This window comes from Brienomyrus brachyistius, unplaced genomic scaffold, assembly GCF_023856365.1.
Source record: "Brienomyrus brachyistius isolate T26 unplaced genomic scaffold, BBRACH_0.4 scaffold53, whole genome shotgun sequence".
Lineage (NCBI taxonomy): Eukaryota > Metazoa > Chordata > Actinopteri > Osteoglossiformes > Mormyridae > Brienomyrus > Brienomyrus brachyistius.
This window is the reverse complement of record NW_026042328.1, coordinates 1815450-1959628: the sequence shown is the minus strand read 5'-3', so window position 1 is coordinate 1959628 and position 144179 is coordinate 1815450. Positions and strand designations below refer to the sequence as shown.

General features: G+C 50.1%; 1 protein-coding gene across 6 annotated transcripts; it reads left to right on the top strand.

The window, feature by feature from the left end:
• Positions 1-66666: 66666 nt before the first annotated feature.
• hecw1b (HECT, C2 and WW domain containing E3 ubiquitin protein ligase 1b) lies at positions 66667-132356 on the top strand. Of its 6 annotated transcripts, none has more exons than XR_007387110.1 (30): positions 66667-67139; positions 82882-83206; positions 84064-84171; positions 87922-88016; positions 93745-93820; positions 95692-95861; positions 102004-102146; positions 103423-103523; positions 103974-105356; positions 107898-107993; positions 109383-109533; positions 111984-112093; positions 114422-114543; positions 115109-115294; positions 115750-115884; positions 117858-117966; positions 119339-119435; positions 119725-119808; positions 120211-120317; positions 121458-121572; positions 122536-122649; positions 122836-122988; positions 125956-126054; positions 126269-126398; positions 126578-126724; positions 126844-126958; positions 127170-127368; positions 128361-129333; positions 129680-129767; positions 130116-132356. XR_007387110.1 is itself a non-coding variant. In XM_049000841.1 (30 exons), exons 3-30 carry the CDS (start codon positions 77327-77329, stop codon positions 128470-128472), a joined length of 4809 nt encoding a protein of 1602 aa, XP_048856798.1. In that variant the 5' UTR covers positions 66667-67139; positions 67783-67911; positions 77296-77326; the 3' UTR covers positions 128473-129240. The 6 variants fall into 6 exon arrangements, 3 of the variants coding, with proteins under 3 accessions (XP_048856798.1, XP_048856800.1, XP_048856799.1); XM_049000841.1 differs by lacking the exons at positions 129680-129767; positions 130116-132356 and adding exons at positions 67783-67911; positions 77296-77353 and having other exon boundaries at positions 128361-129240; XR_007387109.1 differs by lacking the exon at positions 129680-129767 and having other exon boundaries at positions 129912-132356.
• The last annotated feature ends 11823 nt before the right edge of the window (positions 132357-144179 follow it).

Genomic DNA, 144179 nt, shown 5'->3' with positions numbered 1-144179 from the left:
TAATCTGTTACCATCAGTACAGTCTGCAGTTCTATGGAGCTCCAACAAAATGAGGAAGTTTATAAAATAAACAGCAGGTCTGGATAATAACGAGGTGAATGTCAGCTCCCGAAAAGCTCAGAAATACTCCAAAGTACTCCTGTGTTGTTTTGGTAATTTCGTGACGCATGAAAAGAGTGAGTTACAAGGTAAGTATGTATGATAAGGCAGCAGACAGAACTTAAAAATACGACTCATAGGTAAACAAGCCAATATATATACTGTGGGGCGACCATGAGCAAAACAACTTCGGTGGGTAAATGGCAAACAGACTCATGTACTAACTTTACTGCTGCACATGTTTACACACCCACAGACACACTTTTGTTTCGGTTGCTAATTGCATTCCATCACACGATTAAAATAGCAGTAACAATAACACACAAAATAGACACAGCACAAAGAACCTCGGATAACGAAGCACATTAAGAGCTGCACTGAGCTCTGGCTGAGAATGAGGAGGACAGTCAGAAGGGGGGTGTTTAACGCAGAAAATGACCCTGTCTGCATCTTTGCTTTGCCGGTAGAGAGCTTAGGAAGTGACTTTTCCATTCTTGCACTGATTCTAGGGCCACTGAAACTTTACACCAAGACAGAAATGCTTTTGTTCTCGGACAGAAATAATTGAAAGGAGAACAAAGGCATATGATCTACCTCGATTTACCATCAAGCTGTTTAAAGCTCATTATACCGGTGAACTGGCTGCACCCGTTACTGTCAGGCATCAGCGTCTTTGGAATTCGCACACAGAAGGAAACATCTGATCTCTCTGAGTCACAATCCAATTATAAAGTCAGGCACACTGTAATTGTCAGATTTAAAAAAAAAAAAGACTTATTGCCATGATAACTTTTCTTATTACATAATGGGACTGCTATGATCCAGTGGAGTGTGAATTTTGTGAAATCTGTTTTCTGACTTTCCGAGAGAACCAAGGTAATGTATACATCCACCTTCTCTTTGTATACACCCACCTTCTCTCTGTACACACCCACCTTCTCTCTGTATACACCCACCTTCTCTCTGTACACACCCACCTTCTCTCTGTACACACCCACCTTCTCCTGTATGTATCCACCTTCTCCCTGTATACATCCACCTTCTCTTTGTATACACCCACCTTCTCTGTATACACCCACCTTCTCTGTATACACCCACCTTCTCCTGTATGTATCCACCTTCTCCCTGTATACACCCACCTTCTCTCTGTATACACCCACCTTCTCTCTGTACACACCCACCTTCTCTCTGTATACATCCACCTTCTCTCTGTAGACACCCACCTTCTCTCTGTATACACCCACCTTCTCCCTGTATACACTCATTTTCTCCCTGTATACACCCACCTTCTCCCTGTATACACTCATTTTCTCCTTGTATGTATCCACCTACTCTCTTCAATGCATTATATATTTTAAATGTTTCATCTAATCTACATACTAAACATTTTGTGCTATTTAAACCCCTTTGACATAGCTGGGATTGAGCAGATTTTTCATAAAGTAGGGATTATTTTGCAGGAGCTATCTAGGAAAGTTCTATCAGCCGCCTGTGAACTTTCTGAACAGGCTTTTATTTAGAAATTATAACTTCAGAAGTAATTACTGTTTAAAAGCTTTTTTATGTGGAGTGCTCAGTGCTCAAACTGCTGCTGACATTAGAATAATCACTCTCTGTTAGCCATCCCTGCAAAGAAAATTTCACCTGGGCATTGAAATGATTGCTGGACAGAATCACCTCCTATATGACTCCTTGTCCTCCTTTCACAACATGAAGGATCCTTACGTTTGACTATAATCACATAAATAACATTTACTAGTTGCTGAGGAATTCTATGATACATTTGAGGAACAGAGAAAATCTGCTTGTTTTGAGTGTGTGGTTTTGAGTTTGAGAAAACCTGTTAACTTGTGCCTGAATGTCACCTGTGCACAGTTGTGTACAAACCTGCAATGTAAACAGCGGTTTACAGCTGCGATTCAGTTTTACTTCTCTTATGCTACATCGAGCTGTTTTTAAAACGGTGCTACATTTATAATTATGCATTTCCTGCCATGTCGTTGTCCAGGTGACAAATTAGAGCCTCGTAATTGTCACGGTGCCTGAGCACAGCTGCATGCTGGCGGAGACGACAGGAGTTCGCTCAGAAAGGCCGGTTTATGAGAAACCAGCAAGAAAACAAAGAGGGGGAGTGAGGAGGTGGAATTTAACCACCCCCACGGTTCACCTGAGCCAAGGACAAGCAGAAGAGCGCCGGCCCGCGTGTGCGCATGTAACAACAGATTATTCAATTCCATTAATTATTATATAGCGCCTTTCATGACAGAGCAATCCCAAGGCATTTATATCAGTGTTTTGTGATACATCACATCATCATTAGAGAGAATAGTACAAAATGGGGAAAAAGATGACAACTCCCAAAAACTCCTAAGTAAGGATCATAACCCTCCCCCCCGGGCATGCATTACTGCAAGCATGTAAATTATGTAATAAGTTAACAAAATATAACAAATTATTATTACTTGATGTGGTGTTATTACATGCAGTGTGATAACTCATTATGTAGTGACAATGCAATATGTGGAGATAATTAGCAACATTTTATCGATTTATTACATGATGGTGAGGTGCTGTTACCAGGCCCATGATGGCCCATCCCATCTGCCAGTATCTATACCTTGATTGCCCAAGGGGGGCGTCTCAGTGCTGCAGTGGTTAGCACTCATGCCTCATGCCTCTAGGACTAGGGTTCGAGTCTCTGCTATGGCTCCACGTGTGTGGAATTTGCATGTTCTGTGTTGTCATTTCTTCCAGGTACTCTGCTCTCCCCCCCCCCCCCCCCGCAGTCCAAAAGCATACTGAGTTGAATTGGAGTTGCAATGGGTTGATAGCCCATTTATTGATTCCTTGCCTTATGCATGCAGCTCGCAAGATAGGCTCTGTACCCCCCTGACACCGGGCAAGCTGGCACAGAGCATGGGTGGGTGGGTGGGTTACCTACTGTATTAATGCTGCTTCCGAGTCTCCCTTTCCCATGATGTCTAAATTGCGTCCTTTACAATGACTTGCCTGCTTGATTCTCCAAATCCCTAAAATAGAAAAGATTCTACTTGACTGTGCTTTAGTATCAGAGACAATTTAAGTGTATTTTGCTCCAGACAGGAAGTTCACTCATTTAGCCTGTCTTACAGTTAGAGTGCTGGAATGAAAGTAATAGTATTTCTAGAGGGTAGTAGTGATGGAAGCTGTCCTGCTCCCAGTTCAGATTTCGTTACCCTCCATCTTGCTCCAGTAGACCAGCCTCTGAATTTGAATCCCCGACCAGCAAAGCACAACTGAGACCCTGAGCAAGGTGCCGCCCCCAAGCACTGCTTCCTGGGTGCTGAATTAGCTGCCCCCTGCTATGTCATGATGTCACATATGGGTTAAATGCAGAGGACGCATTTCGTTGTTGTGCCCTGTGTGCTGTGGTGTGTCAACAATGACCACTGATCAGCAAATTCTAAATTCAGTCAGCTGGGCCGGTTTGCTTGCCCCGTGCTTCTGCCCGCCTCCGTCGTTCAGCACTGGCATTTCTCATTCAGCCCGGCGGCTGGCATGTTATAACTGTTACTCACATGCATGTTTGTTTTTGTCAAAGGGCTGCTTTGGTCATCAGTAATTATGTGTCATGCAAGACATCCTGAGATTGTTATCCAGATACTCGGCTTGTCAGAAATACGGTCCCGCATGTTGAATAAGCCTTTTCAGGGTCTTTCACAGCTCCTGACAGGGATTTTATCCCTGATGCAGTGTGTGCTGCGTACAGTTTGCAGTTAAGTGTCCCACTAATCGCACATGTCTAAATCACTGTTGCAGCACTATGGAAATTCCTGAAGCTGTACAGCTCTGCTATGGCTTGGGTACGGCTCACCTATGACTCAGGTATGGCTGTTGTTTTCTTTTGCTGCTCTTTTGTTGTTTCCTTGTATTAATGATGTACTTGGCAAACAGTAATGAAAAGCTACCCAGCAGGCCTTTTTCCCCACCGTGTGACTCAGAAACACCCCCCCGCAGACTCAGGACGCTGGGGCCTGCGGCCTCCATCCCACCCATTAACACCGTGTCCAAAATCAAGCCTGGTTCCTTGGAGCCTGAGGAACAAGTGGCCATTCAGCAGCTGTCACCCCCCCCCCCCACACACACACATTCAGCCACCCCCACGGCCCCGGGCGCGAATGGGACAGACAGCACTGTGCTCTGATCCCGCTATTTCCTGGAGCGCAGTGAGAGACAGAATGTTGGACATGTTATTGTTTCCTGTTGACGTTAGCAAATGGACAGGAATTTGTCTTTGTCACTCACTGACACTGTCAATTAATAACACAAGTAAACAAAAATCTGCCTGTCTCCTGTATAGAAATGCTTATATTGATTTCTGAGGGGTCACCATATTACATGCAGTGAATATGGGTTCTGGGCCAGGTGTTACATTTTCAGCAGGCTAAAAACACATTAATGTGAGAAAAATTCAACAAATGAAATTGCCATGGGTGGGATCACACGTAGTCTTTTTAAAAAGTGCAGCAGCAAATGGTGGTAATTTCAATGGCTTCATTTTCTAAAAATCGCTTACAAAATAGCACAGAGTGGATCATTAATTGCTATGAACAGCTGCAGTAATGACCAACCAAACCGAAATAAAAAATACAAACATGGCTGCTAGGAGGAGGATTGACACCATCCACTCCGGACTAGTGGAAACACCAGTACCAGAGCAGTGCCAGAGCAGTACCAGAGCAGTGCCAGAGCAGTACCAGAGCAGTGCCAGAGCAGTACCAGAGCAGTACCAGAGCAGTGCCAGAGCAGTACCAGAGCAGTACCAGAGCAGTGCCAGAGCAGTGCCAGAGCAGGCTGATTCCTGATGCTGTGGTTTTCAGTGTCCGAGGCACAGTGGGATCTTGCAGTGACTCAAAAGGTGAGAATTGAGTAAAGCAGGATGAAATCAGGCATTGGTCAATATCTGCCTGATTAGTGAATTCACAGTCACAGAGTATAGAGGGCACAGAATCTGCAATCATATTTTTGAAGATTATTATTACAAGCTCATAGTTAACTGCCATCAATTTCTCTGTGACCAGTTCATTTGGGTTCCCTATCCCGTCTAAAGAAGATATCTTCAGTCATGGTCCAATAACATAACAGTTACCACAGTAGCTGGTTCCTGCAGGCAGGCAGGAGTGTGTGACTCAAAGTCAGGTCTGAGGAACAGAACAGCAGGACTAGACTGATTGAAAGATGCAGGAAAACAGATACCTGCACTCTGGGGAAGGCTACTACTCCTCAGCACACCAGGACAGGACGCCTGGACTGGAAGTAAGGACAGAATGTCCAAACAGGAGGCCTGGACAGGAAGCCAAGTCAGGACACCTGGACAGGACACCAGGTCAGGACATCTGGACAGGAAGCCAGGTCAGGACAGGATGCCAGGTCAGGACAGGATGCCAGGTCGGAATGCCATCACAGGACACCAGGTCAGGACATCTGGACAGGAAGCCAGGTCAGGACAGGATGCCAGGTCAGGACAGGATGCCAGGTCAGGACATCTGGACAGGAAGCCAGGTCAGGACAGGATGCCAGGTCGGAATGCCATCACAGGACCCCAGATCAAGGATTTGTTCCCTAAACACGGTGACAAGGAACTGAGAAAAATGCTAATGATCAGACGAGCAGTAGGAACTAAGGCAGTTTTTGGAGGGAGGCTAAAGAAGCCTTTAGGTTATGTTGGCCAAGAAATGATTTCCATTTGAGCATAAAGATTGAATTCTGAAGGGGCAGGAAACTGCAAACTCCTTGTTTTTGGAACCAGGAGACCATCGGCAATCAGCAGGATAACAGCACTAAACAACTTCTGATTGTAATAGCTAAAACCTTAAGTTTTATAGCAGGTTGTACAATAGGATGGAGCACTTAAAAACACCCTTTACCAATGGGGGGGGGGGGGGGGGGGGGGGGGGGTCAGATTCCACCTTTGGAAAGTTAGTAGTTCCAGTAATTTTTATATTGCTGATAATGAAATATGCTGCATATGCAGGAATTTTAAAGTGTCTGAAATATATAGCATACCAAAATCAACAAGCATGGATGGATAGATAAATAACTAGTAAAGTAATGCAAGAATAGCTTGTTTGAGCTGATATTTCTGCATGCTTGTATGAAATTAATACTTCTGTCATGACCTGGGCGTCCAGCCCTCGTGTGCTGCCACGCCCCCTGATCGACCTTGTGTGCTGCCACGCCCCCCCGATCGACCACGTGTGCGGGCCACGCTCCCTGATCGACCTCGTGTGCTGCCACGCCCCCTGATCGACCTCGTGTGCTGCCACGCCCCCTGATCGACCTCATGGGCTGCCACGCCCCCTGATCGACCTCGTGTGCTGCCACGCCCCCTGATCGACCTCGTGGGCTGCCACGCCCCCTGATCGACCCCGTGTGCTGCCACGCCCCCTGATCGACCCCGTATGCTGCCACGCCCCCTGAATGACCTCGTGTGCTGCCACGCCCCCTGATCGACCTCGTGTGCTGCCACGCCCCCTGATCGACCTCGTGTGCTGCCACGCCCCCTGATCGACCCCGTGTGCTGCCACGCCCCCTGATCGACCCCGTGTGCTGCCACGCCCCCTGATCGACCTCGTGTGCTGCCACGCCCCCTGATCGACCCCGTGTGCTGCCACGCCCCCTGATCGACCTCGTGTGTACCACGCCCCCCTGATCGACCATGTGTTCTTCCCCGATTGTGCTCAGCTGTGTCCCATCAGTCTGATGTCATGTCCTGTATTTAGTCGGCGTCTGAGTCTGTTTTCCCCAGATCTGTCACTGATGTTAGTCCGTCGCCGTCTGCCCTGTGTTTCCCCTAATAAACCTCATATCCTGCATCCTCGCCTGTCAGCCTCGTCCTTCCTGGCATCCAGCCTGTTCGACGACCAGCGATCACAACACTTCATAGAATTAAACTTCATTTCATTGCAGCCTACTTTACTGTACGTATACCTCTACATATTGTACATATAAAAATACCTTAAATACTAAATTGCTGAACACTTATGCTATTATTGTTAGTACTATTTGTCCAAAGGATTAGCTTTTTCTTGCACTCATTCAGTTTGATTGTGCGCACAGACAAGGCAGACAAAAGCGGCAATTTAAACATCGGCGATAACGGAAGCATCGGCTCTGTCCCTCGGTGGTAACTGAGTTGTGGGGCCACACCAGTCTACCATCTGTGGGGGGGGGCAATTAAGTTTATGCAACAGCCCCTGCACAAAGCTACCCCGCTGAAGGGGCCCTTTGGCTATACTGAGTATCTCTGAACACGCACATGAAAAGCTGCTCAGCCTGGGGGCCTGGAGGACGCTCACTGTTTACGTCCCAGTACCTTCAGCTGTGGCATCTAATGGTTTCATCAATGAGTCACACAATCATTATTCTGGTTTTCTAAAAAGTGACAGTCACAAAATACTATTTTCATATATATATTCAACTCACTGCTAAGAGTCAAAATTTTCCATTTCCTTTCACTTAAGCAGTTATGCACATCTGCTATGTTTATGCTGTGACATTAAGCATGTGCACCTGAGTGAGACCCCAAACAAACATGTCCTGCTGGGATTCAGCCCTAGTGTTTCTGTTACTGACATTCATCCACAGCCTGCAAATGCAGGAGATTGACTCCACCCTTGTAAACAATGGTGGCTACGGGGGCTTAGTGAGCTGCACCCGCCGCACATGCACCCGCCGTACATCCACCCACCGTACATCCACCCGGCGTACATCTACCCACCATGCATCCAACCACCATGCATCCACCTACCGCACATCCACCCACCATGCATCCTCCTGCTGCACATTCACTCACCGTTCATCCACCCACCATACATCCACCCGCCATACATCCACCCACTGCACATCCACCCACCATGCATCCACCCACCATGCATCCACCCGCCGCACATTCACCCACCGTACATCCACCCACCGCACATCTACCTGCCGCACATTCACTCGCCGTACATCCACCCGCTGTACATCCACCCACCATACAACCACCGCACATCCACCCTGGCCTGACGCAGCTTGTGAGCTGGAAAACAATATGCCTGAAACGAATTCCTCTGAATGGATAACTGGGAAATTAGTCTGACAATTTCTCTGACCCCTTGGCCTCATCATCAAAGTCCCCTTGCAGGCATGGGCACATTGATGTCTGTGGGGGGTGGGAGAGAGAGTGACCCAGCTGCATAGTGAGGCGGGGCCAGTGCAGATGTGTAATTTCACAATGTCCTGTGGGGGGGGGGGGGGCTGGGGAGGAATTGCTAACAAGGAGAAAACAGAAAAGAGGCTGCAACATTGCTAGGCGCCTCTTTGACATGTGATCCGCAAACAGTCAGCAGAGGCTCTCAGGGGACGTGCTCAGGTTTGCATGCCACAGAAAGGGAGGCTGAAGACTTCCTTGATCCATTTGTGACAAATACAATTTAAATACCTCACAGCCTGCAGATTCCAGCTAATGTGTCCAAATATGCAATGGCTAGTAAAATAATATAAAGTACAGTGTATTACCTGATATTTTCTTTAAAAACGCACCATCACCAACAAACGATGCCGTCACAGCGAACGCGAGACTTCTGAGATTCAGATCGAGTTCTAGGTCTTTTTTTTTCGAACTAATGAGTTCAAGAACTGAGGTACCACTGTACTTATAAATGCTTAAGTAATTATAGGCAATATTTCAGGATCTTTGTGTTATTCCACATTTTCATTACTGTAACTCTGACCTGTGTGTCATTCCCCGTCCGATCCTTCTGTGTGCCACGCCCCCCTCGTTAACCTCGTGTTGAATCTGCTGTTTCGAGTTGTTTTCATTAGTTTAGTGTATTTAAGTCCACGTCAGAGTATGTTCCCCTGTCATTGTGTTGTGGTGAAGTCCTGTCTCTGTCTTGTGCCCCTGCCTAGTCGACCTCCGTAATAAATCCCTAGTTCCCTGCTTCCTGGTCTCCCTGCTTCTGCTTCCCCGGTTACTTTGTGACACGGTGAAGGGATTTCGCAGTTTGGGGGGGATTTCCTATGGTCAGCTGTGTATTTAAATGGATGTTCAGCATCATTAGTGGGTAGCTGGCATTCTGGCCCTCATGTAAACACAGTTGTGACGGCTGTGTTGGTGGAGTGGGACACTATCCCATCCGGAGGTCTTGCTGTCTGTGACGGCTGTGTTGGTGGAGTGGGGCACTATCCCATCCGGAGGTCTTGCTGTCTGTGACGGCTGTGTTGGTGGAGTGGGACACTATCCCATCCGGAGGTCTTGCTGTCTGTGACGGCTGTGTTGGTGGAGTGGGACACTATCCCATCCGGAGGTCTTGCAGTCTGTGACGCCTGTGTTGGTGGAGTGGGACACTATCCCATCCGGGGCTCTTGCTGTCTGTGACGGCTGTGTTGGTGGAGTGGGACACTATCCCATCCGGAGGTCTTGCTGTCTGTGACGGCTGTGTTGGTGGAGTGGGACACTATCCCATCCGGAGGTCTTGCTGTCTGTGACGGCTGTGTTGGTGGAGTGGGACACTATCCCATCCGGAGGTCTTGCAGTCTGTGACGCCTGTGTTGGTGGAGTGGGACACTATCCCATCCGGGGCTCTTGCTGTCTGTGACGGCTGTGTTGGTGGAGTGGGACACTATCCCATCCGGAGGTCTTGCTGTCTGTGACGGCTGTGTTGGTGGAGTGGGACACTATCCCATCCGGAGGTCTTGCTGTCTGTGACGGCTGTGTTGGTGGAGTGGGGCACTATCCCATCCGGAGGTCTTGCTGTCTGTGACGGCTGTGTTGGTGGAGTGGGGCACTATCCCATCCGGAGGTCTTGCTGTCTGTGACGGCTGTGTTGGTGGAGTGGGGCACTATCCCATCCGGGGCTCTTGCTGTCTGTGACGGCTGTGTTGGTGGAGTGGGGCACTATACCATCCGGAGGTCTTGCTGTCTGTGACGGCTGTGTTGGTGGAGTGGGACACTATCCCATCCGGAGGTCTTGCTGTCTGTGACGGCTGTGTTGGTGGAGTGGGACACTATCCCATCCGGAGGTCTTGCTGTCTGTGACGGCTATGTTGGTGGAGTGGGACACTATCCCATCCGGAGGTCTTGCTGTCTGTGACGGCTGTGTTGGTGGAGTGGGACACTATCCCATCCAGAGGTCTTGCTGTCTGTGACGGCTGTGTTGATGGAGTGGGGCACTATCCCATCCGGAGGTCTTGCAGTCTGTGACGGCTGTGTTGGTGGAGTGGGACACTATCCCATCCGGAGGTCTTGCTGTCTGTGACGGCTGTGTTGGTGGAGTGGGACACTATCCCATCCGGAGGTCTTGCTGTCTGTGACGGCTGTGTTGGTGGAGTGGGGCACTATCCCATCCGGAGGTCTTGCTGTCTGTGACGGCTGTGTTGGTGGAGTGGGGCACTATCCCATCCGGAGGTCTTGCTGTCTATACAGCCCTCTTCTTACAGAGAAGGTTAACTGAAGCCCTTTCTGTTCTGTCACTGGTTTGGAGCCTCTCTGGTTTAGCAGTGCTGAGGAATCATGCAATATCAATGTTCTTATTGCTCTCTGCATTTTAAAGTGGTGTCTGTTCGCTTCATTTTTAAAATATTAATATCATCTTTATATATGCCATGTACAACCCAGAGTTTCATATAAAGACTGATGCTGTGGGAAGAGAATAAGCTTTTCACTGTTCCACCCCCTCAGCACGTAGTCGAACGCGCTAGGTAGCATCCTAGGTCCTGTCACTGTGAAGGTGGTCACCATAATCAGCAGACAATAACAGTGAAGTCAAGCACACAACAAGTACACTGTAACCTTTGACAAAAATCATTTAAAACGGTGGAGGAATAGTAAAAATAGCCATGAAAAGAATCAAACTGAACATGTTGCGGTGTTATGCACGCTGCAAGGCATGCTGGGATTGATCCACTGGAGGTACATAGACTATAGTGCTTCTGCTGTGCTGCATTACATAAATAACGCTTTTAGGTGTTTTCAAATTTTTCACTTTGCATCTCGTAACTTTTTGTTTTTTTCTGTGCTACTTTCCTGCTCCCATATTGGCCTCCATTCTCATTTAAGAAGGAGATTTATGTATAATTCACCCTAAACTAAAAGCTCTTGAAGGGATGACTTAATATTTCAGTAGATTTCATATAGCAGTCAATTTTACATCACCTCCATATTTCTATAATCTGTGTTTTGCAGTTTAGAAGGGGACATTTTCTCCATTGTGTTACGGGTACATTGTGGTGTGTTCAGTACAGACACTGCATGTGTGTTGGGCTCGTTTTGGTGCTCAGTGTCCTGTGCTCTTCCCTACCCTCTCAATGAACGCTGAATCATCCAGCTCTCACTGCCACGCCATGACTTTTTCGTAGGAACCTGCCACCACTGCAGACGAGCTTAAATGCCTAATACAGAATTTTTAAAAGTTGCTGTTGTAAACAGGTCAATAAACAAGTTTTGTTAAAAAATAATGAACGGCGCCGCAGAGGGGACAAATTGATTGTCTTCATATTAGTACAGATCATTAACTTTCCCAAAAAGCAAAGACTACCTGAAAAATCCATATCCCAAATGCCAAATAGAGTTTGTAGGCACCACTGGAACGGGTGGGGTGGGGGGATGGGGGAGGGTTTGGCTGGGGTCACAGTCAGATGAAAACATCACAAAACGTGGTCAGTAGGACAGCCGCATAAAGTGCAAAACTGACAAGCGAGGTACGCGAGAGAGATGCTTCTTGCTGGTTTCTGGTTCTTGTTTGAAAATATTTCTATAATAAAAATATTACCCTGTTAGGGGGTGGCACAGTGGTTAGCACAGTGCTGCAGTGATAGCACTGTTGCCTCTCACCTCTGGGACCTGGGTCTGCCGTCCGACTCGTCCCGTGTCTTAAATACTTACTGAAGCAGTACTGATCAGTGATATTGCTTCGGGAACAAAAGCTCAGATGGCGTTAGGCAGCTTGTTACAGTATTAGCCCCTAATAACAGCAACAGTGATATTATTCATCTTCTGACGGACATGCCATTCACAGGAAGCTCTATCTATGCAGGCGTACTGTAACTGATTTTGTGCCTCCTAGTCTCCAGAGGCCTGATATATAAATCCAGAGGCTAGATGTATAAATTGCTGGTTGACAGTGAATGTAAAGAATTTTCTTTTTTTACTTTAGTTTATATCTTAAACGACTTGGGACACCCAGCTCAGCTCTTCGGGTTCGTCCCTCTTTACCTGCCGGACACACTAACACACGTTAGTCACCCCGAAACAGAGGTCCACCCGGACACCCAGCTCAGCTCTTCAGGTTCGTCCCTCTTTACCTGCTGGACTCCCTAACACACGTTAGTCACCCCGAAACAGAGGTCCACCCGGACACCCAGCTCAGCTCTCCGGGTTCGTCCCTCTTTACCTGCTGGACTCCCTAACACACGTTAGTCACCCCGAAACAGAGGTCCACCCGGACACCCAGCTCAGCTCTCCGGGTTCGTCCCTCTTTACCTGCCGGACGCACTAACACACGTTAGTCACCCCGAACACCCATGAATAAGGATCAACTTCTGTTTAATACACACTACAGCTCAGAAGTTTGGCCCACACTCTGATTTTTAGAAAAATAAACGATATACTGGTAAATTTTTATTACAAGAAAATTTTAGAAATACTTAAAACAAATGTAACTGACTGGCTTTCAGTATTTTATAACTTGTAGTGACACATTATTTAGCCACTGACATTCACTCTTGTCTTGGATCTCTACTCATGTCAGAGAGAATGACAGAGAAGTTTAATGCAGTGTCTGCTCCTCCTTTCTATCTTCTGTTGTACTGTAACTGATGTCAGAATTTTTCATATATATATATATATATATATATATATATATATATATATATATATATATATATATATATATATATATATTTCTATAATAAATATATTTGTATATATATATATATATATATATATTTGTTATTTTTATACTTGTAATGGCTAGAAAGCCACAGCTAACAATTGAACAGAAGCCTCCAATCGAAATTTGGAGTGAAGAAGGATCCTCTCATCACCAAACAGCCAGAAAGTTAAATGCTTCTTAGCATGGAATGAGCTAAAGGCCAAGAGGAAGCAGCAGTAACCGGAAACAGTCTGGGGCAGGAAAGTGACACCACAGGCTGAAGATCAACACTTAGCTGTGACTTGCAAAACTAAATTGGAAGATGACTGCAGAGGTCTGAGGGCTGTGGTCAATGTGAACAGAGGGAAGCCAGTGTCTGTTAATCCATCCAAGCAGAGACTGAGAGCAGTTGGGCTGTCTGCTCGAGTTGCTGCTAGAAAACCTTTAATTCATGGTGGTAGCAAGAAAGCAAGACTATCATAGGTTAAACAACACAAACACTGGGGTATCCAGGGGACGAGTTTTACCACCAGGTTTAAAATGAGCAAATCTAGCAAATGTCTAGCAAATGAGACAAAACAGTTTGCATGCTAGAAAAAGTGTGTGTGTGTGTGTGTGTGTGGGGGGGGGGGGGGGGTTGGGCACAAGATATTTCCAAAGATTTCTGGAAAGGAGGCTGTGAATCTGTGCTGCTGTGATAAAGGCAAGGGGGATATTTACTTATATACCATACAGTTAAGGTCACATTCAGCAAGTTATACCTACACAGTAAAACATGCGCAGTAAATTGTTACGTCTCACTTCAAAACCAGTCAGTTACATTTGTTTAAAATATTTCTAATATTTTCTTGTACTGAAAGTTTGAAAAGTAGTGCATTGTTTATTTATTGAAAATCGGAGACCCAAACTTCCGAGCTGTAGCGTATGTCACATAAAATGCAAATACAAGCACAATAATTCTCAGTTTACCTGTCATTTGGTCATGCAAACTAATTATATTAATATATTTTTTTATTTATAACATGATTTTTTAACAAAACCTATTTGGTCACATAAACCTCATTTCTGCATCTGATTGATATTGTACACAGGCACACGCTCAGACGGCCTTCCTGCAGACTTCAGCCCCGCTTTTCCTCCCTAGGAATGTCGACTCTGCCATTCCGGTTCCCTCCATTGTAAGCTAAGTGGCTTCTAAGTGACTTTTACCTTAAATGCTAACTGTTGTTCTGAGGAATGTCACTGCTTTCCCGGCACGTGGCGAGTGGCTGGCACTAAGGGTGTTACTCCTCTCTTCCTGTAGGCGGAGCAGAGAGCCGCGGTTCCCACCTGCCGTGCAGGGCAGGGCTTTGAGTCTTAAAGAGGATTATATGCCGCACGGCGCCCATTATTTATGGAAACGGGCTACCACAGGCTTTTATGATAATTGCTGATGGTCGATAAGGTTATTCGCCGATGCAGAGAGCTACCATCTCCGAGGCGGTAAAGGCGAAGGGTTTAACTATTTTGCATGCTGTAAGTAAGAGGCTGGTGGCATGGGGGTCGTGCAGAGGGAGCGTGCTGTGGGATGTGAGGGAGGGCTGCTCCCCCAGGCATGAAGATCAGCCCATCGACACCGACCACCAGCTGAGCTGCAGCCACTGCCCAGATTCTGGGGAACCTTCATTACAGAGTGAAGCTCCTGTCTGTATTTTAAAGCTTAGGGACAGAAGAATATTGCCAATGATAATGACTTTAACAGCCACTTCCTGTTGGTTAACATTGCTGTAATCCTTTAGCAACCACCGAAAGTGATTCGAAGTCTCACCTTCACTACTACGACGCTGTCCTTACTTGGAACTCTGAGTGTCTGATCCGGCACTTGTTGTCCTGTTGATGTCCAGCTCAGGCCGAAGCGTCGGCCGTTTCTGCGTCAGGCGGAAGCTCTCCGAGGTCCGGTTTGCGTTCAGTAAATCCAGCTACATTCCGTACGTCTGGTTACATGTACCTGCTAATGAGCCCCAGGTCTCACTTTCTTCCTGCTATTCTTCCTCTGCGTTAATTAGGGTGGCATTCCCATTAAGCTGCCGCTTGTAGAGAGACACTGGGGGTGTGATGGGGGTGTGCTGGCGTCCTGATGTGTGGCACAAAGGCAGGCGGCATGCCGGGCAGCGTGAGGACCAAGGTGAAACCCCCAGAAAGAAGCCAGCGGCAGCACCTGTGGGAATAAGCATGTGGTGTGAAATAAACGGGCCGCATGACTGCGCTAAAAGACAAACATGTCATCGCCTCTTACAGCACCAAGGTCACATGATGCACACAGCACTAATTACTTATTCTTCGTCCAATGAGGCTGGATGCTCCACTGTCAGAAGCTACACCAGCGCTGTGTAGCTTCAATGCTATTACAAAACGTTCGCAAGTTCCTGGCTTGTGGGAGTCAGGGACTGATTTTTCGTGTGATTCCTAGCCTGAAGAGAGACATAGCACAACCTAAGACGTGTTTTCTCTACATTTTTGAGGTGTTCGCACTCCTGGAAGTGCGTAGCATAAAAATCCAGGCTAGCAGTTTCCGGATGATTCTTTAATCATCCTGACAGCGAGGCCAAAGGACCAGGGGTCTCAAAACTCAATTACTGGGTTTCTGCAGGGTTTCCCCCTATTAATTAATTTTCTTTTATCATTTTAGTTCTTTTGACATTTTTAAGGCGATAAAATTCATTTGAGGACAGAGGCTCTTTTCAGTATTTTTTGAAAAAACAGTTTTTAAATGGCAAAAACACTGATAGTGACAGCAGAGATAACCAGACCAATTAAGTTAGTTGCCTGGGTTTGAATAAAAAGGAGACATGTGTCCCACTAGGCTGCGGGATCGAGACCCCTGGTTTGAATAAACTGTAATCGCTAGGCAACCCTCCAGGTTCCTTAGCCTTGGGCATCACATCCCTGCTCCCTCCATTTAGCACATTCACCTGATGGGGTGTCACTTACAAATCCCTATATGATTTGCTTGCTTGAGAAATTTAATGTATAATTAACAAATAATATAAGCTGAAGTCAGTGTCGAAATATCCGGTGATTAATAAGTCGTACACAGTGTTTTCACCAATCTCTATTTGGACTAGGAGTCGCTGGCTTTGCCTGCTTGAAGGAGGCGTTCAGCCTCAGATTGTGGAGAACCTGGATTCGCTGCTCTCTACCAGGCAGACCAGCAGTCATTTCTCACATGAGAAATAGTTTTTATAAAGCGTAAGTGACATAGAAATTTTCAGAATTTGTGGTAACTATTTGTTTACATTCACCTGAACTGAACATGCTTACATGAAATCTGTAAGAATCACAACACAAGATGGAATTATTAATAATATCAATATTTTACATATCATTTAAATATTCAGTATGTAATATTTAATTCAATATTCAAATAATCTTAAGGTTTGGAGCGACATATCTTTTTTAGCATTTGTTCAGCATTTAATACTAAAGCCGTCTTCGTAACATTGCACATGATTCTCAATCCAGAAAGTAAACGTGCAAAATCTGATGCATGTACATTTCATTTCTGAGTGAATGACTTGTGGTGGTAAATTCCGCAGGTCTTGCTGCCTGTCCATTTACTGTATACATGCATCTTCTGCTCACGGCCTGCAGAGCACGGACACACACACACACACACACACACGAGTGAACCGCAGATCACGGATTTCAGCATTTGGTCACGTTGACGGAGACCTTCAGGGATGTGACAGTAAAATAAAGTGCCACAGAATCTTATGTCGCTCGATTATAGTCTGCTGTGAAATTACAAAGTGAAATCTGCATTCTCACGGAACATATGCGTCAGTCAGTCTGTAATAAATATCCTCTAGTTGATATTTCACCAGTGCATTTCGAATAGGTGACATAGCTTGATTGTGCAGTTTCATTAGGCATCTTAAATGAGGCGGCTGTAATGCAGTTTCTCTTCACTGTCTCTGTGCAAAAATGATTAGCTGGTTGATGCATGAGAAGGGGTCACTGACTGGCTGGACCCCCCCTCATCCAGCGTTAGTGCATTAGTACCAGTATCTGAAGGTTGGACCACAAAGTGAAATTCGACTCCCAAACTTGAAATGACACAGAGCAGAAGAAACTTGCCTACGATAAATCCGGAGGACGAAGCAGGCGGCGGGTGCTGCCTGTGAGAAACGTGAAAGGCAGCTTGAGGCGGCTTAAATATGCCCGGCTGCGCAGATCCTGCAGCCATGTCAGACGCAGCAGGCTGTTAGGCCCGCACAAGCAAGCATCACCACAGCTGACACATTACCTCCCCCGGCAACGGGAGCCAGTCTCTGAAAGGGGATTGTCATTTTTCACCCCTAATTTAACGACGACCCCCAACGTGCATTTAATAACAGCCTCTGTTGTGGCCACAGAAAATGACAGTGAAATATTACTTCCATTCTAGTACACGGGGTACCAAAATATGTAATTAAGATTATATCTGGATTTAAAAAAACTTGTTTTAATTAAATGCAAATGGGACACCAACCAAGATGTAAAAAAATATTTACATATATATTTGGAACGGCATTCTAATTCTGAGAGAGTCCCCATTTTTCTCTCAGAACGGCCTGAATTCTTTGTGGCAAGGACTCAGCAAGGTTCTGGAAACATCCATAGAGATTCTGCTCCATGCCGACATGATTGCATCGCATAATTGCTGCAGATTTGCTGGCCGCACATTCATGCTGTGAATCTCATGTCCCGCCGCAGCCCAAAAGCTCCGCATTAAATTCAGATCTGGGGAGCTGCGAGGCTGAACTCATTGTCAAGCTCAGGAAACCGGTCAGTGACGACTTGTGCTTTGTCACATGGAGAGTTATCCTGCTGGAGGTATCAGTCAGAAACTGGGCAAACTGCAGCCACAAAGGGATGCAAAAGTACTCAGGCCGTCTACGCCAAATCCTCACCCTACCATCTGCATGCCGCAGCAGAATTAGACATTCATCAGACCAGGCTACACTCTGCCGGACTTTAACTGTCCCGGTTTGGTGGGCTGGTGCTCACGGTAGCCTCAGAGTTCTGTGCTTGGCTGATGTGGTTTCTGTTGTAGCTGCACATCCAGCTCACGCTTAGAGGTGTTGGCCATTCAGAAATGCTCTTCTGCTCACCACTGCTGTACAGAGTTACCTCTCACCAACACGGCGTTTCTACCCACAGAAATGCTCTTCTGCTCACCACTGCTGTACAGAGTTACCGGAGCCTGTCTGTCTGCTCAGACCCGTCTCTCACCAACACGCCGTTTCTACCCACAGAAATGCTCTTCTGCTCACCACTGCTGTACAGAGTTACCGGAGCCTGTCTGTCTGCTCAGACCCGTCTCTCACCAACACGGCGTTTCTACGCACAGAAATGCTCTTCTGCTCACCACTGCTGTACAGAGTTACCGGAGCCTGTCTGTCTGCTCAGACCCGTCTCTCACCAACACGGCATTTCTACCCACAGAAATGCTCTTCTGCTCACCACTGCTGTACAGAGTTACCGGAGCCTGTCTGCTCAGACCCGTCTCTCACCAACATGGCGTTTCTACGCACAGAAATGCTCTTCTGCTCACCACTGCTGTACAGTTACCGGAGCCTGTCTGTCTGCTCAGACCCGTCTCTCACCAGCACGGCGTTTCTACGCACAGAAATGCTCTTCCGCTCACCACTGCTGTACAGAGTTACCGGAGCCTGTCTGTCTGCTCAGACCCGTCTCTCACCAACACGGCGTTTCTACCCACAGAAATGCCACTCGCCGCATCTTTTCTGTTTTTTGCCACATCATGCATAAACTCCTAGGAGTCCCAGGAGACGAGCAGTTTGTGAAAGACAAACCCCCAAACCGGGCAACATTAGCTATGCCATGGTCAAAGGCAATTATATCACGTTTCCCCCATTCTGATGCTTGACCTGCTGCCATGTGATTGGCTGAAGTGTCCCCCATTCTGACGTTTGTCCTGCCGTCATGTTGGTGTAAAACTATGATATTATGTGTGTCATTTCAGAGCCTCTGCTAAAGCCAGCCCAGTACTTGCAGCTCCCTTCCACTACACCTTTGTGTTTTTGATTTGACCACAAACAGACCTTGTATGGCTAATCAATATCTCATTGACTTTTGTAAACTGATTAATTAGTGAAGTGAGCTGGTGGTGAAATTTAACAAATACATGAACTGGCTGAGGTGCCCCTGAGGAGCTGAAGTGGAGAAGACAATCTGACAAGCTTGCATTGTCTTACCCCTATCCTGAGCAAATGTGCACTTACTACCCAGATAAATAGCTTTAAACATTTCTAAGACTTTTACACAGTGCTATGCAAAATGCGCACGATTAATACCCCGAGTATCATCCACTGTGGAGTACTGGAATCGGTTACTCTCCTCAGTACGATTCATGCCTGGACGCTTCCATGCCCTGAGAATGAGATCAGCCGCGATCACACACATGTTTTCTACGATAAAGAGAGGAGTCTGACACACAGGAAGCACAGTCCACTTACTGCTTTGTTTAGTCACTCATTTCAAGCATTGTGCAGGGCTGTCCTATTTATAAAAGCGAGTTTCCTTGTTGCATTTCAGAGCTAATGGAAGTCAACAATCAGTTCATCCATCCATCTGCGGTAATTGCTTCTCAGTGCAGTATTAATGTGATCAAGAGACATATACAGAGATAGACAGACAGTGACACACACACATAGACGCGCGGTCATGGATCTGTGCTGGGAAGCACAGAAGTTCTATGACACCCAGGAGCTGACAGAGAGCAAACACAAACTGCACTGTAATTGCAGAGCTGAAGACCAGATACTGCTGATGGTGCCCCTAGGCCGCTAGAGGGGCACACAGCCAAATGACGTTAGACAAAAAGCAAGAGCAGCTGGCAGCAGTAAATGCCAGGCTTCCTGATCACACACCACAGGATAACAGACACTGATGGAGGTGAGCTGGATGGGATGCCAGTCCATGACAGGGCAGGAGACACCCTGGACAGGATGCCAGTCCATGACTGGGCACAGGGCAGGGGACACCCTGGATGGGATGCCAGTCCATGACAGGGTACAGGTCAGGGGACACCCAGGATGGGATGCCAGTCCATGACTGGGCACAGGGCAGGGGACACCCTGGATGGGATGCCAGTCCATGACTGGGCACAGGGCAGGGGACACCCTGGATGGGATGCCAGTCCATCACAGGGCATGGGACACCACGGATGGGATGCCAGTCCATGACAGGGCACAGGGCAGGGGAGACCCTGGATGGGATGCCAGTCCTTGACAGGGCAGAAGACACCTGGATGGGACGCCAGTCCATGACAGAGCACAGGGCAGGGGACACCATGGATGGGATGCCAGTCCTTGACAGGGCGCTTTTGACAGAGGGCAGGCGTCTGGCTGAGTGGGTACCATGCTCCGCTTTTGGTGGAGGGCAGGCACACGGCTGACTGGGGAGCACGCTCCGCTTTTGGCAGAGGGCAAACAGGCGGCTGAGTGGGGGCGCATGCTCCGCTTTTGATAGAGGGCAGGCGTCTGGCTGAGTCGGTACCATGCTCCGCTTTTGGTGGAGGGCAGGCACACGGCTGACTGGGGAGCGCATTCCGCTTTTGGTAGAAGGCAGGCACGCGGCTGACTGGGGAGCGAGCGCTGCTTTTGACAGAGGGCAGGCCTCTGGCTGAGTGGGTACCATGCTCCGCTTTTGGTAGAGGGTAGGCACACGGCTAACTGGGGAGCGAGCTCCGCTTTTGACAGAGGGCAGGCGTCTGGCTGAGTGGGTACCATGCTCCGCTTTTGGTAGAGGGCAGGCACGCGGCTGACTGGGGAGCGAGCGCTGCTTTTGACAGAGGGCAGGCCTCTGGCTGAGTGGGTACCATGCTCCGCTTTTGGTAGAGGGCAGGCACACGGCTGACTGGGGAGCGAGCTCCGCTTTTGACAGAGGGCAGGCCTCTGGCTGAGTGGGTACCATGCTCCGCTTTTGGTAGAGGGTAGGCACACGGCTAACTGGGGAGCGAGCTCCGCTTTTGACAGAGGGCAGGCGTCTGGCTGAGTGGGTACCATGCTCCGCTTTTGGTAGAGGGCAGGCACGCGGCTGACTGGGGAGCGAGCGCTGCTTTTGACAGAGGGCAGGCCTCTGGCTGAGTGGGTACCATGCTCCGCTTTTGGTAGAGGGCAGGCACACGGCTGACTGGGGAGCGAGCTCCGCTTTTGACAGAGGGCAGGCCTCTGGCTGAGTGGGTACCATGCTCCACTTTTGGTAGAGGGCAGGCACACAGCTGACTGGGGAGCGAGCGCTGCTTTTGACAGAGGGCAGGCGTCTGACTGAGTGGGTACCATGCTCCGCTTTTGGTAGAGGGCAGGCACGCGGCTGACTGGGGAGCGAGCGCTGCTTTTGACAGAGGGCAGGCGTCTGGCTGAGTGGGTACCATGCTCCGCTTTTGGTAGAGGGCAGGCACGCGGCTGACTGGGGAGCGAGCGCTGCTTTTGACAGAGGGCAGGCCTCTGGCTGAGTGGGTACCATGCTCCGCTTTTGGTAGAGGGCAGGCACACGGCTGACTGGGGAGCGAGCTCCGCTTTTGACAGAGGGCAGGCCTCTAGCTGAGTGGGTACCATGCTCCACTTTTGGTAGAGGGCAGGCACACAGCTGACTGGGGAGCGAGCGCTGCTTTTGACAGAGGGCAGGCGTCTGACTGAGTGGGTACCATGCTCCGCTTTTGGTAGAGGGCAGGCACGCGGCTGACTGGGGAACGAGCGCTGCTTTTGACAGAGGGCAGGCCTCTGGCTGAGTGGGTACCATGCTCCGCTTTTGGTAGAGGGTAGGCACACGGCTAACTGGGGAGCGAGCTCCGCTTTTGACAGAGGGCAGGCGTCTGGCTAAGTGGGTACCATGCTCCGCTTTTGGTAGAGGGCAGGCACACGGTTGACTGCGGAGCAAGCTCCACTTTTGGTAGAGGGCAGGCATCTTGCTGAGTGGGTACCATGCTCCGCTTTTGGTAGAGGGCAGGCACGCGGCTGACTGGGGAGCGAGCGCTGCTTTTGACAGAGGGCAGGCCTCTGGCTGAGTGGGTACCATGCTCCGCTTTTGGTAGAGGGCAGGCACACAGCTGACTGGGGAGCGAGCGCTGCTTTTGACAGAGGGCAGGCGTCTGACTGAGTGGGTACCATGCTCTGCTTTTGGTAGAGGGTAGGCACACAGCTGACTGGGGAGCGCATTCCGCTTTTGGTAGAGGGCAGGCACACGGCTGACTGCAGAGCGCATTCCGCTTTTGGTAGAGGGCAGGCGTCTGGCTGTGTGGGTTCCATGCTCCACTTTTGGTGGAGGGCAGGCACACGGCTGACTGGGGAGCGCATTCCGCTTTTGGTAGAGGGCAGGCCTCTGGCTGAGTGGGTACCATGCTCCGCTTTTGGTGGAGGGCAGGCACATGGCTGAGTGGGGAGCGAGCTCCGCTTTTGACAGAAGGCAGGCGTCTGGCTGAGTCGGTACCATGCTCCACTTTTGGTGGAGGGCAGACACACGGCTGACTGGGGAGCGAGCGCTGCTTTTGACAGAGGGCAGGCGTCTGGCTGAGTGGGTACCATGTTCCGCTTTTGACAGAGGGCAGGCGTCTGGCTGAGTGGGTACCATGCTCTGCTTTTGGTAGAGGGTAGGCACACGGCTAACTGGGGAGCGAGCCCCGCTTTTGACAGAGGGCAGGCGTCTGGCTGAGTCGGTACCATGCTCCGCTTTTGGTGGAGGGCAGGCACACGGCTGACTGGGGAGCGCATTCCGCTTTTGGTAGAGGGCAGGCACACGGCTGACTGCGGAGCGCATTCCGCTTTTGGTAGAGGGCAGGCGTCTGGCTGTGTGGGTTCCATGCTCCACTTTTGGTGGAGGGCAGGCACACGGCCGACTGGGGAGCGAGCTCTGCTTTTGGTCGAGGGCAGGCACACGGCTGACTGGGTAACGCATTCCGCTTTTGGTAGTGGGCAGGCGTCTAGCTGAGTGGGTACCATGCTCCGCTTTTGGTGGAGTGCAGGCACACGGCTGACTGGGGTGCGAGCTCCGCTTTTGACAGAGGGCAGGCGTCTGGCTGAGTCGGTACCATGCTCCGCTTTTGGTGGAGTGCAGGCACACGGCTGACTGGGGAGCGAGCTCTGCTTTTGGTAGAGGGCAGGCACACGGCTGACTGGGGAGCGCATTCCGCTTTTGGTAGAGGGCAGGCGTCTGGCTGAGTCGGTACCATGCTCCGCTTTTGGTGGAGGGCAGGCACACGGCTGACTGGGGAGCGAGCTCCGCTTTTGACAGAGGGCAGGCGTCTGGCTGAGTGGGTACCATGCTCCGCTTTTGGTAGAGGGCAGGCACACGGCTGACTGGGGAGCGCGCTCCGCTTTTGGTAGAGGGCAGGCTTCTGGCTGACTGGGTACCACGCTCCGCTTTTACTGTAGCCCGATTACCTGTGCCTCCCCTCTCCCCAAAGGTGCCACGTTTCTAACAGGAGCAACAGTCTGCCTGGGCAGAGACGGCACTAATCAGCGTCACATCCCCAGCTAGCTAGATCATTATGGTCCTTACTCATTCCCCCCGTAGTCCAGCCCTCTTTCTATCTGAATTGCGGTAATTACCGGGTGATTTGTCACCTTACAAATGACCATATGCCATAAGGCAGCCACCCCCAATCCCATTATCTGCCCTTTTACGTGGTCAGCTGAGGCTCAGTGACACTCTCGTCCACCCAGGATGTCTTATTTCCCACGTTAGGTGAGTCGGTCCCTGTTGGGGGTGCCGTGATTAGAGGGCCTAGGGAAGCTCTGATTTTTCATCCGGATTTCACGTCTGTCCATCCAGGTGGTTTAACGGAGGCTTTTGCGGACGCCTCGTGCCTGCTGATGGAATCATAGCTAGTGATTGATCGGTTAGGTCAGGTGCTTAGCGCATAGTGCTATTAATGGCAAGAGAGTCACTCCTCATATATGCCACACCTCGCTTTACTTCAGGCTTCTCCAAACACAGCTAGCGTGGGAAACGCCTGTCTGTTTTCCTGTTGAGGCTGGGACAGTCAGGTGTCCATGGGTCCTTGAGCGAGGCCCTTAACGCCCAGCTCCAGGGGTGCTACACATTGGCTGACCCTGTGCTGTGACTCCCAAGCTAAGGAGAGCAGGATGGGGTCGAAAGAAGAATTTCAGTGTGGCTGTACTCGTACTCGTGCAAAGTGCCTGTACTCGTACTCGTGCAAATGGCAATAAGGGGTTTATCTTATCTTTAGATCTCTAGCAGTCATGCACCTCGCTGCTGCGTGAAGACTCCCAGAGGCGGAAAATTCAGGATCAGAAATCCAAATCCAGACTGAGTGTTTCTTTCAGCGAACCAGTTGATTACATTCTGAGTGTGACTTTTTTACTCAACTGCCTGGTTGAAACAAAATCATGGTCTGGATTTCTACTTTCTGAACCTGGACTTCCGACCTTTAAACATGCACAATGTAGGAATCCTGTGGGCAATGGCTGCTGAATTTTCCTCTAAAGAGCCTGAACATCTCACTGAAATCATTAACTGTTTGCAAACAATTATTTGAAAGAGAATCCATAGCAGCAGTGTTCATTTTTTAGTAAAAGTAAGGTCACCAGTTACCGCTAATGATACGTGACACCATCCATAAAATGTGAATCGCAGTCCTTATTCATATCATCCAGCTTTACTCATTTCCAGTTAAACGAGCTCTCTGGGGAAGGGAGGACATGCTCATTCAGGCAGAGTTTCCCTGCGTTGGTGTGGATGCTTCAATGGCTACTTAAGTGTGGCTACATTTAGGGAAGTCAGAAGTTATTACGCTGATAACACAATTTTTATTGCAAAAAAGGCATTTTTGATCAAAGGAAACCTTTTTCTGGGAAACTTAGACTAGTATATATCACCTTTCAGAGGAGATGACGGCATGTGTCCTTCATTTAAAACCTGAAGGCTAGATTCCCGAGATCATAGATTATTTACCTTGAGAAAGACATTTGTTACTATGGGAAAAAAAGAACTTCATGGTGTATGCAGGGTCATCATTTTACAAAGCAAATGCTCTCCAAAGACTGCACACATTTCGCAAATGTTGCACATGTATGTGTGGCAAAGCGTGTTTGCTTTTATATAATTACATCATATACGACACTGATGAAGTCATTGTCAGTGTCATGCCCCGCTACTCCGATCCTCCCGTGCACCACGCCCCCTCATCTACCCCGTGTGGATTCCCCATGTTCACCAGCTCTTTCATGTTGTCATTAGTCCAGTGTATTTAAGTCCGCGTTAAGTTTGTTTCCCCAGTCCGGTCATTAACATTGCATGTTGTTTTGAGTGCATTAGCCCGCAATAAATCCCATTTCATTCGTTTCCACGACTCCCTTCGCCTGCAAGATTTTTTTTAAATAATATCGCCATTTAAAAGTATCCATTATAAACATTTAATTAAGGTATTTTGAAAAGTTTTTCAATATTGCTGAATGTATTCAAAGTAAAACTATATTTTTATTTTCCATTGGCGGACTACCTGCATTATCCTTGGCAGCTCTGTGACTGCTGATTGGAACCCGCATTTGTTTCCATGACAACGCCTACATTTCCTGCATCTCTTCATTAACAATATGCTTCAGGAAGAGGAAGGAATGGGGTCAGATGATCACAATTATTTGTTTTGATTGGTTACACCCGTCTCCCATTCCTGGTGTTTGTACCTAATGACTTGCTCTGGGGAATCTGGCCCAGACCCTCCTTGGTGGAGCACAGCGGGTAACATGAAACCTTTGTGTTTTATAGCTAATTTAATTTGCAAGGTCAGTTTGATTGGCTGTTCCCTCGTAATGTTGGAAAAGACGGCGCCACATCGGCACTCCGCTCTGGTCCTAGACCTCCACATGCCGGCTCCTTCACACAGTCGCAAAGGGATGCGTCAGTTTCTCGGAGGGTGATCCGGCTCGCAGGATCCACATTGCTGGGGACCCGAGCCGATGGACCAGGCTCAAGGGACACCCACGTTATACCTGGCTGCGGCGGATGGATGGCCATTTCCGGCAGGTGGGACTGGACCAGGTATCTGCCTGGGGGGTCGCAGGTCGGGATCCCGAGGAGTTTCACTGTGTGGTGGGTGCAGCAACACGCTGCATCAGCTCCCCAACCTGACCTGACCAGTCTGTCCACCTGCCTCTTGAGGATTAACCACAAGTTCTCAATGGGATTAAGGTCTGGGGAGTTTCCTGGCCATAGAGCCATAATGTTGATGTTTTGTTCCCTGATCCAGTTATTATTTACCCTATGGCACGGTGCTCCGGCATGCTGGAAGAGGCATGTTCATCACCAAACTGTTCTTGGATGGTTGGGAGAAGTTGCTCTCTGAGGATGTTTTGGTACCATTCTTTATTCATAGATGTGTTCTTAGTCAAAATTGTGAGTGAGCTGAGAAGCAACCCCACACATGAATGGTCTCAGGATGCCTTACTGTAGGCATGACACAGGACTGATGGTAGGGCTCACCTTTTCTTCTCCAGACAATCTTTTGCCCCAAATAATCTGAAAGGGGATTCATCAGCGAAAATGACCTTACTCCAGTCCAATCCCTGTACCTTTTGCAGAATATCAGTCTGTCCCTGATCTTTTTCTTGGAGAGAAGCGGCTTCTTTGCTGCCCTTCTTGACACCAGGCCATCCTCCAAAAAGGTCTTTACCTCACTGTCCATGCAAATGCACTCACACCTGCCTGCTGCCATTCCTGAGCAAGCTCTGCACTGGTGGTGCCCTGATCCCGCAGCTGAATGAACTTTAGGAGACGGTCCTGGCGCTTACTGGACTTTCTTGGGGACCCTGAAGCCTTATTCACAACAATTGAACCTCTCTCCTTGAAGATATTTATGATCCGATTAATGGTTGATTGCAATCTTGCTAGCAGCAATATCCTTGCCTGTGAAGCCATTTTTGTGCAAAGCAATGATGACTGCATGTGTTTCCTTGCAGGTAACCATGGTGAATAGAGAAAGAACAATGATTTCAAGCACCACCCTCCTTTTAAAGCATCCAGTCTGCTATTCTAACTCAATCAGCATGACAGTGATTTGTCCTCATCAATACTCTCACCTGTGTTAATGAGAGAATCATTGAAATGATGTCAGCAGGTCATTTTGTGGCAGGCCTGAAATGCAGTGGAGTTGCTATATGTTACTGAATTCACATGTGAGATGGAGGCTTTGGCAGAGTAGCGTGATTACTGCTCTGATATACCAAAAATGTCTAATATAACACTGCCATTTTGTTTCATAAGGTGTGTCATATTGTTTAATTAGAAAATTATGCCTGCAAACATTGTGTCACGATCACGCCGGAGATTAGCGGCGATCGTGCGGGTAAGGAGCAGGCAGGCAAGCGGGATACGGGAAAACGGGGTTTTAATAAGGATAGGCGGGTCAGGAAACACTGGACGGCAACAGACATCAGGAAACATCAATGACGGACAAGGGAAACCGGGGAGATCAGGACTTAAATGCACAGGACTAATCAAAGTAACTAGACAAAGCTGGAGACGATCAGGGAAATACACGTGGGTAATCAGGGGGCGTGGCACACACGAGGAGCGGACGAGCCGGGTATGACAGAACCCCCCCCCAAAGGCGCGCTTCTCCGGGCGCGCCAAGGAAGGGGGCGACGGACGGGACGAGGCAAAACAGGACCTGAAAAACAAAACCAGAAATCAACGAGGGACAGGGAACAAGACAGACAGGCAAAACTGACACAGAGGCAGAAGCCAGGACAAGACATGACACAGGACAGGAAAGGCAGACAGACAGACAAGAAACGGGGACACGGAGGGAACAGGCGGAACAAAAGGGCCAGGAGTGAACAGAGGGAACCCAGAAGGACGAGGAGCAGAGACGGGAGGAACAAAGCAAGGGGGAGCAAAAAACGAAGGGGCAGAGACAGGCGGGACAAAGGCAGGGGCGTAGGGAGACAAGGAGGAGGAAGGAAGGGGAGCCCGAGGGAGCCCCAGCGGGCGACGGGAGGCAGCCGGAGGGGCCGCAGGCGGCCGGGAGGCCGGAGCCGGAGGGGACCTCGGAGGGGCCGAGGAGGCAGGGCGAGGGACCCGCGGAGGGGCCAGGGAGGAAGCAGGAGGGAGCACCGGGGAAGGGGACGAGGGAGCAGGAGGGGCCCACGGCGAAGGCCCGGAGGAGGGGGGAGCCGCAGCAGGCGGCGACGTCCGGCGGAGGGACGGAGGTAGGGGCCCCGCAGGCAACCGAGGAGCCGCCGTCGGGGAGCCCCCCGGCGACCGACCAGGCACCGGAGGGGGGAGCGAGGCAGGGCGACGAGGCATCGGAGAGGGACCCGCAGGCGACAGCCGACCCGGAGGGCCAGGACCCGCAGGCGCCAACCGAGCCCCAGCGCAGGCGAGGCAGGGCGAGCCAGGGGGCAGGGTGGGCGGGACCCCAGCCCTGCGTCTGTGTCCCCGCCCCTTACGGGACACGGACATCACGCCCCTCGGTCGGGGCCGAGGACGCCGAGGCAAGGGCAGAGGAGTCACAGGAGCGGGGCCAGGGACAGGAGCGGGGCCAGGGACAGGAGCGGGGCCAGGGACAGGGACCGGAACAGGGTCAGCAGGCGGAGGGGGCGCCTCGGGAGCTGCTGCAGCGCGGTCAGGAACAGGAGCGCGGTCAGGAACAGGAGCGCGGTCAGGAACAGGAGCGCGGTCAGGAACAGGAGCTGGCTGCAGTGGGGGCGCCGGCCCGGGAGCTGCAGCAGGCGGCTGCAGAGGGGGCGCCTGCCCGGGAGCTGCAGCAGGCGGCTGCAGAGGGGGCGCCTGCCCGGGAGCTGCAGCAGGCGGCTGCAGAGGGGGCGCCTCTGCAGGAACTGAAGCGCGGTCAAGAACTAGAGCGCGGTCAGGAACTAGAGCGCGGTCAGGAACTAGAGGTGGCTGCAGTGGGGGCGCTGGCCCGGGAGCTGCAGCAGGCGGCTGCAGAGGGGGCGCCTGCCCGGGAGCTGCAGCAGGCGGCTGCAGAGGGGGCGCCTCTGCAGGAACTGGAGCGCGGTCAGGAACAGGAGGTGGCTGCAGTGGGGGCGCCGGCCCGGGAGCTGCAGCAGGCGGCTGCAGAGGGGGCGCCTGCCCGGGAGCTGCAGCAGGCGGCTGCAGAGGGGGCGCCTCTGCAGGAACTGGAGCGCGGTCAGGAACAGGAGGTGGCTGCAGTGGGGGCGCCGGCCCGGGAGCTGCAGCAGGCGGCTGCAGAGGGGGCGCCTGCCCGGGAGCTGCAGCAGGCGGCTGCAGAGGGGGCGCCTCTGCAGGAACTGGAGCGCGGTCAGGAACAGGAGGGCGGTCAGGAACTGGAGCTGGCTGCAGAGGGGGCGCCGGCCCGGGAGCTGCAGCAGGCGGCTGCAGAGGGGGCGCCTCTGCAGGAACTGCAGGTGGCTGCAGTGGGGGCGCCTGCCCTGGAGCTGCAGGTGGCTGCAGTGGGGGCGCCTGCCCTGGAGCTGCAGGTGGCTGCAGTGGGGGCGCCTGCCCTGGAGCTGCAGCAGGCTGCAGTGGGGGCGCCTGCCCTGGAGCTGCAGCAGGCTGCAGTGGGGGCGCCTGCCCTGGAGCTGCAGCAGGCGAAGGGGGCAGCGAAGGCAGCTGCGCAGGCGGTGGCTGCACGGGAGCGGGGTCCGCCGGCAATGGCGGCGACTCGGAAGTCACAGCCGAGGCTCTCCGGAGTTTGATTAGCCTCCGGAGGTCCTCAGCAATTCTCTCCAGATCTGAGTAAGGGGATTCTGGAGTGAAGGAGGCCAAGTCCTGCCCCAGCTGTGTGGCGAGTCTTTCCCCCTCCAGGGGGGCCTGTGGGGCCGGTTCTCCTATCACCCTCCAATAAAGCCCCTGGAGGGTGAAGTATCGGTCAGCTAGGACCATGGGTGGCGGCGGCAGCGAAGACGGCTGCGCAGGCGGCGGCGACCGCACGGGAACGGGGTCCTCGGGCGGCGGCGGCAGCGAAGGCGGCTGCGCAGGCGGCGGCGGCCGCACGGGAACGGGGTCCGCCGGCAATGGCGGCCGCACGGGAGCGGGGTCCGCCGGCAATGACGGAGGGAGGTCCTCCGTACTGGCGGTCGCCGTTCTCCTCCGTCTCCCTCGCTGGCGCCTGGCGGTTGCGGGAGGCGGCGCGATGTCCGTGAAAACGGACGGTGGAAGACAGGCTTCTGGCTCCGGGTAGTGGAAGGGCTCCTCGTCCTCGTCCTCACTAGAGAGCCAGTACTTCCACGCGGGATCGGGGACGCGTGTGGTCGGCCCCCGGGCTGGAGGTAGGGCAGGTACCTCCCTCTCGCCCTCCGTCGGGAGCCAAATCCTGGAGAGCGAGCAGGCGCCGAGATAGATCGGCTCCTCTGGGAGCCTCCTCCTCCCTCTCCGCTTCTTTTTGGGGTCCGTCATTCTGTCACGATCACGCCGGAGATTAGCGGCGATCGTGCGGGTAAGGAGCAGGCAGGCAAGCGGGATACGGGAAAACGGGGTTTTAATAAGGATAGGCGGGTCAGGGAACACTGGACGGCAACAGACATCAGGAAACATCAATGACGGACAAGGGAAACCGGGGAGATCAGGACTTAAATGCACAGGACTAATCAAAGTAACTAGACAAAGCTGGAGACGATCAGGGAAATACACGTGGGTAATCAGGGGGCGTGGCACACACGAGGAGCGGACGAGCCGGGTATGACACATTGATGTAATTATGTAATTAATGCTTATAATTAAACTGCAGTCTAATTTTCCTTCTTACCTTCAGCTTTAGTAAAATGCTCGATAATGTAAAGATCTTTTCAGTTAGTTCTTTTTATTCCAAAGAGTTTGTTTTTACGATTATTTGCTGTGTTTCTTGCATAAACTCTGGTGTTTAATCCTGTTTTAGGGATATTTTTTCTTCTTTTCGCGAGAGTCTTTATTCTTCACTTTGATCTGACTTTTTCAGATATGGCATTAAGTTGAGGAAAATGGGCACATGAAAGATAACAATAGCTGCTGTTTGCCACATGAGCTGGGAAATGAGTCATAGCGGGATTTGGGTGGTAAAGACGGGTCTGTGACACTAACTGGGCCGGAAAGCGAGACGCTGTTGGACGGGAGTGGAAGCGGCCCACCTTCCGTGTCTAATGCCACTGAGACGGGTCTGTGACACTAACCGGCCCGGAATGAACGGCTCATAAGACAGTGAGAGGATGGGAGGAGCTACAGGGATTAGGTGAGGCGGGACTGTACCGGACCCCGCCTCTCAACACTGGCCAGGATGTGGGTCCCTTTAGCTTCCCAAACAGCTGGCATTGGTCAATCATTTCAGCTCTTCTAATCATACTGCATCTGTTCAAATGGGTTTTTTTATTTTTTGTTTAAACTGTGCTTTTGTCTGGCCAGGACTTTGTTTGCCCCTATTTGCTTGTTGTGCTGACATTTGTCACACAAATGAACCACGGCAAACTATGGTAATCCTCATTTATTTTTTCCCTCTCAGCCACGAGCTTCTGGTTACTCTGCAGTTAAAATCTTAATGTTCTCATAGGACGATCATCCATGGAAAACAGAAGACATTTAATGGTGGCGACTGCATGCATGCTAATGGTTTGCGAACCTTTTTTTACATTTAATCCCATTTTCATCTCCTTCATTTTTAGTTTCCAGTAATGTATTTGGCATTCTAAATCAAACACCGTAACAAGTTGACCTTAATCATTGAGTATTCTTCTTTTCTATTGTATAGTTGAAATTGTTCTGAGGTTATTTGTTTTTACAACTAAATTTATTTAACATATACAAAAAACTACTTGGAAAACTTTTTAATTATTTATTGCAGTTTAAAGTCAGTAAATAATTATTTGCATAATGTAATAACTGTGCACTCTACAACAAAATTAGTTTTCAAATTAAACAGGAATTTAAATGGGAATGCTATGTGTTCTTGTCATAAAACACGTCTCAAAGATTATCAAGTGAAATTGATTTATATTTTAGAATAATACAATGAAATGGGTTATTTTTAAATGTTGGAGAGTGGTGACGATATAAATATTTATGATTTAATTTCTAAATTAAAGAGGTGAGGAATAACCCTGAGTATCTGCTCCGGAATAGCAGCGGGAGACTGGGGGGTCTGTTGGGGGGGGGTCTGTGTGTATGGGGTGTGTATGTGTGTGGGTGTCCGGGGGGGAGATAAGGGTGCGTGTGTGTTTGGGGGGGGTCTGTGTGTGTGGGGTGTGTATGTGTGTGGGTGAGGGGGGTAGATAAGGGTGCGTGTGTGTTTGGGGGGGTCTGTGTGAGTGAGTGTGTGTGTGTCTGGGCACAGTTGCACAGAGATCACATCCACATGCTGACACAGCAGTAACAGTGAGGCACAGCCGCTCCAGCTGAGGTACACGGGCCGCTGTCTTTAATTTGTAATGCATGTTAACGAGTCCGCTGGAGACCGGAAGCCACCAGCCAAGGGTTCCAAGGCGCGTGTGCGTGTCGTTACCAAGGTACCCAGTCGCGCTGTTAGCGGCCACATCAATAATGTTAATTAGGGTGAAATTGCAGGTTCTCCTTCTCTTTTCGCATTTAGCCGATGTGCTTATCGGCTGTATCTTTAATGAAGCGATTCGCTGTAAGTGCCTCATCTGTGGCGGAGACAGAGGGTCTTTTGCGTGTCTGATTGTCAGTGTGCATTGTCTCTCCAGCCCTCCGGTGTTGTTGTTGCGGTTTGGTGAAGAGGGCGATCCGTATCGGCACACGAGTGAAAGGAACGGTGTGACACGGACACAAATTGCAGCTAAAATGAAATGCTGCTTTCCATCCATTTTCCAAACCGCTTATCCTACTGGGTCGCGGGGGGTCCGGAACCCAACCCGGAAGCAATGGGCACGAGGCAGGGAACAACCCAGGATGGGGGGCCAGCCCATCGCAGGGCACACTCACACACCATTCACTGACACATTCACACCTTCGGGCAGTTTAGCAACTCCAATTAGCCTCAGCATGTTTTTGGACTGTGGGGGGAAACCGGAGTACCCGGAGGAAACTCCACGACGACATGGGGAGAACATGCAAACTCCACACACATGTGACCCAGGCGGAGACTCGAACCTGGGTGCCAGAGGTGTGAGTCAACAGTGCTAACCACTGCACCACCATGCCGCCCCATACAGTGCTAACCACTGCACCACCATGCCGCCCCATACAGTGCTAACCACTGCACCACCATGCCGCCCCATACAGTGCTAACCACTGCACCACCATGCCGCCCCATACAGTGCTAACCACTGCACCACCATGCCGCCCTCGAAATGCTGCTTTATTTCCCATTTTGTATATATTGAGTGCAGGATCTCTGGAAGGCTTCTTTTCACATATCCCATCATGCTGTCCTCTGAGACACACACACACTCACACAGATACACACACACACACAAACAGAGCAAAGCTTGGGGAGCGAGCTCAGGGCCTGGTCATTAATCTGGCACCCCTGCAGCATTTTGGAAGGCTAAGGCTCATGTACAAGGAATCAACAGAGATGTGACTATTCTGCAGAGGCCAGGGCTGAATCAGTGACCTGCAGAACAAAGGCGGAGATCCTGAACCTACCACACAGTGACCCCCTCCCCTTGCTAAAGGCATATTTAAATATAACAATATTAATCATATACTTTCCCTGAAAATCTACTGTCCCCTGCCCAAACTTTGGCTTCACACCCCAGTTAAAAAATCCTTGACTCAGTTTTTCATTCCTGTGGTGCTGAAATCCGGGTCTCACCTAGTCCTAGCAGTGCCCTCCCCCGCTCGTGCGACACACAGGGCGATGCGAGGCCCCACCAGCGCAAGTCCACACACGCCCGCGGTGCCGAGCCACCTTCTGCTGACTGACAGCTGGGGGGGCGTCCGGTGAGGATTCCCAAGCGAAACAGACATTAATCTGATTGGATGTGGAATCCTGCACGCCTACGGGGGAGGGGGCTGGGTAACGTGGAGCCTTTACGTAGCAGGGCTACAGCTAATGGAACCCGAAAACCAGAACAAAACCCTACAAACCGACTCTGAAAGGCATCGCGGTATCTTAGGGACAGTAGCAACCCCACGGAACTCGTCTCCGGGGACAGCTGCAAAGCCTCCTTTCCGAATCTCCAATTTTAAAATGCTCTGACGTACAGCTTGAAAAAGTGAATATTGAGATAATTGGTAATGACTGATTAATATGGTGTGAGATAATAGCACAGTCTTATGCCATCGGCTCTTTTGTCGGACGGCGAATTGCCACAGCTGAAAATACAAAATGACAAAATTCACGAAATGCTGTTTTTTCACTGTGAAATAGTGCAGCTAGAGTCCCTTTGTAAAGAGTAGGTAAATACTGAATAACTGTTCATACTGCATGGGGGGGGGCATTTTCTGCATCACTAAGGTATAAATGGACTGAAAAACAATATGATCAAATAATCACAGGTGGTAATGTAACTAAAGTGGCCAGCTTTCTTCTGGTGAGTAGTCCTAGTAAGTAGTGCTGAATTATATGGAATGTAAGAATCGGAGCATTTTACACATCATGCTAATGAGACGATCTGAGTCAATCTGCTTTGGAGGGAAGCTGTATGACAGGTAAAGCTTCAGATGTTTGCTCCACAATAACTCCTGTAACGTACGACCCACGCTGACGACCTCTTTGGGTCCGTCGTAGCTTTCCAGTGTGGAAACTTTCCCCTGAGTCCAGAACAGGAGGCTGCTTCACTTCTGCACGTGGAGAGGATGATGGGCACATCCGCTTCTTCAAGGAGGTTCCTCAAGGTTGCGTTATGGTCAGGTTGGAGATCAGAGGGACACAGAAGGAGCAGAGGGCTGTAGAGGGAGCAGAGGGCTGCAGAGGACCGTGGAGGGAACAGAGGGAGCAGAAGACCCTAAAGGGAGCAGAGGGCCACAGAGGGAGGGTCGTGGAGGGAGCAGAGGGCTGTAGAGGGAGCAGGGGGAGCAGAGGACCATGGAGGGAGCAGAGGGCCGTGGAGGGAGCAGGGGGAGCAGAAGACGTAGAGGACCATGGTTGGTGTCTTCATACTCAGGCCGTTAGTAGCAGTTTGCTTACATTGATTTCAATCCGTGTTGCTTTTTCTTTGATGTAGTCAGGGAACGTCAAAATAATACCTATCAGGAACATTTGTTCCACCTAATAGTTTGCGGCTTAGAGATTTCTTTGACTTTTGTCAAGTGCTTTAGCTTCTTGAATCCAATTATGCTGAATTTTTAGAGCAAACCGCGAAGGTGCTTGGACTCTTGACACTTCTTAGCTGTGAACAAAACAAAAGAAGCACGTTTTTAACTGGACAGCAGGCCACAGTTCAGTGCCCAAGGCAAGTCCATACCTATCGTCATTTTAATCAGCTCTCTCTCTCTCTCTCTCTCTCTCTCTCTCTCTCTCTCTCTCAGAAAGCTCTGCAGTTCACATTCTCTCTCCCTCCCCCGTCTCTGGCTCTGACAGAAAGCCTGACAACTTTGTAGCACATCTGAAACCTCAGTGAACAAAGACGGGTTCTGGAATTATCACATGGAGTTACATTGAGTCACACTGAGTTTGTGAGGATGGTGTTTATCAGGCTAATAGGAGACCAGAGCAGATACAGGTGACAGGCATCCTCAGGTCCTCAGGAATCTGTTTTATTCATACCTTCTAATATACGGCACATGAGGTGCTGCCCTAATGCATCATCAGCCAGGGCTGGGTTAAACACGAAAGTAGAGTTAGCACAGAAAATATCATCCCTTTAATATTTCTCAGGCAATCTTTTGAGCAAACACACACAAATTTGCCCTAGCAAGGGAATTATTTTCTGCACCTTTATCTCACTAGTGAACTCCAGGAGCTCTTCTCAATAAGCCGTAAGACAGCTGGGAGGAAGGATTTTTAAATTGCAAAGTAATTGCTTTACTTTTACTGTAAACAACATTATTAATTTGATTTATCCCATCTCAGAGAATATCAATGGGTTTGTGTGTCCTGGAATGAAAGTGTTCTTTTAGAATACATCTCTGACTGTTTGCCCTTGATATTATTAACGGGGAGATTCTGAAGTTTATAGCCAGACGCATAATTTAACTCCAGTCTGTGTGGGTGTTTTATTATCCAGTGTTACTAACGCCATTCACTGCACTCCCTACATGCTGGTTAGTGCTACAAGCGAGATATTTAATGCAAGATTGGGCTTGTGTTCCGTGAAAAGAGAGACCAGACAAAATAGAACAGACAGCAGAAGACGATCAGCAGGGGAAGGGCAGGCTGACTGCAGACTTACGAGTCCCATAGTTTGCTCGTCTCTAGTCCTTTGTGATGTCTTACATCTGTCTGTCCTCAGTGTGTCTCTCTACCCCTCTGTCCTGTACTCCCCAGTCCGGTCATTGTACCCCAGTTCATGTCCATATGCCCTGTCTGTCTGTGAAAGGAGCCTCGCATTCCTGTAGTCCCTCAAATAAAGCCTCCTCTGGGTTTGGACCGTGATCTAGGCTTCCGTCGGGGTTTCTTTACGCTTCCCAGTGTTACCAGACATGACAGGTATAAAGGGGCAGAAAGGATCACAAACGTATCATGGTGCTTAAGTGCCATAAAAGCAGGGAGGTCACATGATGGTGTTTAGCTTAGCTGCCAGATAAAACACTTGTGTATAGTTTATATTCATTAAGTAGGAAAGGAAACAGAATATAAAACTATGATGGAAAAAACAATCGAGGTTCGAACACTTGGAATGTCTGTAATTTTGGCGTTAACCTCCTGTTAAGTGACTCCTCTTAATGGGGCATTTGTTTGCATCAGTGTTCTCGGGACTGCGATGTGAGGCCCGTGCCACCCGTTGCACCACTGTAGGCTTCCAGCGTGCGACTTTCAGAATTAGGTGATCAGTGGTCATCGTTGACACACCACAGCACACCGTGAAATGTGTCCTCTGCATTTAACCCATATGTGCCACAGCCAGGGGGCAGCTAATTCAGTGCCTAGGGAGCAGCAGTCTTTCAATTAGAAGCGCGCTTCCCTAACCATTAAGCCACCACTGCCCCACTGCACCACTGGAGAAGTGGGAGGGAGATGGCGAGCTGTACTGCTGCGGGTAGATGTACCACGAAAACGTACAGGGGCACGGTGAGTGTGCGCAGTCACACGTGTGGAACTCTGCTGCTTACAGAAAAATGAGGAACAAGGCAGGGAATGCAGTGACAGGCCTGAAATGAGAGACAACTGGCCCTTCATAGCTGTAACTCATATAAATCAAGGAGAAGGAGCATAAACGCCCCCCCTCCCAGTACAAGGCACTGCAATACCCTGCTTGCCTGTTTATGTCTGTCAGGCTAAGTACATTAATTTTAGAAATGTAAATACATTTACCTGTTATATTGCGCATGTATAATCTGTCTCCCTGTTGAGCTGTCAGTAATCCTGTCAGGTCACTGCGCTTTGTACCATATCTCTCACTCTAGTCGGCATTTTTTATCACTGTCCACAGTAAACATTTTTCTGTGCTGCTCTGTTGCTCTGTCAGTCTAAATTTAAATAGAATTAAGCATCATCACCTGTCTGAGGCTTCTGCTTTAATCGTGTTATCCATCACTCTATAATCATACACGGAACTTTGCATCTGCAAGAACAACATTTACTCCCTGTAATCGAACATCAGACATAATTAGCTCAGGCTTATACTAATATTTCATTTTAATCATTTAAATGAAGCTCTCAACACAAACAGTAAGAAATGTGTAGCTGCCACTGCATGCACTGTATCCAGTGCGTCCGATGTATTAGCAGCTGGAAAGTTGTTTGAACTTAATCAATAAAACTCATTACTGTAGTGAAACACAAATTATAACCATTGCTACTGCAATTTCTTTTAATTTACTGGTCGGAAGGCTGCAGGAGTGCAGCTTGGATTTGTACACTGTACACTGTACACTGTAATAAGGAGCTGCCCACAATAAACTTTCTGTAGCTTTTAATGTTGGAAGCTTTAGACACCCAATAAATGGTTTATACAAGCGGACAGAAGATAATCAAGCAGCCAAGTCTGGCTGCTCCTTCGGTAATTGGGGAAAAACCGCGGAGTGTTAAAGTGTGAAGTGAGCAGATCTCCGCCTCGCGTTAAACCCTGCTGCCAAAACGGCACCTTCCAGAACAAAGGGAGCTGCTCACTTTAACAAGTTTAAGCGTAAAAAGAGCCTGATATTTAACAAAAACTTCTATACGGACTATAAGGGCTTAAACTCAGGCAATCAGTATCACATCTGCAGTACTACGGTTACGACCTGTAACCATTATGTTCTGTACTGGGCTCCCCGGTTCCAAAAAGCCCTGCACCTGATACTTAGCCCCCACCCTGGGAGTGGTGAGCCCATTAAATGATGATGGCGAAGACGAAGATGGCAATGATGATGATCATGGTAATGTGGTCATGATCATGATGACGATATCGATATTGATGATGACAATGATGATGATGGTAACAATATTGATGACAATGATGATTATGATGAATATGGCAATGCAGATGAAATTATGATGACAACGACGATGATGATGATGATGATGAGCTGCATGGGAATAAACAGAATTTTTCTTCTGTTAAGATCTGTTAAGTCTTTCTACAATGGCAGGCAGTTCAGGTGCAGGTTACACACGATAGAGATGGCGTCCTGATCACAGCAGCCAGCTCTCCTCCTGCTCCGTGCAGTCAGACCTGCTCCTGTTTCGTGCGGCCAGCTCTCCTCCCGCTCCGTGTGGCCAGGCCTGCTCCCGTTTTGTGCGGCCAGCTCTCCTTCCACTCCGTGCAGGCAGGCCTGCTCCTGTTTCGTGCGGTCAGCCCTGCTCCCGCTCTGTGCGGCCAGGCCTGCTCCAGCTCTGTGCGGCCAGCTCTCCTCCTGCTCCGTGCGGGCAGGCCTGCTCCTGTTCCGTGCGGTCAGCCCTGCTCCAGCTCCATGCGGCCAGGCCTGCTCCCGTTTCGTGCGGCCAGGCCTGTTCCCCCTTCGTGCAGTCAGCCCTGCTCCAGCTCTGTGCGGCCAGCTCTCCTCCTGCTCCGTGCGGGCAGGCCTGCTCCTGTTCCGTGCGGTCAGCCCTGCTCCAGCTCCAAGCGGCCAGGCCTGCTCCCGTTTCGTGCGGCCAGGCCTGTTCCCCCTTCGTGCAGTCAGCCCTGCTCCCGCTTCGTGCGGCCAACCCTGCTCTCGCTCCATGCGGCCAGGCCTGCCCCCGTTTTGTGCGGCCAGGCCTGTTCCCGCTTCGTGCAGTCAGCCCTGCTCTCGCTCCATGCGGCCAGGCCTGCTCCCGCTTCATGCAGCCAGCCCTGCGCCTGTTTCGTGCAGTCAGCTCTGCTCTCGCTCCATGCGGCCAGCCCTGCTCTCGCTCCATGCGGCCAGGCCTGCTCCCGCTTCATGCAGCCAGCCCTGCGCCTGTTTCGTGCAGTCAGCTCTGCTCCCGCTTTGCGCAGCCAGCTAGATTCACGCCTTTTCAGCTCTTGGCAATGTCGCATGCACAAAAAGCACGAAAGTTCTTTCTTCACTCTTCTGTTCTTTGCAAAATCAATTACTACTGGCCCCGGCTTTGTGTGGTGCGCAGTCCGTGCTCAATGAGTGACGTGTCAGTAATCAAAGAAGCCAAAGCTGTGAGGATTACACCAGCTTTAGAAAGAAAGCAATCAGCAGTAGCATGATCAGCTTGCTTTGTAGCATTATGTTTCTGTAAACCCCCGCGTGTCGTCTTAAGCACAATGCTTTACGGCCCCCTCCCCAGTGCAGATATCAGATCTACTGCAGAGTGCCTGTTCAAAGTGTCTGCTGCTACAGCGCTAGAATATTCTGCGTGAAAAACTCCATACAGCCAAACTGAAATGCAAGCTATTTCATTTTTAAAGCATTTTCATTTCAGTCTAAACCATAAATTTTCAAATTAATGCTGAAAGCACAATTTGCCAATGCCAGTCGAAACATTCATGAAAAATCCCTCTACTTTCATTATATTTTAAATACGCACTAGTGGCCCTGATATTAGGTACGCAAACAGCCTGAATCATGCAGCTACATCTGAGGATATGCAGCGTAACGACCAGGCCAGGAGATCCAGCTGCGGAGAGGCAAAGCATTAGAAGAGCTAATGAGGGCGTCTGAAGCTGTGAATCACACAAATCTGAGGATGGGAACACCATGGGTGGCAGGCGGCCTCGGGAGAGAGATACGCATCTGCAGCCGAAGATTAGGTTCCATCCCGGCGTCCCCAACATGACGTCCCCAGGTATCAGGGGACTCGTCCTGTCGATGGGAAGCGGCCCGTCATTTGTTGGACGTCACACGAAGGACCGTGGGAGGCTTAACCATTAGGAGAGAGCGATCGAGGGCAGGTAGGAAGCGGCCAGTCTCATTTATCACGCTGAAAGACTGCTGCTGGTGTGATTAAAAAAGAACATCAGCCGTGATGGAGCAGCGCATTATACGCCCCAACGGGCTCTAACACCGGGGGCTGTTTACTGTGACCCATAATATAATCATTGTTGAATTGTTAGTGTACCAATTCAAATCCCATTGAGTGCAGACAATTCTGGAAATGTAGCAAGCATGACCTCCGTTATCAGCAGTACTCACCACACGTCCATTTCCCCGAAAGGTATCAGGTACCTAGACCCACGTGGAGTTTTGTATCTCAGATCGTAGATACTCTGCCCAAAAGATCCTCATTCACGTGAAATGAAATCAACCTCCTTTTGTAAACTGTGAGTAATTGTTCCGTAATACCCTCAGCTGTAGTCGGCATTGTAAAGAGATGTTTTTCTTTCAGGATTCCTCTGAAAACTGTGACAGATACTTGACAAAGAGGCACTACAATTATACAAAGAAACAGGCGAAGTACAGGGAGCTTAAATTGTTGTGTGTAGCAGGAGTCGCTCTGGATGGGGTGCCAGTCTGTCGCAGGGCAAAGGGCTAGGGAGACCCTGGATGGGGAGACCCTGGATTAACACAGTGCCGTGGGAGGAAACGGAGCCAAACCGATGGCTGTCCTTCATGCAAGGTCTGTCTTAGGCCTAAAGCAGAAATAAAAGAACCTTCAGTACAATGACACGCTTCCTGAAGGGCATCGAGTCAGAATGTAAATGGGTGGTTAGCCATCATCCACGCAAGACAATTTTCTGGGTGAAGTGACCATAATTTTCTAATAGGAAGGTGTCATGGTGGCTGTAGTGCGGCGTGACACCCATCGCCACCGCCGCTGTCCTGCCAATTTCAAACTGAGATCACTCCTCGCAGGCGGCCTGCACAGCACCGATTGCAACAGAGAAACTACAAATGGACTTTAAGTGCATATGTGACCCAGCCCATTGCGGCCGTAGTTTTAGCTACACAGAGGATTTTTTCCAGAAGATTCCATAACTTTGATTTGAGTTATTTTAATTCATGTATGGTTTGCGCACGCTAGCTAACTGAAAGTTAAGTGTGTTTCTGTGAGCTGTGTGTTTCTGTGTATTTCTGTGTGCTTCTGTGTGCTGTATGTTACTGTGAGTTGTGTGCTTCTATATGTTGTGTGCTTTTGTGTGCTTCCGAGAGCTGTGTGTTTCTGTGAGCTGTGTGTTTCTGTGTAATTCTGTGTGTTTCTGTGAGCTGTATGCTTCTGTATACTGTATGTTACTGTGAGCTGTGTGCTTCTGTGCGCTGTATGTTACTGTGAGCTGTGTGCTTCTGTGCGCTGTATGTTACTGTGAGCTGTGTGCTTCCGGGAGCTGTGTGCTGTATGTTACTGTGAGCTGTGTGCTTCCGAGAGCTGTGTGATTCTGTGTGCTGTATGTTACTGGGAGCTGTGTGCTTCCATGTGCTTCTGTGAGCTATGTGCTTCTGTATGCTTCTGTACGCCAGAATGCCACAGACCAAATCAAAGCAATACTGAAGCTGCTCACAGTCACTGTCAGCTTTAGTTCACAGCTGACTGGTGATGTTAAATTAAATTAAACATAAAAGCTTTCACGGTAATAATGAGAACACTAGTTCTCAGTTAATCTGCTTGGTGCTATAATTGTTTCCCATGAATACTTTTTTGTGCTCCCACCTGGAAGTGACATGCTTATCATGTCTTTTACCCCTCCCCTAAAATATGTCATTATTGGGAAACAATAATCTATCCATCCATTTTCAAAACCGCTTATCCTACTACTGGGTCGCGGGGGGTCCGGAGCCTATCCTGGAAGCAATGGGCACGAGGCAGGGAACAACCCAGGATGGGGGGCCAGCCCATCGCAGGGCACACTCACACACCATTCACTCTCACACGTACTCCTATGGGCAATTTAGTAACTCCAATTAGCCTCAGCATGTCTTTGGACTGTGGGGGGACACCGGAGTACCCGGAGGAAACCCCACGACGACATGGGGAGAGGAAACCATAATAATTCCACTATTTCAGTGACTTGCCAAAGTAACATGTCTGCGATACAAGGTAAAAATCAAACTTTAGCCATTCATCCAGGTTGTTGCAAACACATGTTCGTTTAACAACGAAGTGACTGATGTCAGCAGTCTGCTGATTTTGTGTTCAGCAGGCGAAGGTGGTTTTGGGAACTTGGGGTGGGCGGCGAGGTCGATGCCTCGCTCGCGGTGAAGCACCATGCCGGATGCTTTAGCAACCACCGCTCAAGGGGGATTCGTTTCCACAGCTCCAGCCGAAAATGTCTTAGCCCCTTTACATGGCCGGCTCTTCTTAAAAATAAGTGAAAGTATCTCTTTTCTGGCTTTGCTTTTTGCCTGGGGGGAGCCTGGGGGAGCCCAGCCCCCCACTGACCGCGTCTGAGTGTTTGTTGGCCTTTTATTTCCCATATCATCCTCTCACAGTCCAGCATGACAGTATGTGACATGGTGTCTCTAAACTGTTGTTGGAACATCATGGTGATTCTGTACCCAAACCTCCACTAATATCATGTGTTTATGTGGGTCTCTGACGTTTGCTGGATGCCCCTGTTAGCCATTGGGGAGGTTGTGAAGTGACTTATTCAATGGGACCCCAGAAACAGCAGGGCAACCCCTGTTAGCGTCTCATCCAGGGTGTCCCCTGCCCTGTGCCCTGTGACGGACCGGCATCCCATCCAGGGTCTCCCCTGTCCTGTGCCCTGTGATGGACCGGCATCCCGTCCAGGGTGTCCCCTGCCCTGTGCCCTGTGATGGACCGGCATCCCGTCCAGGGTGTCCCCTGCCCTGTGCCCTGTGACGGACCGGCATCCCGTCCAGGGTGTCCCCTGCCCTGTGCCCTGTGACGGACCGGCATCCCGTCCAGGGTGTCCCCTGCCCTGTGCCCTGTGACGGACCGGCATCCCGTCCAGGGTGTCCCCTGCCCTGTGCCCTGTGATGGACCGGCATCCCGTCCAGGGTGTCCCCTGCCCTGTGCCCTGTGACGGACCGGCATCCCGTCCAGGGTGTCCCCTGCCCTGTGCCCTGTGACGGACCGGCATCCCGTCCAGGGTGTCCCCTGCCCTGTGCCCTGTGATGGACTGGCATCCCATCCAGGGTGTCCCCTGCCCTGTGCCCTGTGTCTTGTGCTTCCTGGGATAGACTCCAGGCTCTTTGCAAACTTTTTCTGGATATGATATTTATAGAAGATGGATAGATGTCTTTGTTGTAAAGTACAGTTATCAATCTTGATATTACTCAGAGACTGATTCAATTTTACGAGTTAGATGGTGCTTAGAATGAAACTCTAATCATGAACTAAGCCTTTAGGTATATCTGATGAATTTACTTCAGAACGGCAATGTGATACCCTAACTTTCGAAAGTCAAAAGATTCTTCATTTAGCTAAATGCTAAACTCATTCCTATTCACGCAGCTTGCTGCAGCTGTCATTTTCCTGCACGTCACATTCAGTGTTAGAATGGTCTGCAGAAGAAACACAACAGAGAATCAGCCTGAATAAAAATCAAGTGGCATTTTTTTTTTGTCTAAATTCTCTTCAAGGGTATGCAGTATGTGATTTTGGGTAGGAGCACGTACTAGGTCTCTTATGGGAGACTCAAATCCAAGAATCACCAGTCTCTGCTCCACTTGTTTTGCGGGTTCTGTCACAGAACATTCACATCCGGGCCCACAAAGGTGGAGCTGCAGATGGCCACGCGCCTCTGCAGAGGCCGGAGGAGCCGAGCATCCCTCTACGCTAGTGAGGAAGTCACAGACACAGCAGAGGAGCAAGGGGAACAAACAATTCATGCAGATTTGCGAATGGCAGAGAGGCAGATGGTGTTACCACAAGCCTAAAATCCCCAAGAAGAGGCCCAGGACAATGTGACCAACCCCAATTACCAGAGTGTGAATGGCTGCTCTAATCGCGACGCAAAAACGTCAGGAGGCTGGAGACTTTGGGGAATCAGCCTCCTCATTCTTCTCATAATGAAGATAAAGGGAGTACAGAGTCTTAATTTATATCTTAAACTGAAGGACAGTATGTACCATAGACTGATTCATATAACATCATTCTTTAGATAATTCTGAGTTTCTAAAGCACTGTGTTGCTCTATTGTGCAAGTTACTGGCAGTGACAGCTTTGATGGATGGCTGATATGAGACATGACTTATCTAAATTTGAATTCGATTGTCCTACTTAATGCTATTGTGTCTCTAAAGAAATCAAAGCTAAAAATAAGTATTAATGTTGCACTGCGCTGAAATGCAGAGAGGATTAAATATGGTTACATCATGGACAGTGAAAATGACTGTCCTGATCTTTGCACAGGGGGCGGCATGGTGGTGCAGTGGTTAGCACTGTTGCCTCACACCTCTGGGACCCGGGTTCGAGTCTCCGCCTGGGTCACATGTGTGCGGAGTTTGCATGTTCTCCCTGTGTCGTCGTGGGGTTTCCTCCGGGTACTCCGGTTTCCCCCCACAGTCCAAAAACATGCTGAGGCTAATTGGACTTGCTGAATTGCCCATAGGTGTGCATGTGTGAGTGAATGGTGTGTGAGTGTGCCCTGCGATGGGCTGGCCCCCCATCCTGGGTTGTTCCCTGCCTCGTGCCCATTGATTCCGGGATGGGCTCCGGACCCCCCGCGTCCCACTAGGATAAGCGGTTTGGAAAATGGATGGATGGATCTTTGCACAGTGTCACAATCCCAAATAACCCAGCTGTCTCCCTCATGACCACTGTCCTCCCACAAACACGTAAGCGATATAAACCTCCACATGACTGACCCTAAGCACGGCACTAAACACATGCTCATGGTCTCCCCGTTGTATCTGAGGTCGTGTCAGGTGTAACTAAAGCATGGCCTTAGCAGGACACTTACACGGGGCAGTGAAAACTTAAAAACAAACAGGAAGTACAGAGAGCTGTGGTGTTTATAAATATTCACTGGATGTAAAAAAAAAAAACATTCAGCTAATGTTTCTGATACACACAATAGAAATGAACAGCTAGCAGTGCAGATGGTGCTCATTTTAGGGCAGAGGGCAAATTCACTATTCACTATTTCAGGATTTACCTGACCATTTTGTGACCCATTAGCACTGTAAGGATTGTTGGTCGGCGAACAGGCCGGACGCCCGGAAGGACGAGGCTGGCAGGGCGAGGATGCAGGTATGAGGTTTATTAGGGGAAACACAGGGCAGACGGCGACGAACTAACATCAATGACAGATCTGGGGAAAACAGACTTAGACGCAGACTAAATACAGGACATGACATCAGACTGATGGGAAACAGCTGAGCACAATCGGGGAAGCACACGTGGTCGATCAGGGGGGCGTGGCAGCACACGAGGTCAATCAGGGGGCGTGGCAGCACACGAGGTCGATCAGGGGGGCGTGGCAGCACACAAGGTCGATCAGGGGGGCGTGGTACACACGAGGTCGATCAGGGGGGCGTGGCACACACGAGGTCGATCAGGGGGGCGTGGTACACACGAGGTCGATCAGGGGGGCGTGGTACACACGAGGTCGATCAGGGGGGCGTGGCACACACGAGGTCGATCAGCAGGGCGTGGTACACACGAGGTCGATCAGCGGGGCGTGGTACACACGAGGTCGATCAGGGGGGCGTGGCACACACGAGGTCGATCAGGGGGGCGTGGTACACACGAGGTCGATCAGGGGGGCGTGGCACACACGAGGTCGATCAGGGGGGCGTGGCACACACGAGGTCGATCAGGAGGGCGTGGTACACACGAGGTCGATCAGGGGGGCGTGGCACACACGAGGTCGATCAGGGGGGCGTGGTACACACGAGGTCGATCAGGGGGGCGTGGCACACACGAGGTCGATCAGGGGGGCGTGGTACACACGAGGTCGATCAGGGGGGCATGGTACACACGAGGTTGATCAGGGGGGCGTGGCACACACAAGGGCTGGACTCACAGGTCATGACAGAACCCTCCCCCCCAAGGCATGCACTCCGGGCTTGCCCCAAGGGGAGCGGTGGACAGGGTGAGACCGGGGACACAAGACCTGAAAAACAAGAACAAGAACATCACCGGGACGCAGGGAACAGGACAGATAAACAAAACAGGCACAAGGGCAGCAACCAAGACAGAACCTGACACAGAGCAGGAAACGTGGACAGACAGACGAGGAAGGGAGACTCAGGGGAAACACCAACTTGCGAAATGTGCAAACAGAGGGACCACAGAGGGATGAGGAGCAGAGACAGGAGGGACACAGGGACGAGGAGCAGAGACAAGAGGGACAAAGGGATGAGGAGCAGAGACAGGAGGGACAAAGGGACGAGGAGCAGAGACAGAAGGGACAAAGGGATGAGGAGCAGAGACAGGAGGGACAAAGGGACGAGGAGCAGAGACAGGAGGGACAAAGGGACGAGGAGCAGAGACAGGAGAGACAAAGGGATGAGGAGCAGAGACAGGAGGGACACAGGGAACAGGACGGATAAACAAAACAGGCACAAGGGCAGCAACCAAGACAGAACCTGACACAGAACAGGAAACGTGGACAGGCAGACGAGGAAGGGAGACTCAGGGGAAATACCAACTTGCGAAATGTGCAAACAGAGGGACCACAGAGGGATGAGGAGCAGAGACAGAAGGGACAAAGGGATGAGGAGCAGAGACAGGAGGGACAAAGGGATGAGGAGCAGACAAAGAGGACCAGACAGGAAAGGTCAGGGGGCAAAGGGGAGCCCGAGGGAGCACAAGGGAGCCACAGCGGGTGACGGGCGGCAGCCACAGGGGCCACAGGCGACCGGGAGTTCGGAGCAGGAGGGGTCCCCGAAGGGGCCGAGGAGACAGGCTGAGGAACAGGCGGAGGAGTCAGACTTGTGTAGGACTTGTGGCTCAGGAATTGAGACTTTTATTTGTTGACTCAAGACTTGACTTGGTGTTAGACTATCTTGACTTATGACTTGACTTGAGACACTGGTTTGTTAACGTGGAGCTTGACTTGGTGTTAGACTCTCTTGACTTATGACTTGACTTGAGACACTGGTTTGTTAACGTGGAGCTTGACTTGGTGTTAGACTCTCTTGACTTATGACTTGACTTGAGACACTGGTTTGTTAACGTGGAGCTTGACTTGGTGTTAGACTCTCTTGACTTATGACTTGACTTGAGACACTGGTTTGTTAACGTGGAGCTTGACTTGGTGTTAGACTCTCATGACTTAAGATTTGACTAATTTGTTATTGAGTTGTTCCCACTCCTGCTGTTTACTGTCTAATGTTGTGTAATATGCTACAGGCCCACAACATAAAACTGAAATGTGTTCAGCGAATTGCTTATAGAATACTGTACATTCCCTTACCTTAGCATACATGATAAGTGGGTAAGGTGCTTTGATTATGGTATTTAAAGGCCGCTTGGTGTTGCTTTCTGAGCCAAACATTTTTCTGTTGCTGCTGCGGTTGCCTAGTTACAGCCTTTGGAAACACCGGCATGCTTATGCATTACAGGTTAATGTGTGCCATGTAAGGAAGGAGAAGCAGACAAACGGCAAAGAATTCAATGATGTCATCCTGTAATAAGGGATGGAAGCACTGGGGACTAATGTAGCAAAGGGGCTCACAGTGTGAGATGGCTCTATCTGCAATTGTAAACAGGCAAATTGATATTTTACGTGGCGCCTGCATTGAAGAAACTTTTAAAACTCAAATGGAGCTGAAATACTAGATTGGCAAATCTGAGCAAAGATGGAAGTCGTTTCAGAACCATTTTCTTGAAAAATAGCTTAATCCATATGCACCAGGCCAATCAATGGGGGGAAAAGTCCCTGGGATATTAAATGTGGTGGTGATGAGTCCAGGTCTTAATGAAACTGTCAAGGGGAGATCAAATGGGGTTCACGCACACTGACCTTAAGGCGTCTCTAATGGTGCTGCGGCAGATGAATGCAACACCTTATTCATGTATTTATTTATTTATCTATCCATCACAAAAGTGACGTTTATTCTAATGTACATGGGTGCTGTAGCGCTTCATTGATCAGCACTGATTCTCCCTGTGGCTACTCGGTTTTTATTATGGGTCTCTAGGTGTTTGAACTAGTGTCTTTAAATTGCACTTAATGTTCAAGTGAGTGTGATGGACTGGCATCCCGTCCAGGGTGTCCCCTGCCCTGTGCCCTGTGATGGACTGGCATCCCGTCCAGGGTGTCCCCTGCCCTGTGCCCTGTGATGGACTTGAATATATATATATATATATATATATATATAATATTATATTCACATGTAGAACATAAAAGGCAAATGATACCCTTCATGTAGAGATTGCTTATCACCGAGAGTTAGTGCAGATGGCACAGGGAGAGTGCGGAGCCTCTTAGCCACTGTGTCCACCTGAACACCTCGCTAGGTTTGCCGCCCCCATTGTCTACTGAGAGGCCAGCAGTTCAGACATGGAGGAATCAAAAGCTATGTGCATTACCGCCGGTTGCACAGGTCCTCCGGCAGGTTTAACACATCGGCGAGTTCTCTGTGTGAGACGCAGAGATGCTGCCTGATCTCTGACATCAGCATCGTCGAGGTGACCTGAGGAACCTTGGCGGTTTGGCAGTATGGACGCATTATGTATGGGGCACTGCAGGATACTGGCCAACCCAGCCAAGGGAGGCAGCGAAACTTCATTACTGGGGAAGTTTACAGTCATTCTACGACTTTGGACTGGCAGCTGTCTTGTTGGAAGCCGACGTGCTTCATGGACCTGGTCTCCACTGCCAGTAAGCTACCCCCCCTCCCCTCCACACACAAACACACACTTCAGTCTTTCCCTTTGCTACACCAGGGACAGTGGGGGAGAGAAGAAAAGCAGCGGCTAAGACGTTCCAAGTTCAAGTTTCAAACTTTAATGGCTATGTGTACATTATACAGTGACATTCCAATAGCTTTGTGTACCTTATACAGTGACATTCCAATAGCTGTGTGTACATTATACAGTGACATTCCAATAGCTTTGTGTACATTATACAGTGACATTCCAATAGCTATGTGTACATTATACAGTGACATTCCAATAGCTATTTGTACATTATACAGTGACATTCCAATAGCTATGTGTACCTTATACAGTGACATTCCTGTCAGTGCGCCTTCTTCAAAGCACAGTGGCAAGAAATAAAGGATAATAAGAACAGCAAATACCATTAATCAGTAAACAATGGTACATGCAGATAAAGAATACAAAAGTGATCTGAAGTCAAAGTACAGTCTCCCTGTAGCCAACCAAGAAAGATTTATCAATGAAGAAAACCTTCCTTAAGTCCTGGAACACTATGCATGGGGCAGGACCGATTCTTGTGTGTTTTGAATTTAAAAAAATCCTTGAAATAATGTGAAATGTTGCTTTGTTGTGTGGATTAATGAATTCACAAAGAGACATGAAACCCTCTTTCTCTCAGCGGGGGCTTTTTGAAGTTATTTTAATGTTCTTATTCTGCAGGAAAGCATCATTTCTCCTGATTAGACTCCCCTTCGAGCAGAGCACAAGCGCCTGAGTATTGGCTAATTCTACAGTGTGAGATCATTCCTGTTAACGGTACGCACTCCAGTGTCAAAGGCATTAGTACTGGCTAATTCTACAGTGTGAGATCATTCCTGTTAACGGTACGCACTCCAGTGTCAAAGGCATTAGTACTGGCTAATTCTACAGTGTGAGATCATTCCTGTTAACGGTATGCACTCCAGTGTCAAAGGCATTAGTACTGGCTAATTCTAAAGTGTGAGATCATTCCTGTTAACGGTATGCACTCCAGTGTCAAAAGCATTAGTACTGGCTAATTCTACAGTGTGAGATCATTCCTGTTAACGGTACGCACTCCAGTGTCAAAGGCATGACTACTGGGTAATTCTAAAGTGTGAGATCATTCCTGTTAACGGTATGCACTCCAGTGTCAAAGGCATCCTTTTTTATCTCTTCCGCTGTTTGATGTCAAAGAATGTGCTGTAGCTAGGATTTGTACTGTCTTAAATGACTAATAATGATAACTATGTTTTGCATCATCAGAGACATGCAAGTTAAACTGTTAGAATTCAATAAATATGTAAAGTTATGGGATGAAAAGTATTCAGATTCCTTTTGTTTTCTATTTGCATTAATGATGACTCACTTCTTGCCGGTGTAACACCAACACGGCCAAAACATTCTGCTTTCATTCCTTTCACTGTTTTTCTCTTATTTTCCTGGCAGCAAAACAAATGACATGAAGCTCAGATCTCGCCTGTTTGATGTTCACACATCAGTATGTAAATATTTTCTTCAGTCCATTCATCCATCTTCCAACTGCTCATCCTAAGCAGGGTGACGGGAGGGCGGAGCCTTTCCCTAGCAGGACTGGGTACGAGGCTGGGGACACCCTGGGCAGGATGCCGGCCCATCGCAAGGCACACACACACACACACATGCACACACACACATAGACACACATGCATGTGCCACACATGCACACACGCATGCACAATATGCTAATGCTAACTATGATGACCTTATCCCCTACCCAGCTTTAACCTTCATTATGAGAAATTTGGAATTTTTACTTTTTTGATTGTATTCAGGGGCGGCATGGTGGTGCAGTGGTTAGCACTGTTGCCTCACACCTCTGGGACCCGGGTTCAAGTCTCCGCCTGGGTCACATGTGTGTGGAGTTTGCATGTTCTCCCCATGTCGTCGTGGGGTTTCCTCCGGGTACTCCGGTTTCCCCCCACAGTCCAAAAACATGCTGAGGCTAATTGGACTTGCTAAATTACCCGTAGGAATGCATGTGAGAGTGGATGGTGTGTGAGTGTGCCCTGCGATGGACTGGCCCCCCATCCTGGGTTGTTCCCAGCCTCATGCCCATTGCTTCCGGGATAGGCTCCGGACCCCCCGCGACCCAGTAGGATAAGCGGTTTGGAAAATGGATGGATGGATGATTGCATTCAGGGGCGGCATGGTGGTGCAGTGGTTAGCACTGTTGCCTCACACCTCTGGGACCTGGGTTCAAGTCTCCGCCTGGGTCACATGTATGTGGAGTTTGCATGTTCTCCCCATGTCGTCGTGGGGTTTCCTCCGGGTACTCCGGTTTCCCCCCACAGTCCAAAAACATGCTGAGGCTAATTGGAGTCGCTAAATTGCCCATAGGTGTGCATGTGTGAGTGAATGGTGTGTGAGTGTGCCCTGCGATGGGCTGGCCCCCCATCCTGGGTTGTTCCCTGCCTTGTGCCCATTGCTTCCGGGATAGGCTCCGGACCCCCCGCGACCCAATAGGATAAGCAGTTTGGAAAATGGATAGATGGATGATTGCATTCACTGATTTTTGTGGGGATCTGAAAAATGGTCCCCACAACTTAAAAAAATAGGTTTTTAACCACACACACACACACACACACACACACCTCTTCCCGTAAGTACTTGGGAGGAAACCAAGCTCCTAAATAACTAAATAAAATGTAAAATAATCTGATAGTTGAAATAAAAGAGCTGAGTAAACCAAATGAGTATTAACAGCTAACAGTTCATGCACTTGACAAAGTCACTCACCACATGTCAGGTCTCAGCATATAATTACTCTCCAAATTCTCTTTGCCAGCTACATTTTTCCCAGGCAGTGCAGTGTGTGTATCGCATTAGAGATCCTAAAATCAATCAATTTTCTTTAATCAATCAATATCAATCAATCAGCGGGACTTTGTGCAGCTCACTCTGTCAAGCAGAGTTCCTTCAAAGAACTTTGACAGCTAGCAGCAGGCGGTAGCATGAATATAAAAAGGTAAAAGCTGAAAGAGTGATGTGGCTGTTTCCCAGAAGCATGGTGTGTTAAGAGGGAACCGGCAGAACACAGCACTCTGACCAGGGGAGGTGGACTTCTGCCCTGTGAAGGCAGAACAGCGGAACAGGGAAAAGTTTCGGGTGCAAATTAAAGAAATGTTACTGCAATAGTTACCATGTATCTGACCTATTTTTCTCGCCTTAGTGTAATGTGTGGAATATGTTTCCAAAAACTCCACCCTGGGGCAGTATTAAAATATGCATAATGTGCGAGTTAAAGTTAGTTCAAGCAGCTTCTCATATTTGGACTGATTCTGCGTGTTTTAGATAGAATTATATGTGAAGCTCGAGAATTATAATACATCTTCTTTATTTCTTTATTGACTTAACAAAATAAGCAGCAGGTGATGCTGTATAACTGTCCAACAAACCATTTATTAATGCTTCACACACAAGGATAAGTTCCTTCGAAGTCTCGCTTTCCTTTAAGCAGACTCAGGTGATATTTGAGGGATGTGATTTTTCTGTTCAGCCCGATGCCTTTAAAGCATTCTCAGAGTTAGAGATTTTCAGAATTAAGGAATTAGCTAGATGGATATATAATTACAATGATCGAGCGATTCAAAGAGCATTACTGTCTCCAGCCCATTGAGTTAATCATCGTCCCCAATTGTTTTACCGTTATTAAGAAATAATTGCAGCCGTTTAAATGCCGGACTTGAGGTGAGCGCGCCCGATAGCACCCCCTGCCTTTGTAAGTACGCACTCATCCCTCGCGATTGGTGGTCACACCTTCTTTCTTCGAGTGCATCGTAAAGTGAGTCACAGTTTCATTACATCCTGTCATCTGCAGCTACCGTTTCTAACCTTTGGAAAGACCTGCAGCCTTTTTTTATTTGATAAGCAGCTCCAGTCACTGTGCTCCGTAACAAAAGTGACTCCATCCTCTAATGCGCACCTAACTTACCCCAAAAATCACACACCAGTGTGGCATGTATTGTCAACTGTAAACTGTCATGAAGACCAAAATTCAGGAACACACTTTGTTTAAAAAAAAAAATCACTCTCAAGATGCCTGAAGTTTAACAGGTTTCCCTGCTGGGAAATATCCTTTTATTTTATTTTTGTACTGTATATATTACACAGTACAGATATAAGCTAAGGCTCATGTAGACCTCTGTTCATCTCATGACTTTAGTTACTTTTTCCTAACAAGCAAACATTTTCCCAAAAAGTTTCAGTCATAGCTTTCATAAACATGTAGATTTAAATGTATTTGAAGACCATTTTGAGTTCCTGTCATGATGCTCGTCCGATTCTCTTACTGTATGTACCGCCCCCCCCCCCCCCCCCCCCCCCGCATAAACCTCGTGTGAAATCCTGATTGTTCTCAGCCGCTCTGCGTTTCCCTTAGTTCCATGCATTTAGTCCGTGTGTTAGCCTGTCGCCCCTAGACCGAGGTGTGTTACCGTCTGCCCTGTACCGTCTGCCCTGTACCGTCAGCCCTGTACCGTCTGCCCTGTACCGTCAGCCCTGTACCGTCAGCCCTGTACCGTCTGCCCTGTACCGTCAGCCCTGTACCGTCTGCCCTGTACCGTCTGCCCTGTACCGTCTGCCCTGTACCGTCAGCCCTGTACCGTCAGCCCTGTACCGTCTGCCCTGTACCGTCAGCCCTGTACTGTCTGCCCTGTACCGTCTGCCCTGTACCGTCTGCCCTGTACCGTCAGCCCTGTACCGTCTGCCCTGTACCGTCTGCTCTGTACCGTCTGCCCTGTACCGTTCTTGGATTCCTGGTTCTCTGGCTCGTACTTCGCCGCTTCCTGCTGGAACGCCGGACAGCGGCCTTAACTGTTCCACATTTGGTCAAGAGATGGGACAAAAACTGCAGAAATATGGTGTCATTAAAGACACTGTAGTGCTTCCTATTATCAAAGAGCACTAATTACACATTAATAATCCATGAACGGAATCATGCAACTTTAATTGAATCATTCAAGTTTTTTTTTCCAGTGAACCCTTCGGAATTAGCAGTTTTTATGTTTCAAACTTTTTTTTTTTACTTCAGAGAGCGTTGATGCAGCTTAGGAAAATTCAAAGCAAGAATATCAGACCCTACAGTCTGTATCCAAGGCTAACTCGCTATATTGGCAGCGGTCCTATGAAGCAGGAAGAGGACATTGTCACTGCAGAGGATATTGGCAGCTGTCTTATTTACATGTGCTTCTCTTGACTAACTCCACTGTGGAAAAAGCTGACTGACAGCTTAATAAAAATGCACCATTCCTCTCCTGTAATACTGATTATAAAAACCCAAGAGCAGGGAGACGGTATCGGGGGTGCATGCGATAATACTGCAAGCCGCAAGATCAGGTTGAAATTCCGTATTTTAAGGAATGGTGCAGATTCGCCTCTTGTTGAGGGCAGAACCCCCTCCCAGGGGTGCCCCAGAATGCCAGCCTCTGGCCACACCCTTGGCCCATCCATTGACTGCCCTGACCAATCAGAAGCAGGGTCTCACACCTTTCAGCCTGTAAGGTGCCAGCGCTCTTAAAGTGATGGACGCTGCTGCCCACTTGGGGTCCCAGCTGGTCAATTCTGATGATGCTAAAAAACAAAAGGGATGTGAGCCTTTGGTGTTCTGGAGCAAGTTCTGTGTCTGGTGGAGGGGAGATAGCAAATAATTACCAGGCTGCCGGCTGGTCAGCTATAGATGGCTTTAAAGGAGTAAACGAACCTTCACTCACTCTGGCCCTGTTCCTTGCATCAATTACCTGAGCCGTGCAGCTTCTGGTCTTCAGACATGTAACTTTCCTGGGGTCATTTTTCACGGACCTGAGACTTGCAGTGCTGACAGTGTGTGCCTGGACGTAATAGATTGTCACTGCAAAGTGCCTGAAATACTCTTCACAAGTGTTTAATTTCTGCTCTAGTAAGCAGTCTAAGCTCATCTGAAAAGCTAAGGCTGCTCTCTGCTTTGCTACTGAAGGACATGTGACAGATGTGAAGCTTGTTACACTGCAGTGTGCCTTTGAGATTGTTCTGTACGTAGCCATTCTTCCTGAACCTTTTCCCATCACAATGGGCACCTGCAAAACAAACTACACAAACGACAATTTCTACTATTTTCCCCTGTAACCCATATAAAATCATCTCACAATCTTCTGGTGTCAGATCTCATGTACTTCTCTGAATCTGACGTTAAAAAAGAAACAAAAAAAACTCTTTGGCTTTTCATTCTTAAGTTGAGAACTTGGAAAAAAATCTAAATTGTTGTCTCTAGAGGGCTTGAGCTCTAATTAAAATGTGACTGTCTGGCATGTGGAGCAATAGGCACGTTGTCCTGGCAGTGACATTAACTGGGGGGCGGATTGAGGAGCCCTACGCATGGCGGTGCAGATGAAACACACCGAGAGCATGAAGCTGTCGCCACACCTCGCACAGTCCCGCCATCTACCGCCGCACGCTGACAAGAAGCCGGCTCCTTTCATTCAGTTTCTAAAAGTTCCTTTACCTAAATGTGCATTTGCTGGGCTGCCCTTGGAGTCTGTGAAAGGAGGAGAGGGCAGTGCTGATGTGGTTTGTTCAGAGATTCCGTCATGCAGGTGTACCTGTCTGCACTTCTAAGTTCTCCATGTACTTAGATTTTTTTCATACTGATATTTAACTGAACTCACTAATTCTATGAGCTGATGTTACTTTAAAGTACTCACGCAACTTTAATTACATATAGTTAGACAAAGCCTTCCGTATCTACCTTTGTATCCAACAGAGAAGTTGGGAGAGGGCTATTTTAGCATTTGCATTTAACAAGGCATTAAGAGGAAAAGAACTTTAAGAATAAAGACAACAGTGCCCCCCAGTGAGAAAAAAGTGTAATGTCAGGGCAGACTACCACAGACTGCGTTGCCTTTACTTTGATATTTACTTCCTCCTTCCTCGCGATTTCAGTCGACCGCCATTCATGCCATGGATTTTTCTGATGGCAAATAACCCCAATTGCATCTACATTGGCCATAATTGTAGTTTTCATTGGTCATCGTCTCCCTTTTTTTGTCCCACCTTACAACACAATGGCTGTAACGCGACTATTTCAAGTTGCTAGGTTGTTTTTAGTCTTACTGTGCTGTGTGTTGTATTGACATGGAGTTGCAATGATATAAAATAAAGTACCAGCATCTTATGCCGTGGTCTAATGGATAAGAAAGCACATTTGCAATTGAAAAATTGCTGTTTGAATCTCTGATCAACATAGTACTGCCCTGAGCCTTACTGGAACAAGGTACTGCACTGAGCCTTACCGGAACAAGGTACTGCCCTGAGCCTTACCGGAACAAGGTACTGCCCTGAGCCTTACCGGAACAAGGTACTGCACTGAGCCTTACCGGAACAAGGTACTGCACTGAGCCTTACCGGAACAAGGTACTGCCCTGAGCCTTACCGGAACAAGGTACTGCCCTGAGCCTTACCGGAGCAAGGTGCTGCAATGAGTCTTACCTGAGCAAGGTGCTGCACTGAGCCTTACCAGCTGCTGCACTGAGCCTTACCTGAGCAAGGTGCTGCACTGAGCCTTACCTGAGCAAGGTGCTGCACTGAGCCATACCTGAGCAAGGTGCTGCACTGAGCCTTACCTGAACAAGGTGCTGCACTGAGCCATACCTGAGCAAGGTGCTGCACTGAGCCATACCTGAGCAAGGTGCTGCACTGAGCCTTACCAGCTGCTGCACTGAGCCTTACCTGAGCAAGGTGCTGCACTCAGCCTTACCAACTGCTGCACTGAGCCATACCTGAGCAAGGTGCTGCACTGAGCCTTACCAACTGCTGCACTGAGCCTTACCTGAGCAAGGTGCTGCACTGAGCCTTACCAACTGCTGCACTGAGCCTTACCTGAGCAAGGTGCTGCACTGAGCCTTACCAGCTGCTGCACTGAGCCTTACCTGAGCAAGGTGCTGCACTGAGCCTTACCTGAGCAAGGTGCTGCACTGAGCCATACCTGAGCAAGGTGCTGCACTGAGCCATACCTGAGCAAGGTGCTGCACTGAGCCATACCTGAGCAAGGTGCTGCACTGAGCCTTACCTGAGCAAGATGCTGCACTGAGCCTTACCTGAGCAAGGTGCTGCACTGAGCCATACCTGAGCAAGGTGCTGCACTGAGCCATACCTGAGCAAGGTGCTGCACTGAGCCTTACCTGAGCAAGGTGCTGCACTGAGCCATGCCTGAGCAAGGTGCTGCACTGAGCCTTACCAACTGCTGCACTGAGCCATACCTGAGCAAGGTGCTGCACTGAGCCTTACCAACTGCTGCACTGAGCCTTACCTGAGCAAGGTGCTGCACTGAGCCTTACCAACTGCTGCACTGAGCCTTACCAGCTGCTGCACTGAGCCATACCTGAGCAAGGTGCTGCACTAAGCCTTACCAACTGCTGCAGTGAGCCTTACCTGAGCAAGGTGCTGCACTGAGTCTTACCAGCTGCTGCACAGAGTCTTACCAGCTGCTGCACTTAGCCTTACCTGAGCAAGGTGCTGCACTGAGCCTTACCAACTGCTGCACTGAGCCTTACCAGCTGCTGCACTGAGCCATACCTGAGCAAGGTGCTGCACTGAGCCTTACCTGAGGAAGGTGCTGCACTGAGTCTTACCAGCTGCTGCACAGAGTCTTACCAGCTGCTGCACTTAGCCTTACCTGAGCAAGGTGCTGCACTGAGCCTTACCTGAGCAAGGTGCTGCACTGAGCCTTACCTGAACAAGGTCCTGCACTGAGCCTTACCTGAACAAGGTGCTGCACTGAGCCTTACCAGCTGCTGCACTGAGCCTTACCTGAGCAAGGTGCTACACTGAGCCTTACCAGCTGCTGCACTGAGCTTTACCTGAACAAGGTGCTGCACTGAGTCTTACCTGAACAAGGTCCTGCACTGAGCCTTACCTGAACAAGGTCCTGCACTGAGCCTTACCAGCTGCTGCACTGAGCCTTACCTGAACAAGTTGCTGCACTGAGCCTTACCAGCTGCTGCACTGAGCCTTACCCGAACAAGGTGCTGCACTGAGCCTTACCAGCTGCTGCACTGAGCCTTACCGGAGCAAGGTCATACTCCCTGGGTGCTGAATTTTCTGTCCCCTGCTATGTCATATAGGTTTAAATACGTAGGATGGGTTTTGTTGTTGTGAACTATGGTGTGTCATCACGAATCACATTCTTGATAAAATAAGGGCTACAATTGTGGATTATTTCCTCAATCATAGACAAGGCTCATCAAAGGGTATGGGTGAATGTTGGAGGAACAACCGTGTCCTCAGTCATGGCCTAAGAATGGTCGAGGCTGGTCGAAGGGTACGGGTGAATGTTGGAGGAACAACCGTGTCCTCAATGTCCTCATACAACGGGTATGTAATCCAACTCTCTGCACTGTACTGTAATACTGTACTCTTACTGCAATTCTTCGTGTTACGGTATTTCACTTGAATTTTGTAGTATACAGTAAATTTCCTTAATATAGCTACATAACGGGCATGTCATGCCCGGCTCGTCCGCTCCTCGTGTGTGCCACGCCCCCTGATTACCCACGTGTATTTCCCTGATCGTCTCCAGCTTTGTCTAGTTACTTTGATTAGTCCTGTGTATTTAAGTCCTGGTCTCCCCGGTTTCCCTTGTCTGTCATTGATGTTTGTAAGCGTGAGCTGTTTCCCGGTCCCCGTCTTCCCAATTAAACTCCCGTTTTGCCCTGTATACTGCCTTCCTGCTTCCTGCTTGCCTGCTTACCCGCACGATTGCCGCTTCGCCCGACCACGGTCGTGACAGAATGACGGACCTCAAGAAGAAGCGGAGGAGAAGGAGAGCTCAGCCAGAGGAGCTGACAATTCGCCTGGGGGCATGCTCTCTCGCCAGGCTGACACTCCCGACTGAGTACGAGGAGGAGGAACCCCTCCAACTCCGGGAACCGGAACCTGCCCCCACAGAGCTTCCGTCGCCCCCGGAGCGGTGTTTCGCCCAGCCAGAGCGGCTGGCCAACGAAGGGGCCAGAACGGTGCGGGAGGTTTTCCCGCAAGCACCCCGCCCTCTTAAAGGGGGCAACGAAGGGGCCAGAACAGTGCGGGAGGTTTTCCCGCAAGCACCCCGCGCTCTTAAAGGGGCCACGCCCGTTTCGCCCGCGGCCCTTGCAGACAGGTACTTCACCCTCCAGGGACTGTACTGGAGGGTGATGGGGGAACCGGCCCCACAGGGCCCTCCGGAGGGGAAAAGGCTCGCAGCGCAACTGGGGCAGGATTTCGCCTCCTTCTCTCCAGAATCCCCGTATTCGGACCTGGAGAGAATGGCTGAGGACCTCCGGAGGTTGATCAAGCTCCGGAGAGCTCCAGAGGCGCCCCCACTGCAGCCACCTGCAGCTCCCGGGCAGGCGCCCCCACTGCAGCCACCTGCAGCTCCCGGGCAGGCGCCCACACTGCAGCCACATGCAGCTCCCGGGCAGGCGCCCCCACTGCAGCCACATGCAGCTCCCGTTCCTGACCGCGCTCCCGTTCCTGACCGCGCTCCCGTTCCTGACCGCGCTCCCGTTCCTCCAGAGGCGCCCCCTCTGCCTGCAGCAGCCCCAGAGGCGCCCCCTCCGCCTGCAGCAGCCCCAGCTCCTGTCCCTCCGCCTGCAGCAGCCCCAGCTCCTGTTCCTTTCACCCTAGTCCCCGAGGTGGTCCCGGATGACTCCATCTTAGCTCCTCCCTCTTCGAAGGTGGAGGAGCTGGAATGGGACCCCTCAGGGACAGAACTTGTGACTCCTTGTCCCTCGCCCCGGCGACCCCGACCTAGGGTCGGCCTGTCTGTGTCCCGTAGGGGAAGGGGGCACAGACGCAGGGCTGGGGTCCCGCCCTCCCTGCCCCCTGGCTCGCCCTGCCTCGTCTGCGCTGGGGCTCGGTTGGCGCCCGCGGGTCCTGGCCCTCCGGGTCGGCTGTCGCCTGCGGGTCCCCCTCCGGTGCCTCGTCGCCCTGCCTCGCTCCCCCCTCCGGTGCCTGGTCGGTCGCCGGGGGGCTCCCCAACGGCGGCTCCTCGGTCGCCTGCGGGGCCCCCACCTTCGGCTCGTCGGAGGACGTCGCCGCCTGCGGTGGCTCCCCCCCTCGCCTTGCCTTCGCCCTGGCCCCTTCCAGCTCCCTCGTCCCCTTCCCCGGTGCTCCCTCCTGCTCCCTCCCTGGCCCCTCCGCGGGTCCCTCGCCCTGTCTCCTCTGCCCCTCCGAGGTCCCCTCAGGCTCCGGCCTCCCGGCCGCCTGCGGCCCCTCCGGCTGCCCCCCGTCGCCCGCTGGGTCTCCCTCGGGCTCCCCTTTGGTCCCCCTCCTTGTCTCCCTACGCCCCTGCCTTTGTCCCGCTTGTCTCTGCCCCTTCGTTTTCTGCTCGCCCTTTCGTTCCACCCGTCTCTGTTCCTTGTGCCCTGGTGTACCCGCCTTGCACTCCTGGCCCCTTTGTTCCGCCCGTTCCTTCTGTGTCTCCCTTCCTGGTTTGCCTGTCTGCTTTCCCGACCCTCTGTCAGGTTTTGTCCTTTGTCTTGTCCCTCGCTGTGTTCTGTGCCTCTGTCTTGTTCCCGGTCCCGTGTCATTGATTCTGTTTTGTTTTTCAGGTCCTGTTTTGCCTCGTCCCGTCCGTCGCCCCCTTCCTTGGCGCGCCCGGAGTAGCGCGCCTTTGGGGGGGGGGTTCTGTCATGCCCGGCTCGTCCGCTCCTCGTGTGTGCCATGCCCCCTGATTACCCACGTGTATTTCCCTGATCGTCTCCAGCTTTGTCTAGTTACTTTGATTAGTCCTATGTATTTAAGTCCTGGTCTCCCCGGTTTCCCTTGTCCGTCATTGATGTTTGTAAGCGTGAGCTGTTTCCCGGTCCCCATCTTCCCAATTAAACTCCCGTTTTGCCCCGTATACTGCCTTCCTGCTTACCCGCACGATCGCCGCTTCGCCCGACCGCGGTCGTGACAGGGCATATACTATAGCACACATGCAAATGAATGCTTATTTACAGTGTCTGCTGTTGAAATTGATATTTCATACAGAAAAAGTACAACTTTGTACATTTTCCTTCATTGTCATCAAACCTTAGCTCTTGTCTCCATTGGAATATGTGCTCTGTTCTACTGAAAAAGTGGCTGAGCATTTTAACCATCATGTTTGTGAATGATGACACAAAGACGTCATTCTGGTGGCACTGACAAGTTCATTGAGGGATAAACTAAAGATTTTGTGAAAGTTATTGGCTTTTTTAGGTAATCAGTCCATCATGTGGGGCTGTTTGTAGGAATTATTTTGAGAAATGCACGTAATGTTAAGGATCATTAGAGAAATGTACCAAAGTAACTGAAAAAACCGTAAACCTGGTGAATTACCTTCAGGGTGTAGTTTTGATGGTTTGAACACAAGATGGCAGTGCCGGACAAATACGGGGATTTTTAAAAAGTTACATTCAGAATGGAAAACACTGCATATCTCCATTGCATTATACCCACAAACTTGTACGCACACAGAATGTTGAAATCGATTGTTATGTTTAAATAGGTTGTTTTTCAATATTTAAATTCATGATTTGGGGAGCTGGCGAAAAATGAAAATACATATTAGGTATGGACATTTCTTAGGAAATGAGGGGAACAGAGTTTTCTTTAGTCATTTACCCAAATTTTATTTACATACAAAACAGCTTTAAAAGCCTCTACCCACGTTCCCTGTTTTTCACTCTGTCCTTCAGATGGCTTGTCTCTGACTGTCCCAAAGATGTTCCCATCGATTATATGTCCAGACGTCGGATTTGCACGGTATCTCGTGTGATATTTTTGTGAGCCACCTATAGCGTTTCTGGTAATGGATCCCCATGACATCTCCTCTTCCTGGATAAGCGAGCATTTAAAATCACAGGTAGGACCATATCCAATATTATTTATTAAATCATTACTATTAGTTTTTTCCATTTACTATAATTATTACACTAATAATAAGCGAATGCATCACTAATCTTTGGAAATAGGTGGAATATGATGAGATGAATGACGTCATGAGGTGTGAACCATGAGTGATCGTGTGACAGTTTGCAGTTTTATAAGAAAGTGAGGCACAGTGAGTTATTTGTAAACACTCATATAACAGCACCCTTCTTCCCTGGCGTTCTGCAACCAACAGTGGTGGGGGGCACCACTACAGTGGCGGGGAAATGCCCTTATGGTTGGGCAGCTCCCTTACAGTGGGGGTCGGCACCTTTACAGTGAGGATCAGCGCTCTTACATTGGGGGGAGGGGGCGCCCTTACAGTGGGGGTGAGTACTCTTACAGTGGGGGTAGGGGGTACCCTTAAAGTGGAGGGAGGGAGACTTTTACAGTGAGGGTGAGCGTTCTTACAGTGGAGGGAGGGGGCACCGTTACAGTGGGAGTGAGTGCTCTTACAGTGGGGGGGCACCTTTACAGTAGGGGTGAGTATTCTTACAGTGGGGGAGGAAGGGGCACCATCAAAATGCCATATAATGAGGCGCTGGAACACTGATTTAGAAAGCCTGCCCTCGGACACTGCGATGGGCTGGCCCCCCATCCTGGGTTGTTCCCTGCCTCGTGCCCATTGCTTCTGGGATGGGCTCCGGACCCCCCCGCGACCCAGTAGAATAAGCGGTCTGGAAAATGGATGGATGGATGGATGTTGGATTCCGAAGAGCAGTGTTTCCTGTAGCCTCTGAATGTCACTGCGGTCAGGGCAAACGGGCACCATCTCTGCATTTCATGTGATGAAAATCTGTTAGATCCTTAAAAAATATATTGACTGGTAAAACTGAAAGATTTTTACTTAACTATAGCTTTCAGCATTGTAATAACTTGCATCGTTCACTACCATAAACCAAAGCCTTGACTATGTTAGAGTAGGATACATATTAGGATCTGGGACATACTATGACCAAGTTAGTGCATTATTGTTACATAATAATAATAATGATAATGATAATAATAATAATGATAATGATAATAATAATAATAGGTTCTTTGCCGTCTTTGCTGATTTTTGTAAAGCGTTTGTTATAATCGAGTTTCCCTGAGGGACATTCTGAGACGGAATCTTCTGGACATCATGACCGGCCTGTACACTGGTACTGTGAGTGCTGTGCAGAGTGGAGGGAGAACCTACACATCCTTCATAGTTGATGCTGGGGTTCACCAGGAGTGTGTTCTTGCTACTACTCTGTTAAATGCATACATGGACTAGATGTTGAGCAGAGTTGTGGGGTCCAGTGGTTTTGGGGTATTTCTTGGTGGACAAAGATTTACTGATCTTGACTTTGCTGACGATACTGTGATCTTAGTGGAGTGAATGGAGGCTCTGATCGGGGCTCTCGAGAGACTGAGTGAGGAGTCTGACTGTCTGGGATTGTGGGTGTCCTGGATAAAGACCAAGATCCAGGCATTTAATGGCTTCTTAGGCACAGCCATCAGTAGTGTGTCTGTCTGTGGGGAGAATGTCGACCTCGTCGAGAGATTTACCTACCTCTCAGCGACATTCAGGTCTCTGGTGACTCTTCCTGTGAAGTCAGCAGACAGATTGGAAGAGCATGGGGGGTCTTGAGGTCACTGTAAACGGGTGTGTGGCCATCCTGATATCTTTGCAAGAGGATGAAGGTTCAAGTATTTAGAGTCCTGGTGCTCCCTGTCTTGCTGCATGGCTGTGAGACATGGGCACTATCCAGTGCCCTGAGATGAAGACCGGACTCCTTCGGTACTGTGTCTCTTTGCAGAATCCTGGGGTACCGCAGGTTTGACTTTGTGTCGAATGAGCGGTTGCTAGAGGAGTCCCAAACGAGGCATGTGGCGCGTTTCCCTGAGGGTGATCCGGCTCCCAAGATCCTCATTGCTGGAGTCCTGAATGAGGTACATTACCTGCATTGTGAGGGAGTGTCAGTTATGGCACTACAGCCATGTGGCGTGTTTCCCTGAGGGTGATCCGGCTCACAGGATCCTCATTGCTGGAGTCCCGAATGAGGCACATTACCTGCATTGTGAGGGAGCGTCAGTTACGGCACTACGGCCATGTGGCGCGTTTCCCTGAGGGTGATCTGGCTCCCAGGATCCTCATTGCTGGAGTCCCAAACGAGGCACATTACCTGCATTGTGAGGGAGCATCAATTATGGAACTATGGTCTTGTGGTGCGTTTCCCTGAGGCTGATCCAGCTCACAGGATCCTCATTGAGGAAGTCCTAAGCGGTTGGACTAGGCCAAGAGGACGCCCACGTAACACCTGGCTGTGGCAGATGGCCATTTCTGGAGGGTGGGAATGGACCGCATGTCTGCCTGGGGAGTCGCCAGGTGGGATCCCAAGGAGTTTTGCCATGTGGTGGGTGTGGCAATGCACTGCGTCAGTGCATGCTGCCCAACCTGACCTGACTAGCATTCATGGTTAGAAGGACAGATTATTCTAATATTAAGCCCCAGGTGAAGCCACGGTCTTCAGTCCCATATTTGGAGCGCTTGTCGGAGGTCTCAGCAGGAAGCTGGACCTGCCTCCTTGAAAGCTGAAATCCTCTGTCACTTGTTCCTCCAGCAGGCATCCCAGTGTTTGGCTGACAGCAAGCTACCTGTGGCTCTTCCTGTACCACTGAGGCACAAAAACAGCAAGTTTGTCTACTAAATCGATGCAGTGACATTTTATTCAGTCACAGATGCCTTGTTGTAAAGACTAAAGTCTTCGGTTTTTCTGAAATTCCTGTGTACTTTTCACAAACCATTTCTAATCTTCCTACAGTGACCTATATTTATGTTGTCATTTTAGTTTTGGGCTATTTTAGGTACTACTAATAATAACAGTAATTGTCACCATTGTCGTCGTCACTCCCATCAGCAGTGATCTGGAACGTTGGGGATCTTAAAACCTAAAAGAAAAATGCAAACTGTCCATTTCTATATGAGACGGTATTAAGTAACAATGTTTCAATAATAGGAATATGATTCGTCGGAGCTTTTGTATGCATAATTGTCATTCCTCTGTCTCAGTTTCGTTTAGATTACTTTGCGTCATCGACATAATATACCGAACGGAAAGGAGGCTTTATGGAATCGCTGACGTCTGACTAGCAAATGATATCTTTAGAAGGACCTTATTCATCATGTTCGTGTTCCCTGTCACTGCTGCAGTCTCTTCTGGATGCCCAGAGAGTTGAGAGGTGAAAACGGACCGACCTTCGGGGGGTGGGGTCTGTGGAAATCCTCGGATGTGCTGTCTTTGTTGCTATTAATATGCACAACATCTTACTGTTTAGTAAGAGACACGTTTGTGGGTTAAACGAAATTTTCCATTTTAAGTTCCCAGTGCGAAATCCTTAACATAAGATTTCAGGTCATGCTTTGTATAAATATCCTCATCACGTGTGATGTCTCATATGTAGAGATATAACCTATTGTGTTTTTGATTACATTATGTGACTGTTCAATAATTTCAGGGGTCACGTGAACTATGGATTTCAGTTTTTTTTTACATGCCTTGTACAGCATATGATCACGGACGTGAAGGACATTTTAATGAGCGTCCTGCATTCGCAAGATGGAGCTTGGACCATATAACGGAAAAGCTTACACGAGTAAGTACCCTGTGGCTAATGAAGTTCCTAATTACGGTCATTTAAGTATATGTTAATATCCTGGAAAAGAGCGTCCGGGACGGATATTCCGAAAGCCCGTTTCCGGGACGATCACGTGTCATTTTTAATGAGCTAAAACAGTAGATTAACGTTGTAATGGAAAGTGTGATAATGAAGATGATGATGACGACGACGATGATAACGTCATTCATTGTCACAGATCCCCATTTTCACAGGATCACATCAGATTTCGACAAACCTGTTTCATTGCATTTCCCCGCAACGTCATATATCTGCATTGGGGCAATTAATATTGCAGTTAAAATGATCTGCTGCATTGAAAAGTGAACATTACTGTTCTTGTATACTACAATTACATATTTACATTATAAATTGAAGGGGGGCTAGGCCGCGTGCTAACCTCTGTCACACTGAGAATGGGGAACTAACTGGAACTGGAACATAGGCAGGACAAAAAGGGGGGCTCCGGCCCTCCTCGAAGTGCAAGTAAATTTAGAAAAGCAGAAGGTACATTGACAGGGTCGCGGTGACATTAAGCTTACGCTTGACATGCAGGGACATAACAAGGGAGGGGGTCGCTGACGCTGCTTAATTGCAACATAATAAGACAAGGTAAAAGGGAACGGGTGTGGGGACTAACGCCAGTAATTTCAAAACAACACTTGTATGTTACGCCAACTGGAAAAATACCAACAAGAACAGTAAACGCCCTGTTTGGGTTATAAAAACCAGACCCTGACAAGAGATATTGAGCTACTCTTGGTATGTACTGTTTTGTGCATCTAAGTGTGCTCCCGGATTTAAATCTGTGACGTCATTAAAGAGAGCTGACTTGCAACCAACCTTCGCCTCAGACTGCATCCTTCCCTCATCAACGGACTCGGTGGAGTCAAACTCCAACAAGTTATATAATTAAACTTTAGAATTATCCGGATTATTATGTTAATTATTGTGTTAATACTAACATTAATAAAACTCCCCAAAACCATAAAACAAGAACCATAAATCGGTGGGGCTACTACCTTCATGGTTAGTAAAAGGCAGTTTAAGGAGGCGATCAAAGGCGAAAGGTGCAGGGAGCGGAGCGAGGGGACCTCCTCATGTCTCCATCACGGCCCCACACTCGCGCTCCTGCCCGGCGCCGAAAGGGACGTGATTGGCGGCGGTGCGGAGGAGGAGGAAAGACGGCGACGCACACAAGAACAGGCGATCTATTGGCTGCATCTGCATGGTACCAAGAGGGAGGCTGAGGGATTGCCATCCTGATGTAGTATTTCTCTGTATAGGCGGCCAGGATACCGCTGTCCCCTCCTCCCCTTACCTGGATATTGTACGTCGGCAAAAATGGGCTTCGTGACTAGAGTGAAGTATGTCAGTGATGTTTGGATTCTAACGCTTGGCAGTGGAGTATGATTCAAAGGCAGGTGGTATTATCCCAGGTAAGCTGTCTTTGTCGATGCTGTGCATCGTACATAGAGCCACACTGCCCGGAGCCAGCAGCGGCATTCCGGGGATCTGCAGCGATCCTGCGGCGGCAGCATATCGCTATGCTGCGGCAAACAGACCTTCGCATGTTTTCCTCCTTAAATAACTAAGCGGCGAACAACGCATTTCAATTATCCTCCAGATCAGCACTTATTTACCATTTGCCGGACTGCTTGGTTTTTGTGTAATTTAACCAGATTTAGCCTACATATTTATATTTCATTGTGTTGTGATCTACTTACAGTAATGGCTTCTCGCTTGCTGTCTTCATGCGAACATGGGCATGTAGAAAATGCATCGTAATCACCGTACCGGATCCTGTCTTTGCAGGCAAGCATGCAACTAAGCGTAGCTTGGAATTATGAGATAAAGATTTTTACCAATGTTATTATTATTATTTTAGTATTGTGTATTTTGGAGTACACACGGCTGCATGTTGCGCATCCTCCCGCGGTCACACGCGGCGCCTCGCGCTGATGCCGTGACGTGTAACGCTTTGCTGCTCGCCTCGCGCCGCCGTACTGCACCATACCTGTTCCGCTGCTCGCGGCCCTTTACGCCGCCCCACTCTCACCCCAGCTTTCCCCCCTTTGTCAGGTCCCCCCTCCCCCCGCAGTGGAGCGGTCTCTCCATTCTGTGTAACAACGAGTAGCTCAGCGGCTCTGTGGGGGACGGCGGGCAGCATGTAACCCACCCCCGGCCGGTTCATACACCTTCCTATGCAAGGTGGGTAGCTGAGTTTGCGGATGTCCGGAAGATTCTCCATAGTATACCCGGTTATTGTTACTTTATCATCAAAGTGTTATATATGAAACCGTACTGAAGAGCAATAGAGTCCAGTTTTACATATTACGGCAATATGGATATTGTGTAGTACTTATTAAATTATTGCGATTAAAGGATGTAAGTTGACTGACCTTTATGTGTAATTACATAAACTATACAAGCAAATAATATAAATGATTCCAAGGCTTTTTAAATGAAGCCTTCCAGTGTTAAGCATGCAGAATAAGCTTCTGAATGGCATGTCAAAACCTGACACTCTGGGTACCCAGCATGCACTGCGTGAGGACGCCGAACCCGCAGGATAAAAAGCCAGTGCGGCTTGGCTCGGTAAAGCAGTTACTGCTTTCTAGCGTGCTGTGTGTCAGTCATGGCTGCAGATGTCACTGGAAGTACGAAAAATGGGCACGAAAAAGCATGATATACACTTAAATACTTCGGCTGGCTGTTCGGATATTTTATGATTACCATTTTGTTAATTGTACTAAGAACAACTCAACAGTTAATCGCTTTTTCTGTATTTTTAATTTCTACATCTCACATGTAATATGCATAATTAAGAAAATGCTTTTGTTATGAAAATTCAGTTTTATGAGTGCTCTCCAAACGGTCTTCCATGACTCTGGCCCTATAGGAAGTATCAAGTCACCTGAATACATTGTAAAGGTTAGTTATGGGTCAGAGTGATACATGATGTTTAATCATTGTAAATTAAATCTACACAGGATTTATAATTACAGAAAATATTTTGTACACTCTTAAGGTAGATCTTAAAGTAAATTTAGGTCACTTATTGGACATGAAATGCATATAGACTGTGTCGCACATACCACAAACCCATCCCATTGCATATAGACTGTATCGCACATACCACAAACCCATCCCCTGCATGTAGACTGTGTTGCACATACCACAAACCCATCCCCTGCATGTAGACTGTGTCGCACATACCACAAACCCATCCCCTGCATGTAGACTGTGTCACACATACCGCAAACCCATCCCCTGCATGTAGACTGTGTCGCACATACCACAAACCCATCCCCTGCATGTAGACTGTATTGCACATATCACAAACCCATCCCCTGCATATAGACTGTATCGTACATACCACAAGCCCATCCCCTGCATGTAGACTGTGTCACACATACCACAAACCCATCCCCTGCATGTAGACTGTGTTGCACATACCACTAACCCATCCCCTGCATGTAGACTGTATCGCACATACCACAAACTCATCCCCTGCATGTAGACTGTGTTGCACATACCACAAACCCATCCCCTGCATGTAGACTGTGTTGCACATACCACAAACCCATCCCCTGCATGTAGACTGTGTCACACATACCGCAAACCCATCCCCTGCATGTAGACTGTGTCGCACATACCAAAAACCCATCCCCTGCATGTAGACTGTGTCGCACATATCACAAATCCATCCCCTGCATGTAGACTGTGTTGCACATACCACAAACCCATCCCCTGCATGTAGACTGTGTTGCACATACCACAAACTCATCCCCTGCATATAGACTGTATCGTACATACCACAAGCCCATCCCCTGCATATAGACTGTGTCGCACATACCACAAACCCATTCCCTACATGTAGACTGTGTTGCACATACCACTAACCCATCCCCTGCATGTAGACTGCATCGCACATACCACAAACTCATCCCCTGCATGTAGACTGTGTTGCACATACCACAAACCCATCCCCTGCATGTAGACTGTGTTGCACATACCACAAACCTGTCCTCTAGGGTTTGGGAAGCTTTTTAAGAATCAGCACAGCAGGTTCCAAACAATTCATGTCCAATGATTGTCTGCTAGAAGGTGGGGTGTTCTACTCGTGATGAATATGGGGGGGGGTGGGTCGCTGTCCATGGAGTCCTTCCTGGTGCTTCCACAGGGATTCTGGTTCTGGCTGACCCGGTTAATTAGCTACATGCATTCCTAATTATGGAATTATATGACTAAATAGGTTCTGGATGGAAAGGGTGTCAGTATCTTTTTCGTTGCTGTAATTATAAATGATAATGGTTGTTCCCCAGTCAGCCCCATCACTGTACATTTTCACCAGCACATCATAAATTGCATGCCCTCTGTGCCGTCAGTCTGGATATTTACCAGCTGGTACTGATGTCAGGAGTACAGTACCTCCAGGTCCCAACATGTGTGCTTCCGTCATCGCCGCCCTGGAATTTGCTAATAAATCATTCATCACCTCAGATGGATTCTCACTGGCTTTATTTGCAGAGTCCTTTGGTATTACATTCCTCCTTGTAACCGGACCTGAAATCATTACTGTCATCACGCTCGGACATTTCCAGTCCTGGCCTGAGGGTGTTTTCCAGCCTAGAGCAGAAATTAAGTCCTGCTTAAGTGACTTCACATTACATCTTTGGTCCTGTTTGAAATCTGCAGTTCTGTGGAACTAAAGGCGGGCCTTTGCTGAAAATGCAGGCCTTTGCTGAACAGGTAGGCCTTTGCTGATAAGACTTTCTGCATTAAGCCCTACGCTTGTGTTACTGTCAAGGTCCCGCTTCCAGTCCTGAGACTGAAATATATGAACTACTGTACGTAATACAATCTTACTTCAAAAGTCTGGTTTGTTGTTTAGGCTTCATATCATACTGAGAACTCTGGTAAATGTCTGTGTTTTGTTCTAATGGACTGATTGTAATAAGGGGTGTTTTAAAGTGTATTTGGAACTCTGTGGAGTTTAACCAGTTGTACCATACGGCGATCACACCCGCCTTCAGAGGGATGTGGGACATGCAGAGCCTTTTATCTAAGGAACCCTGACCCCCCCGTATTGTGATTCCTTTGGGTTTTCTTTCCATTGTGCCACATAAGGGGGCCTGTTCTGTTTTCGGGAAACGTTTCGGCTATGACTGGCTCAGGAGGGTCCCAGTTACGGACGGCCATACTGACATCACCTATGCTGGAGTGAGGGGCTCCGTGTTGGCAGTGACCGTGCCACGGGCAAGGGTCTCGCTGGAAGAGTGACCGGCTGTTTATTGATTGCAGCTGAGGAGCATGATGTCCGGAGGCAGAGCTGCTGCGGGCTGAATACGCAGCAGACCGCAGGAGACAGCAGTATTTGGTATGCACTGATACTCTTTGTATACCAGTAAATATGTAGATGACATTTCTCATTACTCAGGTCTAAGCAATATGCTTACAGTCTCAGCACATAGCAGTCTTTAATAGGTAAGCAAAGAAGAACCATTAACATCCATAATTACTGACGCAGTTAACTGTTAACAGTTAACATATTTGTGTGCTTTTATCCATTCTGGCAAAAACCAGTTTAAACGTGAGAAGGTCGGTTGGTTTAGTGATCAACAGCACTACAATGTGCTTAGTGGCTGAATGTATTGTTCCTTCAGCTGTTTGGATATATGATCCGAAGTGGGTCTAGTGCAGGGTTCCCCAGTTCCGGTCCTGTAGGGCCAGTTTGCGACACAGTTTGCTCAGACACAGCTGCTAAACCTGATAATTAGCTGATTTATATGCGTTTGAATAGGGAAATCTGTGTTGGTTCTGGATGTCCAGGACCGGAATTGGGGAGCCCTGGTCTAGAAATTGTTGGGCTTAGTGGTTTTGGAGACCAGGGTCTGGAACAGAGATTTGAAAATGTGCTTCTGGTGACAGAACGTAACCTTTGACCTTTGGTAAGAGTGTAGCCTCTCATTCCCTGCTGTGAACAGTCAGTAAAATCATGCCCTGTCATTGCAAATTCCTTTAAGTTTTATTTTGCAATTTGTTATGTAGTGATGCTGTTTTTACAGTGAGATTTGATTTGGACAAGTCAAATATGGTGTTTACAAAGACTTAAAAGGGTTTGCCTTATTTCCTTCATAAGGAGAGAACGCGGAAAGGAGACTTTGTATATGAAAATGTTGTATGGTTTTGAGTTAGACATGCATGACAGAATATTTTGGACGTTCCTCTGAAATGTGAAATGAAATCAGATAGATAAACTGAAAGCCCACGGAATGTTCCAGTGAAGCAGGACGTAATCCATTTAGCAGATGAAACGGGCCATTTCCAGTCAGCGCTTCTTTGAGTGCTTAATGAGCAGAGGCGGCCGGAGTAAATAAAGCGGCGCTGAAAATTACTGCGTTGTTGAGTGGTGGGAAGCATCACAAACCTCCCTGTTTACGGCCATGGTTAATTAGAAAAGCAGCCGCATGCATTGCAGATGAGCATTAAGCAGGGGAGTGCAGTATGCTCGGAGCGGGGTGGGTAGGGGGGAGAGGGGGAGGGGGGGGAGAGAGATAGGGGGAGAGGGAGAGAGAGAGAGAGGGAGGGAGGGGGAGAGAGAGAGAGAGAGGGAGGGGGGAGAGGGAGAGAGAGAGAAAGGGGGGGAGAGAGAGAGAGAGGGAGGGAGGGGGAGGGGGAGAGAGAGGGAGGGAGGGGGAGAGAGAGGGAGGGAGGGGGAGAGGGGGGAAGGAGGAGAGAGATAGGGGGGAGAGGGAGAGAGAGAGGGGGGGAGAGGGAGAGAGAGGGAGGGAGGGGGAGAGGGGGAGAGAGAGAGAGGGGGGAGAGGGAGAGAGAGGGAGGGAGGGGGAGAGGGGGAGAGAGAGAGGGGGGAGAGGGAGAGAGAGGGAGGGGGAGGGAGGGGGAGAGAGAGAGAGAGAGGGAGGGAGGGGGAGAGGGGGAGAGAGATAGGGGGGAGAGGGAGAGAGAGAGAGGGAGGGGGCAGAGGGCAAGAGAGAGAGGGGGGGAAAGAGGGAGGGGGAGAGGGGGGAAGGGGGGAGAGGGGGGGAGAGGGAGAGAGAGAGGGGGGGGGGAGAGAAAGAGGGAGGGAGGGGGAGAGAGACTTTGACGTTTAAAATCCCTTTGTTGTCACCAAAGCACAAGGCTCATGGCTCGACGTTCTCAGTTTGCATTCTCACTCTGAGCCCCATTGCCACCAGTCACACCAGACTTCAGTCCGTCAGTCCAGCCCCTCCCAGCTTATTCTTCCAGGTCAGCCAAACTGCAAACTTGGCCTGCCTCCCCCGTCCCCCCCGAAAAAGTTTAACATGCTCATGTGCCCTGTATCTCAGACCATAGACAGGCTATCATAGAAATCGACTTCGAACCCACCAAACCACTCCTTCAGCCGCAGGAACATGGTCCCAAGCCTCGCGCATCTCCGAAAAAGGTACAGCAAGTTTGGTCTTCCCCACAAAACGGGAAATCCCCCACCGCAGAAGGATCAATATGCGCCGCGTGTCTGTTCGTAGCCATAGCACCATGCAGCACCCTCCACTGCAGATCACCTGTGTGCTTCTCTATGGGGAACAGGGTCTTCCAACAGCCCGAGGGGGAAGCGCCTTGCGCCAAATACACCAGCCACCCCAACCCAGCCAGAGAGTCCATGTAGAGAACTTTCATGGTAAGTTTATAAACTTCCTGGAAGCTCCTGCAAAGTGTCTCAAACAAGGTGCTCTGAAGGACAGCAATAGACCGTCATCCTCCCAATGCCCTGTCAGATCTCCCTCCCCGTCCACCACAGCCTTTCAAAACCCCGCAGGCAGCACCGGAGAAATGTCATAGAAGATTCTGGATCTCGGTGAGCAGCGCAGGCGGCGGTAAAACCATGAACCTGTGCCACAGTCTGTACGCCACTGTGCTATTAGCCACCAACACCCTCCCCCTGTAGGACCGCTAAGGCAGGATCCATGACCAGATAGCCTGGCCCACACATGCTCCAGCAGCCCCTCCTAATTCCTGCTGAGGGAGTCTGCCCATCCAAAGTACACACCAAGACACTTCACGTCCATTCTAACTTTGGCAGTACGCGACTCTGCTCCAGCGCGTTCTGAGTGTTCAGTTTCAGGTCCGTGTTGAAAGCTGAGGTGCACAGAGAAATGGGAAAACCCATTTCTGCCACTGACCCCACTCCTGCAGAAGGTAGGACCTAGAACCGCAGCCATCTGAGGGCACAGTGTGACCTGCAGAGCCTCTGTGCTATCAGGCCAGTCAAATGCTCATTTCCCTACTCTTATACTCTAATGCTCATTACTGTACCCTTATACTCTAATGTTCATTACCCTACTCAAATTCTAAGGCTCATTACCCTACTTTTATACTCTAATGCTTATTACCCTACTCTTATACTCAAATGCTCATTACTGTACTCTTATTCTCTAATGTTCATTACCCCCCTCATATATTCTAAGGCTCATTGCCCTACTTTTATACTCTAAGGCTCATTATCCTACTCATACTCTATACTTACTCTGCGGTCATAGCCAAAATTTTTGGCAGTGGCACAAATTTTGTGTTTTGAAAACTTTGCTGATTCAGCATTTTTATTTTTTTTACATTTCTATGGTATACCGAAGAATAATTGTAAATATTTTAGAAGTATCAAAGGCTTTTATTGGCAAATACATCACATTTATTCAAAGAGTCAGTATTCTTCGTGACTTCTGCAGTTCACGCTGGTGTGCTGAATATCAGCTTCTGGGCCAAATCCTGACTGATGCCGACCCATTGTTGCCGTGTTAGTGCTCGGAGTTGATCACAATTCTTTACTTTACAGTATTATTATTAATCTTGTGTTGCTCCCGGTTCCATTGAAATTGGCTGCATGAATAGTTTTATTAGTACTTTGGTTGGTTTATCAAAAGCAGGCCAGTATATAACCATACATACAGAGATCCATCCATTTTGTGAACCCTTGTTAAGTAGCCTCCCATATACGTTTCACATGTCATCCTGCGGTTCCCGGAAGTCAGTACATTTTTCTGGTTAAGGGTTATCCTAGAGAAGATGGTGTATTCTTGAGGCCTCTTGCAGTTGAAAATATCACTTTTGGGTAAAGGTGTGTCTTTGCTTTTGAAAAGATTGATGGATGTCGCAAATGACAGTGTGACATGTACAGCAGTATGTAAGACTTCAAGACAGCTTCATCATGAACATCAGTGTGACTGGGGGGGTCTCTCCTTCACCAATGAGGACGAGGCGGAGCGTGGTTGTGCCATGCATTAACTGTTTGAGTAGGGTTTAATATTAAATACCAGTATTAGCAGAGGAAATGCTTGGCTGTGTTGTGCCTCATGGCCTGCAGGAGTAGAAGTGTCTTATTGTCCCGCTGAACTAGAACCTGAGTACCTATCAAGACAGTAAAAAATCTGTTTGGGAAAGAGCAGAGATCAGGAGAGGGGAAGAAACACTCTTAGGGTTTCTCCCCTTAAATGACTCTGCTGTCTTGCTCTGTCCACCCAAACACAGCTGAATATTTTGTGACGTCTCTCTTTATGTGTAATACGCCTTCAGATGTGTTTCTCAAACATAGAATCACAGATTTTCAGAAAGGCAATTAATCACAAAGTAGTGAATAACGTTCATTATTATTTGTTTTCTTAGAGTATGAAAAAAATCTTTGTGGTGTTTCACTGTTTCTATACAATATACAGAAAGTTTGATATTTTTACTGGAAGTATGGATGGATATTTTATTTTGTTGCCGAGCAACCTTGTCGGTCCTGGTCAGGACAATTCCATGGTCTCGTGAGTCTGAGGATGCTTAAAGACGTTGGACACCACTCTGAGGTACCACCAGGACCTGTCCCTTCCTAAATCCCGTACACTGCAGTGTTTTGGGGGTCTGATATCGTGTTATGTTAGCCTTACACCAAACAACTTTTCAAGCGATTACCCTGTTGCAGACAAAATTCCCCTAAATCGCGACTGTTTAGCAGAGTGTAAGGTGTCAGGTGTCAGGATAACTGTCTTAAGTCAGTCTTTTTCTAATTTTGACATTCCAATAAAATCAACCCTGTTATCATAGGTCATTTGTCTGGGATCATGTATATAGTAACACGAATATTGTCAACAACTAAGAGTTGAGCTCTCTCCAGCACAAAACAGGAAGCAGCAAAGCAAGTACAGGATTTCAGGAGGGGTATACAGAATGGATGAGACTATGGGAAGACTTTGGAAGCTGTGGTTCTCTTAGGCTGTCTCCCTTCATGCACCCAGGGTCGTGTCTCTTATTCGCTGTTTTATCACAGCAAACCATTCCACACACAAAGAGCAGCTGTGGCCAAAATCTGCTTCTGTTTCTGCTCCATTGTTGAATGATTTTTCTCTTCCTAAAAATTTCCACCAGGAACATAATGGGAAATAATCTCAAAAGGAATCTAGTTACAGTCGTGCAAATACTGACCCTGTAAGGTCCCCAGTCTTTGCAAGATCATAGTCTGTGACAAAAAAACTGTGACTAATGACACATTGTCTTTAGGTCTGAGAGGGTGTTTGACTTTCTTGTTCAAAAAGTCTTTTCAGAGTTTTCTAGTGTATGGTTAGCATTAGACTGTATCGACTCTGTGAGGTGACTTGTGAGCGACCGCGTTGCCTGGTCCCTGTTAGCTCTGTGAGGATTTCAGGCTGCAGTATGTGCCATGGTGAGATGAACGGCTGATGATCGGGAACACAAGCAGCTTGTTGTTTGAATCTCAGTCAGTGACTTCTTCACACAGGGGACTGAGGCTCTCACTAGTGAAACTCGGACACAATGAGATCACTTTGCCTTCATCTCGTTATTCTGTTTTGCTCATGGAAGAAACAGAACATTCTTCTAAAGCCGCTTCCTGCTCGTTCACGCTCACTTGTGTGCTTAGGATGGTGTGATGAAGCTCACAGCTAAGACACGATGGCTGTAGCCCTCGGTTCACACACAGGAACACAAATGACTGCCTGTCCCCACATTTCCAACATTACCTCCAGGTGAAATATGAACCGGTTTCTGTAACGTTGCACTCGAAAGTGCGTGCACAGAAACGGAGCTTGGTGTGTTGTCCTGGCCCCTGCTGCCACAACCTGGTCTATCTCCCCATGCCCCTTGGCCCCTCGTTCATTCGCTTGTCAGACATGTGTTTTGCTTTCCTGTCTAACACTCTCTTGCAGGATCGGTCTCTTTGTCTCAGACAGTGCATGTCTGCCCCCTGCCTGTCTCTCTTCTGTCTGTCTGTCCATTTTATTTGTTTAGTTGTTTGTTTATTGTGCCTTCATGGCTTCTGGTCATGAAGATAGACTTATTTTGTGCTGGCCAAGCCTTACGCTTACAGGAGGGTCCTGGATGATAAGGATGATCAGAGAGATGCGCAGGTCAAATGAAACCTCCTCCACTGCATGGCTTACAGGGTCACTTACCTGTGTGCTTTTTGCTTTATTGCTGCAAATAATGTTACGGCGCAAGAATTGCATGCGGATTAACACTGGATGCAATTCAAGCACTCCGCCGAGCGAAAAGCAAAGCCTGCTGTCTTGTTAAACTCTCAGCTTTGTTGGAGTAACTTCATGAACTCTTCCTCAGGAATTGATGTGCTTTCTGTTGGCCGGTCATAATGCTGCTGCACCTCTGTAGTGTTAAGGTCAGTGTCCTTCTTCTGTATACCTCAAGTCACCCATCCCATCCCATCCGAGCTTCAGAGCCATTCATAATGGAATGTTCTGGAGCTCAGCTGCACGCGGCGCCTCGCCCTCTCCTAACTGACCCCTTTTCTGCTGCTCTGCTGTTCATTCGCTATACCTTCAGACCCTTCTACCCCCCACTCCAACACGGTCCTGAAGCTGAACGCTCAAGATCTGCTAGAGTTGATTTGCAGGAATCGACAGCGAGCGTGAGCGCAGTGGTGAGAGCATGTCCCCAGACTAGGTCGCGGTGTTTACATATCAGAGGGATTTGTTCAAAGGGCACTGCTGTAGTGCCACAGGGCAGACAGCATGAGGGGAGTAGAATAGTGAACCTCATAAACCATACTAAAGTCAAAAATCATAAACGGCTGTTCAAGCAGTAACCTCCCTATCATAAACGGCTGTTCAGGCAGTGACCTCCCTATCATAAATGACTGTTCAAGCAGTAACCTCCCTATCATAAATGACTGTTCAGGCAGTAACCTCCCTATCCTAAACGGCTGTTCAGGCAGTGACCTCCCTATCATAAACGGCTATTCAGGCAGTGACCTCCCTATCATAAATGGCTGTTCAGGCAGTGACCTCCCTATCATAAATGACTGTTCAAGCAGTAACCTCCCTATCATAAATGACTGTTCAGGCAGTAACCTCCCTATCCTAAACGGTGTTCAGGCAGTGACCTCCCTATCATAAATGACTGTTCAGGAAGTAACCTCCCTATCCTAAACGGCTGTTCAAGCAGTGACCTCCCTATCATAAACGGCTGTTCAGGCAGTGACCTCCCTATCATAAATGACTGTTCAAGCAGTAACCTCCCTATCATAAACGGCTATTCAGGCAGTGACCTCCCTATCATAAACGGCTATTCAGGCAGTGACCTCCCTATCATAAACGGCTGTTCAGGCAGTGACCTCCCTATCATAAATGACTGTTCAAGCAGTAACCTCCCTATCATAAATGACTGTTCAGGCAGTAACCTCCCTATCCTAAACGGCTGTTCAGGCAGTGACCTCCCTATCATAAATGACTGTTCAGGAAGTAACCTCCCTATCCTAAATGGCTGTTCAAGCAGTGACCTCCCTATCATAAACGGCTGTTCAGGCAGTGACCTCCCTATCATAAATGACTGTTCAAGCAGTAACCTCCCTATCATAAATGACTGTTCAGGCAGTGACCTCCCTATCATAAACGGGTGTTCAAGCAGTAACCTCCCTATCATAAACGGCTATTCAGGCAGTGACCTCCCTATCATAAACGGCTGTTCAGGCAGTGACCTCCCTATCATAAATGACTGTTCAAGCAGTAACCTCCCTATCATAAATGACTGTTCAGGCAGTGACCTCCCTATCATAAATGACTGTTCAGGCAGTAACCTCCCTATCATAAACGGCTGTTCAGGCAGTTACCTCCCTATCATAAATGACTGTTCAAGCAGTAACCTCCCTATCATAAATGACTGTTCAGGAAGTAACCTCCCTATCCTAAACGGCTGTTCAAGCAGTGACCTCCCTATCCTAAACGGCTGTTCAAGCAGTGACCTCCCTATCATAAATGACTGTTCAGGCAGTGACCTCCGTATCATAAATGGCTGTTTAAGCAGTGACCTCCCTATCATAAACGGCTATTCAGGCAGTGACCTCCCTATCATAAATGGCTGTTCCAGCAGTGACCCCTCTCTCATAAACGGCTGTTCAGGCAGTGACCTCCCTATCATAAATGACTGTTCAGGCAGTGACCTCCGTATCATAAACGGCTGTTTAAGCAGTGACCTCCCTATCATAAACGGCTATTCAGGCAGTGACCTCCCTATCATAAATGGCTGTTCCAGCAGTGACCCCTCTCTCATAAACGGCTGTTCAGGCAGTGACCTCTCCATCGTAAACTGTTTTGTCTGAAACCTTCCTCCCAAAATGACTGTTTGGTCATAAAACTTCTTAACAAAATGACTGTTTTGTCTGTACCTCCTTCCTAAAATGACTTTGGTCTGTAACTTCCCTCCCAAAATGATTTAGTCTGTAACCTCCCTCCCAAAATGATTGTTTGGTCTCCATGCCCCATCCGAAAATGATTGTTTGGTCTCCATGCTCCATCCCAAAATGATTGTTTGGATTGTAACCTCCCTCCTAAAATGACTCATTGGTCTGTAAACTTCCTCTCAGAATGATTGTTTGGTCCGAAACTTTTCTCCCAAAATGACTGTTTGTCTGTAACTCCCCTCCCAAAATGATGGTTTGGTCTGCAAACTCTCTTCCAAAATGATTGTCTGGTATGTAACCTCCCCTCCAAAATGATTGCTTCATCTGTAACCTCCCTCCTAAAACAATTGTTTGATCTGTATCCTCCTTCCCAAAATAACTCTTTCGTTTATAATCTCCCTCTCAAATGATTGTTTGGTCTGCAAACTCCCTCCCAAAGTGACTGACTGTTTGCTTGATCACCTCCCTCCGAAGACAACTTTTCACACACTGATATCCCTTCAAATATGATATTGTATATCTACAATATCTCTTTTCATATTCAAACTCTGGGAACCTTATATTTATTTTTAGTCTTTCATTTAAAGCTGTTTTTGCAGGAAATTGAATGAGTAAGGACTGCTACATTTTAAGTATTTTTATAGTGTTTCCAGCATGTCCGATAAATAGTTTCCAGATCTTATTTTTCTTTCTGTAGGTTTGGATAACAAATGAAAAAAGTATCAGCAGTTGCCATTAAAGAGAATATTGTCTTTGTTGCAGAACTTGATACAATCATATAAAATATAAAATACCAATATTCTGGTAAGAGGTTTTGGAAAAGAAATTGACTCACGTTTGTAGAGTTGCCAAGTTTGGTAGGATTTAGGGTGCTGTTGTCCATGAGTGAAATATCCTAACCCTGCAACACTGTCTACTTTATTTTACTTGAGTGAAAATATAGAGAAAACTGAAATGAGCAGAATGTCATTCAGAAACATTGAAATGACTCTGATACCGAGTCATTAAAATACAGCCTTTCCATATCACATGGCTTAAGGGCTGTTCAAGTTTAAATAGTTCATATTTTAAGATTAATATAGTTCTGGGCAAAAGAAATGTATTATCCACTGATTGCTTTCCCTATATTTCTTCTTAAGATAATTTGTTGACATGACTGTTTAGGGACGGTGTAAGGAACCAGTAATTTTTTCGACTAGATCTTTAACCTATTGGTGGCACTGGTGTAGCATCACAATGGAAAAGGAGACTTCTGTTTGGAGCCAACTAATTGGCCAAAAGTTCCATGTCTGTGGCATGATGATTAGAGTCGGTGATGAGTAGGTTGTGACACTAGCCAATAGGGTGACTGCGCTGCCTGCTTTACAAGTCGGGTATGAACCTGGAGGGACACTGAGTTTTGTGCTGCTGACTGCATGTGCCTTCAGCAGCTGGAGGAGACCTTCCTCAGTATATATAGTTATATACTGTGTGTTTACCTGACAAGATACTGTCTTTTCCTGAAATTATTGTACGTTAAATATATCAAGTGTTTTGTGAATACGTAGTTTTGGTCATGTGTTTCTTGTAGTGTTTGATATTTTTTATACAGAAGTGATTGTACTAGAACAGCAATGGGCTGGACCCCCATCCTGGGTTGTTCCCTGCCTCGTGCCGATTGCTTCCGGGATAGGCTCCAGACCCCCCCGACCCAGTAGGATAAGCGGTTTGGGAAATGGATGGAGGGATGGATTTTACTAGAAATGAGTAAATGTATTCTCCTGCGAATACCTTGAACATCACATATAAAACACAAAAATTCTTGTTTCCCTGAAGAATGTACAGAGCAACCCGCAGATAGGGGTATCCTTACAGAATGTTCCCTGAGCATCGTGAGTGTTGTTGTTCGGTTCCACATTTTCATCTTTATGGTCATCGTCATCGTCATAGTTACTGTCCCATGTTTGTGATTCTCTTAGGGCTGTTTAGTGTTTGGGGAATTCTGATGAATTCTGTATGTGCCTGAGAAAAGGGATATTTTAGGTTTATGTCTGATGGTGCACAAACAGGAGAAAATATGGGCACAAGGCATTCCAGCAAGCTATGCGTTGTTTAGGTCGCAACAGATTCAGTGTGGGAGTTGAAGTACATATATATACGCCGTGTTGGCATTTGGGCTACAAGCGCAGCTTGTCTATCCTCGAGGAAACAGAGCTGCTTTCCGTCTCCCTGGAGACCACCTGGGAGGTTAATGGGATGCAGGTTCGGCTGGCAGAGTTAGCAGAGATCAGAGAGGGGCTGAGCTGGAAGGGTGGAAGGCCTATGGAGTCACGGGGGTGCCGACAGAGAGCCGGCAGCAAGGCCGGTGAGCTCTCAGGTCCAGCCTGAGCTTCTGAGACCTCGAGGAGTTAGCAGGAGGTCCCTGAGAAGGCCGAGAAGGACAATGGAGTGCTGTAACGTGACCAAACATCACAGCGAGGAAAGTGTTTAGCTTAAGTGCACGGTTGCTCTTGGTAGGAGGCTGCAGTACTCGCGCGTGAATATTAGTTCACGTTTCTCTCTGGTATAATGACCATTTGGTTAAAAAAACCACACAAATTAGATCCATCGGAAAACTGGACATTGGCACCGATTCTATGTGCGTCGCATACTGAGAATGAGCAGCTCACTAATACTAGGTATTTCACGTCAGAGTATAATTTCAGATATACTGTGGGCAGGAATGCTGGTCTGCATTACGTAAGAAGCTGCTGCATTCATTAGTGGGGATTTATTGTATCTTTTCTCTTTCTATATCAAGTTGCTATTAATATCCACTCAGCCGCCGTGAGGCACCATTCCTCAGCCTCCCACCCTCAGACTCTTACCCAACACTAATGACACTTGTGCTGTCTTTCTGCGAGGCCCCTGCCTCACTGTGTGCCGAGGCTCACGTCTGCACTGTCCAGGCTACACCATTCCCTTCACCTTGACTGCCATGTGTTTATGCAAAGTCACAGAGTCCAACAGTGCCGTGCGTTGCCCGGAAACCCATTATACAGCCAATCGCGTGGCGCAGAGCTGACTTGGAGTGATGTCCCATGATTGGCTGATCTCGCAGAGGGGTGGGCCCTTCTCCAATTTGTGTAATGAATTGTTGTTTGCTCATGAAGCGCATTTCCAAAGACTTAAATCATCACAGGCTGTTTTTCACAGTGTAGGCACAGAACCCAATAGTGTTTCCATATAGCCAGCCAACATTATTACCTTCTTTGAGCTGTTCCGTTATTTTCACAGAATCCTAATAACTACATGGCAAATTAATTACCCTTGAGCTGATCATCAGTATGTGTTTTGCACTACATTTCCGACTGGTTGTTCTGCCTGGAAGCGGAATCAATCCGCATCCTCCATCACACAGAGCATGAGGAATGCATCCATGCACATTGCCATCAACGTCGTCCTTTCTGCTGGAGCCCCTCCCAGCCGCTTCTTCCGCCTCCACTGTGCATACCGTTTGCTCTGCTCTCTCTCCCTCACTCCCCCACCAGAACTTGTACCAGAACCGCTTCCTCGGGTTGGCGGCCATGGCCTCCCCCTCGCGGAGCTCCCACGGTCGCCGTCGCTGCAAGGACCCGGCGCGGCACAGCTACAATCCCGAGCAGTTCCAGCAGATGGCGCTGCCGGATGGCGGCCCCGAGGCGACCCCCGCACAGCGATCCACCAGCGATACGGACCTCCTCACCTGCCACAGCCGCTCCACACTAACTGTCAGCAGCTCCTTCTATGCCATCGGTCAGTCGCAGGACATCGTGCTCTGGTGGGACATCAAGGAGGAGGTGGATGCCGGGGACTGGATCGGCATGTACCTCATCGGTGAGCACTGCGACGCCAGCCGGGCAAGCCGTCAGATAGGCCAAGATCCCAAAAGCCTGCCATGTATATCAACACATTTCCATGGAAAATCTGTATGATGTCAGTCTGATCCTCAACAGAAATGGAGGAATGATTCAAACCTCAGTGTGAGAAATTACCAAGAGTAACACTCGGTGGACAGGAATCTCAGGATGTTTTATCAGCAGGTTATCCAGTAGTAATATACGAGGGTACCCAAGAAGTAGATTGGTAGGTAGGTTGGTAAGTAAGTAGGTAAACTTACAGAAGGTAGGTTTACAGTAGAACAACACATGCATTTTGAAGTTAAAAAAAGACATTAGGATAAAGCTCAGAAGATAAGCAAGATAAGTCAAACGATACTATGGCCACCAACAGCAAATTCTGTATTATTCGTTATTAGTAGTATTGCACCTTGTGATTTAATGATGCTTTCCAGATAACTCGGAACTTGAATATTTCCTACTGCGTATTTCAAGTACTATATTTGATACTAACACGAGACTGGGATTCTCACAAATTTGCTAGTGCTAATTAGCATGTAGTAAATCACGGTGTACACTATGTGAACAGTAAATAAGCATCTCTTTGGTTTTACGTCACTGTCAGTCTCCAAAACCAGCAACGCCTTTACCGAGCCGACCCTTCTGCAGTGGAAAACCAGATGAAGCTGGAACCCTGCTGTAACTAGTCTCTCTGAGTGTTATGGTTCAGGTTCAGCTCGGTTCCTCTATGCTATTTAAAAAGTGTCATAAATGTGTTGCTAACAGTTATTTCCCTTAAGGTGTGTTAGGGAAGCTGTAGGTGCTGAGTGGTCTCCGGTCTTCTCTCATTTGTAGACGAGGTCCTGTCCGAGAACTTCCTTGACTACAAGAACCGCGGCGTGAACGGCTCCCACAAGGGCCAGATCGTGTGGAAGATCGAAGCCAGCTCATACTTTGTGGAGTGTAAGTGTGCAAGAGACATGCCAGGCCAAGGGAGGCATACTTAAAGATGAACCTTCGTGGGATGGACAGCGAGCATCTCATTCCCTGGAGTTGTTTGGTCCTGCCCTATTGAGCATACAGGCCGGCTGGAAAGCAGAGAGTGAGCTCATGTCTCCCTGGAGTAGTGTGGTCCAGCCCTGTAGAGCATACAGGCCGGCTGGAAAGCGGAGAGTGAGCACCTGTCTCCCTGGAGTACTGTGATCCTGCCCCGTAGAGCATACAGGCCGGCTGGAAAGCAGAGAGTGAGCTCCTGTCTCCCTGGAATAGTGTGGTCCAGCCCTGTAGAGCATACAGGCCGGCTGGAAAGCGGAGAGTGAGCACCTGTCTCCCTCGAGTAGTGTGGTCCAGCCCTGTAGTGCATACAGGCCGGCTGGAAAGCGGAGAGTGAGCACCTGTCTCCCTGGAGTAGCGTGGTCCTGCCCTGTAGAGCATACAGGCCGGCTGGAAAGCGGAGAGTGAGCACCTGTCTCCCTGGAGTAGTGTGGTGCAGCCCTGTAGAGCATACAGGCCGGCTGGAAAGCAGAGAGTGAGCTCCTGTCTCCCTGGAGTAGTGTGGTCCAGCCCTGTAGAGCATACAGGCCGGCTGGAAAGCAGAGAGTGAGCTCCTGTCTCCCTGGAGTAGTGTGGTCCTGCCCTGTAGAGCATACAGGCCGGCTGGAAAGCGGAGAGTGAGCACCTGTCTCCCTGGAGTAGTGTGGTCCAGCCCTGTAGAGCATACAGGCCGGCTGGAAAGCGGAGAGTGAGCGCCTGTCTCCCTGTAGTAGCGTGGTCCTGCCCTGTAGAGCATACAGGCCGGCTGGAAAGCAGAGAGTGAGCTCCTGTCTCCCTGGAGTAGTGTGGTCCAGCCCTGTAGAGCATACAGGCCGGCTGGAAAGCAGAGAGTGAGCTCCTGTCTCCCTGGAGTAGTGTGGTCCAGCCCTGTAGAGCATACAAGTCGGCTGGAAAGCAGAGAGTGAGCGCCTGTCTCCCTGGAGTAGTGTGGTCCAGCCCTATAGAGCATACAGGCCGGCTGGAAAGCAGAGAGTGAGCGCCTGTCTCTCTGGAGTAGTGTGGTCCAGCCCTGTACAGCATACAGGCCAGCTTATAAGCGGAGAGTGAGCACCTGTCTCCCTGGAGTAGTGTGGTCCAGCCCTGTAGAGCATACAGGCCGGCTGGAAAGCGGAGAGTGAGCTCCTGTCTCCCTGGAGTAGTGTGGTCCTGCCCCGTAGAGCATACAGGCCTGCTGGAAAGCGGAGAGTGAGCTCCTGTCTCCCTGGAGTAGTGTGGTCCAGCCCTGTAGAGCATACAGGCCGGCTGGAAAGCAGAGAGTGAGCGCCTGTCTCCCTGGAGTAGTGTGGTCCAGCCCTGTAGAGCATACAGGCCGGCTGGAAAGCGGAGAGTGAGCTCCTGTCTCCCTGGAGTAGTGTGGTCCTGCCCCGTAGAGCATACAGGCCGGCTGGAAAGCGGAGAGTGAGCTCCTGTCACCCTGGAGTAGTGTGGTCCAGCCCTGTAGAGCATACAGGCCAGCTTATAAGCGGAGAGTGAGCACCTGTCTCCCTCGAGTAGTGTGGTCCAGCCCTGTAGTGCATACAGGCCGGCTGGAAAGCGGAGAGTGAGCACCTGTCTCCCTGGAGTAGTGTGGTCCAGCCCTGTAGAGCATACAGGCCGGCTGGAAAGCGGAGAGTGAGCGCCTGTCTCCCTGTAGTAGCGTGGTCCTGCCCCGTAGAGCATACAGGCCGGCTGGAAAGCAGAGAGTGAGCTCCTGTCTCCCTGGAGTAGTGTGGTCCAGCCCTGTAGAGCATACAGGCCGGCTGGAAAGCAGAGAGTGAGCTCCTGTCTCCCTGGAGTAGTGTGGTCCAGCCCTGTAGAGCATACAAGTCGGCTGGAAAGCAGAGAGTGAGCGCCTGTCTCCCTGGAGTAGTGTGGTCCAGCCCTATAGAGCATACAGGCCGGCTGGAAAGCAGAGAGTGAGCGCCTGTCTCTCTGGAGTAGTGTGGTCCAGCCCTGTACAGCATACAGGCCAGCTTATAAGCGGAGAGTGAGCACCTGTCTCCCTGGAGTAGTGTGGTCCAGCCCTGTAGAGCATACAGGCCGGCTGGAAAGCGGAGAGTGAGCTCCTGTCTCCCTGGAGTAGTGTGGTCCTGCCCCGTAGAGCATACAGGCCTGCTGGAAAGCGGAGAGTGAGCTCCTGTCTCCCTGGAGTAGTGTGGTCCAGCCCTGTAGAGCATACAGGCCGGCTGGAAAGCAGAGAGTGAGCGCCTGTCTCCCTGGAGTAGTGTGGTCCAGCCCTGTACAGCATACAGGCCAGCTTATAAGCGGAGAGTGAGCACCTGTCTCCCTGGAGTAGTGTGGTCCAGCCCCGTAGAGCATACAGGCCGGCTAGAAAGCGGAGAGTGAGCTCCTGTCTCCCTGGAGTAGTGTGGTCCTGCCCCGTAGAGCATACAGGCCTGCTGGAAAGCGGAGAGTGAGCTCCTGTCTCCCTGGAGTAGTGTGGTCCAGCCCTGTAGAGCATACAGGCCGGCTGGAAAGCAGAGAGTGAGCGCCTGTCTCCCTGGAGTAGTGTGGTCCAGCCCTGTAGAGCATACAGGCCGGCTGGAAAGCGGAGAGTGAGCTCCTGTCTCCCTGGAGTAGTGTGGTCCTGCCCCGTAGAGCATACAGGCCGGCTGGAAAGCGGAGAGTGAGCTCCTGTCACCCTGGAGTAGTGTGGTCCAGCCCTGTAGAGCATACAGGCCAGCTTATAAGCGGAGAGTGAGCACCTGTCTCCCTGGAGTAGTGTGGTCCAGCCCTGTAGTGCATACAGGCCGGCTGGAAAGTGGAGAGTGAGCTCCTGTCTCCCTGGAGTAGCGTGGTCCTGCCCTGTAGAGCATACAGGCCGGCTGGAAAGCAGAGAGTGAGCGCCTGTCTCCCTGGAGTAGTGTGGTCCTGCCCCGTAGAGCATACAGGCCGGCTGGAAAGCGGAGAGGGACCACCTGTCTCCCTGGAGTACCGTGGTCCTGCCCTATAGAGCATACAGGCCGGCTGGAAAGCGGAGAGTGAGCACCTGTCTCCCTGGAGTAATGTGGTCCAGCCCTGTAGAGCATACAGGCCGGCTGGAAAGCAGAGAGTGAGCTCCTGTCTCCCTGGAGTAGTGTGGTCCTGCCCTGTAGCGCATACAAGTCGGCTGGAAAGCAGAGAGTGAGCGCCTGTCTCCCTGGAGTAGTGTGGTCCAGCCCTGTAGAGCATACAGGCCAGCTGGAAAGCGGAGAGTGAGCGCATGTCTCCCTGGAGTAGCGTGGTCCTGCCCTGTAGAGCATACAGGCCGGCTGGAAAGCGGAGAGTGAGCGCCTGTCTCCCTGTAGTAGCGTGGTCCTGCCCTGTAGAGCATACAGGCCGGCTGGAAAGCGGAGAGTGAGCGCCTGTCTCCCTGTAGTACCGTGGTCCTGCCCTGTAGGGCATACAGGCCGGCTGGAAAGCGGAGAGTGAGCGCATGTCTCCCTGGAGTAGCGTGGTCCTGCCCTGTAGAGCATACAGGCCGGCTGGAAAGCGGAGAGTGAGCGCCTGTCTCCCTGTAGTAGCGTGGTCCTGCCCTGTCGAGCAGGCTCCTGCCCCTTTATGTATGTGATATTTGCTCTCTGATACTCGCTGGCTCCCCTTCGATACCTGTCCTACTCTGTCGCTTTTTCCGACCAGAACCTTTCCAGGATCCAGATGCTTGTCCTACCCCTTTTATTCGTGTTTCTTCCTTTTCTGCAGCGGAGACAAAGGTCTGCTTCAAGTACTACCACGGCCTGAGTGGGGCGCTGCGAGCCACCACGTCCTGTGTCACCGTGAAGAACCCATCCGCACCGGTGAGTACACTGCACTCCTGCCGCAGTATCTGCCTTCTCCTTCCTGTTTTATTTATACTGTATTTCTCTGTGTTTGCCTATAGAGAGCTCCAGTGGTCAATAGCAAGGCATCCTCTTGGAACCTTGTGTTGTATAACATCTGAGAATCATATTTATTTTCGGATAGCTGGGTCATTTTACTTCTTTTACCTTGTTTTGTTGTTTTTTGTGTCAGTAAATCAAAATGAACCACACCTGCAGAGTGTGAGGGGAAATTTGTGGACGGTTTCTTAACCGAATTTCCACCCACTGCATTGTTCTGATATTAACCTTCAGAGGTCGTTCTGTTGCGTTGGGTGGAAGAAGTCTTTTATTCCTCATAATGCCGTAGACCAACATCTTTCTCCTCAATATGGATAAACAGCTTGTGCCCATGGCGTAAAGTTGGAATCACATGATGAGTCACATGACACAGAGAAGCAGGGCAGCACCAGGGACACCAACACCACACTGACCTTGGGGGGGCGCTCTTTCTCAGTTCTGTCAGTAATCTGCTCTTAATCCAGCTCACAGTGGCTCAGTCAGACACCTGCCTGTGCACATGATTTCTGAGATAGTGACCTGATGAGTTTATCGCTCGCCAAGGCCATATGCCAGTAAATGAATGAGGCAGGCCTCTCGATGAAGACTCCGCCTGGCGTGAGGGTTCAGAGGCTCTGCAGCCAGCCTGAATGATGTACATTTAGTGGGAGCAGTGCACGCTGATGCGGATGCTGAATTAAACCTTCATGTGTACACCTGGAAGATCCGGGGGTTTTGCAGCGCCCCCAGCTGGTCTGTCCTCTTGAGGGCTGGCGGATTAGTGCTGGTGATTAGGGGCTTCTTACTTTTTGGCGATTAATACCACAGCTAAGCGGATGATCCAGCTTAATTTGGAATGGCCTCAGCTCCCCCCCCCCACACACACACATACCCCATCTAGCATAGATGGGTGTCGCCTGCCTTATGTTCTTTGATGGACTGGCATCCCGTCCAGGGTGTCCCTTGTCCTGTGCCCTGTGATGTAATGGCATTACACCCAGGGTGTCCCCTGCCCTGTGCCCTGTGATGTAATGGCATTACACCCAGGGTGTCCCCTGCCCTGTGCCCTGTGATGGACTGGCATCCCGTCCAGGGTGTCCCCTGCCCTGTGCCCTGTGATGGACTGGCATTCTATTCAGGATGTCCGCTGCCCTGTGCCCTGTGATGGACTGGAATTCTATTCAGGATGTCCCCTGCCCTGTGCCCTGTGATGGACTGGCATTCTATTCAGGATGTCCCCTGCCCTGTGCCCTGTGATGGGCTGGCATCCTGTCCAGGGTGTCCCCTGCTCTGTGTTCTGTGATGGAATTTTATCCCATCCACAGTGTCCCCTGCCTTATGCCATGTGATGGACTGGCATTCCATTCAGGATCTCCCCTGCCGTGTGCCCTGTGATGGACTGGCATTCCATTCAGGATGTCCCCTGCCTTGTGCCCTTACTTTCTGGGACAGGCTCCAAGCTCACCATGACACTGTGCTATTTAAGTGGATATAATGGGAAGCAGGTGCTGGGTGATACCTCAGTAAAATGTACGGTGAGCCTCTTTGTGACAGCGTGGTTGTGAAGGTCGTGATTGTGAGATGACACCACTTACTGTGTGGAGAATGGGCTGCTCTTTGGATTACTACCTGATTGCTGCTGCCTTTCCCAGAGGCCCCCAAAGAGCCTTTGGGGGTCGTTCTGAAGGCCACTCATGCCGCTTGTGTTTTTAAGGTAACCATGGCAGCCCTAATGCCAGCCCCTATGGAGTGCCCGCCCTGTGCCCTGCTCTGAATGTCACCATTAACTACCTGTGTGCTTTAATGATTCATCTTCATTTCTTTTTGCTCTGTAAATCTGTGCATCCCTTTTTCGTTATTCAATGGCCAAGCATGTATTAGGGGCTGATTCGCAGCTGGCTTGTTTCTGTTAGTAATATCTCGGCATTTTGAAACAGTGCTCAGACCTACCGCTGGCGGACGATGGGGATTGGTAAATTCTTTCATTGTTAAAGAGCAGAGTATGGACCCTATGTAATAGTTAGTATGGCACAGTATGGACCATGTGTAAGAGTTCGTATGGCACAGTATGGACCATATGTAAGAGTTAGTATGGCACAGTATGGACACTATGTAAGAGTTAGTATGGCACAGTATGGACCCTATGTAATAGTTAGTATGTACAGTATGGACCATGTGTAAGAGTTTGTATGGCACAGTATGGACCATATGTAAGAGTTAGTATGGCACAGTATGGACCATATGAAAGAGTTAGTATGGCACAGTATGGACCATGTGTAAGAGTTCGTATGGCACAGTATGGACCATATGTAAGAGTTAGTATGGCACAGTATGGACCCTATGTAAGAGTTAGTATGGCACAGTATGGACCATATGCAAGAGTTAGTATGGCACAGTATGGACCATATGAAAGAGTTAGTATGGCACAGTATGGACCATGTGTAAGAGTTCGTATGGCACAGTATGGACCATATGTAAGAGTTAGTATGGCACAGTATGGACCCTATGTAAGAGTTAGTATGGCACAGTATGGACCATATGTAAGAGTTAGTATGGCACAGTATGGACCCTATGTAAGAGTTAGTATGGCACAGTATGGACCATATGAAAAAGTTAGTATGGTACCGTATGGACCCTATGTAAGAGTTAGCGTGGCACAGTATGGACCATGTGTAAGAGTTAGTATGGCACAATATGGACCCTATGTAAGAGTTAGTATGGCACAGTATGGACCATGTGTAAGAGTTAGCATGGCACAGTATGGACCATGTGTAAGAGTTAGCGTGGCACAGTATGGACCATGTGTAAGAGTTAGCGTGGCACAGTATGGACCATGTATAAGATTTAGCTTGGCCATACTTGCTGATTTACATGGTATACAGTATAAATGGGAGAGGATCATGTGATCATTGCTTCTGGTGCAGAGAAAGGGTCTGTCTTCTCAATGTGGAGCCCGTGGTCCTTCCATGTGTGCTGGCTGCCTCAGGGGGTGCAATTACAGCAGAAACAGCCAATGACCCAAGTAGCCTGGGACACTTGCTGCTTGTGTTAACATCCATGCTAACAAATGAAGACTAATGGCTGTGCAAAATGGCACGCTCCGTACAGCCCAAATAGGCAACCAGGGTGCCGCATGTGCTGTATTCAGTGGGGCTGCTATTCTTACTCAGTGTGAATTGCTGCTGGATTTGTCCGTGTTTTATTTTATGAATTTTCAGCATTCACATGCTAACAGCTTGGCGACTGACACGCTGAATTGTTGAAGTGAGAGTGCAGCGCTACTGGCGGTACAGAAATGTCCTGCTATGTCCAGATAACTGCGGATGAGGGCTTTCCTCACCGTCGGCTAGCGATCGGGTTTGGCATGAGGAATCTTTAATTAGCCAAGAATGCCGACTGTGCTGGAAAGAGATGGCTTTGAAACGGGTCCGTGATGGAGGCTCTTTCCCAAATCCAGCACTCAGCAGACGTGACGGCAGCTTCAGTGTCGGTCCTCCCAAGCCGCAGGAACATTGAGGTGACCTGTAGGTTTTTTTGTTTATATACTGTCAGGGAGTGTTGGCCTTCTTGGATATATAGGCAGCCGTATTTACTATGATACAACACGGTGACCCTGTAATATCAATGTGAATTCAGACCGACGAGCCCTTACTATGAATAGCAATGCAGCCCAGTGTAGTGTAATATCAGCCCATTCTTCAGGTTTACAGAGGGCCAGTATCTTCTGTTCTTCTGGGGCCAGACTGGACCTCTGGCTGTTGGCTGCGCTGTTTTAAGATGGGGTTCCAAAGAATGGAACATTTCACGCAGCTGCCTCTCTCCTTTTGTTCTTTATTCTTCATTCGTCTATCCATCCAGTAGAAGTTCTGGAGCTTATCCCACAGAGAACAGGTCACACAGGGAGCAGCCACCCCAAACAGCAGGCCGAACTTTTTACGAAGCAATTAAACTAGAACCAGGAATTGTATTGCAGCGTTATTTTGTTCTTATGTTTGTTTGGAATTTGGAACTGCAGCAAATGTGTGTAGATCTTTGTTTAGATGAAGGTTTGTTTACTTTAATGCAGACATTAAAGCATCACACTAAAATGTCTTTACAAACTATATAGCATGTAGAATACATATTTGCAGAAGGCATTGGATGAACTGTTTTGGTGTTAAAAATCCTGAACCTTTCTCTGTCTTCTGTGTTTTATAAAATGTAATACAATATACTAATCAAAGAGGATAATAATTGAAGCAGTGAAGCAGTGACTTGCTGGTATTGCTGGATGGTGTGGGATTCTGGAACATTCATATACTAATCAAAGCGGATAATCACTGAAGCAGTGACTTGCTGGTATTGCTGGATGGTGTAGGATTCTGGAACATTCATATACTAATCAAAGAGGATAATCATTGAAGCAGTGAAGCAGTGACTTGCTGGTATTGCTGGATGGTGTGGGATTCTGGAACATTCATATACTAATCAAAGAGGATAATCATTGAAGCAGGGCAGCAGTGACTTGCTGGTATTGCTGGATGGTGTGGGATTCTGGAACATTCATATACTAATCAAAGAGGATAATAATTGAAGCAGTGAAGCAGTGACTTGCTGGTATTGCTGGATGGTGTGGGATTCTGGAACATTCATATACTAATCAAAGAGGATAATAATTGAAGCAGTGAAGCAGTGACTTGCTGGTATTGCTGGATGGTGTGGGATTCTGGAACATTCATATACTAATCAAAGAGGATAATCATTGAAGCAGTGAAGCAGTGACTTGCTGGTATTGCTGGATGGTGTGGGATTCTGGAACATTCTGTTTCCACGCAGGAAGCTGGCAGGTCCGGCTGAAGCTGCGGTCTTTAAACATATAATCAGGCGAGTCGGCTTCTGATGTGCCTGATGTTGCCCGACTGGGCCCGTAAATCCGAGGGGGATGTCAGGTCTGTGCACCTCTGCCTTAACAGAGGCCTTATATTCCAGCTGACACGAGCTGTTCTGTGTATCGGCAGTGCAGTAATTCACTGGTGCAGTTGTGTAGCCAAGGGGTGTCATGTGTCCGGGAAGTTGCACACAAGGACACATGGGAAAGCTGGCCAGTGAGATCCTACCCCCGATTCCGGGCCCTTCCTGGGTTGCCTATCAAAAATCACTAACAAGGACGCGCCATTGATCCAGGATGGGGGGCGCAGGGTGGGGGGCAAGAGGTGTGTCCTAGGGACTGGGCTGGCCCTCCTCTCCCTATCCCTCTCTCTTTTTCTTTCTCTCTCTCTTTCTCTCAGCCCCCCATCCCTCTCTTCTCGTCTCTCTGTCCCTCTCTCTCTCTCTCTCTCTCTCTCTGTCTGTCTCTTTCTCTCTCGCTTTCTCTCCTAGCCCCCCCTTGTCGTCTTTCTGTCCCTCTCTCTCTCCCCCTCTCTCTATCTCTTTCTCTCTCTCTTTCCCACCCCCCCTCATCCCTCTCTTGTCGTCTCTCTGTCCCTCTCTCTCTCTCTCTCTCTCTCTGTCTCTTTCTCTCTCTTGCTTTCTCTCCTAGCCCCCCTTGTTGTCTTTCTGTCCCTCTCTCTCTCTCTCTCTCTCACTCTCTCTCTATCTCTTTCTCTCTCTCTCCTAGCTCTCCTTATCCCTCTCTTGTCGACTCTCTTCATTACGCTTCTTCTGCATCACCCTCCATATCCCCCCCCAGGTGTTCAAGCCCATCGTCGGTGAGGACGTTACGCAGAGCCAGGGCAGCCGCCGCCTGATCAGCTTCTCCCTGTCCGGTGAGCACCCCCCTTCCCCCACCCCATTGCTGATGCTAAGGCCACGCCTCCTGTGGGGATTTAGGTGCGAGTGTCGGGGACAGGCCGTTACATTTCCAGCGCTGTATTTTTAAAATGTGCTGAGTCACCTTTCCCAAGCCGCTCTGCTGGATTGCAGCGGGTCAGAGTGGCGCTGAGTCGCTCCTTTTAGCAGCGCGTTTCTGAAAATGAAAAACAGCCTCCTTTGCACCACCCAGAAATAGCTCTCCGTGATTAAAGATTCTGAAGATTCTCCCCAACCAGCTGAGTCACACTTTGGCCTCGATGAACTCCTTTTTGCAAAATTGAGGCAGCAGATCTCAGTCGGCTTCCACATAGCGGATTTACAGCCATCCTCCGTGAGCCGCTGACATCTGCTTGTAGACTGCTGAACGTCTCTGGTAGGCTGACCTTCAGGCAGTGGTCCTGCTCTCCGTCAGGGTCTCTCTCAGCTGTCAGTACAGTGCCTCCTCTGTACACCGGAGTGCCTGCAGGTGAATTTCAGCAGCCGTCGCAGTCCTAGTGATAAATGTTATTGCAGACCTATGCAGCGACAGAGAGGTACGATTATCCTTCTGCTGACCCTGTGCCCGGTGACCCTGACCAGGATACTGGCTCGTTTTTATCGGTTTGTGTTTAGCGATGTACAGTCTGGAGCCTTTTTGCCCAGAGGGTGCGGCACTTTGCTGCGATGTAAAGTAGCTGAATTATTCTGACCTTAGTGTCAGAGCTCTGGCTTCCCAAATGAAGCCAGTTTGCCTCATACTAAGATGGTTAACAGGAATGAAGCCAACAGCTACGGGTCCTTGCTGGAATTGGTCTTTTGAGAAGAACCAGACTGATGCCCCGTTTCCACCAATACGGTGCCAGAGCCGGTGCCGAGCTTCTTCCCAATCCAGAGCTGGTTCTGCACATGTCCAGCACAAAAAACTGGTCTTGGGCCAGAAAAACTGGCTCCACAAACAAGCGGGTCTCAGAGTTTGGATCCGTAGCATCAGCAGATGTGGGACGGGCTATCGTGTCCAAACCTGCTGCATACCCAGAAAATTCAATCCATAGTTTTGTCTAATTTTGCTAGCGAAACTCTTATTAGTGAAATAACGTTACATCGTTTTTTTATTCTATGAAAAATTAAAGATTGATTTGCTGGCCAGATTTAGTAATAATAATAAATTATTACTAATAATAAATTATTACCGTTGCAGGTCAAATATATAAAATATTGTAGCAAAGAGGTCATGAGGCAAACAGCAAAGTTCTTTATTTTTTATATCCTTTTATTATATCCTTAATAAACAGCAGTAAAACAGGGCGAATAAACTCATTTACACCCAGAAACAGGAGAGCCTTTATGGAGACAAAAACGGCAATAGAATCAGAGTCATATTCAGAGTCAGAGTCATATTCTGAAAACTTTTTTCTGGTTCCGCAGCTAATAAGAACTTAGAATTTGAAGCAGATCAAAATAAATCCAAAAACTGGAATACAGTTGAACCTTTACTTTACTCTCATTTCTGCCCATGTAACATTTGTATTGTGTTTTTTTCTAAAACTGGTGGAAATATCCCATAATCCTTTGTACTTGTAGCTCTTTGCCCTGTAAGAGCTCTGGGTGGTGAGCTTCTCTGAGTATAAAGTGTGGGGTGGTCCCCCTTCTGGCCCCTCTCCATGCCCATTAGATTCCCATAATCCTTTGCACCTGTAGATCTTTGCTCTTTAATAACACGGGGCAGTGAGCTGTCTCCCTTCTACCTCCTCGCCATGCCCATCCGATTCCCATAATCCTTTGCACCTGAAGAGCTTTGCTCTGTAAGAGTGCTGGGTGGTGATCTGTCTTCCTTCTGCCGCTGCAGACTTCCAGGCGGTTGGGCTGAAGAAGGGCATGTTCTTTAACCCAGACCCTTACCTAAAGATCGCCATCCACCCGGGCAAGCACAGCATCTTCCCCGCCCTGCCCCACCACGGCCAGGAGAAGCGCTCCAGCATCGTCTGCAACACCATCAACCCCGTGTGGCAGAGGGAGGTGAGTGCACTCTGGTTTTTACCATAGTAAATTCATGTGGTTGGCCTTCTGGTCCCATGGTGCTGACAGGTCAGGAATCCCCTGCTGCTAGTACCGGCCTGAGATGTGTGTTGATTAAGGTGCTGTGGTGAGCTGTGTCTCTGCCCTCCTCCGACATGCAGTTCACTGTGTCGGGCCCATAATCACCCCCAGCTGCAGTGGGAGCTGTGCGTTCCAGCCAGCTGCTCTGGCTGCATTAGCCCCTGGAGATGCACCTTCATTTCAAGTAGGTAACAGGGTTTCCATGGCAACAGGCAGGGCCAGGAGGACAGGGGAGCGGGACCCAGTTACAGTGTCAACAGTTACAGTGTGATCTGGGAAGGTGAGATTTAATGACGCGGCTTCTAGTAACACGGCATGCAGTGAGCTGCGTCAGTGTGTGTGTTTGTTAGGATGTGATGTGTGTTGGCCGGAATGTGGACTGGCTGTTACAAGGCGTCTGCAGACCGTCTGCGTGATGAGTGCAGGCCAGACTGCATCACCAGCCCTCAGAATCGAGGTGCTAAGCGGGGCGTAATGTGTGACGTTGAGGGTGTCACGCTGCCGTGCCAGAGGGGTGTTACTAGAGAAGGGGGTGGGGGGCTGTGGGACACAGGGCTGCTTTTTGGAAGGTGGAAAGACCGCCTCCACAGTTTGGGGTCTATTCTGCCGCTTGTGGTCTTGACTGCGTCTTCTCTGACTGGAACACAGCCTGGAAATAGCAGTGAGATGAGGGAAACAAACCTGCATGAACCCTATATCATTCTAATAAAACTGTTTCAGTGTACAGAAATGTTACTGCTGCCCGTTCTGTACAGTAACAATGATAATAATCTGAGAAGTTCCTCACGAGGAGTTCGCATAAGGAGACACAGAGGCTACCATTGTCATGTCTTTTTTCCTACATGTGCGTGAGGCTGCGATGGGTTGAAAGGCCATTCTGGGCTTTACCCTGCCTTGTGCGCATAGGTTCTGGGATAGGTTCCGGGATAGGTTCTGGGATAGGTTCTGGATCCGCAGGTCCACGATAGATGGATGAATAGTGTGTGTGTATATATATATATATATATATATATATATATATATATATATATATATATATATATATATATATATATATATATATATATATGCACCATTCATCCATCCATCGTGGACTTGTGTGTATATATATATATATATATATATATATATATATATATATATATATACACACACACAGACACACACACACACAGACAGGGTGGCAGGGGTCTGCATCCCAGTCAGCGTGGGGCAAACCGCAGGCAGACATGTGCTGTGGGATTTGCACAGAGCACACAGAGCAGAGGCAGCATTGAGGCTCACATTGAGGCAGCCTGAGAATCTGTCTGTAACGTCATCTACTGTCAGGAATGCTGGGATTGTCTCTAGCATGTTAAGCTGTTAACCACACTGTAATTAGCTTGGTGTCTCAGCCAACATGTCTTTGGGCTGCGTCATGGGGCACGGGAAACAAGGGGTTAAGAAGAAAAGGCAGTGTCAGCATCTCCATGGTGACAAGCATGCTGAGTGTCTCCACGGTGACGGGATGTTTGTGAGCTTAAAGGCACAGCGTCTCCGTGGGGACAGTGCAGTGGCGCCAGGGTCTCTGTGAGAGACGGGAGGGGGGTGACTGGACACTCCCATTTGTCATTCAGCACCGTCGCTGCCTTCGTCCCACCGAAGACTAACGGCCTCAACTTGCTGCAAGGTCGTATGATTGGAGGAGCCTGCATCCACTGGGGGCTAAAAATAGCACCCCCCCCACCTCCCAGCCCCGGGGGAGATCCATCATAGTCTATTTTTAGCCCTATTAATGGCTTTGAATAATGCAGCAGACCCTTGGGCGTCCATGCGTAACTGCTGTCTTACGCACCTCTGCTGTTACTGTCCTCACGTGCTGAAAGGACCATAACCGGCTAAAACACAGAATGCACCCCCCCACACGCCCCCACCCCACCGTATTTTTTGTTCCTCTTTCTCCGCAGCCCTGTCCTTTGTGATTGCCATGCAGCACGTCCATACAAACCGGCACAGGAGGGTTCAGTTCTCACCTCAGGGTCACATTACTGGCCATGGGGGGGGGGGGGGGGGGGGCTGGGTTAATCATCTTTCTGTGCTTCAGCTGGATGTCCAGCTGGAAGCAGACTGCAGCCTCTGTACAGAAACTGAAATGACACATGGAAAAATAAGCCCCACCCCTCTCTTTATAGAGCCCCACATTTTATAGAACCCCACCCCTCTCTTTATAGAATACCGCCCCTCTCTTTATAGAGAAGTCCCCCACACTTTATAGAGAAGTGCCCCACACTTAATAGAGCACCACCCCTCTCTTTATAGAGCCCCACACTTTATAGAGAAGTGCCCCACACTTAATACAGCACCACCCCTCTCTTTATAGAGCCCCACACTTTATAGAGCACCACCCCTCTTTTTATAGAGCCCCACACTTTATAGAGGTGTCCCACACTTAACAGAGCTCCACCCCTCTCTTTATAGAGCCCCACCTGTCTCTTTATAGAGAAGTCCCCCACACTTTATAGAGAAGTGCCCCACACTTAATAGAGCACCACCCCTCTCTTTATAGAGCCCCACACTTTATAGAGCACCACCCCTCTCTTTATAGAGCACCACCTGTCTCTTTATAGAGAAGTCCCCCACACTTTATAGAGAAGTGCCCCACACTTAATAGAGCACCACCCCTCTCTTTATAGAGCCCCACACTTTATAGAGCACCACCCCTCTTTTTATAGAGCCCCACACTTTATAGAGGTGTCCCACACTTAACAGAGCACCACCCCTCTCTTTATAGAGCCCCACCTGTCTCTTTATAGAGAAGTCCCCCACACTTTATAGAGAAGTGCCCCACACTTAATAGAGCACCACCCCTCTCTTTATAGAGCCCCACACTTTATAGAGCACCACCCCTCTCTTTATAGAGCACCACCTGTCTCTTTATAGAGAAGTCCCCCACACTTTATAGAGAAGTGCCCCACACTTAATAGAGCACCACCCCTCTCTTTATAGAGCCCCACACTTTATAGAGCACCACCCCTCTTTTTATAGAGCCCCACACTTTATAGAGGTGTCCCACACTTAACAGAGCTCCACCCCTCTCTTTATAGAGCCCCACCTGTCTCTTTATAGAGAAGTCCCCCACACTTTATAGAGAAGTGCCCCACACTTAATAGAGCACCACCCCTCTCTTTATAGAGCCCCACACTTTATAGAGCACCACCCCTCTCTTTATAGAGCACCACCTGTCTCTTTATAGAGAAGTCCCCCACACTTTATAGAGAAGTGCCCCACACTTAATAGAGCACCACCCCTCTCTTTATAGAGCCCCACACTTTATAGAGCACCACCCCTCTCTTTATAGAGCCCCACGCTTTATAGAGGTGTCCCACACTTAATAGAGCACCACTCCTCTCTTTATAGAACACCGCCCCTCTCTTTATAGAGCACCACCTGTCTTTTTACAGAACACCACCTCACACTTTATAGAACACCACCCTCTCTTTATAGAGCACCACTTGTCTCTTTATACAACACCACCCCTCTCTTTAAAGAGCACCACCTGTCTCTTTATAGAGAAGTCCCCCACACCTTATAGAGAAGTGTCCCACACTCAATAGAGCACCACCCCTCTCTTTATAGAGCCCCACACTTTATAGAGCCCCACTCCTCTCTTTATAGAGCACTGCCTGTCTATTTATAGAACACCACCTCACACTTTATAGAACACCACCCCTCTCTTTATAGAGCACCACTTGTCTCTTTATACACCACACCTCTCTTTATAGAGCACCACCTGTCTCTTTATAGAACACCACCTGTCTCTTTGTAGAACACCGCCCCTCTCTTTATAGAGCACCACCTGTCTCTTTATAGAACACCACCTGTCTCTTTATAGAGCACCACCTGTCTCTTTATAGAACACCGCCCCTCTCTTTATAGAGCACCACCTATCTATTTACAGAACACCACCTCACACTTTATAGAACACCACCCTCTCTTTATAGAGCACCACTTGTCTCTTTATACAACACCACCCCTCTCTTTAAAGAGCACCACCTGTCTCTTTATAGAGAAGTCCCCCACACTTTATAGAGAAGTGTCCCACACTTAATAGAGCACCACCCCTCTCTTTATAGAGCCCCACACTTTATAGAGCCCCACTCCTCTCTTTATAGAACACTGCCTGTCTATTTATAGAACACCACCTCACACTTTATAGAACACCACCCCTCTCTTTATAGAGCACCACTTGTCTCTTTATAGAACACCACCTGTCTATTTATAGAGCACCACCCCTCTCTTTATAGAGCACCACCCCTCTCTTTAATGCATCTTACCACTCTCTTTACAGATCCCTGGTGTTGGTCTCCTCTGCAGTGTAGCTTGAGAAGATTAATACTTTGAATAAATAAATCTGCTAAGAAAGGAAATGTTTTCATCTGACATTTCATGTCAGAACACCATCAAACACTGCCCTATGCATGGTGTCTAGTGCTTCCTGGGGTAGGCTTCAGGCTTAAAGTGATCATGTCCCAGCCAAGCAGGATGGATGGATAGGTGGATGGATGGATGGATGGCATGCATCTCGTCATTGTACACTAAAATGCCATAGAGGACTGACATCAATGCATTGGATGGTGATACACATTATTGGGTCTGAGGACTGAAAGCTGATCACTTTCCAAGACCTTCTACCAGCTCTGCTGCTAGCATCACCTCCCCGCACATTCTACCAGTTCTCCTTCCAGCACCTCCTCCCAGCACCCCCGTAGCCTCCTGCTAAAGGCACGCTTCATTTCTTCCATCCCATTGGGCTCTGCATCTGTGCCCTCAGACAGCCCTGAGCACTGTGGTCCTTCATCAAGCCCCCAGCAGTATCCAGCCCCCCCGAAGAGGCCACAACGCTGGCTCCTTCATGGCCAAAGGCCTGATTCAGCGAGAGTTCACTTTCAGCTGCAGCGCACCTCCCAGATCACCGTACCCCCACCCCCCCCTTCACTTCATGCAGGTCAGTTTTCAGATCCCGGCCTGACAGAATACCGTGTGGGGAGTTTTACGCCACGGCCAGCTAGGCATCCTCGTCACCCGACTGCCTCGCCCTGGGGTGCCTGCACCCCCCCCTTTCTGTGTCAGCACACCCCCTCTGTGCTGTTTGTTCAGCTCTTTTATTTGCACTGGCCCACACCCTGAAGTTCAGTGTTTACTTCTTATTAGCTGACAGTATTTGCTTTTCTCGGTGCAGCACTTGGGGTTACTGTTTAATATTTATTTTCTCTCCATCTTGGCATCTTGAACTTTGAGAATGACTTAAATTAAAAACACACATCTACAGTAGATATTACAGATTTATACATCCATATTCCTTCCAGCCTTTGTTGTATCAACCCCTCAAAAGCAAACCCCAGGCTGCAGCTGAACATGGGGGTTTATTGGGGGTGTTACTGGAATAACCATGGCAGCCAAAGCTGTCAGGTGACAGAGGAGAACCAATGAGAGCCCGGGTGGGCTGCGGGGGAAATCCTGTGTACCTGGGAGCCTTGGCCTGCTCGGGCACAGCGATGACTGGCCACACAGAGGCCATTGCAGGCCGCAGATGACATTCAGGGACAGGGGAGCCACGCTTGGAGTGCAGGCAGGCCTACCCTCCCAGACCTGCAGCTGAGCTGATGGAGTCACGGTTCACGCTCTGGGAATCCAAGAATAGCCACCCTCTCCAAAGTAGCTTCAGTCAGCCCTGACAGCTGACGTTGCCCTCCCTCCCAGACTCACAGTGTCGGCTGGCCCCCTGGTTGAATATAAAGCTGTGATTTGTTACTGATGTTTGGCCCGGCTGTCTCCCATTGTCGAGTTTGGCCTTCTGGAGCCCTCATGCATGAGCACGCTCTCTGCGTCCTTCTCTGTGTTTCCTTCTGCTGCCTGGGGCTGAGTGCTGCTCAACACCTTGGTCAGCTCTCGCTCGGTCACCATTGGAAAGCGTAGGGGTCATGGCAGGGAAACCCCTTAGCGCACGCCAATGATGGTTTCCATCCTAGCCCCTCCTCCATTAATCCCGCCTTTGTTTTGTCGCTTTCTTCCCGCCTCCCAGCGCTTCAGCTTCGTGTCCCTGCCCACAGACGTGCTGGAGATCGAGGTGAAGGACAAGTTCGCCAAGAGCCGGCCTATCATCAAGCGCTTCCTGGGCAGGCTGTCCATGCCGGTGCAGAGGCTACTGGAGAAGCACGCCATCGGGTGCGAGTGGGCAGAGCTGGGGGCATCCGGCGTGACACTCGGGGTTCCGCGCTAAACACACGCAGGGCCGCCGGCTCTCAATCATCCGGCGTGACACTCGGGGTTCCGCGCTAAACACACGCAGGGCCGCCGGCTCTCACGCATCCGGCGTGACACTCGGGGATCCACGCTAAACACACGCAGGGATACCAGCTCTCACGCATCCGGCGTGACACTCGGGGATCCGCGCTAAACACACGCAGGGATACCAGCTCTCACGCATCCGGCGTGACACTCGGGGATCCGCGCTAAACACACGCAGGGCCGCCAGCTCTCACTCATCTGGCATCTCACACTCTATCTGACTGTCACACTCACTAATTCATAAAACTCACATATGTAAATGTAAAAGCGTCTGCATGTGGCCCACACCATTGTACAACTGTTACATACATGTAAAAGCGTCTGCATGTGGCCCACACCATTGTACATCTGTTACATACATGTAAAAGCGTCTGCATGTGGCCCACACCATTGTACAACTATTACATACATGGAAAAGCGTCTGCATGTGGCCCACACCATTGTAAAGCTGTTACATACATGTAAAAGCGTCTGCATGTGGCCCACACCATTGTACAGTTGTTACATACATGTAAAAGCGTCTGCATGTGGCCCACACCATTGTACAGCTGTTACATACATGTAAAAGCATCTGCATGTGGCCCACACCATTGTACAACTATTACATACATGGAAAAGCGTCTGCATGTGGCCCACACCATTGTAAAGCTGTTACATACATGTAAAAGCGTCTGCATGTGGCCCACACCATTGTACAGTTGTTACATACATGTAAAAGCGTCTGCATGTGGCCCACACCATTGTACAGCTGTTACATACATGTAAAAGCATCTGCATGTGGCCCACACCATTGTACAGTTGTTACATACATGTAAAAGCGTCTGCATGTGGCCCACACCATTGTACAGCTGTTACATACATGTAAAAGCGTCTGCATGTGGCCCACACCATTGTATAGCTGTTACATGCATGTAAAAGCGTCTGCATGTGGCCCACACCATTGTACAACTGTTACATACATGTAAAAGCGTCTGTATGTGGCCCACACCATTTTACAGCTGTTACATACATGTAAAAGCGTCTGCATGTGGCCCACACCATTGTAAATGTGACCATCTGTCACTGAAATATTATCACGTTATTATCTTTGTCTATATTCATCCTCCGCGCCTTTCATTTGACACAAAGAATATACCCCTCTGCCCCCACACAGAGACCGCGTCGTCAGCTACACCCTGGGCCGCAGGATGCCGACGGAGCACGTCAGCGGCCAGCTGCAGTTCCGCTTTGAGATAACATCCTCCATCCATCCAGGTGGCACCACATCCCTGTCAGCATCAGCTAGCCTCCGAGTGCCCAATAGCATCAGCTAACTGCTGGGACCCGCTTTAGCACCAGCTAGCCAATGCATCCCCAAGCATTAGCTAGCCTCCTGGGCCATAGTCAGCATGAGCTAGGCACCCCATCCCCATTAGCGCCAGGGCCCTAGATAGTGTCAGCTGGCCACCTTATCCCCATTAATGGCAGCTAGTCACGAGGGTCCTCGTTAGCGTTAGCCAGCCACCAGGGCCCTCGTTAGCGTTAACCAGCCACCAAGGCTCTAGTCAGAATCACCTAGCCACCCCATTCCCATTAGTGCCAGGACCCTCGTTAGCATCAGTTGTGCATAAATGCAGGTATGCGTGGCAGTGGCATGTGCGATCTGTCGAACATGGTTTATGCAGAGCATTACTTACTGTCGTGGTGCCCCCCCATCCCCAACAGATGACGAGGACACATCCCTGAGTACGGAAGCAGACTGCGCCCCCCCCACTTCTGCAGCTGGACAACAGGGGGCAGCAGCGATGCAGGTAGTCCAGGAATCCCAGGACCAGGATGCCGTGAGCTTGGGGCCCGAGGCCCCTGAGCTGCCTGCAGACAGGGCCTCTTTGGGGGGCGAGGCTGGCAACGTGGCGACTGGGGCCCCCGAAGTACAAACTTCTGGTGACCACCCGGAGCCAGAGGAGGCACCAGGGAGGGCGGCTGATGGGGTAGGTGCCCCCCCCACAGAGGTCCCACCTGAGAGCAGTGAGGCCCCGGAGGCAAATAGCCAAGTCCCTGCTGATCAGCTGGGGGCCACTCCTAAGGAGGCTGGAATCCAGGAAGGGGCCGAGGGGCCTGCTGACATCCCCCCTGATAGTTCCTGGGACATGGTGGATGGAGAAATGGTGGCAGAGCTCCCCCCGCAGGCTGAGGAGGGGGACGGGGAGGGAGAGGGAGCTGGCACCCTTCCGCGCATGAGGAGCGTCCCCCGGCGCAAGGGCAGACCGTGTTCACTGCCGGTGTCCGAGCTGGAGACAGTGATCGCGTCAGCCTGCAGTGAGCCGGAGACGCCCAGGAGCCACTACATCCGCATCCACCACCTCCTGCACAGCCTGCCCTCTGCCCAGAGTGATGGCAAGGCCTCCCCTGAGCTGGGCATCCCGGAGCCCCCGCTGGGGGAGGCGGCGGGACCTGGGGATGGGGCTGGGCCTGAGGATGGGGAGGGGGCTGGGGATGAGGCAGGAGCAGAGGATGGGGAAGGGCCAGAGGATAATGCACCCGATTCTGAGCCCCAGGAAGCGACTCTGGATGGCACAGAGGCCATGGATGACTCAGAATCCACTGATACCCTGCAGCCCTGCCCCAGGAGGACGCTGCCCCGCAGTCTGTCCATTGAGCACCTCTCCGACCTGAACCAGCTGCTGGAGAGAGCGGGGCCATGCCATGGCAGCGAGGGCGAGGCGGGAGGCCCCAGGGGCCTGGGGGATGAGTGCGACCTGTGTGACGCTTCCTGCTATAGCACCTCCTGTTACAGCACCTCCTGCTACAGCACCTCCTGCTACAGCAACTCGGGCTACGAGGGCCGGAGGCGGCTCTGCAGCCACACTCGCTTCTCTTCAGTGGATAGCGCTCACCTGTCGGGGAGCACTGTCTTTTCGTCACAGGAGGAGGATGAGGAGGAGGAAGAGGAGGAGAACAGTGCCTTCGAGTCAGCGGCAGACTCCACGCTAAGTCCCGAGACACGGGAGTCCGGCAACGGCCCAGTGCAGTGGCAGGGGGAGAGCTCACAGAACACCAACGGGAGCATGGTGTTGCCGGAGGCAGGGCCCAGTGGGCGGGGCCGAGGTGAGCGGTCACATGACTACTGTGTCCTGGTACTACTGCCACCTGTCCCTGAAGAAGAGTACCCAGCATTTCCATTTGCAAACAGTTTGTTTCATGTATGATATTTTTTTCTACTTGAATGTGTCCGATATCCATCCATTTTCTTCCATCTCTTTCTTTCCTTTTCACCTTTATTCATCCTTTCCCAGTAGTAGCTGTGCAGTTGTTAGCTTTATTTTTTCATGCAAATGTGTTACTTTTTTAGACGTTTGTAATTCCACCCTGACCTGTCGCAGGCATAGCGGGTTACTGTGTAAAGATAAAGTAGCCATTTACACTTTTTATCAGTGCCGTGCATCACGTGTTACTTTTATCTGAAGGATACTCTCTATATACTCTCTATATACTCCCTATATACTCTCTATATACCACCGAACAGCCCTGAGCCCTGTGCTGATCTGCAACAGGCAGTCATTTCCCCCTAAAGGTATAAATATCTGTGTTTTTTATTCTTTGATTTTGTGAACCGATTTAAGGGAACAAATTAGGTGGAGAGACTGGTACATATTTTTCACCAGTATTTTGACGCTTTATGTTTTCCAGAAGTAAATTATTTTTGCAAAAATACTATTTTTTATATAATTGTTCCTTCAACCTTTATATACTTACCTAAATGAATACACTGACCCATGAATTCCTTCGGAAAAAAAAGTTTCTCTGAATTAAATGTCCATGTAAATTATGTCGAAATCAGCTGTAAAACTAAGTACAGCTGATTCCTAACGATTAAATAATAAAATGGCCCATTTCTTCGCTGTCCGCAGCTAATGACAGAGAGCTGATTGATTGCTTTGTTCCATTCACACCTTTTAATGGATTTGAGCCAGTGTTTGGCGCCACCATAACTATTTTTCCCCCGTGTGTATCTTTGTACTGTCGTCTTTGTCATTGTTCGCTGTCTTCAGGTTTTCAGGATCCACCCATAGCTCCTCTTCAAGGAACCACTGAGCTATAGCTTTTCTTTGAGGATCCAATGTAAGCCATAGTGCCTCTCTGAGGATCCAGTGTTATCCATAGCTCCCCTTTTGATGATCATGTGTGAGCCTTAGCTTTTGTTTGAGGATCCAGTGTGAGCCACAGCTCCTCTTTGATGACCCAGTGTGAGCCATAATTCCTCTTTGAGTATCCAGTGTGAGCCCTAGTTTCTCTTTAAGGATCCACTGTGAGCCATAGTTCCTCTTTGAGGATCCACTGTGAGCCATAGATTTTCTTTGAGGATCCAGTGTGAGCCACAGCTCCTCTTTGATGACCCAGTGTGAGCCATAACTCCTCTTTGAGGATCGAGTGCTATCCATAGCTCCCCTTTTGATGATCATGTGTGAGCCATAGCTTTTGTTTGAGGATCCAGTGTGAGCCACAGCTCCTCTTTGATGACCCAGTGTGAGCCATAACTCCTCTTTGAGGATCGAGTGCTATCCATAGCTCCCCTTTTGATGATCATGTGTGAGCCATAGCTTTTGTTTGAGGATCCAGTGTGAGCCACAGCTCCTCTTTGATGACCCAGTGTGAGCCATAATTCCTCTTTGAGTATCCAGTGTGAGCCCTAGTTTCTCTTTAAGGATCCACTGTGAGCCATAGTTCCTCTTTGAGGATCCACTGTGAGCCATAGATTTTCTTTGAGGATCCAGTGTGAGCCACAGCTCCTCTTTGATGACCCAGTGTGAGCCATAACTCCTCTTTGAGGATCCTGTGTGAGCCATAGTTTTTCTTTGAGGATCCAGTGTGAGCAACAGCTCCTCTTTGATGACCCAGTGTGAGCCATAACTCCTCTTTGAGGATCGAGTGCTATCCATAGCTCCCCTTTTGATGATCATGTGTGAGCCATAGCTTTTGTTTGAGGATCCAGTGTGAGCCACAGCTCCTCTTTGATGACCCAGTGTGAGCCATAATTCCTCTTTGAGTATCCAGTGTGAGCCCTTGTTTCTCTTTAAGGATCCACTGTGAGCCATAGTTCCTCTTTGAGGATCCAGTGTGAGCCCTAGTTTCTCTTTGAGGATCCAGTGTGAGCCCTAGTTTCTCTTTGAGGATCCAGTGTAAGCCCTAGTTTCTCTTTGAGGATCCAGTGTGAGCCCTAGTTTTTCTTTGAGGATCCAGTGTAAGCCCTAGTTTCTCTTTGAGGATCCAGTGTAAGCCCTAGCTCCTCTTTGAAGTGCAAAGGCACACCTGTAGACACTTAAGCCTGTCCTTTGAGTGACACCATTTCCACAGAAACAGGAGCGTCCCCTTATTTTGCTGGTGGGGGTGCCACACTAACAAGAGCGGCTTTATTCTCATCTTGCTGTTGCCAGTGAGTCTCCTGACGGAGGCGATGTTGTCAGACTTCAGTAACGCCACGTGCATTTAGCTGCTTTCAGCTTCTCAGTTAGATAATCTCTCCTGGTGAGAGCGGAAGAGATGCTGGACCCCTGTGGCTTATTTCAGCTTATTAGCTTTGGTTTTGCATGAATCCTCCCAATTTCTCATTTTACTTCAGTCTGACGTTTGATCTTTTTTCGTTCATAGGCGATTTGCCATGCAGTCACCCACCAGTCCGCCAGCTCCCAACTTTGCGACCCGATCCCCATCATTATCCAACTATAGACGAGCCATTGCCACCAAGTAAGCTCTCCTGTAGCTCCTGCTGGCCCCCCGGGGGCCTTGCTCCTGTCCTTGCTGCCATTGGTCAGACCTTGGGGGCGGGGGGGTTTGCCTCATCCTCCTTCTCACCGCATTGTGTCATTCTCTTCTGTTGCTCCTTGCTGCACACTTGGCTCCTCTTAGAACCAGCATGTCTGATGGGTTGTGGGGTGGGTGCTGCTCTAATGTGGGATTCACAACGAGTGGATGGGATGCCAGTCCATCACAGGGCAGGGGACACCCTGGACGGGATGCCAGTCCATCACAGGGCAGGGGACACCCTGGACGGGATGCTAGTCCATCACAGGGCACAGGGCAGGGGACACCCTGGATGGGATGCCAGTCAATCACAGGGCAGGGGACACCCTGGACGGGATGCTAGTCCATCACAGGGCAGGGGACACCCTGGACGGGATGCCAGTCCATCACAGGGCAGGGGACACCCTGGACGGGATGCTAGTCCATCACAGGGCACAGGGCAGGGGACACCCTGGATGGGATGCCAGTCAATCACAGGGCACAAGGCAGGGGACACCCAGGATGGGATACCAGTCCATCACAGGGCAGGGGACACCCTGGACGGGATGCTAGTCCATCACAGGGCACAGGGCAGGGGACACCCTGGACGGGATGCCAGTCCATCACAGGGCAGGGGACACCCTGGATGGGATGCCAGTCAATCACAGGGCACAAGGCAGGGGACACCCAGGATGGGATGCCAGTCCATCACAGGGCACAGGGCAGGGGACACCCTGGACGGGATGCCGGTCCATCATAGGGCACAGGGCAGGGGACACCCTGGATGGGATGCCAGTTCGTCACAGGATATAGATCATTGCAATAATGACAGTGACAATAGCTACTTCACTACAATATATATTATGGAGAAGTTTAAGGTAAATGTGAAAAACTATAAAGATGTTGAAAATCATTTCATTTGAAGTAATGCATAAGAGCACTTTAAAAAAAGATGCTTGTGCTCTGCTCTGATTGAGCGAGTAATGTGCACCTGTAATTCTATAGGTGAAAAGCCCTTGCATGCTGATGTATGATGTCCTTTTGAGTTCAGCTGGGCTCGACTTTCCTGCCTGTCTCCATGGCAGTGGCAGCTGGACAGCAGAACACCCTCCTCTTAATGGCTACCTTGCCTTCTGTCTGAGACACTCCCCCAGCATCTTCCTTATTCTCCCTGAGCAGTGTGTATGCCGGGTTCTCTTCTGCTCATGCAGATAACATTTTGTGTACTTTATCTGACTCGCTGTCATCGTGCCGTCGCCAATAATCATCATCAGGCTGTGCTTCACTATGCTATGTTCCTCACAAAAGAACGAATAACCAGATCATTTTGCCTCCTTTGCCTCCCCCCGCCAGACTGGGAGGCGCGTATCGACAGCCATGGTCGCGTGTTTTACGTGGACCATGTCAACCGCACCACCACCTGGCAGAGGCCCACGGCGGCTGCCATGGCCGAGGGTCTGCACCGCTCCGGCTCCATGCAGCAGATGGAGCAGCTGAACCGCAGGTGAGGTCCAGCAGGGTGTGGGTGCATGGCCCCCCTCCCCAGGGTGCCGGGGGGGGATTGGCGCTCGTGGACACAGGCATAATATTTCACTGACACAAGTTCAGATTCTCGAGAAATAAGTACCCCAATAAAAATGCGTCTGGAGTCACCCAAAGAATCGTGTTGCATCTGTTATGAACAGCACGTGCTATAAGCCCACAACTTAGACTCTTTGCTGCAGCCTAGAGGTTGAGATTGGGACTGCACCTGTTCTTTTACTCAGGATACATCTTACGGTTATTCAGCAGGAAAACTGAGAAAGGTGTTCAGCAAAATGTATCAGTGCTGACTGCGCAGTGCTCTTGGCTCTGAGTATCTGTGAGTTTCAATGTCTGGCCATCTGTGTGGGTGTGAGTGTGGGTGGGTGGGTGTGAGTGTGGGTGGGTGGGTGAGGGCTTCATGAAATACAGTGCAAAGCACAGGACAGAGTGAGACGGGTTATTTGGACTCCCCTCCAAATCATTAAATTTAGGTGTTCTAATCACTTCCATAGCAATAAGTGTATAAAATCAATGGCCTAGCCATGCAGACTGCTTCAACAAACATTTGCAAAAGAATGGGTTGCTCTAAGGAGCTCAGTGAATTCAAGTGTGTGTTATGGATCACATGGGCAATGGACCACGGAATCAGGCGCAGGAGTCTGGGAGTCGGGTAAACACGGGATTTAATGCGGATGAAACACTCGGGACCACGACAACAACAACACAATGTTAATGACCGGACTGGGGAATCATACTTGAGCGCAGACTTAAATGCACAGGACTAATTAACAACAACGAGAAACAGCTGGTAACACGAGGATTCCACACGAGGTAGCGAGGGGGCGTGGCACACGGGAGGATTCGATGTGTAAGGCATGACAGTGTGGTATCGTGAGAGGAAGCCACCCGTGCAATAAGGCCATTCGTGAAATTTCCTCGCTACTAAATATTCCACGGTCAACTGTTAGTGGTATTATAACGAAGTGGAAGCAATTCAACAGCAACTCAGCCATGAAGTGGTAGGCCACGTAAAATCCCAGAGCGGGGACAACGCATGTTGAGGCACACAGTGTGCAGAAGTCACCACCTGTCTGCAGAGTCAATAGCTACAAACTTTGTGTGAGCTCCAGATTAGCTCAAGAACAGTGTGTAGAGAACTTAATGAAAGGGTTTCCATGGCAGAACAGCTGCAACTAAACCTTATATCACCAAGTGTGATGTAAAGCGTTGGATGCAGTGGTGTAAAGCACACTGCCACTGGACTCTAGAGCAGTGGAAATGTGTTCTGTGAAGTGATGAATCACGCTTCTCTGTTTGGCAATCTGATGGATAAGTCTGGGTTTGGCGGTTGCCAGGAGAACGGTACTTGCCTGACTACATTGTGCCAAGTGTAAAGTTAGGTGGAGGGGGGATTATGATGTGGGGTTGTGTCTCAAGAGCCGCATAGTTCCAGTGAAAGCCATTTTGGACATTTTCATGCTCTCAACTTTGTGGGAACAGTTTAGGGATGGCGCCTTCCTGTTCCAACATGACTGCGCACCAGTGCACAAAGCAAGTTTGCTGTGGAGGAACTTGACTGGCCTGCACAGATCCTTGACCTCAACTCGATAGAACACCTTTGGGATGAATTAGAAACTGTGAGCCAGGCCTTCTCATCCAATATCAGTGACTGTCCTCACAAATGCTCCCCTGGAACAATGGTCAAAAATTCTCATAAACACACTCCTAAACCTTGTGGACAGCCTTCCCAGAAGAGCTGAAGCTGTTATAGCTGCAAAGGCTGGGCCAACTCCATATTAAAACCTAAGTATTAAGAATATGATGTCATTAAAATTCATGTGTGTATAAAGGCAGGTGTCCCAGTACTTTTGGCAATATAGTATATGTGTGGTTTGTATCTGTGTATCCCTAATATACACTGGGGGTATTCGGCAGGGAGGTGTCCGCAAAGTCTGTAGCCCAGCTCGCCCCCTTTGTCATGGATGCAGCCCAACTCCACCCTTTCTCATGGACATAACCCAGCTCATCCCCTTTGTCATGAATATAGCCCAAATCCACCCATTTTCATGGATGTAGCCCAGCTCCGCCCCCTTTCTCATTAATGTAACCCAGCTCACCCCCTTTCTCATGGACGTAGTCCAGCTCTGCCCCCTTTCTCATGGATGTAGAGAAGCAGAGCTAAAGAAAGACTGCTTTTCCTGTCAGCATCATCTGCAACCGTAGTCAGAGGGCAGAGCCACTGGCAAGGGGAGGCAGGCTGCCGTACCTCACAGGCTAGGTGAATGCCAGTGTGGCTCTGGGGGAGATACGGGGGTGTGAGGAGAGCTGAATACTGAGCTAGGTAACGTGTGAGATTCTGTAAGTTTCCTATATCGCGGCTCCCCAGTCTCCATGACTGGTCACATATGGTTTTTCTTGTTCTCCACCAAGGTACCAGAACATCCAGAGGACCATCGCCACGGAGAGTACTGAGGAGGAGGCAGGAAGTCGGCGAGGAGAGCGGGCAGCCCTCGAGACTGACGGCTCAGCGCTGAGCGGCGGTAATGTAGCACCGGCAAGTGGCCGGTGGGGAGAGTGAGCGGGTTTCGACTGACGGTTTAGTGCTGAGCGGCGGTAATGTAGCACCACCGTGTGGCCGGCGAGGAAAGTGGGCAGGCCTCAAGACTGACAGCTCAGCGCTGAGGGGCGGTAAGGTAGCGCCACCGTGTGGCCGGCGAGGAAAGTGGGCAGGCCTCAAGACTGACAGCTCAGCGCTGAGGGGCGGTAATGTAGCACCACCGTGTGGCCGGCGAGGAAAATGGGCAGGCCTCAAGACTGACAGCTCAGCGCTGAGGGGCGGTAAGGTAGCGCCACCGTGTGGCCGGCGAGGAAAGTGGGCAGGCCTCAAGACTGACAGCTCAGCGCTGAGGGGCGGTAAGGTAGCGCCACCGTGTGACCGCCGAGGAAAGTGGGCAGGCCTCAAGACTGACAGCTCAGCGCTGAGGGGCGGTAATGTAGCGCCACCGTGTGGCCGGCGAGGAAAATGGGCAGGCCTCAAGACTGACAGCTCAGCGCTGAGGGGCGGTAATGTAGCGCCACCGTGTGGCCGGCGAGGAAAGTGGGCAGGCCTCAAGACTGACAGCTCAGCGCTGAGGGGCGGTAATGTAGCACCACCGTGTGGCCGGCGAGGAAAGTGGGCAGGCCTCAAGACTGACAGCTCAGCGCTGAGGGGCGGTAATGTAGCGCCACCGTGTGGCCAGCAGGCAGACACTTGACCCATGTGGTAGCACACACTCACACAGAGAAACACTGCATACATATCTGCAAGCACTGTATCAGCTTTCGCACTTTATTATATGTTCAGAATCCCTCCCCTTCCTCCAGCTATACCCCCTTCCCCTTCATCTGGCTGAGTCCCCATAATCTCTCATGGCTCTGTCCCCACCGCTCACCCGGCTCTGTCCCTCCTCCCTCTCCCGGCTTTGTCCCCACCGCTCACCCGGCTCTGTCCCCACCGCTCACCCGGCTCTGTCCCTCCTCCCTCTCCCGGCTCTGTCCCCACCGCTCACCCGGCTCTGTCCCTCCTTCCTCTCCCGGCTCTGTCCCCACCCCTCTCCCGGCTCTGTCCCAACCCCTCACCTGGCCGTCGCCCTTCTCCCTCACCCGGCTCTGTCCCCACCCCTCACCCAGCCGTGTCCCTCCTCCCTCTCCCGGCTTTGTCCCCACCGCTCACCCGGCTCTGTCCCCACCGCTCACCCGGCTCTGTCCCTCCTCCCTCTCCCGGCTCTGTCCCCACCCCTCACCCGGCTCTGTCCCCACCCCCTCACCCGGCTCTGTCCCAACCCCTCACCTGGCCGTCGCCCTCCTCCCTCACCCGGCCCTGTCCCCGCCCCTCACCCGGCTCTGTCCCCACCCCTCACCCGGCTCTGTCCCCACCGCTCACCCGGCTCTGTCCCCGCCCCTCACCCGGCTCTGTCCCCACCGCTCACCCGGCTCTGTCCCCGCCCCTCACCCGGCTCTGTCCCCACCCCTCACCCGGCTCTGTCCCCACCCCCTCACCCGGCTCTGTCCCCACCGCTCACCCGGCTCTGTCCCTCCTCCCTCTCCCGGCTCTGTCCCCACCCCTCACCCGGCTCTGTCCCCACCCCTCACCCGGCCATGTCCCAACCCCTCACCTGGCCGTCGCCCTCCTCCCTCACCCGGCCCTGTCTGTCCCCTCCCCCTCACCCGGCCCTGTCCCCGCCCCCTCACCCGGCCCTGTCCCCGCCCCTCACCCGGCCCTGTCTGTCCCCGCCCCCTCACCCGGCCGTGTCCCCGCCCCCTCACCCGGCTCTGTCTCCCCGCCCCCTCACCCGGCTCTGTCTCCCCGCCCCCTCACCCGGCCCTGTCCCCGCCCCCTCACCCGGCCCTGTCCCCGCCCCCTCACCCGGCTCTGTCTCCCCGCCCCCTCACCCGGCTCTGTCCCCGCCCCCTCACCCGGCCCTGTCCCCGCCCCCTCACCCGGCCCTGTCCCCGCCCCCTCACCCGGCTCTGTCTCCCCGCCCCCTCACCCGGCCGTGTCCCCGCCCCCTCACCCGGCCGTGTCCCCGCCCCCTCACCCGGCTCTGTCCCCGCCCCCTCACCCGGCTCTGTTCCTGCCCCTCACCCGGCTCTGTCCCCGCCCCTCACCCGGCTCTGTCCCCGCCCCCTCACCCGGCCGTGTCCCCGCCCCCTCATCCGGCCGTGTCCCCGCCCCCTCACCCGGCCGTGTCCCCGCCCCCTCACCCGGCCGTGTCCCCGCCCCCTCATCCGGCCGTGTCCCCGCCCCCTCACCCGGCTCTGTCCCCGCCCCCTCACCCGGCTCTGTCCCCACCCCTCACCTGGCTGTGTTCTGTCTCTTTGCCTTTCAGAATTGAGAAGAGATGGTCCTTCGTCCCCCATTAACAGCCAGAAGATCACAGTGCTGCTGCAGTGTCCTGCCGTCAAGTTCATCAGCCACCCGGAGTTCTTTACTGTCCTCCACGCCAACTATGTGAGGAGTCAGCCCTCCACCCGCCCCCCCAACGTAACTCCCCCACCATGTCCCTCCCCCACCTCCCTCGCCATGTCCATCATCCATGTCCCCCACATTGTCCCTCTTCCCCTTCCACATCCCTCTCCCACCTACCCCCCATGTTCCTCACCCACCTTCCTTGCCATGCCCATCTTCCACCTCCCTCCTAAGTCCCTCCCCCACCGCCCTGCTGCATAGTCCCTCCCAAACCACCCTTGCCACATCCTTCTCCCACCCCCCCCCAAATCCCTCCCCCACATCGCTGCCACATCCCTCCCCCATCTCGCTGCCACATCCCTCCCCCACCTCCCTGCCTGTGCTAATCAGCATATACAAACAGCCCTCAATGCTTCAAAGTGGCCATTAGTGCTTATAATCACTGTTTCCCGTTTGAGTGCTTAGCCATGATTTCCATTATTAGGCCAGAATGACCATTAGTAACTGGGAGCGACTGTACCGTGAGAATGACACGGTACATGTTTGACGTTGCACACCATGCAGTGGACGGGCACTTTCAGCCGCGTGGCTCTGTCCCTCGCTGCAGGCCGCCTACCGCTTGTTCACCAGCAGCACCTGCCTGAAGCACATGATCCTGAAGATCCGACGGGACGCACGCAGCTTTGAGCGCTACCAGCACAACCGTGACCTGGTGGCCTTCCTCAACATGTTCGCCGACCCGCAGCTGGAGATGCCGCGTGGCTGGGAGATCAAGAGCGACCAGCAGGGCAAGGTGGGTGTGGCAGGGCCTTCCGTATGCAGGGTGGGTGTGACAGGGGCTTCCGTATGCAGGTTGGGTGTGGCAGGGGCTTCCGCATGCAGAGTGGGTATGGCAGGGCTTTCCGCATGCAGGGTGGTTGTGGCAGGGGCTTCCGCATGCAGGGTGGGTATGGCAGGGCTTTCCGCATGCAGGGTGGTTGTGGCAGGGGCTTCCGTATGCAGGGTGGGCGTGGCAGGGGCTTCCGCATGCAGGATGGGCGTGGCAGGGCCTTCCGCATGCAGTGTGGGTGTGGCAGGGGTTTCTGCATGCAGTGTGGGTGTGGCAGGATCTTCCACATGCAGGGTTGCAGGGTGGGCATGGCAAGACCTTCCACATGCATGGTGGGTGTAGCTGGTGCATCATGGGATCCCAGCCAGCCACATGGGTGCCTGCTCACCAACCCTCATCTCCCTTCTTTTTATCTCTAGTCGTTTTTTGTGGACCATAACAGCCGTGCGACAACCTTCATAGACCCTCGTATCCCGCTGCAGAACGGCCGTCTGCCCAACCATCTGACGCACAGGCAGCACCTGCAGCGACTGCGCAGCTACAGCGCAGGGGAGGTACGTGGTTCAGTGGGGTGGTGGTGGTGGTGGGGGGGATTCTGGTGGCCCCAGAATGTGTGTGTGTCCTCCCTGGGGACTGTGTGTGTGTCCTCCCTGGGGATTGTGTGTGTGTCCTCCCTGGGGATTGTGTGTGTGTCCTCCCTGGGGACTGTGTGTGTGTCCTTCCTGGGGACTGTGTGTGTGTCCTTCCTGGGGACTGTGTGTGTGTCCTTCCTGGGGATTGTGTGTGTGTCCTCCCTGGGGACTGTGTGTGTGTCCTTCCTGGGGACTGTGTGTGTGTCCTTCCTGGGGATTGTGTGTGTGTCCTTCCTGGGGATTGTGTGTGTGTCCTCCCTGGGGATTGTGTGTGTCCTTCCTGGGGATTGTGTGTGTGTCCTCCCTGGGGACTGTGTGTGTGTCCTCCCTGGGGACTGTGTGTGTGTCCTTCCTGGGGATTGTGTGTGTGTCCTTCCTGGGGATTGTGTGTGTGTCCTCCCTGGGGATTGTGTGTGTCCTTCCTGGGGATTGTGTGTGTGTCCTTCCTGGGGATTGTGTGTGTGTCCTCCCTGGGGATTGTGTGTGTGTCCTCCCTGGGGATTGTGTGTGTCCTCCCTGGGGATTGTGTGTGTGTCCTTCCTGGGAATTGTGTGTGTCCTTCCTGGGGATTGTGTGTGTGTCCTTCCTGGGGATTGTGTGTGTCCTCCCTGGGGATTGTGTGTGTCCTTCCTGGGGATTGTGTGTGTCCTCCCTGGGGATTGTGTGTGTGTCCTTCCTGGGGATTGTGTGTGTCCTCCCTGGGGATTGTGTGTGTGTCCTCCCTGGGGATTGTGTGTGTGTCCTTCCTGGGGATTGTGTGTGTCCTCCCTGGGGATTGTGTGTGTGTCCTCCCAGGGGATTGTATGTGTGTCCTTCCTGGGGATTGTATGTGTTCTCCCTGGGGATTGTGTGTGTGTCCTCCCTGGGGATTGTGTGTGTCCTCCCTGGGGATTGTATGTGTGTCCTCCCTGGGGATTGTGTGTGTGTCCTCCCTGTGGATTGTGTGTGTCCTTCCTGGGGATTGTGTGTGTGTACTTCCTGGGGATTGTGTGTGTCCTCCCTGGGGATTGTGTGTGTCCTTCCTGGGGATTGTGTGTGTGTCCTCCCAGGGTATTGTGTGTGTGTCCTCCTCCCAGGGGATTGTGTGTGTGTCCTCCCTGGGGATTGTGTGTGTCCTTCCTGGGGATTGTGTGTGTGTCCTCCCAGGGGATTGTGTGTGTGTGCTTCCTGGGGATTGTATGTGTTCTCCCTGGGGATTGTGTGTGTGTCCTCCCTGGGGATTGTATGTGTTCTCCCTGGGGATTGTATGTGTCCTCCCTGGGGATTGTGTGTGTGTCCTCCCTGGGGATTGTGTGTGTCCTTCCTGGGGATTGTATGTGTTCTCCCTGGGGATTGTGTGTGTGTCCTCCCTGGGGATTGTATGTGTCCTCCCTGGGGATTGTGTGTGTGTCCTCCCTGGGGATTGTGTGTGTGTCCTCCCTGGGGGTTGTGTGTGTGTCCTTCCTGGGGATTGTATGTGTTCTCCCTGGGGGTTGTGTGTGTGTCCTTCCTGGGGATTGTATGTGTCCTCCCTGGGGATTGTATGTGTCCTCCCTGGGGATTGTGTGTGTGTCCTCCCTGGGGGTTGTGTGTGTGTCCTTCCTGGGGATTGTATGTGTCCTCCCTGGGGGTTGTGTGTGTGTCCTCCCTGGGGATTGTGTGTGTCCTCCCTGGGGGTTGTGTGTGCGCCCTCCCTGGGGGCTTGCATATGTGTGCATACCCACAATCTCTCTATTCATGGGGAGGGGGGTAAAAATTGAAAAAAATGCAGGATTGATTTTTGCCGATGCAGCTATGCATCCCACAGTAAAATTGTGAAAACTCTCTTGGTTGCCTGTTAAATGAGACACGCCACCCCACCACTACTCATGAAGGTGGCAAGTCCGTTTCCCCTAAATGCCCCCCTTGCCCTACAGGCATCAGAGGTGTCCCGGAGCCGCGGCGCCTCCCTGCTGGCCAGGCCTGGCAACAGCCTTGTGGCAGCCATACGGACCCAGCACCAGCAGGATGCCGCTGTTCCTGTCGGTATGTTCTTGAAGGTTCCCTATGTATTTATGCTGCATTGTATTGGGTATGGGGGCCGGGCTCTGCTTCCCCGCCAGGGTGCCGTGCTGATTTGGGGGGGGGGGGGGTTACGCTGTTGTCATTCTGGTGACAGCCAAGTGCATCACAAGCACACCAGTGACCCCAGGGATTGAGGGTCACGGAGCCTGCAGACGGAGGAGTTCCCACGCTGCCTGAGGTGCTGCAGCATCTCCTTGGGGGTCACAGCTCCCACGCTGCCGTCCGAGTGCCTGAGGTGCTGCAGTATCTCCGTGGGGGTCACAGCTCCCACGCTGCCTTCCGGGTGCCTGAGGTGCTGCAGCATCTCCTTGGGGGTCACAGCTCCCACGCTGCCTTCCGGGTGCCTGAGGTGCTGCAGCATCTCCTTGGGGGTCACAGCTCCCACGCTGCCGTCCGAGTGCCTGAGGTGCTGCAGCATCTCCTTGGGGGTCACAGCTCCCACGCTGCCTTCCGGGTGCCTGAGGTGCTGCAGCATCTCCTTGGGGGTCACAGCTCCCACGCTGCCTTCCGGGTGCCTGAGGTGCTGCAGCATCGCCCTGGGGGTCACAGCTCCCACGCTGCCGTCCGAGTGCCTGAGGTGCTGCAGCATCTCCTTGGGGGTCACAGCTCCCATGCTGCCGTCCGAGTGCCTGAGGTGCTGCAGCATCTCCTTGGGGGTCACAGCTCCCATGCTGCCGTCCGGGTGCCTGAGGTGCTGCAGTAACGCCCTGGGGGTCACAGCTCCCACGCTGCCGTCCGAGTGCCTGAGGTGCTGCAGTAACGCCCTGGGGGTCACAGCTCCCACGCTGCCTTCCGGGTGCCTGAGGTGCTGCAGCATCTCCTTGGGGGTCACAGCTCCCACGCTGCCTTCCGGGTGCCTGAGGTGCTGCAGCATCTCCTTGGGGGTCACAGCTCCCACGCTGCCGTCCGAGTGCCTGAGGTGCTGCAGTATCTCCGTGGGGGTCACAGCTCCCACGCTGCCTTCCGGGTGCCTGAGGTGCTGCAGCATCTCCTTGGGGGTCACAGCTCCCACGCTGCCTTCCGGGTGCCTGAGGTGCTGCAGCATCTCCTTGGGGGTCACAGCTCCCATGCTGCCGTCCGGGTGCCTGAGGTGCTGCAGCATCGCCCTGGGGGTCACAGCTCCCACGCTGCCTTCCTGGTGCCTGAGGTGCTGCAGTAACGCCCTGGGGGTCACAGCTCCCACGCTGCCGTCCGGGTGCCTGAGGTGCTGCAGCATCGCCCTGGGGGTCACAGCTCCCATGCTTCAATCCAAGGCGCTTGGCCAGATGCTTCGTACAGCCATCCACTGTGGCACTGGACTCCACGTGTCTTTAGCTCTGCTTTCTTCCTCCAGCCTACAATGATAAGATCGTGGCATTTCTGCGGCAGCCCAACATCCTGGAGATGCTTCAAGAGCGGCAGACCAGCCTGGCCAGGAACCACACACTGAGGTATGCTGGACCAGTCGTCGACCTACAGCAGAACATGCTGAAACGATAAAATACACAGCAGCCTTGGTATCAGGAATCCATAGCTGTAATTCTTTCATATAAATTGCTTTAGTCCCTAAGGAATCTGTGTAATGACTTCCAAATAGCATTCATATAGTATGGCTGTGATATACTGTGTCACTTGTTGGACATAAGACAGCATTAGAGTAAGAACACGACAGTGAGCTGGCAAGCGATGTCTGCCTTGAAAGATGTGCCCTGGATGTGTATGTGTCTCATACGGTGACAGGGAGAAGATCCACTACATTAGAACAGAAGGCACGCATGGCCTGGAGAAGCTGTCATGTGACGCAGACCTGGTCATACTGCTGAGGTGAGACTCCTGCACGCTCAGCGTTCCTCACTAGCTTCGGAGCCTCTTTGAAGGAGCTCATCTGAACCATTTGCTGGTTCCCTTGACTGGTTCCGGTTTGAGGGTTTGAAAGTTATGAAGGGGTTATGTATTATCCTTACTACTGAGTTTGAGCAGCTCTCTTCAGAAGCAACTAGTTTATTCCCCCATGGACATTGATCATCATACACTGATCATTATACATTTATCCCTGATACTTATAATCATACGCTGATCATCCACAATAATCTTCATACATTGATTACTGACACTGATCATTATATTAGTGAACATTTGTATTAAAAAACTGCTCTGACATGCTTGACTTGCCAGTGATTCTGTTGCCATTAATCTGTCTGCTTTTTTCTGTGACCCCAACCCCAGCCTGTTTGAGGAGGAGATCATGTCCTACGTTCCACTGCACCCCTTTCACCCCGGGTTTGGCTTTTCACCACGATGCTCGCCTGGTTCATCACCGCAAAACTCCCCGGGTCAGTAAATATGATGATGATGATGATGATGATGATGATGATGACAATGATTATGATGGTGATAGTGATGATGATGATGATGATGACAATGATTATGATGGTGATAGTGATGATGATGATGACAATGATTATGATGGTGATAGTGATGATGATGATGATGATGATGATGACAATGATTATTATGGTGACAATGATTATGATGATGGTGATGATGATGATGACAGTGATTGTGATGATGATGATGACGATGATGACAATGATTATGATGACGATGACCCATTTTCAGGAATATTATTTCCTCCGGAGAAGCCAGTAGTTTAGTTCAAATCAAGCAGGATGTAATGTATACAGCATTGTCTCCCTAACCCTCCTCTTTCCAGATTTATGAAATTGACAAAAAGGTCCCTGCCCGTAGCTTCCAGCAGAGGCTCCCAGACCCCTGTGTCCCTGCGCAGGACAAGCAGATACAGAAAGTGGATGGATGGATGGGAATAACTCCATTGTTGACTGACATCATTATGCTATTGGTCCTCTCCTGTCAGTTTTCCCAAAGTATCGAACATCAGTGCAGCTACAGAGTAATTTATTTTTGCTATTAGACTAAAGCAAACAGTCACAACACAAATGACAGATATTCCTTCAAAGGTCCCATAATGCCAGTGTAATGAAAGGAGAAGCTTGCTGGAACCTCCCAGAAGCTCAATGCAGATGAGCTGGGTTAAAAAAGGATCCCCAGAACGTGGCCAGTCGCTCCCCTCTGTGTGCTCTTTTGGTGATGGACGTGACTTACAGAAAGCACTGCACTAGTGCCTGTAACAGGTTACTCTTCTGCATGCAGCTCTGCTCTGCTGCTTTTCTCTGACTCTCAGGTCAGCCTGTGTGTGGGGCTTGAAGCCGTGGTTGGGTGACTGTGGGCTTCCTTGGTGTCAGCAGGGCTGCAGAGGGCCAGGGCTCTGGCTCCCTACCACAGAGACTCTATGGGGATTAAAGCCGTGGTTGGGTGACTGTGGGCTTCCTCAGTGTCAGCAGGGCTGCAGAGGGCCCTGGCCCACTGGCTCACTACCACAGAGACTCTGTGGAGCTTGATGCCATGACGTTAAGCCGTGGTTGGGTGACTGTGGGCTTCCTTGGTGTTGGCAGGGCTGCAGAGGGCCAGGGCTCCAGCTCCTTACCGCAGAGACTTTGAGGCCAAGCTCCGGAACTTCTACAGGAAGCTGGAGGCAAAGGGTTATGGCCAGGGGCCTGGAAAAATCAAGTAAGCCACCTCACTCAATCCAGTATTCATGCTACTGTGCTAGTAGGGCTATGGTCTTAGAGCAGCAATCAAGGCCTGTCAAGCCAGACAGTACATTTGTGGGTCAGATCCTGCATGGATGATGCATATTGTACCATAAGACGGTTTAATCTATTCCGGTCAAGCACTACAGACGTTAACCGCTTTTTTCGTACAATAAATCAGAAAGCCGCTTAGCAATACCAAGGACCTGTTTCACACAGTAGGATTTTCTGCTTGGACATCTTGTGGGATTTAAAAATCACCTTTAGCTTTGTTTAAATACATTTATCTCAGATTGCCTTAAATCCCACAAGTTATCCAGCTAAGCAAGAAATCTTGCTTTCTGAAACAGGTCCCAGTTCTAGCCAGGTTTATTGTTAGCAATACCAGTTGATAACAGCACATTTTGCACATGCAAACACTGTAGCAACATGTCCACAGATAGCAGCTGGATAGTCTGTGTGTAAGACTGATTTAATGAAACATAAATAGAGATAAGTGCTAATAAACAGTGTATAACTACAGTTTTCAATTCTGCTGATATAGGGTGCAGTCATCTTGAATTCTGAGCTCAGGGTTGCAAAGGGTCTTTCCCAGGCAGAATTCCAACTTCAAGAGGCATTCCAGATGAAATTTCTGACTAGGAACTCGGAATATTTCCAACTTCTAAATTCAATTGGAACACAGCATTAATAATCTGATGAAGTGAGGACCAAAAGAAAGCAGGATCACCAGACACTTTTGCAGGTCTTACCGCTTTTCACTGAAGCTCTATGCTAGATGCTCTTTCAGTTATGGCCTGGCTTGGCCTGTCCTGATAGGAACGTTGACCAGAGGAATGCCTCACTCCCTGCCATGTTGCTAAGAGCACATCAGTTGCCGGTCTAGCATATCCGGCTATATGTCAGGCTCCACAGCATCCTAACAGTTATTCTGTTCCAGGCTTATCATCAGACGAGATCACTTACTAGAGGGCACCTTCAACCAGGTGATGGCCTACTCTCGTAAGGAGCTCCAGAGGAACAAGCTCTACATCACATTTGTTGGCGAGGAAGGGTATGAATCCTCGAAAATAGCCTTTATGCAAGTTAATCCAGGCTGGTTTCGTATAGATGCTCAGCTCTTGGTGCATTTGATGATTTACATTAGCAGAGATTCTGTCTCAGTATGTCAGGTATCTGACCTGGCACCTGTTTTTAAATGGAGTTCCCTACTCAGTGAACATTACCCCACTCTCCACAGTCTTGACTACAGCGGTCCATCGCGGGAGTTCTTCTTCCTGCTGTCCCAGGAGCTGTTCAACCCTTACTATGGCCTGTTTGAGTACTCTGCTAATGACACGTACACAGTCCAGATCAGCCCCATGTCGGCCTTCGTGGAGAACCATCTGGAATGGTGAGGAGTGCTGCTCGCTCTGCGATCTCTCTTTTCCGGCTCAGTGCTGGTGCAACAACACATTGACACATTCTTATATCCAGCAAAGGCTCAGCTGTCAGGGCTCAGAACATTCTAGAAATGACAATTCCTAACGAAGTACCATTCAGATGCATCGACATAATATGTCACACGATATTGATTCTAGTTAGTAAGTGCTTAATATCAGTTATAGATGCATAATCAGAAATTTTGTGTCTAACTGAGGCCTCTCCTTTTGAATTTTCCCTTTAGAAGGGCTTCTGTAAGTTTACCTCCTTTCCTGAACTGAAATCCACAGCAATTATGCAAATAAAGCACCTTTTCAGAGATCTGGTGTGGAAGGAACCTTAGCTGGTGCGCGAGGTTGTGAAGTTCCGACTAGACATAGTCGGGCTCACCTCGACACACGGCTTGGGCTCTGGAACCAATCTCCTTGAGGGGGGTTGGACCCTCTTCCACTCTGGAGTTGCTCACAGGGAGAGGTGCAGAGCAGGAGTGAGCGTACTTATTTCCCCCTGGCTGGGCGCCTGTACATTGGGGTTTACCGCGGTGGATGAGAGGGTAGCCTTCCTTTGCCGACTGTTGTTTGCACTTATACGCAAAATAGTAGTTCTGAGTACCCACCCATTTTGGAGTCCTTGAAAGGGGTGTTGGAGAGCGCTCCTCCTGGGGACTCCGTTGTTCTGCTGGGGGACTTCAATGCTCACGTGAGCAATGACAGTGAGACCTGGAGGGGCGTGATTGGGAGGAACGGCCCCCTCAACCTGAACCTGAGTGGTGTTTTGTTTGAACTTATGTGCTGTCCAGGGATTGTCCATAATGAACACCAAGTTCAAACATAAGGGTGTCCATATGTGCACTTAGCACCAGGACACCTTAGGCCGCAGTACAATGATCTACTTTGTGGTCGTGTCATCGGACTTGCAGCCGCATGTCTAGGAGACTCGGGTGAAGAGAGGGGCGGAGTTGTCAACCGAACACCACCTGGTGGTGGGTTGGCTCCGCTGGTGGGGGAGGAAGCCGGTGAGTCCTGGTAGGCTCAAGCATATAGTGAGGGTCTGCTGAGAACGTCTGGTGGAATCCCGTGTCAGAAAGAGCATCGGCAGAACTTCACCCATGTCCCGGGGGAGGTGGGGGACATTGAGTCTGAATGGGCCATGTTCCGCGTATCCATTGTGGAGGCGACTGACCGGAGCTGTGGCCGTAAAGTGGCCAGTACCTGTCATAGTGGTAATCCCTGAACCCGCTGGTGGATTGCAGCTGTGAGGGATGCGTAAAACTGAAGAAGGAGTCCTATCGGGCCTTTTTAGGCTGTGGGACTCCAGAGGCAGTCAATGAGAACTGGAGGGCCAAGCGGAATACGGCTTTGGCGGTCGCTAAGCCAAAAACTGGGACGAGACCATGGAAAATGACTTCCGGGCAGCTTCGACAAGATTCTGTTCCATCAGGGCGGGAAAGCGATGCAACATGAACAGTGTTTATGGTGGGGATGGGGCGCTGCTGACCTCAACTCAGGATGTTATGGGTAGGTGGCAGGAATACTTTGAAGACCTCCTCAGTCCCACCGACACGCCTTCCAATGAGGAAGCAGAGTCTGGGGTCTTGGGGGTGGACTCCCGTACCTTTGAGGCAAAGATCACTGTGGTGGTTAAAAAGGTCCTTGGTGGCCGGGCCCCGGGGGTAGATGAGATCCACCCGGAGTTCCTCAAGCCTCTGGATGTTGCAGGGCTGTCCTGGTTGACACACATCTACAGCATCGCGTGGACATCGAGGGCAGTACCTCTGGATTGGCACACCGGGGTGGTGGTCCCCCTCTTCAAAAAGGGGGACCGGAGGATGTGTTCCGACTACAGGGGGATCACACTACTCAGCCTCCCTGGTAACGTCTATTTCGGGTTCCTGAAGAGGAGGGTCTATCGGATTGTCAAACGTCAGATTCAGGAGGAGCGGTATGGCCGCTCTAGGTTTACAAGTTGAACTACGTTTCTACCATCACCGATGGTCATGAGCTGAGGGTACAAGCTAGTACAAGCAACCAAAATGAGTTTTCTCTTCAGGGTGAATGGGATCTCCGTTAGAGATAGGCTGAGAAGCTCGGTTATTCGGGAGGGACTCACCTATGTAAAGTGCCTTACAGTGACTCTGTTGTGAAAGGCTCTATACAAAAATAAATTGAATTGTATTGAATCAGAACCCGTAAAATAAAGAAAAATAATCAGTGGGTGCAGTCGGGTTTTTAACTTAGCTGGATAACTTGTCATATTTAAGGTAGTCTGGGATAAATGTAAGTGAACGAAGATAAATTCCTCTTAAACTATGGTATCCGAAATCTGACATCGGAATACGCAAGAATTCCAGCTTTGTGATACAGCCTCCTGTTCTCTGCTTAGCTTAGGGTATCTCAGTTAGACTGTTACAGACACACTCAAAACAGACCAGGGGTGAGTTTCTCGAAGCCTTCTTAACACTATGTCATTCGTAAAGTAATATCTTTTAATACAGAACTTATGAACGATGTAGCGTTAAGAAGGTTTAGAGAAACTATGCCCAGAACAAATGTGTGATTTTAGGAATTATAAACATTTTTGCCCATTAAATTTTATTTACTTTACTTGCGAAGAAATGTTAGCTCATCTACACTTAGCGGTATTAAATTTAGCGGAAGCTATTTGGTCTACTAATTGTTCTCGAAGTGCGCGGAATTGCTCATATGCTAAAAAAAAGTTAGCTTTGCTAATTAGCAGATTAGTGGAATTCTGCCCACCACTGAGTATTGATGAGCTGACCATTATGGTGTGCTGTGTGCTGTATAGATGCCCAATGCAATCATTTGTGCTTGTGAAGCCATCGTGGGATAGCAGAGCAACATGTCTGGGGGTTACCAAGCTGGTCTGGGTCACTAGGAACAAGGAGTCAGGGCCGTCTGCTGTCTGTCCCACTCCCCAGGTTCCGCTTCAGCGGCCGCATTCTGGGCCTGGCGCTGATCCATCAGTATCTGCTGGATGCTTTCTTCACCCGCCCCTTCTACAAATCCCTGCTCAGATTGTGAGTGACCTTCATGATGCACTCCGCCATACTGTGTCAATGTAACTGAACATTCCACAAGTTACAATTACACTCAAATTCAAGATTTCTATTAAAAGCTGAAAGCACATCTGAGCATGTAGGTACATTTATTTTTAAAATAATTAGACGGTGTGTATTTAATACAGAATTTCTGCTGAAACTGCAGTGCTTAGGAAAGCTCTTTGCTTTGTAGATCAACAGATCTAAGTGACCTAGAGTATCTGGATGAGGAGTTCCACCAGAGTTTACACTGGATGAAGGACAACGACATCACAGACATTCTGGACCTGACCTTCACTGTGAATGAGGAGGTCTTTGGTCAGGTGAGATGAATGACATCACAGACATTCTGGGCCTGACCTTCACTGTGAATGAGTAGGTCTTTGGTCAAGTGAGATGAATGACATCATGACATTCTGGACGTAACCTTGTCTGTGAATCTATATGTCTACATGTGTGTCTATATGTGCCGTGGTCTGTATCTTTGTACCTTCCATTCCAGGTTACAGAGCGGGAGCTAAAATCAGGCGGCGCCAACCTGCAAGTGACGGAGAAGAATAAGAAGGAGTACATCGAGCGCATGGTGAAGTGGCGGGTGGAGCGTGGCGTGGTGCAGCAGACCGAGGCTCTGGTTCGGGGCTTCTACGAGGTATGGCGGGTGGGTGGAGGCTGTCTGGATGACCTCCCCCCGATTCAGAACCCTCAGACAACTGGTGTTGAGGCACCAAACCCAGCCCTAACCAGCCACATTGCTCTATCCCGGCCCAGGTGGTGGACTCCCGCCTTGTATCTGTGTTCGATGCCAGAGAGCTAGAGCTGGTCATTGCTGGGACGGCGGAGATTGACCTCAATGACTGGAGGAACAACACAGAGTACAGAGGAGGTAGGTGTGGGAACCAGCAGACCAAAGAGAATCATCCAAAACTTTTCTGGGTTCCGTGTGAGCTGTGCTCATTCTGTCACGTACTGTACTGTGTAGTGACCACAGTATGTGGTCAGTGAGCAGAGCATTATGGGACACTGTGCGACTTTAACTTATTATTTAACTGGCTACCCCTCTCCTCGCCTCACCCCTGCACCGCCCGTCTCCACAGGTTACCACGACGGGCACATCGTGGTGCGCTGGTTCTGGGGTGCAGTCGAGCGCTTCAACAATGAGCAACGGCTGCGGCTGCTGCAGTTTGTGACAGGCACGTCCAGCGTGCCGTATGAGGGCTTCGGCGCTCTTCGTGGCAGCAACGGCCTGCGGCGCTTCTGCATCGAGAAGTGGGGCAAGATTACCTCCCTGCCCAGGTGACCCACCGTCCACCCGGACCTTAATCTCACCACCTTCTCTCCCTCACTGCCCGCACTCCCTCACCACATGCTCACACTCATCGCCCGATCACACTCACCATCTGCTCTCCCTCACCGCTTGCTCACACTCATTGCCTGCTCACCCTCACAACCCACTCACAGAAACTGCCACACTCACACTCACTGTCCACTCTCCCTCACTGCCCGTTCACCCTCACTGCCTGCTCACACTCATCGCCTGCTCACCCTCACAACCTGCTCACACTCACTGCACGCTCACACTCACTGCACGCTCACACTCACCGCACGCTCCCACACTTCCTGCTCACAGTCACCACATGCATCGGAGTCACACGACAAGTCTGTAACTTTAAATCATGGATCCCCAGGCCTTATCTGTAGAGCAGGGGTGGATTAATGCATAGGTCAGGCTTCCCCAGGACAACACAAACACAGTTTGCAGATTTCCCTGCTCAAACACACCTTTTTCAGCTCTGCAGCTAACGGCCAGGTTTAGTAGGTATGTTTGAGCAGGGAAATCTGCAAACTGTGTTGCAGACTGACCCTCCTGGGCTGAAACTGGGGAACCCAGGCACAGGCCATCCTAGGTTACAGCCTGGGGCCACAGCAGACATCAGGGCCCCGGCCAGTAAAAGAAGGGGCCCTACCTCGGGAAAAATGACGAGGTCAGTTGGATGGCCAAAACCTGATTGTCTGTGCTGATGTTTGCCCGGGGCCCCCAGATAAGTTAATTTAACATTACTTGTGAAAAACAGTTCAGTTAATTCATTAAATATGTAGTGAGTTAATTTCAATGCTTTTATGCTTAGTTAGGATACTCGTATCCAAGGGCTCACCAGGACATCCAGAGCGCTGCTCGAAGGTCAGCTGACATCATCATGATAGCTATACACCAAACTGTCAGGCTATGACCTCTGCTCAGTACAGACGGGTGTCTGACTGGCTTCCTGCTTCTTCTTTTCCCTCAGGGCCCACACCTGCTTCAACCGGCTGGACCTGCCACCCTACCCGTCCTGCACCATGCTGTACGAGAAGCTGCTGATCGCCGTGGAGGAAACCAGCACCTTCGGCCTGGAGTGAGCAAGCTGCGGAGCCTGCAGTCTGGAGCGAGGCAGGCCGTGAATCCTGCAACCTGGAGCGAGGCAGGCCATGAATCCTGCAGCCTGGTGTGAGGCAGGCCGCATAGCCTGCAATCTGGAGTGAGGCAGGCCACGGAGCCCGCATCTGTGGAGCCTGCAGCCTGAAGCCGGCAAGCAGACTTGGCTCTTTTCTGGAGAATCAAGCTTTTTTTTCCAGTTTATATTTTTGTTTGTTTTTTTTTTATTTACAGTCTGTGCACATGCATGTGTGACTCCCTGGCTGTGCTGTCCTCTCGCGGGGGCTGACACAAACCCAGAAGTATGCAATAGCTGACAACCTACAGCACTCAGCGCCTTCGCCTCCATCCCTCTGACTCTGTCGCACCTAATTACCCATAATGCCTTGGGTCCGCCTTCCCTGCATCCTCTGGAGCAAGGCTGCCACTATGCACCGAGACATGGTTCACCTGTGCCCACAACATTGTATGATGTCAGTACAGGAAGTTGGAAGGCATCTCCCAGAATCCCGTTCAGCATCCCACATGACCTTGAACGGTGACCGCCAGCTATCAAACAGTGGATACGAGCCAAACTGAGGCTGTTTTTGTGTTTATGTTTCAGGCTTGATTTACCTCAATCTGGAGGAAGTAGAGTGATGGAAAGGCAGCATCTTTACAGCTCTATTATAGCTTCTGTGGCTCAAACTCAGACTCAAATTGAGCGACTGTAGAAAGCCCCCAGTCCCTGATTATAAAACTACTAAATAACTGTCTTTAACATCAAAAAAATGTAAATTATAACCAGACGCTGGTATCCCTGCATAGAGAGCTGGAGGCGTATCATGAAATGTGGGGTAAGCGAGGTGACCAGGCCAGAGGGACGATGAGGGTTTATACATACAGAAAGGCAGTCACCACCACGACAAACCTTCCCCATTTGGAGAACTGGAGGTGTGGTCTGTAACGGGGGTAAGCGAGGCGGCCAGGCCAGAGGGACGATGAGGGTTTATACGTACAGAAAGGCAGTCACCACCATGGCAAACCTTCTCTGTTTGGAGAGCTGGAGGTGTGGTCTGTAATGGGGGTAAGCGAGGTGGCCAGGCCAGAGGGACGATGAGGGTTTATACGTACAGAAAGGCAGTCACCACCATGGCAAACCTTCTCTGTTTGGAGAGCTGGAGGTGTGGTCTGTAATGGGGGGTAAGCGAGGCGACCAGGCCAGAGGGACGATGAGGGTTTATACGTACAGAAAGGCAGTCACCACCACGACAAACTTTCCCTGTTTGGAGAACTGGAGGTGTGGTCTGTAACGGGGGGTAAGCGAGGCGACCGGGCCAGAGGGACGATGAGGGTTTATACGTACAGAAAGGCAGTAACCACCATGGCAAACCTTCTCTGTTTGGAGAGCTGGAGGTGTGGTCTGTAATGGGGGGTAAGCGAGGCGACCAGGCCAGAGGGACGATGAGGGTTTATACGTACAGAAAGGCAGTCACCACCACGACAAACTTTCCCTGTTTGGAGAGCTGGAGGTGTGGTCTGTAACGGGGGGTAAGCGAGGCGGCCAGGCCAGAGGGACGATGAGGGTTTATACGTACAGAAAGGCAGTCACCACCACGACAAACTTTCCCTGTTTGGAGAGCTGGAGGTGTGGTCTGTAACGGGGGTAAGCGAGGTGGTCAGGCCAGAGGGACGATGAGGGTTTATACGTACAGAAAGGCAGTCACCGCCACGGGAAACGTTCCTCCACGTCCTGTGGCTTCATCACGTCATGATGGTCATTGGTGGGCACTGGTGGCTTTATGGTTTGTGAAGCACACTTGTAATCGAATGATTGCAGGTTCAAATCACTGACCAGCAAATCACCACTGAGGTACCCTGAGCAAGGTGCCGCCCCCAAGCACTGCTCCCTGGGTGCTGAATTAGCTGCCCCCTGCTATGTCATATTGTCACATATGGGTTAAATGCAGAGGACACATTTCGTTGTTGTGTGCTGTGGTGTGTCAACAATGACAATCACTAAATTCTAATTCTTGAATGTTCTGTCTGTCTGCAGTGACCCATCATTGTCCTATTATAAAGGAGCTGGATTTAGCGGGGGCTGCATTAAGGAGGTGGTGGATGATCTGATTATGAAGACGTCCTCCAGCTGAACGTGTCATTAAAGTGACATGCTTCTCAAACAGCATTTTTTCCCACTGATCCCTAAGTCAGATCCGTTAGTAATGTTTTACCGGGAAATTAAGCCAGGAAACTGCATGTAAATTGCATTGTGTCACGAAACGTATTTAATTCAACACTTGTGAAAAGTTTAATTAATCGTAAGATTTTTTGTTGGTGTGTGTAAAGCATTATGGGTGGTGGGGGGGTTCTCTTCTTCTGGTTCTGTTCGATGGCAGGGTGTGCAGTGCCCCTTAATGGATGGATGGATGGATGGAGCACTTTACACCGTCCGTCAGCCCTGCCCCGGGGCCCTGTGCATTTGGGCTGCTTCCCCCAGCAGATCTCTGTCTGTGCCCTTCAGAGTCTTCGTCACAGACCCGTATTCCAGCTACGAGCTGCTACAGGCCGACAGTCACGCCCCCTGTGCTGTTTGGGTCTCTGATCATGACACAGGCTGATTTACACCATCATTTTCTCTGACTGGTAACGGAAACAATGGCCTGCATTGTGTGTCAGTTTATGTTTGGAGTTTGGAAAAAGCAGGTCCTTAAAAGCTGGCATATATTGGTCTTTTCAGTGGTTCTTTTTATTTAGACTAGATCAGATTATCAGCTATATTGATACTGGGGAACTTCTTGTGCATAAAGCAGCAGGGTCCACATCACACAGACAGAACATTCATTTAGTGCAGCACAGACCTGGTGCAGTGATGGTGCAGTGTCACGTTCCGGCAAAGTCTGCATCAGGGGCTCGCAGGGTCATTTCGCCTTTTACTCTTCTTACCAACCCTCTGCCTGCCCTTCACCCTTCATTTTACAGCTGACCCCAAACAAAACGTCATTTACATCATCTGTGTTAACTGAAGATTATAGCCATGACTGCAGGTTCTGTGTGCCGCGATCCAGATGTGAAGACTGATATTGCTATGTCTCTTAATGTAGCTGCCCAAGAACAGAGGTTTGTTAGGGGTGTCCATGGGATCCTTGCAGGTGTGAATCCATAAGCCTTTTGCTATATTTATCTCCTTATATATGTATATGAAGGGGCTGTTAATCTTGGCTCAGTTTGCCGTTGGTCATCAATAATGTTCACAGTGAAAAGTCCACTGGAGGGCAACAATCATCTAATTTTATTAAGATACATTTATAGCTGATAGGAATCATGTAAAAAGGATAATATGCAATAGGCATTTATAATTACAATTGTATTTATTGATTTGGTTTATGCTTGATTTTATATTAAAAGTATTTATTTATTTGTGTATTAATTTGTAACTGATATGTAAATTGGATCCATGCAAACAAATCCACTGAGATTAAAATTTAAGAATCTGAATGGCTGTTGCTGGATGGGTTGTGCTGGCTTTGAAACAGTCATATAAGCGGTTGATCATGATAACTGTGATCACTGTATAAGTGGATGATCACAATAACTGTGATCACTGTATAAGCGGATGATCACTATAACCATGATCGCTGTATAAGTTAATGCATTAACAAAAGCATAAAGAGGTCCCCTTTTAAATAATGTTACTGCCATCATTGTTCACAAGTTCACACTTAATCAGAACTAGCTTTATGAAAGATATTTTTTCCCAATACGAGTTCTCGCTTTGTTTGTAAGCTCTCCTCGATATGGGCATTTCTCTCAGCCACATTCTTTCCACGTACTTTCTATGCATATTAATTATCACTAACAAAAAATAAAATAAATGAGAACTACAGGATTACTTGTACATCGGTCGCTGTGTGGAGATAATTGTAAAAGTGCCCCCCCCCGGCCTGGCGGATGTAGTCCTGATGATGTCACATGCCCATTCCTACTTTAGCAGAGAATAAAGAAGACAGACTGGTTTTAAAAGTGCTGTGTAAATGGAGCGTGTGTCTGCCCTTGGACCCTGGCGGCTCACAGGCCCCGCCCCCATCTGCCCTGGCCCTGCCCCCTTCACCCTGGACTCCCCCATTCTGACAGTGAGTCTTCATTCAGGGCTGTGGAAATGGAGCGTGTGTCTGCCCTTGGAGCCTTGAGGCTCGCTGGCCCTGCCCCCATCTGCTCTGGCCCCGCCCCATCAGCTCTGACCCCACCCTCTTCCACCCTGGACTCCCCCCATTCTTACGGTGATGTGGGACTCTGAATTCTCAGGCTGTGCTTTGTACTCAATCATATCACTGTAAATGAATGTCAATAAATTTGTATCACACTAGTGTGTGTGTGTCTGGTGGTGTGTCTGCATGTAAGTGTGTGTGTGAGGATGTGTGCGTTTTTAGGTAGGTGTGTGTGTGATTGTGTATGTCTGCATGTGGGTGTGTGTCTGCTTAAGTGAATACTCTACTGAAAATTCCAGCGTGTTATAGGTCATAGGAGGCTGCCGTAGCAGCTGAATGGGCTGCACTGCAATCTCAGACCTCCAGGGCTGCGGGTTCACTGTAGGTCATAGGAGGCTGCCGCAGCAGCTCAATGGGCTGCACTGCAATCTCAGACCTCCAGGGCTGCGGGTTCACTGTAGGTCATAGGAGGCTGCCACAGCAACTTAAGGGCAGTGGGTTCAAATCCCACTTCTGCTTGGTTGCACTGAAATGTTTTAAATGAATGTCAGAGTCTTCAAGGCAGGCTAGGAAATCATCAAAGGGCCAGTGTGTGTGCAGGTTTTTGGGATAACCTTTAGGTCAGCTGTTCAAATCCAAGTGTGAGGACTCTTCAGCCAATCAGTCCTGTAATTAATAATCTCATTAGGGAGTTGCAGCAAAAGCCCACATACACAGTGGCCCATTCTGGATAAAATTACCTACCTCTGATTTAAGGCTGTGTTTCTCAAACCAGTCCTGAGGGACCCCAAATGGTCCAGGTTTCCAGTCCCTCCCAACTCCCAGGGAATTGGGAGAGAGCAGAACATGACCATCTGGGGAATGTATCACATGATCGATTACAACTACAGTATTTAACTGGGTTACTGACTATTAAAAGTCCAGGATCAGAATTGGGGATCTTTGGTTAACAGCTTTGACAAGCTGCAGCACGGCAGAGAAAGTGGTGAAGTTGCCGGCCGGGTTCCTGGTCCCGGCGGTCAAGATGTAGGCCGGCTTCCTGGTCCTGGTGGGCAGCTTTACTGTCACATGACTTACAGCCTGGTAGAAACACAGAAGTTTGATGGGGGTCGCAGATTTAAAAAACTCCCAGTGCAACCATTGTCTCTTGGATAACCTTAATGATGGCCTCTCTTCCTCATCTTCACAAAGATGAAGACGTGGTTTGGTCGCACACAGAGAAGACAGTAACTGTGAACCTTCTTTCATATCACATAGAATGATAGTCATGAAGCAGAAGTGCAAAGGAGCTGTGCAAGAAAATAATTGTGGGCACTTGTATGCAAATGCAGTGTCCTGGTGTTACGGCTCTGCCTGTATTTAATCCTATTGGTGCTTTTTGTTTCTGTTATACTATTCTGTGTGTCTGATTGCTTTGTGTTTTGTGGTGATGTTCCTCCCTTCCTGTAGGTGGCGTGTTCCATGAAGGATGAGTGACTGTAAGGGTGAAGCAAATTGACCTGAAGAGAAGATGCTGATTGGTGGGGGCTGTGTGTTCCCTCCCGGGGACGTCTGGAGGCTGTTCTTCCTTTGTCTGTGAACTTGATCACCGGAAGGGGGTAGCAGCCCTTCTGGTTGGTTGAATGTTATTGTGTTTTTGTTCAGAGGAGTATTGTCTTTATTTTTATTCTTTGTTTTCTGTGCAGGTGTAAGTTAATTTATTCATTCATTTCACAACCCGATTATCTATTAGTTGGTTTGGGTCATTTCGCTCCACTTATCAGTACTTTTCAGGTTCACAGGGTGTATCTTGCTTTGCACTTTGCTAAAACTAGGCAAAGCATGCAAAAAATTAAAGTTTAAAAGAAGGGCACATCAACTGCCTTCTGCGTGCTGGCGTGCACAGTTCGGGAATTGGGGATGAAATTAAAAGTAAATTAAGAACTCCTTCAGGAATTGCATCTGCGTTACGAACTGTCACCAGCAGAGGGCGTTTGGCTATCCTCCAGCGCGACGCTCCATGTGTGATGGAAAATACAGCAGAACCTTCGAACTCGAACACCAATAAACTCACCATTTCAGTTTGTCTAAGTTTTTATTTTGCCGAAGCAGCGTGGATTTACTGCCATACTGTATTACAGGCATCGTCAGTCTAGGGTCCTGGAAGTCTGTCAGAGTATTTTTTTTTCCAGTTTTTAAATGGCCACAGCAGGCATTTGCTTTACCAATTCTCCAAAGCCTGACGGTTCCGTAGCATGTTGAAGATGATTTTATATTGAATATTCGCTTGATATTCGGCTTTGACTCCCCTGTATCTTAGAAACAACACCACCAAAAATCACTAAAGTCACACTCTTTCTGCTTCAGGAGAAAATACAGATTGTACTACATGGTATAGTGACTGACATGTTAATTTTTATTGTAGTGATGCAGCATTTCCTGCGAAACGGAAAAACCACCACTGGAAGCGCAGCCATTTGCTAGGGACCGTCTACAAAGTGCATTCAGTACCAACATGGGAACCAAGCATTGCTACTGGAGCATTTCTGCTAAGATTTTCCAACACAAAAATTCGTGAAAGTTCTTCCAAAAAGACACTTCTTTGGATGATAAGCTGTTCCAGCCCTTCTCCATACTTTTTTCTTTCCATCATTCTTGTTGAGTGCTGTGATAATAATGAAACTCGGTGAGGAGCTGAACTTAATTAATTTAATAGCAACAACCGGAGCAGACTGGGATCATAGTACCTGGTAACACGTTAAGAGAGAGAGAGAGCTTAAGCACTGCGCATGTGTAAAGTAAAGACTACTGTATCTGCGAAGGTTCAATATTAGATAGAGATAGATAGATAGAACTTTATTAATCCCTCGGGAAGGTTCCTCTGGGAAATTCTAGTTTCCAGCAGCAGTACACCAGCATATTACAAGTTATAAAAATACAATAAAAAATACAATATAAGAGAATTTAAAATACACGTACTAAAGTAAGAGCCAACATACAGATAAGGATACGAGTAGGGAGGGGGGAAAAGGAAAAACTATTCACAATAAAAGGGAAATAGAGGGATTTAGCAGCAGTTATGTAGAGAATAGATATTGCGGTATTGCACATGAGATTGCACAGTTATGTGGTCCATTGCACAGTCCGAATGTTCGATTGTCTGGTGCAATTTATTGTTCCTGTTTCTCCCCGTCCTACTCTGACCTCCTGTTTCCCCTCCTCCTCCTCCCCCTCAGTGAGGAGTTGAACAGTTTGATGGCATGTGGGACAAAGGAGTTTTTAAGTCTGCTGGTTCTCGACTTGGGGAGAAGCATCCTGTCACTGAACAGGCTCCTCTGTTTGTTTATGACAGTGTGCAGAGGGTGCCTAACATTGTCCATAATGGACAGCAGTTTGTTGAGAGTTCTCTTCTCAGCCACTGTCAACAGAGAGTCCAGCTTCATGCCGACTACCGAGCCGGCCCTCCTGACTAGTTTTTCCAGCCTGGATAAGGCCCTCTTTGCTGTGCTGCTCCCCCAGCACACAATAGCGTAAAAGAGGACACTGGCAACCACAGACTGGTAGAACATCCACAGGAGCTTCCTGCAGATGTTGAAGGACCGCAGCCTCCTCAGGAAGTACAGTCTACTTTGACCCTTTTTGTACAGGTGCTGTGTGTTGATTGTCCAGTCCAGTTTGTTATCCACCCACAGTCCTAGGTACTTGTATGAGTTTACCACCTCCACTTCCTCTTCCCTGATCAGAACTGGTCGTGGACTTGGTCTGGACCTCCCAAAGTCAATGACCAGCTCCTTAGTTTTTGAGGTGTTAAGCTGCAGGTGGTTTGTGTGGCACCAAGCTACAAAGTTCATCACCAGACCTCTGTACTCCTCTTCTTGGTCGTCCCTGATACACCCCATGATGGCTGTGTCATCTGCAAACTTCTGGATGTGACATAGTTCCGAGTTACAGCAGAAGTCTGAGGTGTATAGGGTGAAGAGCAGAGGGGATAGCACAGTTCCCTGTGGTGCTCCTGTGCTACTTACTACAGTGTCAGAGGTGACGTCCTTCAGCCTGACGTACTGATGTCTATCCGTGAGATAGTTGTGGATCCAGGCAGCTAGGCAGGGATGTTGTACCTGGGGTCTAAGAAGGTTGAGAAAGAGCCGCTCCAGAGTCTTCATCAGATGTGACGTGAGTGCCACCGGTCGGTAGTCATTCAGCTCACTGGGCCTGTTCTTTTTTGGAACTGGGACAATACAGGATGTCTTCCAGAGCGCAGGCACTCTCCCCAGTCGTAGACTGAGGTTGAAGACACGTTGTAGCGGCTCCCCGAGTTCAGCAGCACAGGTTTTTAGTAGCCTGGGGCACACCTTATCTGGGCCTGCTGCCTTCCTGGGGCGAAGCTTCCTCAGTTGTCCCCTGACCTGGTCTGCTGTGACGCTGTGAAGTGGCTGGGAGGAGGAGGGGGTGGGGGTGGAATCACCTTGGTGTTGGAGGAGGGGGTTTGAGGGAGGAAGAGGAGGGGGTGGGGTTGCTGTGGGCTGGTCAAACCTGTTGAAGAAGTTGTTGAGTTCGTTTGCCTTCTCCACAGTCCCCCCCGCTGTGCCGTTCTTGGTGTTGTAACCTGTGATGGTTTTCACACCCTTCCAGACGTCCCTCATATTGTTCTCCCCCAGCTTCTGCTCTACCTTCCTCCTGTATGTGTCCTTTGCCTCCCTTACACATTGTTTTACCTTCCTCTGTGCTGTTTTCATCTCCTCCTTGTCTCTGTTCCTGAAGGCTTTCTTCTTTTTGTTGAGGACAGCTTTGACTTCCTGTGTCACCCACGGTTTGTTATTAGGGTAACACCGTACCGTCTTAGCAGGGGCGACCACGTCTACACAGAAATTGAGGTAATCTGTTAGACAGTGTGTTACCCCCTCTATGTCCTCACCATGTGTGCTCAGTAACACATCCCAGTCCGTGGTGTCGTAGCAGTCTCTCAGGGCATCCTCCATTTCAGGGGTCCATCTCCTGATGGAGCGTGTGGTGACAGGCTGCCATTGAACCAGGGGTGTATATTGGTGTTTTAGGTAGACCAGGTTGTGGTCTGACTTCCCTAATGGGGGGAGGGGGGTGGCTCTGTATGCATCCCTCATATTAGCATACAGAAGGTCAATTGTCCTGTTGTTCCGTGTGGGGCAATCCACGAACTGGTAAAAAGAAGCCAGTGTATAGTCCAAAGTGACGTGATTAAAATCTCCAGTTATTATAATGAAGGCCTCAGGGTGCTGTGTCTGCAGTCTTGCTGTAACTATGTGTATTTTCTCACAGGCAGTGGCCGCGTCTGCCCTCGGAGGAATGTAAACACACACACAGATCACGTGACTGAGATCCCGAGGCAAATAATATGGCCGCATGCTAACGACTAGCAGCTCCAGGTCTGGGCAGCATAAAGACGCTTTAACGGAGACATGCCCTGGATTACACCATCTGTTGTTAATGTAGACAATCAGTCCCCCTCCTCTGCTTTTCCCGCAGGCTTCTGCGTCTCTCACAGACGCAAAACCGCGCAGGTCCACGTTAGCCTCTGGCGTTAGCTCGGTTAGCCACGTCTCCGTGAAGATGAATAAGCTGCACTCCCGGTAAAACCGCTGATTGTTCAGTGCATGCAGCTCATCCATCTTATTTTGCAGCGAGTTTACGTTGCCCGTAATCACTGAAGGGATAGATGGTTTAAAACGCCTCCGGTGCTCCGCTGTCCTCGCCTTAAGCTTCGCTCCGGCCCTGCAGCCTCGGTATCTCCTCTTCAGCTCCGGCGGAATGTGGTGTCGTATGTCGGTCCGTGCTGTTGTTGTTGTTGTTTTCAGCGCCAGCAGCTCTTCTCTCGAATAAACGAAAGAACTCGCTAATGTTGTGGTTCTAAAAAGTGCTGTATCCATGGGATACGTAAATACGCACCATGTCTCCGTGGAGAGATAGAAAGTAAAGTAAAGAAAAAGGGTTTAAAAATAAAATAAAAGCACGGTGGTACAGAGCTACTGGAGAGGCTGCCGACTCCTTCGGCGCCAGGTGTGATTACTGCGTGCACAGTCAATATTCTACAATTCTGATACAGGTTGATCTAGTTTTCATCTGTCCAAAGAATGCTGTTCCAGAGCTGTGCTGGCTTTTTAGATGTTTGTTTTGCAAAGTCCAATCTAGCCTTTCTATACTTAAGGCTTATGAGTGGCTTGCATCTTGCAGTGAAGCCTCTATATTTGCTGTCATGCAGTCTTCTCTTTATGGTAGACTTAGATATTGATACGTCTACCTCCTGGAGAGTGTTGTTCACTTGGTTGGCTGTTATAAAGGGGTTTCTCTTCACCATAGAAATGATTCTGCGATCATTCACCACTGTTTTTGTCCGTGGATGTCCAGGCCTTTTTGTGTTGCTGAATTTACCAATGCTTTCTTTCTTTCTCAGGATGTACCAAATTGTGGATTTTGCCACTCCTAATGTTGTGGCTGTCACGATCGCTCGCGGAGGTAACGGCAGCGGGCAGCGAGCAGCGATCGTGCGGGTAAGGAGCAGGCAAGCAAGCGGGATACGGGGAAAACGGGGGTTTATTTAGAGGACAACGAGGTGCAGGGAACATCAGACGCTGACTTACATCAGGAAACATCAATGACGGACAAGGGAAACCGGGGAGACCAGGACTTAAATACACAGGACTAATCAAAGTAACTAGACAAAGCTGGAGACGATCAGGGAAATACACGTGGGTAATCAGGGGGCGTGGCACACACGAGGAGCGGACGAGCCGGGTATGACAGAACCCCCCCCCCAAAGGCGCGCTTCTCCGGGCGCGCCAAGGAAGGGGGCAACGGACGGGACGAGGCAAAACAGGACCTGAAAAACAAAACCAGAAATCAACGCGGGGACCGGGAACAAGACAGAGGCACAGAACACAGCGAGGGACAAGACAAAGGACAAAACCTGACAGAGGGCTGGGAAAGCAGACAGACAGACAAGAAAGAGCGAAACAGAGGGCACAGGCGGGACACAAGGGCCAGGAGTGAACGGAGGGAACACAGAAGGACGAGGAGCAGAGACGGGAGGAACAAAGCAAGAGGGAGCAAAAAACGAAGGGGCAGAGACAGGCGGGACAAAGGCAGGGGCGTAGGGAGACAAGGAGGGGGAACAAAGGGGAGCCCGAGGGAGACCCAGCGGGCGACGGGCGGCAGCCGGAGGGGCCGCAGACGGCCGGGAGGCCGGAGCTGGAGGGGACCACGGAGGGGCAGAGGAGACAGGGCGAGGGACCCATGGAGGGGCCAGGGAGGGAGCAGGAGGGAGCACCAGGGAAGGGGACAAGGGAGCTGGAAGGGGCCAGGGCGAAGGTAAGGCGAGGGGGGGGAGCCGCCGCAGGCGGCGACGTCCTCCGACGAGCCGCAGGTAGGGGCCCCGCAGGCGACCGAGGAGCCGCCGTCGGGGAACCCCCAGGCGACCGACCAGGCACCGAAGGGGGGAGCGAGGCAGGGCGACGAGGCATCGGAGGGGGACCCGCAGGCGACAGCCGACCCGGAGGGCCAGGACCCGCAGGCGCCAACCGAGCCCCAGCGCAGGCGAGGCAGGGCGAGCCAGGGGGCAGGGCGGGCGGGACCCCAGCCCTGCGTCTGTGTCCCCTCCCTTTACGGGACACAGACATGATGACCCCAGGTCGGGGTCGAGTTCGCCGGGGCGAGGGAGAAAAAGTCACTGGGGGAGAAGGGACAGGAGCTGGAGCTGCTGCAGGCGGAGGGGGCGCCTCTGGAGCTGCTGCAGGCGGAGGGGGCGCCTCTGGAGCTGCTGCAGGCGGAGGGGGCGCCTCTGGAGCTGCTGCAGGCGGAGGGGGCGCCTTTGGAGGAACTGGAGCGCGGTCAGGAACTGGAGCGCGGTCAGGAACTGGAGCGCGGTCAGGAACTGGAGGCTGTGGGGGTGCCTGCCCGGAAGCTGCAGGCTGCTGCAGTGGGGGCGCCTGCCCTGGAGCTGCAGGCTGCTGCAGTGGGGGCGCCTGCCCTGGAGCTGCAGGCTGCTGCAGTGGGGGCGCCTGCCCTGGAGCTGCAGGCTGGGGGAGCTGCGCAGGCGATAGCTGCGCAGGCGGCTGTGAAGGCGGCTGCACGGGAGCGGGGTCCGCGGGTGACGGTGTCGGCTGCCGCTGCTCGGAAGCTGAAGCCGGTGCTCTCCGGAGCTTGATCAGCCTCCTAAGGTCCTCAGCCATTCTCTCCAGGTCGGAATACGGGGAGTCCGGAGAGAAGGCGGCGAAGTCCTGCCCCAGCTGTGCGGCAAGTCTTTCCCCCTCCAGGGTGGCCTGTGGGGCCGGTTCTCCCATCACCCTCCAATAAAGCCCCTGGAGGGTGAAGTATCGGTCAGCTAGGACCGCGGGTGAAATGGACGTGGCCCCTTTAAGAGGGCGGGGTGATTGCGGGAAAACGTCCCGCACCGTTCTGGCCCCCTCGTTGGCCAGCCGCTCTGGCCGGGCGAAACACCGCTCCGGGGGTGGTAGCTGTTCCGCAGGGAGGGGCTCTGGGTCCGGGAAGACGAAGGGCTCGTCCTCTTCATCCTCGCTCGGAGCCCAGAGCCTCGCCAGGGAGCAGGTTCCCAGACCGTACGGTCCCAGGTCGGGACCCAGGACGAGCTCCTCCTCCTGAGGGAGCCAGGGGCTGGAGAGCGAGCAGGCGCCCAGACAGATCGGCTCTTCTGGGAGCTTCTTCCTCCTTCTCCGCTTCTTCTTTGGGTCCGTCATTCTGTCACGATCGCTCGCGGAGGTAACGGCAGCAGGCAGCGAGCAGCGATCGTGCGGGTAAGGAGCAGGCAAGCAAGCGGGATACGGGGAAAACGGGGGTTTATTTGGAGGACAACGAGGTGCAGGGAACATCAGACGCTGACTTACATCAGGAAACATCAATGACGGACAAGGGAAACCGGGGAGACCAGGACTTAAATACACAGGACTAATCAAAGTAACTAGACAAAGCTGGAGACGATCAGGGAAATACACGTGGGTAATCAGGGGGCGTGGCACACACGAGGAGCGGACGAGCCGGGTATGACAGAGGCAATTTCTCTAATTGTTTTTTCTGTTTTTGCAGCCTAAGGATGGCCTGTTTCACCTGCATACTGAGTTCTTCTGACCGCATGTTGTATGTTCACACCTCAATCTTCCAAATGCAAACAAAACCTCAAATCAACTCTAGGCCTTTTATCTGCTTAATTGATAATGAAATAACGAAGCAATTGCCCACACCTGTCCATGAAATATGTTTTAAGTGAATTGTCCAATTACACATGTAACGCATGTTAACGAGCTGAAACTCCTAAACCCTTCATCCAGTTTGAATGTGGATACGCTAAAATGTAATCTGAGAGTCTGCACTTTATGTCCATGCCCATTGTATAACTTCAGTTGGAATATATTTCAGTGAACAGGTAAAATAGTAAAACTTGTGTCTGTGTCAGTGTTCAAATATACAGTATATGGACCTAACTGTATGTATATATAGGAGAGACCAAGGACAGTTGTAACACCTTGAACTGCTCCAATCAGAAGGAAGCTAGAGTGATCACTCACTCTGCACATGCTCAGTTAGACTGTCTTCTTGCTCACAAAAAAGGAGCCACGTTTGAAACTCAGAAAAAAAATAACCAGTTCAAGTATGTTTTTGTGGTAAAAATTAACTTTACTCTCTATTTTTTGGATACTGTCCTGAGATCAAAAATCTAGGAATCCACACAAGTACTATTAGAATAACTCTTCTGTAGGCTAAAAATAGACATGGCTAGTATGTGTCAAACTCACAGTTAAGCTACCTCACATGAGCTCAAAACATGGAAGGTGAAGCTGGGACGGAGGTAACGCTCTGAACACCCGTCCCTGAAAGAAGTGGGATACATTTTAGTACAGTTTAGTTTATATTTTAAAAACATAATTGTGTATGTAAACGACATACCAGATAAGTTAGTCATCTGCATGCTAGTAGCCAATGGAAACGTCTGTTTGCTTACAGCCTGCCAAATATCAGAAAGAGGAAGAGAGAGACGGGAGTCCCACTTCATTTGCTGGGGAGGACTTCAGATGAAATAAAACAGAGCAAATCAGTCAAAGGAGGGGCCAGATCATGTGATATTTGCCATGTGACCCTGCGCCGTTTCCATAAGAAGAGACAGGCTGGAGTGCCAGGGACTCCAATCACTTCCCAGAGTAGGTACTGGACCTGCGCCGTTTCCATAAGAAGAGACAGGCTGGAGTGCCAGGGACTCCAATCACTTCCCAGAGTAGGTACTGGACCTGCGCCGTTTCCATAAGAAGAGACGGAGGCTGGAGTGCCAGGGACTCCAATCACTTCCCAGAGTAGGCAATGGACCTGCACCATTTCCATAAGGTGAAATAGAGGCTGGAGTGCCAGGGACTCCAATCACTTCCCAGAGTAGGCACTGGACCTGCGCCATTTCCATAAGAAGAGATGGAGGCTGGAGTGCCAGGGACTCCAATCACATCCCAGAGTAGGTACTGGACCTGCGTCGTTTCCATGAGAAGAGACAAGCTGGAGTGCCAGGGACTCCAATCACTTCCCAGAGTAGGTACTGGACCTGCGCCATTTCCTTAAGAAGAGACAGGCTGGAGCGCCAGGGACTCCAATCACTTCCCAGAGTAGGGAATGGACCTGCACCATTTCCATAAGGTGAAATAGAGGCTGGAGTGCCAGGGACTCCAATAACTTCCCAGAGTAGGCACTGGACCTGCGCCGTTTCCATAAGAAGAGACAGGCTGGAGTGCCAGGGACTCCAGTCACTTCACAGAGTAGGTACTGGACTTGCGCCGTTTCCATAAGAAGAGACACGCTGGAGTGCCAGGGACTCCAATCACTTCCCAGAGTAGGTACTGGACCTGCGCCGTTTCCATAAGAAGAGATAGGCTGGAGTGCCAGGGACTCCAATCACTTCCCAGAGTAGGGAATGGACCTGCACCATTTACATAAGAAGAGACAGGCTGGAGCGCCAGGGACTCCATTCACTTCCCAGAGTAGGGAATGGACCTGCACCATTTACATAAGAAGAGACAGAGGCTGGAGTGCCAGGGACTCCAATCACTTCCCAGAGTAGGCACTGGACCTGCACCATTTCCATAAGGTGAAATAGAGGCTGGAGTGCCAGGGACTCCAATCACTTCCCAGAGTAGGCACTGGACCTGCGCCTTTTCCATAAGAAGAGACAGGCTGGAGTGCCAGGGACTCCAATCACTTCCCAGAGTAGGTACTGGAGCTGCGCCATTTCCATAAGAAGAGATGGAGGCTGGAGTGCCAGGGACTCCAATAACTTCCCAGAGTAGGTACTGGACTTGCGCCGTTTCCATAAGAAGAGACAGGCTGGAGTGCCAGGGACTCCAATCACATCCCAGAGTAGGTACTGGACCTGCGCCGTTTCCAGAAGAAGAGACAGAGGCTGGAGTGCCAGGGACTCCAATCACTTCCCAGAGTAGGTACTGGACTTGCACCATTTACATAAGAAGAGACAGAGGCTGGAGTGCCAGGGACTCCAATCACTT

What these genes read in the sequence shown, in the direction of transcription:
- hecw1b (XM_049000841.1), top strand. Translation starts at nt 77,327, where the DNA reads ATGCTGCTGCACCTCTGTAGTGTTAAG. An exon ending in AGAGCGACCAGCAGGGCAAG is followed by an intron (nt 115,295 to 115,749) that starts GTGGGTGTGGCA and finishes TTTTATCTCTAG; the next exon opens with TCGTTTTTTGTGGACCATAA. An exon ending in GGATGCCGCTGTTCCTGTCG is followed by an intron (nt 117,967 to 119,338) that starts GTATGTTCTTGA and finishes TTCTTCCTCCAG; the next exon opens with CCTACAATGATAAGATCGTG.